This window comes from Lolium rigidum, chromosome 1 (assembly GCF_022539505.1).
Source record: "Lolium rigidum isolate FL_2022 chromosome 1, APGP_CSIRO_Lrig_0.1, whole genome shotgun sequence".
NCBI classification, from domain to species: Eukaryota; Viridiplantae; Streptophyta; class Magnoliopsida; order Poales; family Poaceae; genus Lolium; species Lolium rigidum.
In genome coordinates this window covers 23,286,303-23,429,163 of record NC_061508.1, presented here as the reverse complement: position 1 = coordinate 23,429,163, position 142,861 = coordinate 23,286,303, and the positions used below count along the sequence as shown (strand labels likewise).

At 46.7% G+C, this 142,861-nt stretch overlaps 9 protein-coding genes across 11 annotated transcripts; 7 read left to right on the top strand and 2 right to left on the bottom strand.

Annotated features, from left to right (window-relative positions):
* Positions 1 to 17,640: 17,640 nt before the first annotated feature.
* Positions 17,641 to 21,306, top strand: LOC124669490 (E3 ubiquitin-protein ligase GW2-like). Its single transcript, XM_047206106.1, has 8 exons — positions 17,641 to 17,838; positions 17,917 to 17,968; positions 18,076 to 18,121; positions 18,227 to 18,308; positions 18,391 to 18,544; positions 18,631 to 18,724; positions 19,823 to 19,889; positions 20,478 to 21,306. The coding sequence occupies exons 1-8, from the start codon at positions 17,641 to 17,643 to the stop codon at positions 21,024 to 21,026; spliced, it is 1,242 nt and encodes a 413-aa protein (XP_047062062.1). The 3' UTR covers positions 21,027 to 21,306.
* Positions 21,307 to 65,269: 43,963 nt separating this feature from the next.
* On the top strand, positions 65,270 to 68,905 carry LOC124685068 (protein IQ-DOMAIN 9-like). 3 transcript variants are annotated; one of them, XM_047219359.1, is made up of 6 exons: positions 65,270 to 65,485; positions 66,061 to 66,219; positions 67,323 to 67,484; positions 67,586 to 67,813; positions 67,939 to 68,052; positions 68,186 to 68,905. In XM_047219359.1, exons 2-6 carry the CDS (start codon positions 66,145 to 66,147, stop codon positions 68,582 to 68,584), a joined length of 978 nt encoding a protein of 325 aa, XP_047075315.1. In that variant the 5' UTR covers positions 65,270 to 65,485; positions 66,061 to 66,144; the 3' UTR covers positions 68,585 to 68,905. The 3 variants fall into 3 exon arrangements, with proteins under 3 accessions (XP_047075315.1, XP_047075317.1, XP_047075316.1); XM_047219361.1 differs by having other exon boundaries at positions 65,343 to 65,485; positions 67,344 to 67,484; XM_047219360.1 differs by lacking the exon at positions 65,270 to 65,485 and adding an exon at positions 65,525 to 65,644.
* Positions 68,906 to 69,620: 715 nt separating this feature from the next.
* Positions 69,621 to 71,017, bottom strand: LOC124705427 (3'-N-debenzoyl-2'-deoxytaxol N-benzoyltransferase-like). The gene has a single exon (XM_047237156.1). It carries the CDS (start codon positions 71,015 to 71,017, stop codon positions 69,638 to 69,640), a length of 1,380 nt encoding a protein of 459 aa, XP_047093112.1. The 3' UTR covers positions 69,621 to 69,637.
* A 13,848-nt stretch (positions 71,018 to 84,865) lies between these two features.
* On the top strand, positions 84,866 to 89,190 carry LOC124685067 (protein SEEDLING PLASTID DEVELOPMENT 1-like). The gene is made up of 9 exons (XM_047219358.1): positions 84,866 to 85,299; positions 85,388 to 85,602; positions 85,734 to 85,884; positions 86,115 to 86,306; positions 87,164 to 87,326; positions 87,441 to 87,679; positions 88,140 to 88,316; positions 88,403 to 88,525; positions 88,597 to 89,190. Exons 1-9 carry the CDS (start codon positions 84,898 to 84,900, stop codon positions 88,894 to 88,896), a joined length of 1,962 nt encoding a protein of 653 aa, XP_047075314.1. The 5' UTR covers positions 84,866 to 84,897; the 3' UTR covers positions 88,897 to 89,190.
* Positions 89,191 to 98,886: 9,696 nt separating this feature from the next.
* LOC124705415 lies at positions 98,887 to 100,927 on the top strand. Its single transcript, XM_047237145.1, has 4 exons — positions 98,887 to 99,412; positions 99,496 to 99,611; positions 100,682 to 100,792; positions 100,868 to 100,927. The coding sequence occupies exons 1-3, from the start codon at positions 98,887 to 98,889 to the stop codon at positions 100,790 to 100,792; spliced, it is 753 nt and encodes a 250-aa protein (XP_047093101.1). The 3' UTR covers positions 100,868 to 100,927.
* A 6,040-nt stretch (positions 100,928 to 106,967) lies between these two features.
* LOC124684783 lies at positions 106,968 to 107,240 on the top strand. Its single transcript, XM_047219034.1, has one exon. The coding sequence runs from the start codon at positions 106,968 to 106,970 to the stop codon at positions 107,238 to 107,240; it is 273 nt and encodes a 90-aa protein (XP_047074990.1).
* Positions 107,241 to 113,819: 6,579 nt separating this feature from the next.
* Positions 113,820 to 114,672, bottom strand: LOC124669477 (GDSL esterase/lipase At5g45920-like). The gene is made up of 2 exons (XM_047206098.1): positions 114,082 to 114,672; positions 113,820 to 113,982 (listed from the first exon to the last, which is right to left on the bottom strand). The coding sequence occupies exons 1-2, from the start codon at positions 114,630 to 114,632 to the stop codon at positions 113,820 to 113,822; spliced, it is 714 nt and encodes a 237-aa protein (XP_047062054.1). The 5' UTR covers positions 114,633 to 114,672.
* Positions 114,673 to 132,515: 17,843 nt separating this feature from the next.
* On the top strand, positions 132,516 to 134,206 carry LOC124685066 (GDSL esterase/lipase At5g45910-like). The gene is made up of 4 exons (XM_047219357.1): positions 132,516 to 132,812; positions 132,954 to 133,163; positions 133,275 to 133,697; positions 133,779 to 134,206. The coding sequence occupies exons 1-4, from the start codon at positions 132,578 to 132,580 to the stop codon at positions 133,991 to 133,993; spliced, it is 1,083 nt and encodes a 360-aa protein (XP_047075313.1). The 5' UTR covers positions 132,516 to 132,577; the 3' UTR covers positions 133,994 to 134,206.
* Positions 134,207 to 138,510: 4,304 nt separating this feature from the next.
* LOC124669468 (GDSL esterase/lipase At5g45910-like) lies at positions 138,511 to 139,588 on the top strand. The gene has a single exon (XM_047206088.1). The coding sequence runs from the start codon at positions 138,518 to 138,520 to the stop codon at positions 139,586 to 139,588; it is 1,071 nt and encodes a 356-aa protein (XP_047062044.1). The 5' UTR covers positions 138,511 to 138,517.
* Positions 139,589 to 142,861: the final 3,273 nt, after the last annotated feature.

Genomic DNA, 142,861 nt, shown 5'->3' with positions numbered 1-142,861 from the left:
GTGGGGATGCCCAAATACATGACACTCGTGTACGATAACAAATTCTCACAATTATCTTAATTAATACCATCTATTGTATTGATTTCCACACTACGGGAAAGAAGGACGCTGCCGTGCGACAATTCGCACGGCAAAGGGCCTTGTTTGCACGGCAAAGACATTGCCGTGCGTAGACGCACGGCAAAGACCGCCCGACAAAGGTTCCGACGGCAACGGCACTATTTCCGTGCGCGTCGACAATTTGCACGGCAAAGGACGCTGCCGTGCGTGCGGCTCGGGCTGCCGTGCGGCAGTGCTCTTTGCCGTGCGCGCGCGACTTTGCCGTGCGCGCGCTCGGGCTGCCGTGCGCGCTAACATTGCCGTGCGGCCTGCTCTTTGCCGTGCGCGCATTCTTTGCCGTGCGTGCGAGCTGTGCCGTGCGACACTCTTTGCCGTGCGCCAGCATGCAAGGCCGCACGGCAAAGCCCCCTACAGGCACGCCCCCAGGGGCTCCCAGGCGCACAGGTGAGCGCCACGTGGCCCCTTTGCCGTGCGTGTGCGCACGGCAAAGTGACCAAAAGTCCTTTGCCGTGTGCACACGCACGGCAAAGGGCCCTGTTTTTTTCATTTTTTTGCTGTTTTTTGCTTATTCCCTGCATTTCAAATATAGCAATTGACAATAAAGCATATACACATATAATCTTCAACATAACATCACCAAACACTACGGGAACACCACAAATACATCAAACACACATATTCATGCATACAATGCATTACATAGAGTCCATAGTCCATCCACACAAGTTACATAGAGTCCATAGTGCAATGTCCAATATTACAATCCATTAGAAGCAAACAATCCGACAAAGTGCACGAAGACCATGCCATCAACCTTGTCCTCCGCTTCCGCCGGCCTCATCGTCATTTCCTTGTGACATATAATCTATAAGGTTGATGGAATGAACATTTACATTTGCATTTGCATATTGATCACTTGAACAAGCACAAGTAGCGGGTTGGGCACAAGAGGACTCACCGCGGTTCATGCTCCGGATGATGTTCGTGTTGTTGACGGTGAGAGGTGTCCCCGGGGTCTGAGTGGGCGGTGGCGGCATCCACGGCATGGTGTAAGGTGGAGGAGCAGCAATAATACTCCCCGGTGGAGTAGACAGAACCGTCTGGCTCATCAGCCAGCTCATCTGTGCCTGCTGCTGCTGCATCATCTGCTGCTGATGTTGCATCTGCTGCATCATCTGTATCCGCCGCCGCTGGTACTCCGTAATCTGCTGCTCCATGTGCGCCCTTTGCTCTCGGGCCGCTCGCTCCTTCGCTGCCATCTCCTCCTACGTTGTGTTGCCGCGATGTCATTAACATTTCAATGGAAAGCATGTAAAGGAAATGTAGAGGCTCGAGGAAGAACATACCCGTAACCGCTCGACGCCTAGATCCGAAGCCCGTGGCCGGGCTCTACCTCGAGCTGGCCGCTCTTACGACCACGACGGATCCGGCGGAGAGAGGGAACCTTCGCCGGGTCGACGCACCCGTCACCAAACCATAGGCGGCCATGCTTCAAGCCTTCTCCCGCAAGCACCGCGACCTCAGAGGTCAAAGTCCTCGGCCTCTCGGGTTGGCCTCCTCGCCGTACTTCCGCTTGAACTTGGAGACATACGACGTGCACCGGGTCTCGCATTGCGGGTTAAGCCACACGGACCCCGTCTCGGGATCGGGCGTCTTCCTTTGCTTCATCTTCTTTAGCACGGCAAAGACGTTAGGCTTCGCTCCCGTCCCGAGTTCCTGCAAAAGAGAACATGTAATCAAGTGAAGTGGCACACCCTTGCGGAGTTAACAAATATATAACATGAATTCAAAGAATGAAGGAACCATTAATTTGCTCACCTCGTTCTGCGAGTGAAGAGAGAGGGGATGCTGCCTTGGATATGCGATCCACCTCGCATCTCTCGCCCGCTTCTTCTTGCCCTCCTCGTGCTTCTTGAGGTATCGGGGGCATGTCCACCACATGACCATCGCAAGAAAGCACCTATCGTCCTTGCCGACGTACTGAGGAGGGTTCTACATGCACAAGATAAACCCATTATGGTAAAATAAACTACATGGCGCTAAAGCAAATCAATAACACATAAATGCAAATACTCGCATGTACTGCCACGGCCGCATGAGCGTGTCGCGAGCGTCCTCCTTAGTCATGTGGACGAAGCGGTCGGCGTGCCGGTCGCGGACGCATTGAATACGTGCCTCGTAGTGCATGCCGATCACCCTCTTCCTTGCAAGCTGGTGTAGGACATCATCGCACGCACGCTCCTTGCCCTCGGCCCTCTTGAAGTATTTCTGTAACCATGCACATAGGTAAAACAAGGGGCATTAGTGCAATTATTATGAACCAAGGAGAGTGTATGAATGGTAAGAAGTCAAAAGTCACGTACCCAGAATTTGGCAACAACCAAATCCGCCGCGGTGCCGCGGCCCATAGGATCTTCCGCGAGGCTGTAGTGCGCCCACCTCCAAGCTACATCGCAGCCACCGAGTAGGGAAATTGACTATCCCGGGAAATACCATCTAAGTAGGCCCCCAAGGATGTTCGAGTACCCACGTGGCGGTCTCCGCGACGGGTCTTCATACTTGAACGAGCTGCACCATGAAACGACAACATCAATATATATGTGATAATAATTTTGATAATGACAAAATTGCGATAACGAAATGCCAAAAATTAACATGTACCTCCTTCCATAGGGCACTAGAACAACGTGCCTGTATCGCCGGGCCTTCGCCGAGGGAGCTGTGTTATCCCACGCCGATATGGCTTCCTATCACGTGGCATCAGCCTCTCCACAGCTGGAACGTACCGGTAATCCGCCGGCTCTTCCCAATCTAGGCTTTGATCGGGATCGAACACTAAGTTCCCCAACCCCTCATCCTCCGAGAGGTCCTCCTCGTCCCCCTCCTCCTCCCGGTCCTCCCCACCCACCTCCTCCTCCCGGTCCTCCCTACCCCCTCCTCCTCCCCGGTCCTCCCCACCCCCCTCCTCCTCCCGGTCCTCCCCACCCCCGTGGTGCTCCCGGTCCTCCTCCTCGTCATCATCATCGGCCGCGGGAGGGGGCTAGGACTAGGAGTGAGTACCCGCGTCGCATTCTTCCCTACGCGGCCGCGTTGTGGTAGCGACAGGAGGGGGCTAGGAGGGGGTACTAGGTCGGCCCCGCCTCGAAGTCCCTACACCTACCAAGTCCTTGAGCTTCTTTTTAAGACCGCCACCCCTTTTTTTTGGCGGCATGCTTCAATCACTCGCAAACACAAATGAAGAGAGTGGTTTATTAGTACGCAATATTGTAAAGAGATAAATATTAGTGAAAGCAACAGAAATATAAGTAGATGAACATTAATGAAAGCAACAATAATGCAAAAGGATGAACATTAATTAGTGGAAGCAACAAATAGCAAGCATAGAGTTCTCTATTACACGGAGTTATTACAAATAATCTAGCTAGACAATCTCTATTACACGGAGTTATTACAAATAACCTAGCTAGCCTCACAATTACTACTACATAGATCAGTAGCTCTGTGTCGCCGTCCGTGATTGGACCGCGTGTCTCATCATCGTCATCGGCTCGGCGAACCAATAATCATCAATGAAACCCGGAGGTGGTCCATCCGCATCGAGGTCAATCCCCGCTCCGAACGCCTCGAGCAAACTCAGGTCTTCCGGGGCACAAACATCCTCGCTTCATCTTCCGCATTGTCCCCATCCATGCCCGCATCTTCTTGTTCATCGTCTACGACCATGTCATCGATAGTCGGCAAGGCGATTGTGAAATGCCCGGGAGCCCTTCTTCCCGATAGAACTCGACACTCTTTGCCGAGGGGTCTACGCGGCGGTAATCGTCCTTGTTTGGCGGGGGCGGCCTATTGCGTGAAGGCACCGTCATCACAACATCCCATCCATGTAGACGTTTTGTCGGGTTTCGCACGCGTACGGGAGATAGAATACTTGAAAGGCTCGGGTAGCCAAGATGTACACATCCTCTCCCTTATAAACAGAGTTCCTTTCAACTTCGACCAACCCAATTTCAGGATCCCGTCTCACCCGACGTGGGTCAAACCAATGACATTTGAAGACGACGGGATTTAGCCCTTTCGAAACCCGTAATTCAGCTCGTATATACCCTCGACTCTTCCATAGTAATGGAGCCCATCGTCACCTTGACATACCACCCCGCTATTTATTGTCTTCGCGTTGGGCCGGCTTGTTGTGTATTTATGGGTCCGGAAGCGATACCCGTTCACGTCATAGGAGTTGAACGCTTCGAGGGAATGGTCAAAGCCCCTAGCAATTTTTCTTAGCTCGACTTCATCTCTTTGTCGGTTCTTGCCTACAAGTTTAGCACGAGAAGTTTAGAACGAGAAATGACCGATAAATGTCGGAAGTGCTAGCTAATTTGGGATAGAAAAGTACCAAATTACAAAACCAGCTACTAAAACCGAAACCGCCGCCCTTATCGAAAATTTGCTTGGATTCTTCCGGGTAGGCTCCCCGTGGGTATTATTCCAATGTATAGCCTTGAATTGCCTATACCGATGAAAAGAGGAAGAGTTAGCCACGCAAATACGAGTGAATGTTTGCGAATAACTAAATGGTTCGCACTTACTCGATGTACGGCTTCAGCTCGACCATGGTGTTCAAGACATACGAGTGGATCAAGGTCCGCTCCCGCAGGTCCGTTCGTACGGCTTCGAGCCACTTGACTTGCCACCAAGCCCCACGAAGATGCTAAGCTTGGGTACTTCTTCATTGTTGGCGGCATTGTAACGGAGGACCGGGTTGTGCTTTGTGGGAATGTTGGGATCATAGTGCTTAGTGGTGAAGTTTGCCACCTCCACGTTCGAGACCGCCTCGGCTATGGATGCTTCGATCTTGCATTTATTGCCGGTCATTTGACGAAGCTTTTGTGTTTCTCTCTCGGGACCAAATCGCCAACGGCCCCAATTCGGCCCCCCTTTAAGCATTCCTCCGTGAGGTGCAGGATCATATGTTGCATCGGATTAAAGAACCCCGGAGGAAAGATCTTCTCTAGATCGCAAAGCAACACGGGTGCCTCTTCATCCAGCTTCTCAATCACTTTAGTGTCTAACTCCCTAGCACAAATCGGCGGAAGAAAAACTCAACCTCGCTAGCACTCGCCAAGTCTTCTCAGTGGACATAGCCTCGAATCATCACCGGCATTATCCGCTCAAGCCATATGTGGTAGTCATGACTCTTCAGCCCTTGTACTCGCAACGTTTCAATGTTCGGACCCCTCATCCAGCTTGGCTCGCGAACCCATCGAGGAAAAACAAGGAGTCCTTCATCCATTGGAAGACCTCCCTTTTTTGGGCCTTTGTGAGACGGAACGGAGCGTGTGGCTTAGTCCAAGTTTTTTTGGCACCATGAGGTGGCTGCATGTTCAACTCCGGCCTATCGCACCACATTTCTTGATCAATTCGAGCCTTTATGTTATCCTTCGTCTTCTCGGTGTCCACAATCGTGCTCCAAATGGTTTCACTGATATTCTTCTCGGTGTGCATTACATCAATGTTATGCGGGAGCTCGAGAAACTCAAAGTAAGGGAGCTTCCATAAGCACGGCTTGTGAGTCCATTGGTGTGTCTCCCCATATCCCAAGAAACCATTCCCATCAGGGCTAGGCTTAAGAGCATCTAACTCGGCCTTGATTTCCGTTCCGGTCTTCGGAATTGGCTTCGGGCCACGGACAACACGGCCTTTCTTGAAGCTCTTTACATCACTCCCGTATGCATGCCTCCGCTCAAGGAACTGTCGAGCTTCATCAAAGCATGAATACTTGCCTCCCTTGTTTAGCCGTAAGAAAGTCACGGCCCGCCCGCACCGTGGGCAAGGCCACTTCCCATGTGTACACCACCCGCAGAACAAAGCACGTGCCGGCAGGTCATGCGAGGACGTGTGGTACCACACATACATATCGAAGTACTCCTTCTTTGATGCGTCATATGTTCGGATCCCGCGACCTTCCCAGCCACGAACCAAGTCATCCACCAGCGGTTCCGGATACACATTCATGTTCTTACCCGGGTATTTGGGCCCCGGGATTATCATCGACACAAACATGTTCTCTCGATCTCATGCGTACGCCGTGGGGAGGTTCATGGGAATAACAAACACCGGCCAACAACTCGTATACTCGCAGCCGACATACCATATGGATTGAACCCATCGGTTGATATCGCAATCGCTACGCTCCTCGGGTCACCCGCTTTCGTGGAGATTTCTTGACAAAGTTCTTCCATGCAGTACCATCCGACCGGATGTATCATCTTGTCGGTGTATCTCGTTTCCTTCCACGGCCCACCTCATCCGCTGGGCGTATCCTCGGTCATGAAGAGCCGCCGGATCCTCGGTAGAACCGGAAGATAGCGGAGGATATTCTTGGCAACCGTGGTCCGCCTCTTCGACCATCACCATTGCGGTCTACCTCAAAGTACCTAGAGGAATTGCATTTGATGCAATAATTTGTGTCGGCGTGCTCCTCTCCGAATAGCATGCATCCCTTTGGACAAGCGTGTATCCGCCGAGATGACATCTTAAGGTCACCGAGCAATTTGGTCGAATAGTAGAAGTTTTGCGGCAAGAGGTGCCCTTTCGGCAGAAGGCTGCCTACGATGACCGAAGTTCATCGAACCCATCTCTCGCACAAGTTCCTATGACACTTCAAGGCCATAAGGCGAGCGATGGCATCTAGTTGGGTAACCTCTGTATTTTCATGTAGGGGTTTCTGCGAAGCAAACAGAGCCTCATAATACTCCTTTGTGTTTTCCTCCGTGTCCTCACTTGTCTCTCGCATCCCGAGGTGTCTCCACCTCTACATGAGGGCTTTCGGGCACATTACCATTAGCCAAGTTTTCTAAGCACCTATCAAAACCAAGTGTCATATTCCCCCCTAGGTTGAATCTGCCGCACCTCCTTCCTAGCACGTTTCTTTGCCTTTTCTCCATGGTAAGTCCAAATCCCGTAGGACGGTGTGAACCCAAACTTGATCGGGTGCATACTCATAGTTTCCTTGTCCCGTGCCTTTCGGTTAGCGCACTTACTACAAGGGCACCAAACACTTATAGGTCTGCTAGGGATGGCAAACGCCCTATCCACAAACCTGCTCGGTCTTTTCTCCCCATTCATCGAGTATAGTTCCACCGACCGATTCTCGCCATCGTACATCCAGCCACGATTATCCATCCTCTAATCAGCAACAAAACAGACGAACATAGCATTTATATATCAAATAGGAAATAAATGCATCATATCTTTATTTTTTTTACGCGTGCATCAACCTGAAACTCTACTAGGTGGGCTCCTAGCAGCCGCCGGATCCGTAGATTGAGTACGTTCTCCCAGCTCTACCTCGATCCGAGACAGAATTTCGCAGCACCTCCCACCGCTCTCCCGATACACGTCTCGGCAAAAAGCCGAGAGGGGTGTGCATCCGGAGAACAAGGGGGAGGCGCTACCGAAATCCTCGTCTCGGATCGGGGTAGAGCACGGAGAACGTACCCAACTACGCATCCGCCGGCTGTCCCGATAAATGCCGTAAGAGTTACGGTTCATAATATGCGAGATCACTAATGCATATTTATCCGCGTAACCCTTACGGTCGGGAAGAGACGCCTAGGTATCGCAACGTACTTGGTGACCTAGACACAAAAAAACCTAGGTACAAGAGAGGCGAACGGATTCTCACCCTCGAAGCGTGATCGACCGCCGGCGAAGAAGATCAGCCGACCCTCTAAGAGAATCGCCAAAGAAGATCCGGAACGCCCGTCAAACACCCCCGCGACGCCGCCCTCGTGTCCACCTCGAAGCATCTCCCGCATAGCGAGAAAAATAGTCATGCAAGTGAACAAGAATTTTTTACAATAGTGGTATAACAATATTACTTCACCATAAAGAATTTCCTTCCGGCACATTATCTTATTTTTGCCATATGGGGCTAGTTTTAACATATCCGTATCATAAACACCTTTTTCAAAGCTAAATTCCTATTTCTAATTTATACTAAACACTAAAATATTATACTAAACTAAAATCCTATATCTAATTCATACTAAACTAAAATCCTATTTCTAATTTATACTACATTAAATTAAGTAAATCCTATACTACACTAACATTATCACTAACCTTAATTGAGCAGCGATGCGGGATCGGAGGCAGGGCAGGCCGCAGCGACGCGGGAGGCGTAGGCAGGGCGGCTCGAGGGGCAGAGGAGCGGGAGGCAGGGCGGCTGGCCGGAGGGGCAGAGGAGCAGGAGGGGCGGCTCGACGCGGGAGGCAGGGCAGGGAAGGGGCGGCCCAGGCGGTGGCGGCTGGCCGGAGGGGCAGAGGAGCAGGAGGGGCGGCCCAGGCGGTGGCGGCTGGCACGGCTGCTGCGTGGGCGGTGGGGGCTGGCGACGGCGGCTGGCCGGAGGGGCCAGCAGCGGCGGCTGCGTGGGCGGAGGGGCCAGCAGCCGGCGGCTGCGTGGGCGGGTGGGGCTAGCGGCGGCGGCTGCGTGGGCGGTGGGGGCCGGCAACGGCGGCTGGCCGGGCCGAGGCGAGGAGAGCAGGAGGTGGGCGGCGGCGCTTGGCGCGTGGGAGGAGGCAGGTGGGGGCGCGCGTGCTCGATCTGGCCAGAAACACCTGGTCGGATCGATGCGATTTAGGGTTAAGTCGTGGCGTTTGTCATGCGCAGGCCTTTGCCGTGCGGCAGGGGGGCTTTGCCGTGCGGGAAGGACTTTGCCGTGCGCAAAGTAACCTTTGCCGTGCGGCAGAGTTCTTTGCCGTGGGCTTGCGCACGGCAAAGAATTTTTTATTTTTCCCATTTTAATTATCGATAACATTAAGTTTTATTTAAAAATTATATTAAACTTGTTTTTACAAAATGTGTATTATGTAATAATATATGTCCCATGCTTTTCAATAAATATGAAAAGTTACATTGGTGCACCCTCGCGCGGAGAAATCTAGGGGGGTAGACCCGCCGGGGCACACGTTCCGCTGTTTTTGGGGAAGGAGGGGGGAACGACCGCCGGAGCACCGGAACCCCACCAAATCTTGCATGTGGGCCTATGCTATGTGTCAAAGTGTGGTGCAAGGTGTAATGGTGCAAAAGTAGCTCCCCTAAACCCTAGACCCTAGCCCTAACCCTACGCCGAACCCTAACCCAAGTAGATCGGGCACACCGTCGATCGTGTGATAATGGCTCGAGCTGCGGGTGTATGTGCCAAAGGGTCCCAATCTTGGTTCTCCATGTGTATATGTCCTAAACAAACCTAAAAGAATGAAAAAGTACATTGGTGCACCCTCGCGGAGAAATCTAGGGGGTAGACCCGCCGAGGCACACGTTCCGCTATTTTCGGGGAGGAGGGGAGAACGACCGCCGAAGCACCGAACCCCACCAAATCTTGCATGTGGGCCTATGCTATGTGTCAAAGTGTGGTGCAAGGTGTAATGGTGCAAAAGTAGCTCCCCTAAACCCTAGACCCTAGCCCTAACCCTACGCCGAACCCTAACCCAAGTAGATCGTGCACACCGTCGATCGTGTGATAATGGCTCGAGCTGCGGGTGTATGTGCCAAAGGGTCCCAATCTTGGTTCTCCATGTGTATATGTCCTAAACAAACCTAAAAGAATGAAAAAGTACATTGGTGCACCCTCGCGCGGAGAAATCTAGGGGGTAGACCCGCCGGGGCACACGTTCCGCCGTTTTGGGGGAGGAGGGGAGAACGACCGCCGGAGCACCGAACCCCACCAAATCTTGCATGTGGGCCTATGCTATGTGTCAAAGTGTGGTGCAAGGTGTAATGGTGCAAAAGTAGCTCCCCTAAACCCTAAACCCTAAACTGGGGAGGCTTCGAGCCCTGAACCCCTCTAAATCCCTAAACCACGACGCCGAGTCGGTAACCATGCATCATAAACCCTAACCCTAACCCTAAACCCTAAACCTATACCTAACCATAAATACTTACCTTTTAACCTAAACCCTAGCCCTAGCCCCTAAACCCTAGCCCTAACCCTACACCTAACCCTAACCAAGAGATCGTGCACACCGTCGATCGTGTGATAATGGCTCTAGCCGCGGGTATATGTGCCAAGGGGTCCCAATCTTGGTTCTCCATGTGTATATGTACTAAACAAACCTAAAAGAATGAAAAGTTACATTGGTGCACCCTCGCGCGGAGAAATCTAGGGGGTAGACCCGCCGGGGCACACGTTCCGCTGTTTTGGGGGAGGAGGGGGATAACGACCGCCGGAGCACCGGAACCCCACCAAACCTTGCATGTGGACCTATTATATGTGTCAAAGTGTGGTGCAAGGTCTAATGGTGCAAAAGTAGCTCCCCTATACCCTAAACCCTAAACTGGGGAGGCTTCGAGCCCTAAACCCCTCTAAATCCCTAAACCACGACGCCGGAGTCGCAGAACCATGCATCATAAACCCTAACCCTAACCCTAAACCCTAAACCTATACCTAACCATAAATACTTACCTTTTAACCTAAACCCTAGCCCTAGCCCCTAAACCCTAGCCCTAACCCTACACCTAACCCTAACCAAGAGATCGTGCACACCGTCGATCGTGTGATAATGGCTCTAGCTGCGGGTATATGTGCCAAGGGGTCCCAATCTTGGTTCTCCATGTGTATATGTACTAAACAAACCTAAAAGAATGAAAAGTTACATTGGTGCACCCTCGCGCGGAGAAATCTAGGGGGGTAGACCCGCCGGGCACACGTTCCGCCGTTTTGGGGAGGAGGGGATAACGACCGCCGGAGCACCGGAACCCCACCAAACCTTGCATGTGGACCTATGATATGTGTCAAAGTGTGGTGCAAGGTCTAATGGTGCAAAAGTAGCTCCCCTATACCCTAAACCCTAAACTCGGGAGGCTTCGAGCCCTAAACCCCTCTAAATCCCTAAACCACGACGCCTGAGCCGCGTAACCATGCATCATAAACCCTAACCCTAAACCCTAAACCTATACCTAACCATAAATACTTACCTTTTAACCTAAACCCTAGCCCTAGCCCCTAAACCCTAGCCCTAACCCTACACCTAACCCTAACCAAGAGATCGTGCACACCGTCGATCGTGTGATAATGGCTCTAGCCAGCGGGTATATGTGCCAAGGGGTCCCAATCTTGGTTCTCCATGTGTATATGTACTAAACAAACCTAAAAGAATGAAAAGTTACATTGGTGCACCCTCGCGCGGAGAAATCTAGGGGGTAGACCCGCCGGGGCACACGTTCCGCCGTTTTGGGTGGCGAGGGGATAACGACCGCCGAGCACCGGAACCCCACCAAACCTTGCATGTGGACCTATTATATGTGTCAAAGTGTGGTGCAAGGTCTAATGGTGCAAAAGTAGCTCCCCTATACCCTAAACCCTAAACTGGGGAGGCTTCGAGCCCTAAACCCCTCTAAATCCCTAAACCACGACGCCGAGCCGCAGTAACCATGCATCATAAACCCTAACCCTAACCCTAAACCCTAAACCTATACCTAACCATAAATACTTACCTTTTAACCTAAACCCTAGCCCTAGCCCCTAAACCCTAGCCCTAACCCTACACCTAACCCTAACCAAGTAGATCAGGCACACCGTCGATCGTGTGATAATGGCTCTAGCTGCGGGTATATGTGCCAAGGGGTCCCAATATTGGTTCTCCATGTGTATATGTCCTAAACAAACCTAAAAGAATGAAAAGTTACATTGGTGCACCCTCGCGCGGAGAAATCTAGGGGGTAGACCCGCCGGGGCACACGTTCCGCTCGTTTTGGGGGAGTGAGGGGAGAACGACCGCCGGAGCACCGGAACCCCACCAAATCTTGCATGTGGGCCTATGATATGTGTCAAAGTGTGGTGCAAGGTCTAATGGTGCAAAAGTATCTCCCCTAAACCCTAAACCCTAAACTGGGGAGGCTTCGAGCACTAAAACCCCTCTAAAACCCTAAACCACGACACCGGAGCTGCAGAACCATGCATCATAAACCCTAACCCTAACCCTAACCCTAAACCCTAAACCTATACATAACCATAAATACTTAAATTGAACCTAAACCCTAGCCCTACCCCCTAGACCCTAGCCCTAACCCTACACCTAACCCTAACCAGTAGATCAGGCACACCCTCGATCATGTGATAATGGCTCGAGCTGCGGGTATGTATGTGCCAAAGGGTCCCAATCTTGGTTCTCCATGTGTATATGTCCTAAACAAACCTAAAAGAATGAAAAGTTACATTGGTGCACCCTCGCGCGGAGAAATCTAGGGGGTAGACCCGCCGGGGCACACGTTCCGCTCTTTTGGGGGAAGGAGGGGAGAACGACCGCCGGAGCACCGGAACCCCACCAAACCTTGCATGTGGACCTATGATATGTGTCAAAGTGTGGTGCAAGGTCTAATGGTGCAAAAGTAGCTCCCCTAAACCCTAGACCCTAGCCCTAACCCTACACCTAACCCTAACCAGTAGATCAGGCACACCCTCGATCATGTGATAATGGCTCGAGCTGCGGGTATGTATGTGCCAAAGGGTCCCAATCTTGGTTCTCCATGTGTATATGTCCTAAACAAACCTAAAAGAATGAAAAGTTACATTGGTGCACCCTGCGCGGAGAAATCTAGGGGGTAGACCCGCCGGGGCACACGTTCCGCTCTTTTGGGGGAAGGAGGTGAGAACGACCGCCGGAGCACCGGAACCCCACCAAACCTTGCATGTGGACCTATGATATGTGTCAAAGTGTGGTGCAAGGTCTAACACTGCAAAAGTAGCTCCCGGTGTGACCTTCCTCACATTTGGGCGATAACACTTAGCAGATTTTCCGAAGCGCGTATTAATTGCTCCGAAACCCTGATATATGTGGGGGATGAACATGGAGAGTAATTTTGTATTGCACATTGTCTTAAGTAACACTAATAAATATTCATCAAAAAGTGAAACTAATAAAAAAAATATAAGTATGAGATGAAATAAAATAGAAAGAAAAACAAATAAAATGAAGTACAAGCCGCACGGCAAAGAAGGAGTCACACGGCAAAGGCTCCTTTGCCGTGCATTTTATCTGGCCTCACGGCAAAGAGAAGCCCACGGCAACGTCCCAGTCCTTTGCCGAGCACAGTTTCTTTGCCGTGCGTCCTTATTTTGCCTTTGCCGTCATTATTTCTTTGCCGTGCGCGTCTGAGGGACTTTGCCGTGCGAGGGGACGTTGCCGTGCGGCACGCGTGAGTTTGCCGTGCTCTGTATCTTTGCCGTGCGCCAGCCTGTAACTTTGCCGTGCACATATTCTTTGCCGTGCGTGCCTCTTGCGTCGCACGGCAAAGAAATCTTTGCCGTGCGGTGGCTCACGGCAATGATATGCTGCACGGCAGCGCCTGATTTTCCCGTAGTGCCATTCATATATTGATCTCCTTTTTTAAATATAGATGATACGCCTGCGGGACACTCTCATAACGGAGGATCAAATACGAGCAATTCAAGAGGAACTCGCGGGATTCTTTCTTACCGAGTGCATTACCCCAAGTGGAGAGCACTATGCGAAGGTCATAGCTAGGTGTTGAGCAACTTCGTAGAAGCTAATAGATTTAGTAAAGAGATCCGACTTTATATTGTAAATATGCATGCATTACGTGTACTGTTGACGATGTCTATATATATTCACGACGATTTTTTGCGGTTTCTTGAATGATATATATGCATTGCTGAAACTCAGCCGCGGCAAAGAAACGCCCTGTTTTTCTGCCGCGGCAAAGAAACGCCCTGTTTTTCTGCCGCGGCAGAGAAACGCTGCTGCACCCTAAACCTGTGCCGCGGCAGAGTACCCCTGGCCCGGTTCGTACCACGAACCGGGACCAAAGGCCTTCCACCGCGAGCTCCCTAGCCGCACCACGTGGCGCAGCTTTTAGGCCCGGTCTTTTTGAACCAGGACTAAAGGGGGGCCCTTTAGTCCCGCCTAATTGGTCCCGGTTTGGAAACCGGGACTGAAGGCCCAAATGGACCGGGCCTGTAGCCCCGTTTTCCACTAGTGTATTATTCACTACTTAGTTTCTGTTAAAAATTGAGGCCAGACTTAAAATTCAAGATGAGCAAGAAGATGAAAAGGCACCCCCAATGTCGAAACCTCCCACACGTTGTGGGGTGTGAGAAGTGAAATTGTAGACTGCTTCCCCTTGTTATATTCAAAGAGGTTGATTTGAACCCAAAACCTCCACTACACAAGTGAAGATACTCTACCATTACACCAAACTCTCTCTTCAGAAGCAGCGAGAAGATGATACAAATAATTGTGATGTAGAATCGTAGCAAGGTAGGATATGTCTCGACTAAGAAATTTCTAGATCCAGAAGTGTTTAGCAATGATATGCAGGAAATAATCAAAATTGATTGACGAATATATTACGAGCTCGAGAGGCTGGTTGGCTCCAACTTGCAAGCAAGTGGATACTCTTAATAGTCACGAGAATAAGGGTACGTGATTCCAGTGAATAAAAAAATTGCAACCCATTGTAAGATCTTCTATATATTTTTGGGGTAATTCAAGAGTCTATTTTACAATGTTTCCATGATCGAAGATTGCATACCTACATTTATTTTATATTTATCTTTATGTACACATAGTACTACCAAGCAAGCGTGTAATTCAGTCTCTTCCACGCTCCAACGAACAATAGAATCTCAGTTTCAGTGTATAAAACTGCAGTTTCAGTACTCGCCTCAGTTCCGTAGTACTAGACGGCAGCGGGAACACCTGGATTGCCAGAACGAACCTGGCCGGCTCACTGAATCTCAATCATCAAAAGCTAGTCTGATGATTTCTCTACTGCTCGCAGAATCTAGCACAGCGCAGCAACAAGCAACAAGTGCAGGCAGATCCTCAACCACTCCAAAGTCCTTACAGTTGGGGCTAAACAAATCAAGGCCTCAGTGCTGCAGGCGGTCGTCGTCGGCGAGCAGCCTCAGATCGCTGTCGCCACCGTGCCACTCGTCGATCGGTCCATGTCTGCCGGGTAAGTTCCAAATCCTGAGCTAGGCTGTCAACACCATCGACTCTCGTACATTGCGTCTGCATTATCTTGTGTACAATGTATTCTTATTTCTTCCCGGAACCAACAACTTGTTTCCTGATACGCTGAACCAACCAAGGAAGAATTGGTACGATGACAATTTGGCCACCACGATCGTTCATTCGTACTGACCATTTCCTCATGCCCAGCCCCACAGCGACGTACCAGCTTGCTACATTTCCAACGAATCGACCAACATATTCTACTCCGGTTCCCAATTTCTGAACAAGGCACAATTTTATCTTGTACTAGTATTTTAAGAGCACTTCAACGGAAAAGATCGAGCAATAATATCTTGATTACCAAATAGGCAGCTACCATGGAGGATCGCTACACACAACATTGATCTGGCCTTTGGATCATGCTACAGAATATTTTCTATCATAGATCGACTTAAGGTGTTAAACTTGCCGTTCCCTGAACCGACTGGATGTTTTTTTCTGGATGGTGAAAAAGATGGCTTATTCTTTATGTGGATAGAGGAATGATGTGTTATTTTTATTTGGTACTGTTGGAAAGATGCCTTGTTCTTTTGAATGGAGGGAACTATGCGTTATTTTTATCCGTAGCTTTTTTTTTAAATCCGGGTGGAGGAACGATGTGTTATTTTTTATCCACTACGGTTGAAAATATGGCTCGTTTTTTATCGGGATGGGAGAAGTGTTAAAAGACGTCAGAAGTGCGTAGCTATCTTCAGGTAGAAAATCCACGTTAATCTTGATTATATAGTACATAATTGGTATGGTTTGATTTGTATTAAAAACACTTTATAATGATACCAATTATATATCAAGTACATATTTCCTCCATTTCATAAATGTTGCCATTGTTTTAGCGCAAATTTAAATTAAAACTACAACAAGAATTATTGAAATGAGGGAATACTTCTTATATATATATCTATATATATGTTTTAATTTTTTTGAGCAACCATCATGAGCTCTACCTTTTCATTAAAAAGAAGATAACTGGCCAGTTTATAAGGGAAACTGGCTGAAAAATGATACAAACACGACACCCACTTGCTTGGTTTAAAGAAAAACCAACACGACACCCACTTGCTTGGTTTATAAGTGGATCCAGACAAGAAAAACCAACACGACACCCGCTTGTTTGGTTTATAAGTGGAGCCAGACAAGAAAAACCAACATGTCACAATATTTTCGGGGAAAACTTGTTAGAACCAACACATGGCACACTACTTACCTCATCTAGGTATGACCGCTGCCAGATGACACCAACACGATGGCAACGACGAATGTCTGGTCCACGTCCCCCGAAAAGGAAGTCAGAGTCGAAGGAAGGGGGGGGGGGCAAGCCAGCGGCTGTTGCACACTGACGTAGCCGAAGACATCGATCCAATGAAGGCCCATCATCGCCAAAGAGTGGCTCCCAACATTCCCAAAATGACACCTCAAAGGAGGGCACGTCATCTAATGACGCCGTGGTCATCCAATTTGGGAAGCGGGTTTCAGGTTTTCCTTCGCGTCCACTGCGATCTCCCCCAAACACCTTCGGTGGCGGGAGCCACCGCGGCGAGGCCATCGAAAACGGGGGGAGGGGGTGGGGTGCAAGCTTCCCGAAGTTGTCGCCGACACGAGAGCGTTTCTTTATCGTTTAACTTTTGGTTATTATTAAAGATAAATTATGAAAAAAACGTGGGCATGTCCCATAAGCATCTGCATCGACTCCAGGGAGAGCAGCACAAATGACAAGAGCTGGCCGGTTTTGCGGTTAAGTAAGTTTAGCCACGTCCACGTCATATGGAGCCGTCAAAACCAAAATTCCCAATTAATCAGGCATCATCAGCTGTAGCTGATCACACAACTCTCCTAGCGAGATCGATAATTGCTTGCTTGCTTGTGGACTTGCTTGTCCCAATCTTTGTTCCAGTCATCCAACGCGTCTGATTGTCTGTTGCCGAATCAGCAGCTTATGCGGCCCCACACGCAGTGAGATTTAGCAAGAGGAATTAGCAGGGTTTGAGTGTTTGACCCGACAAAGCAGAGAGATAGAGATTACATAGGCGAGCCAACAGAGAGATGATAAAGTCAGTCGGGAAACTCTAGATAGAGAAAGGGATTATATATACATATACATATATATATATATACAGAAGGAGAGGGAACCTAATCCAGGAGGCCGGGGTCAGGGTCAGAGGGTGGGAGCGTGGAAGAATCTGCTGCTTTTGGCTCTGCATCTGCGTGCGGTTTCTGGCCAAGCCAAGACCACAGCCAGCCAGAAAGCGACGCGATTCAGAGCAGGGAGATCGTATCGTCACAAATCTTCCTTCCCCACTGCCCTTCTCGTCTCTTCTCCGTCGTCTTCTTCCGCCTCCGCCTCGCCGGCGCCGCCGCCGTCTCCCTCGGCCCCTCTCCTTCGGGGGTTAAGCGGGCGGGTAGGTGCCCGGTGGTTGGGCGCGGCTGCTGACGAGGGTTTAGGTAGTCAGTACACGAGTCGTCTCTCGCGGGGGGTTGGGTTGGAGACTTGGGAGGGAAGGGTCTCTCGCTGCGTTGTGGTTGTTGCCTGCTGGTGGTGGTGGGGATGGGCAACCGGGTCGGGGGCCGGCGCCGGCGCCCGGCGGTGGACGAGCGCTACACCGCGCCGCAGGGCCTCTACCCGCACCCGGACATCGACCTCCGCAAGCTGCGCCGCCTCATCGTCGAGGCCAAGCTCGCGCCCTGCCACCCGGGCGCAGACGACCCGCGCGCCGACCTCGACGAGTGCCCCATCTGCTTCCTTGTAAGTCCCGCGACCCGCCGCAATCTAGCGTTTCTGCCTCGGGAAGATTTGACCATTTTTTCTCCCATGCCCTTGCAGTTCTACCCCAGCCTCAACCGCTCCAAGTGCTGCGCCAAGGGGATTTGCACCGGTGAGTCGAGAATTCCAGATGCCTGTGCTCCTCACGCCACCGCCTTCGGCTATATCCTATCCATTCAGTTGGTGTTTGACTGACTACTTCTCCTGTTTTGCGTGCAGAGTGCTTCCTCCAGATGAAGTCGCCCACCTCCTGCCGCCCCACGCAGTATCCTTGCCCCATTTCCCCATCGCTTCTTACTACTAGGATAACTGCAGATTTTGTTTGCTCTGGTGTGTGCGGTTGTCATTTACTTGTTCCTTAACCTTTAAGGTGCCCGTACTGCAAGATGCTGAATTACGCCGTGGAGTACCGTGGCGTCAAGACCAAGGAGGAGAAGGGTGTCGAGCAGATTGTGAGTAACCCTAGTCAAACTCTCTTAGTTGGTCCTGTTCTGTTTCTGTTTCTGCATTGCCAACTGGGGCAATCCTGTGCAGGAGGAGCAGAGGGTGATCGAGGCGCAGATCAGGATGCGGCACCAGGAAATCCAGGACGATGCGGAGCGGCTCAAGAACAAGCAGACGGCGGCTGCTTCGGCCGACGCAATAACAATAGTTGAATGCTGTGATACTGGTGGTACATCCACCCCAGGTGTGTAGATTGCCTGCTCTAGGCCTATCTGTTCCTCTTATGTTTGGTGAGCGGTTGCTGACTGAACGTATATGTTTTGTTGATAGCTGCGAGTGGTGTGCAAGGCAATGATGTGCTCTTGTCTCAAGCACAGCAATCAGAGCTGCTATTGAAGAATGCCGAACGACTAAAGCAGATGCGGTATGGGCACTACCATGTAGAAAATATTACTACGAGCTTAAGATATTTATATACCCTTTTCTGTATCTGTTAATTGGCATGTTGGAGATGCCCTTGAAACCTTTACCATGCTGCTCTTTACTTGTACTTATCTGTAGTTAAATATCCTTACTTAGCCCTTGTCAGAAAATGTCACAACTAACTATATGCGATTCCTGATTTATGGTTGTGTGTTTTCTCTAGCTGCTACAGTAGCAAGGGCCCGGCAGTTAATAATTAACAGCTCATATCAGTTATATACGTGTATGTTGTCATGTTTGCTGTCAAGTAAGGTCCTGGGCTTCTGGCAGTACCATGTAGGCATATTATTATCATTTAAGTTTTTGTCTGTATCAGTTAATTGAACATCTTGCAGATGCCCTTGAAACCGTGATCATGCTGCTCTTTATTTGAAGCTAAATGGTTGTTGAATGATCAATTAATAAAGCTAACTCTTTGTTGCACCTTAGCTAAGCAATGCATATATATGTATTCCAAGTGATCAATTATTTATGCATTTGACTTTTCTAGAATATCTTCAGTTTAGTTGTGTTAAAATAATATGAGAATCTCTACCTATGCATTATGTGAAGTGAATTTCATTACTAGACAATACAATAATATGACACCCACCCTGAAGTGGGAAAAAAAAGGGTTTGACTATCATTTGTTTTTATCTCACCCTTCACTGAGGGTTTTCTAATGAATTTTCTGTTTCTTGGTAGTTTTGGTAGTCTTTTCCGGGAAAGTTCTGAGTTCGAAATGCACCTGCTTTAAGGATCATAGATACAGTTTGAAAACAGAATTGTGCTTTCTCACATGTTCCTTAGGCTCTATTAAGTTCATCCCGTATCTGAGCATCTTATTAGTTTCATTAGCTCTTTGTCATTTAGAGGAGATACAAATCTAGACAATGCAAGCAGTGTTCATGTCTTAGAAACCATAAGAAAAAAGTGTGCTAGTGCGAAACCATAAGAACACACTTGCTGTCATCCCTTTCCTCTTACTAACTATATTCATCTATGTCGTAATTATTAGTATTTTGATATTATCATTACTGATGAATTCCTTGAAATGCAGGGAAAATAATTTCGACATGGACCTTGAAGAAGTTATGCTTATGGAAGCAATTTGGCTTTCTGTACAAGTATGTTAAGATATTGCTGAATCAGATCTCTGAACCTATTTTCGAAAATTGTTGAATCTAGATAACTTGATTTGGTCTTAAAAAAAAACTCGCCAGTTAAGTTGCAAAGAGGTTTATACAGGGATAGGGCACATTTTGCTTCCACCTCACATAAAATGATATGTTCTTTTAGTGTAGTTTGTAAGCATTATGATTGTATGAATGATACAGCTTTGCCATACTAGGTACATATTTTGCTGTTTATCATCTTCATTCACATAATTCGCTGCTTTTCATTTAATCATCATTTGTCTACTCATGTTTCATTAGTTGATTCAATATAATTTTGAGTTGCATGCAAATTAATGTAGAATTTTCTTATTCACATAAATCAGTTTGTTGCTTGTCACTTGATGTGTGACCTGCATATGTTACTTTAAGAGCTATGTATACCGATCACCATTGTCATGTCTGGTTAGGTGGTTTCAACTAGTATAATTGTACATTTTCTAATGAAGAAGACACCACTAGACTGATGATTTGTACACACTGCTTGTGTTAATCTGGGAAAGGATAGTACTAATCATCTTGTTAAATTACCATGAACAGGATCAGGAAGCCTTAGGAAATCCAGGCAGCACAGGTGCTGTACCACCAACACTTCCTCCAAGATGTCATAATGCATCTGTGTCTGCTTCAGCTGAGGCAGCGCCTTCCGGTGGATTTGCTTGTGCGGTCGCAGCTTTAGCTGAGCAACAACATATGCTTGGAGATTCTTCCAGCACCGCCATTTGCCAAACATCGAGACATGATATTCTCAGCAGGTCACAACGGTCTTTTACAGATGACCTGAGCGTAGCTGGGAGTAGTTCGTCAGGAACTAGAGTTGAGGAACCATCAACAAGCAGAACTCGGCAAACAAGAGAGGCTACGGAGTACTCTAACAATGACGGGTGGTCAGAGGCGGCTGAGGCCGGTACCAGTTTTGCTGGCTCTGATGTTACAGTGGAGGCTGGGGCTGCCAATCTGGCTGCTTCCGATGTATCTAGCATTGGGACTGTCCCTGATAGCTTTGAAGAGCAGATGATGCTGGCCATGGCTCTTTCGCTGGCCGATGCTCGGGCAGTTGGGAGCTCTCCAGGGACAACTTGGCGGTAGTTGCTCTACCCTTTCTATTTATTTGTTTAGGTTGTCTGGTATCATTCCTAGATTTCCTTCTGTCACATAAAACATAGGATTAGATGGGGGTGGGTGAACAAAGATTGGCTGTGGAAGTTGTGAATAGTGTGACTGGTGAGAAAAATCTGCATATTTGCAGGTAGGGTTTTTCTTTTCTTCTTTAAATGTAGAAACTAGGTTCTGTGCATACTTCTGCCTTCATAAATCGCTCCTTTGATGATGTAGAAATGGTGTAAATGCAGAGAATCGCTCTCTTTTCATGTTCTGGGTTATTCCTTTGAATGCGGTGTAGAGCATCTTACACCTAAGGTCAATTTTTTGTCTATCTTGTTTGAAGTCTAAACTTTTCGCGTTGAAGCATGTTCTGTTGTTCTGTCTATAGCAAGTACTCTAACTACTCCTGGTATGGCAGAGAAGAACGCTCATATTCTGGGCCAACGATTATGAGACCGGCGATTGTCCCATGCACGATGTCATTAGGTATCTTTATGTTTTATTGCTGCTGGGTCTGCTGTGCCCGAGCAGTTATACACAGACATAACGGCCTGTCTCTAGCTTCTGCTTGCAACAATCTGATGATCATTCGTATGCTTTGGGCCATGCCGGGCTTGGCAATTTGGAGGTCTAGCCGTGCATCACAAATTCCTGAAATTCCTCTTCTTATATCAGCCCAATCTGTTAAAGTAGAGTGTATATCAGCCCAATCTGCTAAAGTAGAGTGGAAATCAAGCCAAACTACGATGAAATCATCACGCGGCATGAAAATCTGCATGCCGGAGAGGTTTGCGGTTTTCTCGCCATCTTAGCTGTTGCATGCCCTAGATCCGCAGTGGTTTGATAGGTACCCCCAATGTCATGACATGTTTTGTCGGCGCGGTGTTGGTGGGTCGTGTTTGAAGTGTATGTGTGTCGTTTTGTGGTCTCATGTGTTGGCTAGAGTGCTAGAGTGGGTGTGGTCATTTTGTTTCGGGTCTCTGTCTAGCTTGGATGTTTTTTTTGAAGCTTTCACCGGGGGGGAGAGAATCCCCACCTGAATATATTGCATCAAAAGAGCATTACAAGACCAGGCTTTTGTCCACCCGTGAGGGTTGACATTGGTCAGGATAAATAAGTTGTTACAACAATAGAGAAAAGAAGACGACATATGCACTTGAAGGCACTATCTAGCTTACAAGCGCGGCGACATCAGCAGGAGACAAGCACATGCACTAGGCTGAGGAGTGGCACTGAACGCCATCGAAGGGTATCACAATTCCGAGTCATTGCAAATGCAGCGCGACTAGCATGCTTAGCAGTCATCCAGAATTTGGCGTTTCAGAGCAATGGGGTCAACGAGTGTCATCGGCTTGTGCGAAGGGCCTTGCGCCACCGAGACGACATTGCAGACACGAAGCTCGCTGGCCATCATTGCCATCATTGCGAGGAGTCTCTGTCAACGCCTTCGAAGGGCTTTGCAAGACCGAGATTCCACCGGGCTTCACGAACCTTGACCAGAAGCTGCCACAGGGATAAACTGAATCACATGCTAGGAAGGGCACTTGCGCCGACGAAGGGGATTGATCAACCGAGACTGCACGGGTGTCACGAAGCTCAACACAAGAGCAACGACCATCTTCTTCAGAAGCAGCCAAGCTTGCAGGACAGATAGACAGCTTGAGGTCGAGTGCCGCCGTTGTAGCTTTCACAGCATAACAGATAACCAAAGAGATGGAAGCATATGGCAGCACCGCGAGGACGATCGCCTCGCCGCCGGATACGCCGCCCCCAAACGCCACAGTCAAGACGAAGGAGATAGATCGGGGTTCACCAAAGATGAAGTCGCAAGGCACCACAGTGCAACTCACGCCACCGAGCCTAAGCCTTCAAACTCTCATGCGCTTGCACCAGGGTTCCATCACGACGCCTTCAAGAAGGTCAAACACGACGCCCACGGGCGCCGTCGTCGCAGAGCTTTCGCTTGGAAACCACAAGAGCACGCCTGCTGGTAGCGAAGTCAAGGATTGGGAGCAGTATAATGTCTCCAAGACCACGCCTTCAACAAGGTTAGCGACGCTGTAGGGCGCCGCCGTGGTCAGCTCACACACATGGTTGAGCATGGATTTCTCCGAGAGACACACAGCAGCCAGAACCTTAACTGGAACCAGAACAAGGCAGCGACGATTACCTTCGACAGATCGCCAGGGAGTTGTGCCAACCCGCTCAACCCGCTCACCCTGCAGGGGAGCAGGGGACGGCCGCGAGGACGGCAGCGGAGTCCGTCTGTGATGAGCCGCGCCCGCGCGAGGCACAGAGGCAGAGTAGGAGCGGCTGTGCGTCCATGGGGATGAACGTCCGCGCGCCTTGGCCATCGGCGTATCAGCGATAGGGGCTCTAGCGGGAGGCAGCGCATCTGCGAGCACCAGGGGCATCACAGCGGCGCGGAGCATGGCGTCGACGGATCCGAGGCCAAGGGGGCCGGGGCGCGCAGGGTCGAGCGGTGCAGTAGCTGGGCCGCCCGCCATCGAGGTCGAGCCGCACAGAGCTCGCGCAACCGCCGCCGAAAGCAGGTGGACCCTTGACACGCGCACAGGGGAGCAGCAGCGTGGCTCCATGGCCGAGCACGCCCGCGTGACGGCCGAGCGACGGCGGCGCGGGGCGCTTGGTCGGCAGTCGAGGTCGCGACCTGGTTTTGCTATTTGGGGACGGATCTGTGGTGTGGAGTTGGATTTTGGGGGGAGACGGCCGGAGGAGGCCCCCGCCACCGCCGTCCGCCGTTGAACGGCCTCCTCCGACGGCGGCGAGGGCTGAGGGGAGGTGCGGCGGCGGGTTCTTGGTTGGCGGCGCGGGGGCGCCTCGGAGTCGCCCGAGAGCGACCCGGAGGCGTTAGGGTTTCTCTGATCATGTCTAGCTTGGATGTGGCCATGTGGGTGTGTGAGCTTGACTATGTTGTGTAGATTTTCGCTCGATTTTCCCTAAAAACTGGACACTCTCTTCTTAATTTCTTAATTAATAGATGATGAAATTATTTCGCCTCCTTTTTTTTTAAAAAAAATTGCACACTGCCCTGCAGTTGGACCGGACAAACTATATTCTGTATATGATTGTATCCATACCTTCCTCTTGGGCACTAATTTTTTATTTCATATTTCAACGCCCGGTAAAACTAGGAATGAAATCCACGCTAAATATTACATGTTGTAGGCCTGTTCGTTCACAGATTTCAGAGGGGATGTATTGACCTAACAAGGCCGTAACTGGAGGGAGCCACATGTACTCCCCGTCCCCATAAAAGTTATCTGAGATTTATTTAAATTTGGATGTATCTATACACAAAATAGTACCTACACACATTTAAGTATTATGAGATGGAGGGAGTATACTTTCCCCATACATATGCATAGCCAGGTTTCCACTCTCTCGCGATATTATGCTGCCGACAAATGATCTGTATGCAACCTTTAACTCTGTTCTGCCTGTTCAGGTACCAAAAAACAAAGAAGGCTGCAGTTCAGGATCAACGCGTTTTATGCAGCCGAAGAATGATCTGTTCTACCTTCCACTCCGAAGTACAATACAGTATCATTTCATATCGCCAGTCACGCCCACATGATTCGTATCCGTAATGCAGGCACACACATATGATTAATCAAATCATATTTCATAAGTAAAAAATCCCAAGATGCTACGTCGTCATGCTGGCCTGTCACTCTCGTCTAATTTCTTATGCAAGCAGTACTCCTAATCCCCACCAGTTGATCCTAATATCTGTATATATATCTTATCAGTTCATGTATATAGCCGTTGTGTTGTCACCATGATTGGCGGCAGCAAGCCAGCAACAGCTGTGTGTCCTAATCCTCACCAGTTGATCCAAATATCCAATGCAGATATAAAAAGGGGATGCATGCCGCGCCCAATAGGATCATATATTTGAAATACTAGAGTTAGCTGTAGCGTACATTAATTAAGACGAATCACAAAAACGGTTACACTAATCAAATTGTTGTACTATTTATACGGATTATCATACAGTTGGATAGTTAGATGCCAATCAATGTGTGTCCTTATGAAATTGTTACTAACTGATTCCAGGGCCCAGCCGACGGCTCTCACCGACGTACGTACGTACGTGCGTGCACGTAAATCAGGAGCAGGTCCGGCGAGAAGATCTCGAAGGTGATTAGCCACCCGACCATGATCCAGGTCATCATCCAACATTCTTATGCACTAGTGCAAACATGGCCTTTTGCACCGGTTTTTAAAGGCCATATGCACCGGATGGCCAACCGTTGCAAACCATCCGGTGCAAAAGGCCCCCCCTTTTGCACCGGTTGCATTACGAACCGGTGCTAAAGGGTCTCCACGTGGCCGGGCTGTGGGGCGCTCGGCGGGGAAGCTTTGCACCGGTTCGTAATACGAACCGGTGCAAGAGTTGAGCAGCGCAGGCGTTAGTGCAATTCCCTCGCCGCGCAGTCTGCCGCGGCGGGAATTGCACTAAAACGCCGCCGCGTCGAGACTCTGCCCCATTCGAAACACGGTATAATATTAATGCGGACAATTCAAATATATATATATATATATATATATATATATATATATAGGAAACCATTATATTACATATATCGATCAAAGTGACACACGTTCATGCATATATATATGTCTACATCAACTTTGATACTCGGATGTCGGCCACATAGTGTTCTCCGTCCGGAGCTAAGACTTGCTCAACTAAGAATCCCGCCAGCTCTTCTTGAATTGCTCGTACACGCTCGGTTGCTAGAAGACCGTCCCGCAACCGTTCGATCTAATCATTTGAAGAAGGTACGGTGGTCAATATATATGTGTGTGTATGTGAATGAAACAGAAGGTGATAAAATAAAGCCATGAATGTTGTTTACTTACATCAAGTTGTTCCAAAATGTCCCTCTTATGGTGGGTATTCGGCGGATGAACTCGCAAACGTAATACCCGCATAAATTATTCCCGTCCTCCTGCCTCAAGCACTTTACGAGAACAAAATTCAATCAAAATAATATATATATATAATCAAGGATGATAATAATGGTATTGAAACTAGAATCATCAAAGAGATGCGCGGCCTAGCCAGTATTACTTACCGGTACATGTTTTATTCGAAGTTCTTTATTCTTTAAACCCGGAGACTTGTTGGTGAACCGTTTCCAAGCCTTGAGGAGGATATCAGCCATGTCCCCCCACGCCTCAAGGGGTTTACTCTTCGAGTCCATGATTTCTACTATCCCGGTGTCGGGTTCAATAACTAGCAGGATATAGTGAAACCTGCGGACACACATATATATGCATAACTCATCAATTACACTTAACACATGGAGTAAGCGAAAAAGATTTAATGTGTGAAGACAGTAACACTCACGAGAAGTTGTAAGGAAATAGTATTGCCCTTTTGTATGAGTTTTTCCTTAAGACATATACCAAGTTATTCTCTCGTATCCCCGGGAGAGTTGTGGACGGTATACCCATTCACGGTATATGGGTCAACGAACCCAAGATCATAGATTTGCCCCTTGCGGCATTCGCGGATCTTCATTCTGCATAATGCAATGAGAGTATGGTTATATGCATGCAATGGACGAGCCGCGGTAGAGACTTAATTACATAAATAATACTTACAGACAGTAGGCACTCAGCAGAGATTTGTCGAGGGCGTCTTGGTTGAATAACTGAAATAATTCACAAAATTCGATGTTCAACACGTCATTTCGCCCGTAGTGCTCATCTCGTGATTGCCACCATGATCCAGATTCTTACCATCCTTACATTTTTCCATGTACCAATTATGCGGTCTTCGCGAGTTGCGTTGATAGATTAGGCAACTCCTCAGCTCGACAAGAGGTTGCCCGTACTTGTACTTGGTATGCTATTTGGACATCATCACCCGTACTTGTAAGGAATTCTGCATCGATGCGGCTTAAGTACTCGGGAATACTCATACCGACCGCATCCGCCTCATCTTTGTATAGTCTTACCATCTCCGGATCAAAGCACGCCGTGACATCGGGATACACTTGGAGCGGGGGCACGAGCTTTTCTGGTTTCCAAGCGGGGAACTGGTTTCCCTTCTACCTTACTTTTTCCCACCGATCTCTTGCCGACACATTTGACTTGCGAATAGACCGGTCATAGTTCGATGAAAGACTTGGCTCAGAGTTGATGAAGGTTCTTCGGCGGTTTCAACTTCTTTTCCGAGAGATATAGCTGGCTCCGGCTCAGGCTGGGGCTTTTTCAATTTCAACATTTGTTGCTTGTGTTTTTCAGCTACGATCTTGGCATTTTCCTCAAGCTCGTATAGTCATAAGGTCTCTTGGGAGGAACCTTAGGCACTCTTGGGAGGGGCTCTTGTTTGCGTCTCGGTGATCCGTTACGACTCAGCCGTGTTGTAGCGGACCGCCTAATTTTGCTCTTAGACTTGGGCTGCGGCGGCGGAGAAGGCTCACGCGGCGGCGGAGAAGGCTCACGCGTCGGCGGGGAAGGCTCACGCGCCGGCGGGGAAGGCTCACGCACCGGAGACGGCTGCATCGGTGGAGAATGTCTGCCTCGGTGGAGACCTTGTTGGCGCCTTCCAACCCGGAATCACAATGAATTCTTTTCGCCATAGAACTGTAGTGTTCTTGGCTTCTCCCAGCTCTAGCAAATCCCCTTCACCGGCTGGGTGGTCAAGCCTCAGCGGCCCATACCCATCCATAACTTGATCCACCCCGGCAACAGCGTAGCCAGGTGGAACCGGCTTGAAGTGGTATCTTTGATCGGATGCGGCGGTAAGACATAGCCGACCGCCGCCTTGAGCATTAAGTAGCCCATCGTTTGGAAATGTAGCTCACAAGGTGTAGACTGCGTGATAAAGTCCACGAGGTAGAGATCAAGATCCATCTGCGGTTCCACGGGGAGGGAGGAGCCATCTGCGGATCCACATGTGCATCATCACCGGGCAGCTCCGTGGAAGCCACGCCGCTTTTCCGCCGAGATCCACGGCCGGTAGCATCGAATGCAACTTCTTCTATCTGCGGATTAGGTTGAGGTTGGGTGACGTAGGCCGAGCTCGACATTATCATCCTCACTTGCTCCTCTAGCTTAGCAACGCGTTCGTGAACCACATCCTTTTGCCTCGACGGCTTCTATCGGGATATTTCTTCGTTTCGCAGAAACCCAATACACCACGGCTTGCCACCGATGTGGTTCGTGTTCGTCCGAGTGTTCGGGATTCCCAAGGGCGCGTGTGAGCTGGTCCTTCTCTCTTTCGGGATGGAACTTCCCCTCTTCAACTTCCTTTGCAACATTTCTAAAGGCTTCGATGGGAAGTGGGTTTTCCTTATGTCTTTGTGTATATATGCATAACCCTTGTGCGTCCAACGTGCCCCCATGCGCGTAAAACCAATCCCTTGACCGCTGGTTCCATTTCGGTACCTCCGGTCCGTATCCCCTTTTTAATTAGCTCGTTGTCCCATTTCTCCCACTTAGGTCTCGCCGACATTGTAGCCTCCTCGCCCCATGGTATGGAAGTACATCTTATTAGAAGCATTTTTCGTATTGGTGTCGGACCTTTTCTTTGCCTTGTCCGATTTCTTTAACTTCACAAATTCCTCCCGATGGTCTTTTATCTTCTCATAGGGGCCTTTGAAATCAGGAGTCTTCCCTTTCTTGACAAAGAAGTCGTCCAATTTCTTCTTGTAGTCGTTGAGCTGTACTGCCATCTTCTTAAGAGCCCACTTCTTAACTCTTCGCTGTACGCTATTCAGCTCGGGATCCTCGAGGTCCGGCTCGTCATTCTCACTATCGAGTCGGTTGGCTCGGAAAGATGAAATTTATCGCATGACTTCCTAAACATCACACTTTTTAATCTCGTGTCGACATAAGTAACTCCTTCGCCCCCCTTTACAGGGTTTCTTCCATTCTTGAGTGGTGATCGGGACGGTGTCCCTAACAACAACTCCACATTGACTTACAAACTTTTTGCGAACTTCTTGGGAGAAATCGGTTCGCCATCTATCGCGATTTCCGTGATGGTGCACCTTTCATGGTCTTCCATCTTTCCGGCCGCGCCTCGTTTAGTTCCGCCAGTAGAGTTTGTTGATCGGGAGGTCTAAAAGAAGAAACAACGTTAATACATGTATATGCACAAATGCGGAGGCTTGGTTAATTAATATATATACACCTCGGCGGCGTCGTGAGCTTCTCCCTCGCAGTCGTCACCTTCTCCCTCACCGGAGCCGTCTCCACGGTTGTCTTGCTCATCTTCCTCACCGGAGGCGTCTCCACGGGTTCGCTCGTCTCCCTCGCCGGATTGGTTTAGGTAAAGAGAGGTGATATCCTCATCATCACGGATAATCTCCTCGACCATGTATTCTTTTTCTAGGTCTCGTTCCATAGTTTCGCAAAGACTTACAAGTTATTCTAATGCTATAAACACAACGAAGCAGATAATTAACCAAGATAATGATATAAATAAATAATCAAATATTAGAGTTACACATATATATAAGTGCAAATAAAGGATAATTCTGAATACATAATCAAAGATCCGAGTTACACATATAGCTCGATCGGTCCCTAATACATCACACTACAAGCTCTCAACGGCGCCGACCAGGTCCCGAGCCGCGCCGGGTGAACACCCAAAGCCACGGAACAATGAACGGGAGCATAGCTAACGTGAGATCCCTGCATAACTGACCATCCGGTCCTATACATGGTGTCTAACGCATACATGTAACGGCGAACATGCTCATCCTCCGCCGCAATGCGGCTGAGCTACCACCTCCGGCGGGCCGGCTCCCTCCGAAACGAACGTGGCCCATAAGACCTCCACCAGAGAATATCCGGGTCGATGACGGGACCCGGATTCGGCACTCAAGATGCGCGCCCGGAAGATAACACCTCCCGGTGCCACCCGGCGGAGCCCGGTCCCGAACTTCCCCAACTGCCGCAACTCCTCTAAAATTGTCCTAGCTCCAGGACGCGGCGGGCGCGGCATCGTATGCAAACTAATATTGAATTTGAATAAATTACTTATGAATATATATATATCTTAGTAACAAATACTACTATTTTTAATTTGTCTAACATATATTTTGTCTAACATATATTTTCTAACTACAATTTTCTAACATTTTTATCTAACATATTATAAATTCTAAATTCTAAATTTCTAAATTTCACTACTATTTCTAAGATTCTAAGATTTATCTAACATATTCTAAATTCTAAATTTCTATATTTCACTACAATTTTGTAACATTTTTATCTAACATATTCTATATTCTAAATTCTAACAAATATTTTCTAACTACAATTTGTCTAACATATATTTTCTAACATATATTTTCTAACTACAATTTTCTAACTACAATTTTCTAACATATATTTTCTAACTACAATTTTCTAACATATATTTTCTAACATATATTTTCTAACTACAATTTTCTAACTACAATTTTCTATATCTTAGTAAAAAAAATTGTCTAACATATATTTTCTAACTACAATTTTCTAACATTTTTATCTAACATATTATAAATTCTATATTCTAAATTCTAACAAATATTTTCTAACTACAATTTTCTAAATAGATATAACTAAAATTTATCTAACTTATATTTCTAAATTTAACTACTAAATTTTCTAACTAATTAAAACAAAAAAGAAAAAAAAAAGGAAAAGGAAAAGACGGCCGGGGCTCACCTCTAGCCGCGGCTGCCGGCCGGAGCGGGGCGGCGGTTGGCGGCGCGGGCGGGGCCGGTCGGAGCGGGCGGCGGTTGGCGGCGCGCGGCGGGGCCGGCCGGAGCGAGGCGGCGGTTGGCGGCGCGGCGGGCGGCGCCGCGGGCGCGGGGCGGGCAGCGGCGCAGCGCGCGGGCCGGGCGAGGCGGCGCGGGCGCGCGGACGCGGAGGAGAGGCGGCGGCGCGGCTCAGCGGCGGCGCGGCGGGCGGGGAGGCGGCGGCGCGGTCGACGGCGGCGCGGGCGGGCGGGGAGGCACGGTCGACGGCGGCGGCGCGGCGGCGAAATTCTGGCAGAGTCTCCCCGTAATTTGGTCCTCGCGCGAATGGAGAAGAAAGGGCGCGCGCGGAATTTATGCACAGGGCCTTTTGCACCGGTTGTTGGCTCGAACCGGTGCAAAAGACCCTTTTGCACCGGTTCGAGCCAACAACCGGTGCAAAAGGTCCCTTTTTTCACTGCCTTTTGTATTTTCCCGCCATTTATTTTTCGTGTTTCGCGTGGGATAGGTTCCCGCCACGACGCGCGCGTGGTAGGTTCCCGTCAAACGACGCCGCGCTGGATATTTTCCCGCCACGACGCGAGGGATGTTTTCCCTCCACGACGCAAGCGGCGCGTGGTATATTTTCCCGCCACGACGCAAACGGCGTGGGATATTTTCCCTCCACGGCGCCGCGCGGGATATTTTCCCTCTATAAATAGTACGTCCCCGTCTCTCCCACTTCGATCATCACCAAACCCTAGGCCATTGCACAATGCCCCCAAAGCCGCACCCGCCGCCGGTGGAGGTGGACCCGCAGCTCACGGAGATAGAGGAGTGGGAGGAGCTGCAGCGGCAGGAGGCGGCGGCAAGGAGGGCAGCGAGAGGATGAGGTGGACCCGCAGCTTGCGGAGATAGAGGAGTGGGAGGAGGCGGCGCTAGCGGCTACCATAGAAGCATTTGAGAGGCGAGTCTCCAGGAGCTGCATAAGCGGCCGCGTGTGGCGGATCTGGATAGTGAGGAGATGTATAAGCGTCGTCGTGAGGAGGAGCTGCGGCAGGAGGCGGCAGCCAGGAGGGCAGCAACGGATGCGCGGAAGAACTAGTAGAAGTTTTTATTATTTTAGTTTAAATTTAGTTAATGTTAAATTTCAATAAAGTCGTTGTCGTTGTTTTAGTTTAAGTTTAGTTAACGTATCTTGTTAAATTTCAATAAAGTCGTTGTCTTTAGTTTATATACCCCTTTTATCCCGGTTCCTGGCTTGAACCGGTGCTAAAGATGGTGGATTTGATTATATACCCCTTTTATCCCGGTTCCTGGCTGAAACCGGTGGTAAAGATGGGGGGCTAAATCTGGGGGGAGGCTTATCTGGTGTTTGCCTTATCTGGGGTGGCCTCATCTGGGGGGGGGGAGGGGGATTATCTGGAGGCACATTGCTATATATAGCCCCCTCCGGGGAGAGTAGAGAGAGCAGCCTGAGAGGCAACGACCAAGAAGGAAAGAGCCTCTCCGGCGAAGCTTCTCGAAGATGTCTTGGATGGCTGGCCGTCTTAGACATCTTCGGAAGCTTTGCCCGAGTAACTCTTCCCGCAAGTCCCGCTCGGAAGCTGCTAGTATACACCCAACAACCAGTAGCTCGGGGTAAGGAGGGCTTCCGGGAGCTTTTCGAAGGAAAGAGCCTCTCCGGCGAAGCTTCTCGAAGATGTCTTAGATGGCTGGCCGTCTTAGACATCTTCGGAAGCTTTGCCCGAGTAACTCTTCCCGCAAGTCCCGCTCGGAAGCTGCTAGTATACACCCAACAACCGGTAGCTCAGGGTAAGGAGGGCTTCGGGAGCTTTTCGAAGGAAAAAGCCTCTCCGGCGAAGCTTCTCGAAGATGTCTTAGATGGCTGGCCGTCTTAGACATCTTCGAAGCTTTGCTCGAGTAACTCTTCCCGCAAGTCCCGCTCGGAAGCTGCTAGTATATATACACCCAACAACCAGTACTTCAGGGTAATTAAAGAGGGCTTCCGGGAGCTTCTCGAAGGAAAGAGCATTTAGTTCAAACGACCAATGTTACTGATACATATCATAACAAACGCTTCACAATATGAGCTCATCAAGGTACAGGATAATAATTAATACATTATGATCGCTTCGACCGTAACCATGGAGTATCTTCAGCATTTAACGCGATGGTTGGATCAATGTTCACTCGAAGGGCGGAATTTCAGCAAACTTATTATAATCTTCCGACATGTCCTGTCTTGTCCTCGACTCCCACGATGGTTCTTTTCCCCGAAAGAACTATGTGACGCTTTGGCTCATCGGATGAGCTCGTTTACTTATGTTTTCTTTTCTTCGGTCCGGAGGACATGTCCTTCACATAGAAAACCCGAGCCACATCATTGGCTAGGACGAATGGTTCGTCTCTCGTAACCAAGATTGTTGAGATCCACTCGTTGTTATTCCGTACAGCTGGTCTACCTTTACCCCTTTTCCATCAAGCTTGAACCATTTGCACCGAAACAAAGGGATCTTAAAATAAGGTCCATAGTCAAGTTCCCATATCTCCTCTATGTAACCATAATATGTGTCCTTTTCCCCACTCGTTAGTGTTTGTTGCATCAATGCGGACACCACTGTTTTGGTTGGTGCTCTTTTATCTTGGGCGAACGTGTAGAAGGTATTTCCATTTATCTCGTACCCTCGGAAAGTCGAGTATAGTCGAAGATGGTGACCCGGCCAACAAGTACAATTGATCATCAATGGCGTTGTTATTCATGAGATGTGTTCGGAGCCAACCGCCGAATGTCCGCATATGTTTATGTGTAATCCAGTCTTCGGACCGCCCGGATATTCGGAGCGTACAATATTCTTGTGATCGGTGATATACGGGGCCACCAAGGTGGAACTTTGTAGAACTGTGTAGTGTGCTTGAGTGAAAGAAATGCCAGTCCCTACATATCATTGATTTCCTTCCTAGAGTGCCTTTTCCACTTAGTCGCCCCTCATGTCGCGATTCAGGAACACCAATCGACTTAAGGTCGGGAATAAAGTCAACACGGAACTCGATGACCTCCTCTGTTCCATAGCCCTTGGAGATGCTTCCTTCGGCCTAGCACGGTTATGAACATATTTCTTTAAGACCCCCATGAACCTCTCGAAGGGGAACATATTGTGTAGAAAGACAGGACCGAGGATGGCAATCTCTACGACAAGGTGAACCAGGAGATGTGTCATAATATTGAAGAAAGATGGTGGAAACACCAACTCAAAGCTAACAAGACATTGCACCACATCCTTCGTAACCTTGGAAGACTAGCTGGATCGATTACCTTCGAGATATTGCATTAAGGAATGCACATAGCTTCACAATGGGTATTCGAACATTTTCCGACGAAGCCCCTCGGTGCAACCGGAAGCACTGCGTCATAATAATGTGGCAGTCATGCGACTTCAGGTTTTGGAATTTTTTCTCCGCCATATTTATAATTCCCTTTATATTTGATGAGAATCTAGACGGCACCTTGATACCGTAAAGGACTTCAAAAAGATTTCCTTCTCTCGCTTTGGTAAGAGCGTAGCTGCCCGGGACTTAAGCGACTCCCCGTATCCGTCTTGTAATCCTGTTCTTGCTTGTTCTTTGGGACTTTCATACGATACTCGGTCCTCCCTTGCTTTGGTGTATCTTTTGTCTGCCCATACACGCCTAAGAAGCCTAGCAGGTTCACGCAAAGATTCTTCGTCACATGCATCACGTCGATTGAAGAGCGGACCTCTAGGACTTTCCAATAGGGTAGATCCCAAAATATAGATTTTTTCTTCCACATGGGTGCGTGTCCGGTAACAACCTCTTTGGGAACAGATTTTTCTTCGAAGCCTTTTTTTGGGAACAGATTGGCCGCCAGGACCCTTTCCAAATATTACTTTTATGTCCTTGACCATATCAAGTAAAGCATCACCTGTACGGAGTTCAGGCTTCTCCCGGTGATCTGCCTCACCTCCGAAATGATTGCCTTTCTTTCTGACGGGGTGCCTCTTTGGAAGAAATCGACGATGCCCCAGGTACACAACCTTCTTACATTTCTTCAAATAAGCACCTTCGGTCTCATCTAAGCAGTGCGTGCATGCATTGTATCCCTTGTTTGTACTGTCACGAAAGGTTACTAAGAGCAGGCCAATCATTGATGGTCACGAAAAGCAACGCTCGTAGGTTGAATGACTCCTGTTTGTACTCATCCCATGCAAGAACACCTGGTTTGCTCCACAACTGTAAGAGTTCTTCAAATAATGGCCGTAGGTAAACATCAATGTCGTTGCCGGGTTGCTTTGGGCCTTGATGAGCACTGACATCATAATGAACTTCCGCTTCATGCACAACCAAGGCGGAAGGTTATAGATACATAGAGTTACAGGCCAGGTGCTATGACTGCAGCTCTGCTCCCCAAAAGGATTCATTCCATCCGTACTTAGACCAAACCTTAAGTTCCTCGCGTCATCCGCAAAGTCCGGGAACTCTCTATCGATTTTCCTCCACCTGCGACCCATCGGCGGGGTGTCTCAGTCTTCTCGTCTTTCTTACGGTCTTCTTTGTGCCATCGCAACAACCTGGCATGCTCTTTATTTCTGAACGGACGTTTCAACCGTGGTATTATAGGAGCATACCACATAACCTTGGCAGGAACCCTCTTCCTAGGGGCTCGCCCTCAACATCACCAGAGGTCATCTCGCTCGATCTTATACCGTAGTGCATTGCATACCGGACATTTTTCCAAATTTTCGTACTCAAGGCGGTAGAGGATGCAGTCATTAATGCATGCATGTATCTTCAACACCTCTAATCCTAGAGGGCAGAGAACCTTCTTTGCTTCGTACGTCATCGTCGAGCAATTCGTTATCCTTTGGAAACCTCCTCTTCATTATTTTCGGTAACTTCTCAAATGGCTTGTCACATATACCAGCCTCTGCCTTCCATTGCAGCAACTCCGAGTGTGGCACCGAGCTTTATGTTGCCATCTTCGCAATTTGGGTATAACTTCTTTTTGTGATCATCTAACATGCCCTTTAACTTTCGCTTCTCGTTTTCAGTTTCTGCATCTCTGTGTGCATCAGCGATGGCCCGACGAAGATCATCATCAACGGGCTCATCCGATGCCTCTTCATCTTGATCACCTCCACCTGCCTCCTCATCTTCATCATGCCCTGTTGCGAGTATCACCGTAGTTAGGGTACATATCATCATCCTCTTCTTCTTCGTCGTCGTCTTCCATCATAACCCCTCTTTCTCCATGCTTGGTCCAACAATTATAGCTGGGCATGAAACCTTTCCAAAGCAGGTGGGAGTGAATGACTTGCCATTCGAGGGTATTGCTTTAAGTTCCGGCAATCAACACATGGACAACATATATAACCATCTGCTTCGTGGGTTTTCCTCAGCCACACGGAAAAATTCTTTCGAGGCCCGAAGTGAACTCGGGCAGACGTCGGTCAACGTACATCCATTGCCGCCGGTTCATCTACATCAAATAATTAAGTTTATCAAAAAACCATTACAAAACATCATAATATATATATATATATAGTGGATATTAGCACCGTAGAAATGAAAGGATAAAGTTGTTTAACCTTGATTGAGGAGGGAAAGAAAGAGGAGAAAGCTTAAGTGTCGCTCCGGCACCTCATCTCATTTTTGTTTTGTGTAAAATCAAGCGGCATCATTCTCTCAGACATTTCATCGAGCACCTTGTGTGCATGCCAAAGAAATGCAAGGTAGCACTTAACACACACACCTTTCTCCTAGAAAAAATGAAGTTGTGAATAGGCTGGTTGGAGGTGAGCTGATATAAGGGCTGGGGACCTTTTGCACCGGTTCGTGTTACAAACCGGTGCAAATGAGCTATCTTTTGCACCGGTTTGTAACACGAACCGGTGCAAAAGGTTCCTCGGCTGACACGTGCTGGCGACAAACCTTTTGCACCGGTTCGTGTTACAAACCGGTGCAAATGAGCTATCTCATTTGCACCGGTTTGTAACACGAACCGGTGCAAAAGGTCCCTCGGCCGGCTGCTCCCCACGAACCGGTGCTAATGACCCCCTTTAGCACCGGTTCGTGCCAAATCCGGTGCAAAAGCCATCTGGGGCAAAAAACGAAAGCCCTTGTTTCTACTAGTGATGGTATGACCTGCAGCCCTGATACGAGCCCCACTGGCAGAGACCAAAGAGGGTGGATTTGATGTGGCCTCCAAGATGGCAAAGCAGGGTGGGGGTTCCTGTTATCCTTCTCGGGACGTCAAAACTCAAAAAACCTGGTGCAAATATGCAAAGCATATTCAAGTCGGTTTTGCAGCTTAATTTTTGGTCTGCTAAGAATTAATTTGATTCTTAGTCAGTCCTACACCGTAAAATAGCTTCGTTACTCGTTTTAGTTGCGGGTTGCAACATGGATTGCACATAGGATTGTAACTAAGACTTTATCTATACTCCTATATAGTGTACGAATATCCAATCACGTAGGCCGTTGGATCGTTTCAATCAGACGGCTCACATTTGCTATCTTTAAGTAGAGAGCTTCGTGGTAATATGTATACCATTCGATAGGCAAATCTAATGGCTGAGAGAGCAGGGATTCGCGCTCCCCCAGTCTGCCTTGTCATCTCTCTGGATACTTCTGTAGTTGCACTGATTCCACCGGGCTCTAGAATTTTCTACCTACGTCGCGGGAGAGAGAGCACATGCAGTACTATAGTAGCAACCTACCAGGCAATTTTGAAAAAAACTATCGACCAAAAAACATTGAGACAAAAACGGCATGCGGCTTGTAATTACATGGAGCAGCTTGTACGTTCTACTACAGACCTGCAAATGTGTACTGAGTACTGAGTCCAATCCAAAATATTTGTCCAAAATTGAGTAAATCTATAAAATAAAACAAGTCTAAATATATATATTTTTAGAGAAGTATTTGACTGGAGGGTGTACTATTTTTATTTTTTATGCGAGGAGTAAGACGCTGATATTTCTCTTTTTTTATAGTGTAGCTACTCTCACTCATCATAGTAGAAATCATGATGTTTACAATTCAATATTTACACACGCTTGTTTTCACAAGAAACTCCGTCTGATTATCATGCTGTATAGGCATTTGTTAAGAGAAATCACTTCCTGTCACTGTATGCATCTTGCTTAAAAAGGATTATGTATTTTTCTCATCATGCGAAGCATGTACCCTTAACTAATACGAAAAGTGGACCAATCTTGGAACACCTGAAAAAACCTAAAGCTAAGTCACTCAATCACGGCAGTGTCGCCACCATATGATTTTGTATATACTAGTACTACTTGTTTATGGGCTGCGATTGAGATATCACTCGCGATTATTGGATTATTCTACGATTCATGCTGTCATGAGTTATAATAACCGGAAATAATATACCGAACCATTGATTACTTGCCACTCATTGGGAATTTTCAAGTGATGTCACGGGCATTGGGAATTTTCAGACATTGTCACTGGCACCTAATGTGATAATATCTGCCGTTTCTACAAAACTATACATCAGGTTGCTAATCAGGCGGTGAGTAACATTGTTTACTCAAAATTTTCTTGATCAGATACCATCAGTTTCCCACCTGGTCCTTGAACTCCTAATCCCTTAATCAGAAACGGGCGACATCGATAGGTTGCATTCAGGTGAGTACGTACGCGTACTCCGCACATCGACTGATCGACCAGACATATTCACATTACCTTGCATTGCACTACACACATTTGGATAAATGAAACGTAGCAATCATCGCCCATCATAATTGTACACCCGCGATCTCGACGGCCTGTCTCCACGATAGTAACAGCCACCAGCAGGAAATCATGCAAGCGCAGCCGAATTTGGCATCATGGTGCAAATTAACTTGGATTTTTATTTTGTCGTTAGCTTCTGGGTTGCATCATTGCATGGTGTTTATTCAACAGAACCCACGCGCGGCACCTTAGTGTTGTTAATTGATTTTTTCCTCTCTCTAGAACCAGAGTTGCCAATTGGTTTGCGTTTATTTAGTTTGTTGGATCACATATTTTCAAGTACAATCCACTTCTTGTGTAGCCATTGTGACAACATTAACGCATGCTTAATCTATTTTACCTATGCCTCATCCTTTAGTCATGTCTTCTTCTTCGCTACACCGTCATAAGACTTAAACACAACAAGGGATGAGATTACTATCTATCCCTTCATAATCAAGTGTATGGTGATCACCGTCGAATAATAATTTCACAATTAACTAATTATTAAGTCGTAGTATAGTCGTGTGCAATCCTGTATGGCCTAGTTTGATATGTACGCGTATGCATCTGGGCAAAACTAGTGGTGGCCCCGTCCTCTCAGCATCGTCCCTCTACGGTGTTTACTAGCACAAACGACAATGTCCTTCATCGACGACACAACCTCGAAAAGGTAGCTTAGCGTCAAGATCATTGGCACAATCCTCGGATACGATCGGATATAGAAGCTTGGATCTAGATCCGGATAGGACAATCTCATTAAATCAGGATAATTACATGCAAATGATCATACTACCCTTCACAAGTTGGGGGGTGTACGGATGCAGACCACTAGTCATTATAGGGCCAGAACCAGGGGAGCGCGACCCGGCCCCCTCCCCCCACCCACACACACACCCACACCCACACCCGAGCAGCCAATTGACAATTGTTTGTTTGAGTTTGGGAGAAATTAAGTTTACCTAATGGATAATAAGATGCATAGCATCGACACTAGTAGAAAACAGGCCTTTTGTCAGGCCTCTTTTGTCCCGGTCGTGTCATGGGCCGGGACTAAAGACCTGACCACGTCGCTCCGAGAACGCCCAAGCGTACGGCACCATTGCTCCCCGTTCGTTAGGACCCATGTGTCCCGGTTTGAGATAGGGTTATGCGGCCCGCTGCGGTCAGGTGCTCCCCCTTTAGTCCTGGTTTGTATCTCAAACCGGGACAAATGGCTAGCCTATATATATGGCAGCCCCCCCCCCTCCCTACTCTCTTGTTTTTTCCTAGTGGGAGGAGTGTGGGGTTTGTGCTAGTCTTTTTTTACTAGTATGCACTAGAGGTGTTTGTTGAAATGTGTGTTAGAGCGATGCCACTTGAGTTCACAGAAGACAAACATGATATTAGGTGCCCGAGCCACACTTAAACTTCCTCCTCTCAATTTCCACTTGTCCTAAAATGTTAGCAACTATTTTCTCGTTTAGAACGTGCGGTACTAATTTTAGGATCGTGATTGTGTTTGATATACAGTTGTATAATGCAGATGAGCCATCCATGGATGTACGGTGATCGACACGCACCCGCTTACAGAAAAGGCGTGCATTCTTTTCACGATGCGGCCGAGGCGAACAAGCATGGTGATGACTTTAAGTATTGTCCATGTGTTGATTGTCGGAATGAGAAGGATCACACTTTCTCAAGAGTCATTCAGAGCCACCTCCTTCATTCCGGTTTCATGTTTGGCTATAATATTTGGACGAAGCATGGAGAAAGAGGGGTTATGATGAAAGACGGCGATGAAGAAGAGAACAATGATGACAACTACCAATCTATGTTCCCTGAGTACGTTGATACCGCAATGGAAGACAATGAAGAAGAAGGTCAGGGTGAAGAACATGAACCAGATGAGCCCGCTGATGATCTTGGTCGTGTCATTTCTGATGCATGGCGAGGCTGCGATATAGAAAAGGAGCGGTTGCAGTTAGAGCAGATGTTACAGGACCACACCAAATTATTGTACCCAACTTGTGAAGATGGCCAGAAAAAGCTGGGCAGTGATGTCTACGGGTGCTTCTATTCTTGTAGACAGTGTTGGGCCTCCAAGAGCAGAGGTTTGTAGAACAGCAGCAAGTTTCCCTTAAGTGGATCACCCAAGGTTTATCGAACTCGGGGAGGAAGAGGTCAAAGATATCCCTCTCATGCAACCCTGCAACCACAAAGCAAGAAGTCTCTTGTGTCCCCAACACACCTAATAGGTGCACTAGTTCGGCGAAGAGATAGTGAAATACAAGTGGTATGAATGAATATGAGCAGTAGTATGGCGCCTGAAAAGTGCTTGCTGGCGTGCAGTTGATGGTAGGAATATTGCGGGAAGTAAACATGCGGTAGTAACGTAGCGTAGTAACGTGATAAAACAAGTAACAAGCGATGATAGCAGTATTTAGGAACAAGGCCTAGGGAATAGACTTTCACTAGTGGACACTCTCAACATTGATCACATAACGGAATAGATAAATGCATACTCTACACTCTTTTGTTGGATGATGGACACCACTAATCGTGTAGGATTACACGAACCCTCAATGCCGGAGTTAACAAGCTCCACAGTATTCGATATTCATGTTTAAGTAACCTTAGAGTGCAAGATAGATCAACACAATTACACCAAGAACTAACATAGCATGCACACTGTCACCTTCACGCTTATGTAGGAGGAATAAATCATATCAATACCATCATAGCAATAGTTAACTTCATAATCTACAAGAGATCATGATCATAGCATAAACCAAGTACTAACACGGTGCACACACTTGTCACCTTTACACACGTGCGGGAGGAATAAAACTACTTTAATAACATTGCTAGAGTAGCACATAGATAAATTGTGATACAAACTCATATGAATCTCAATCATGTAAAGCAGCTCATGAGATCATTGTATTGAAGTACATAGGAGAGAGATTAACCACATAGCTACCGGTACAGCCCCGAGCCTCGATGGAGAACTACTCCCTCCTCATGGGAGCAGCGAGCGTTGATGAAGATGGCGGTGGAGATGGCAGCGGTGTCGATGGAGAAGCCTTCGGGGGCACTTCCCCGCTCCGGCGGGTGCCGGAACAGAGACTCCTGTCCCCCAGATCTTGGCTTCGCGATGGCGGCGGCTCTGGAACTTTTCTCGTATCGTGGCTTCCTCCGTAAGGGTTTTCGATGCAGGGGCTTTAAATAGGCGAAAGGGCGGCGCAGGAGGGCTGACGAGGCGACGACACCATAGGGGGGCGCGGGCCACCCCCAGGCCGCGCCGGCCTATGGTCTGGTGGGCATGTGGCCCCCCTCTGGTCCTTCCCGGGTGTTCTGGAAGCTTCGTGGAAAAATAGGAACCTCGGCGGTGATTTCGTCCAATTCCGAGAATATTTCGTTACTAGGATTTACGAAACCAAAAACAGCGAGAAAACGGAACTGGCACTTCGGCATCTTGTTAATAGGTTAGTTCCGGAAAACGCATAATAATGACATAAAGTATGCATAAAACATGTAGATATCATCAATAAAGTAGCATGGAACATAAGAAATTATCGATACGTCGGAGACGTATCAGCATCCCCAAGCTTAGTTCTGCTCGTCCCGAGCAGGTAAAACGATAACAAAGATAATTTCTGAAGTGACATGCCATCATAAACTTGATCATATTGTAAGCATATGAGATGAATGCAGCGATCAAAACAATGGTAATGACATGAGTGAACAAGTGAATCATAAAGCAAAGACTTTTCATGAATAGTACTTCAAGACAAGCATCAATAAGTCTTGCATAAGAGTTAACTCGTAAAGCAATAATTCAAGGTAGAGGTATTGAAGCAACACAAAAGAAGATTAAGTTTCAGCGGTTGCTTTCAACTTATAACACGTATATCTCATGGATATTGTCAACATAGAGTAATATAACGAATGCAATAAGCAAGTATGTAAGAATCAATGCACAGTTCACACAAGTGTTTGCTTCTTGGGATGGAGAGAAATAGGTGAACTGACTCAACATAAAGGTAAAAGAATGGTCCTTCAAAGAGGAAAGCATCGATTGCTATATTTGTGCTAGAGCTTTGGTTTTGAAAACATAAAGAGAGCATAAAAGTAAAGTTTTGAGAGGTGTTTGTTGTTGTCAACGAATGGTAGCGGGTACTCTAACCCCCTTGCCGGACAAACCTTCAAAGAGCGGCACCCATTTTATTTTATTTTTGGGTGGCACTCCTTCCAACCTTTCTATCACAAACCATGGCTAACCGAATCCTCGGGTGCCTGCCAACAATCTCATACCATGAAGGAGTGCCTTTTTATTTTAGTTTTATTATGATGACACTCCTCCCCACCTTTGCTTTCTCAAGCCATGGCTAACCGAATCCTTCGGGTGCCGTCCAACAATCACATACCATGGAGGAGTGTCTATTTTTGTTAATTAATTTGGGACTGGGAATCCCATTGCCGGCTCTTTTTGCAAAATTGTTGGATAAGCGGATGAAGCCACTAGTCCATTGGTGAAAGTTGCCCAACAAGATTGAAAGATAAACACCACATACTTCTTCATGAGCTATAAAACATTGACACAAATAAGAGGTAATAACTTTTGAATTGTTTAAAGGTAGCACTCAAGCAATTTACTTTGGAATGGCAGAGAAATACCATGTAGTAGGTAGGTATTGTGGACACAAATGGCATAGTGGTTGGCTCAAGGAATTTGGATGCATGAGAAGTATTCCCTCTCGATACAAGGTTTAGGCTAGCAAGGTTATTTGAAACAAACACAAGGATGAACCGGTGCAGCAAAACTCACATAAAAGACATATTGTACACATTATAAGACTCTACACCGTCTTCCTTGTTGTTCAAAACTCAATACTAGAAATTATCTAGACCTTAGAGAGACCAATTATGCAAACCAAATTTTAGCATGCTCTATGTATTTCTTCACTAATAGGTGCAAAGTATATGATGCAAGAGCTTAAACATGAGCACAACAATTGCCAAGTATCACATTATCCAAGACTTTTTACCAATTACTACATGTAGCATTTTTCCAATTCCAACCATATAACAATTTAACGAAGAAGAAACTTCGCCATGAATATTATGAGCTAAGAACACATGTGTTCATACGAACCAGCGGAGCGTGTCTCTCTCCCACACAAGGATGAACTTATTCAGAGAACTAAGATAACAAAACAAAAACAAAAATAAAAGCACACATACGCTCCAAGTAAAGTACATAAGATGTGACCGAATAAAAATATAGTTTCACTAGAAGAAACTCGATAAGTTGTCGATGAAGAAGGGGATGCCTTGGGCATCCCCAAGCTTAGACGCTTGAGTCTTCTTAAAATATGCAGGGATGAACCATCGGGGCATCCCCAAGCTTAGACCTTTCACTCTTCTCGATCACATTATATCACCCTCTTCTATTGACCCTTGAAAACTTCCTTCACACCAAACTTCAAGCAAACTCATTAGAGGGTTAGTGCATAATCAAAAATTCACATGTTCAGAGGTGACACAAACATTCTTTTCACTTCTGGACATTGCATAAAGCTACTGGACATTAATGGATCAAAGAAATGAATCCAACATAGCAAAAGAGGCAATGCGAAATAAAAGGCAGAATCTGTCAAAAACAGAACAGTCCGTAAAGACGAATTTAAAGCTGGCACCAGACTTGCTCAAATGGAAAAACTCAAAACTAATGAAAGTTGCGTACATATCTGAGGATCACGCTCGTAAATTGGCAGATTTTTTCGAATTTTCTACAGAGAACTGTGCCCAGATTCGTGACAGACAGCAATGCTGTTTCTGCGCAGCGATCCCAAATATAACATCAACTTTGACATAGAAACTTTACTTGGCACAAAAACTTGATAAGGAGAGGTTGCTACAGTAGTAAACAACTTCCAAGACTCAACAAAACAAAAATTGCTGTAGCAAAATAACACATGGGTTATCTCCCAAGAAGTTCTTTCTTTATAGCCATTAAGATGGGCTCAGCAGTTTTAATGATGCACTTGCAAGAAATAGAAGTTGAAGCAAAAGAGAGCATCAAGAGGCAAATTCAAAACACATTTAAGTCTAATATGCTTCCTATGCATAGGAATCTTGTAAATAAACAAGTTCATGAAGAGCAAAGTAACAAGCATAGGAAGATAAAACAAGTGTAGCTTCAAAAATTTCAGCACATAGAGAGGTGTTTTAGTAACATGAAAATTTTTACAACCATATTTTCCTCTCTCATAATAACTTTCAGTAGCATCATGAGCAAACTCAACAATATAACTATCACTTAAAGCATTCTTATCATGAGTCTCATGCATAAAATAATTACTACTCCCGACATAAGCATAGTCATTCTTATTAATTGTAGTGGGAGCAAATTCAACAAAGTAGCTATCAAATATAGGAGGTATATTGTAATCATAATCAAATTTATCCTCCATAACAGGTGGTAACAAAAGACTACTATCATTATAATCATCATAAATGGGAGGCAAGGTATCATCAAAGAAAATTTTCTCCTCAATGCTTGGGGGAATAAAAATATCATGCTCATCAAAACCAGCTTCCCCAAGCTTAGAATTTTCCATAGCATTAGCAACAATGGTGTTCAAAGCATTCATAGTAATAACACTCCCATTAGCATGCATATAAAGTTCCATGGGTTTCTTAATTCTTTCTTCAAACACATCATGTCCTAATTCAAGATAAAGTTCATAAAGATCTCTCATATTTTTGTTGTTTTCCATTATGCCTAACTAGTGTAAACAAGAAACCAAATGTCGCAATTGCGAGTCTAAAGGAAATAGCTTCGAGTACTTACAACGGCGCCGGAAAATAGCTTAGTAGCCGAGATCCGGAGTGTGAGTACCTTTTACCTTTCCTCCCGGCAACGGCGCCGGAAAATAGCTTGATGTCTACGGGTGCTTCTATTCTTGTAGACGGTGTTGGGCCTCCAAGAGCAGAGGTTTGTAGAACAGCAGCAAGTTTCCCTTAAGTGGATCACCCAAGGTTTATCGAACTCGGGGAGGAAGAGGTCAAAGATATCCCTCTCATGCAACCCTGCAACCACAAAGCAAGAAGTCTCTTGTGTCCCCAACACACCTAATAGGTGCACTAGTTCGGCGAAGAGATAGTGAAATACAAGTGGTATGAATGAATATGAGCAGTAGTATGGCGCCAGAAAAGTGCTTGCTGGTGTGCAGTTGATGGTAGTAATATTGCGGGAAGTAAACATGCAGTAGTAACGTAGCAGTAGTAACGCAGTAAAACAGTAACAAGCAGTGATAGCAGTATTTAGGAACAAGGCCTAGGGAATAGACTTTCACTAGTGGACACTCTCAACATTGATCACATAACAGGATAGATAAATGCATACTCTACACTCTTTTGTTGGATGATGGACACCACTAACTGTGTAGGATTACACGAACCCTCAATGCCGGAGTTAACAAGCTCCACGAGTATTCGATATTCATGTTTAAGTAACCTTAGAGTGCAAGATAGATCAACACAATTACACCAAGAACTAACATAGCATGCACACTGTCACCTTCACGCTTATGTAGGAGGAATAAATCATATCAATACCATCATAGCAATAGTTAACTTCATAATCTACAAGAGATCATGATCATAGCATAAACCAAGTACTAACACGGTGCACACACTGTCACCTTTACACACGTGCAGGAGGAATAAAACTACTTTAATAACATTGCTAGAGTAGCACATAGATAAATTGTGATACAAACTCATATGAATCTCAATCATGTAAAGCAGCTCATGAGATCATTGTATTGAAGTACATAGGAGAGAGATTAACCACATAGCTACCGGTACAGCCCCGAGCCTCGATGGAGAACTACTCCCTCCTCATGGGAGCAGCAGCGTTGATGAAGATGGCGGTGGAGATGGCAGCGGTGTCGATGGAGAAGCCTTCCGGGGCACTTCCCCGCTCCGGCAGGGTGCCGGAACAGAGACTCCTGTCCCCCAGATCTTGGCTTCGCGATGGCGGCGGCTCTGGAACTTTTCTCGTATCGTGGCTTCCTCCGTAAGGGTTTTCGATGCAGGGGCTTTAAATAGGCGAAAGGGCGGCGCAGGAGGGCTGACGAGGCGGCGACACCATAGGGGGCGCGGGCCACCCCCAGGCCGTGCCGGCCTATGGTCTGGTGGGCCTGTGGCCCCCCTCTGGTCCTTCCCGGGTGTTCTGGAAGCTTCGTGGAAAAATAGGAACCTCGGCGGTGATTTCGTCCAATTCCGAGAATATTTCGTTACTAGGATTTCTGAAACCAAAAACAGCAGAAAACAGGAACTGGCACTTCGGCATCTTGTTAATAGGTTAGTTCCAGAAAACGCATAATAATGACATAAAGTATGCATAAAACATGTAGATATCATCAATAAAGTAGCATGGAACATAAGAAATTATCGATACGTCGGAGACGTATCAGGCAGCACACTAGAATTGCTGAAGTGGAAGGCAGAGAGCGGTGTGGCTGACTCGGCATTTGAAAAATTGTTGTTAATAATGAAGAAGATGCTTCCAAGAAAAAACGAATTGCCCGCCAGCACGTACGAAGCAAAGAAGATTGTCTGCCATCTAGGATTAGACGTGCAGAAAATACATGCATGCCCTAATGACTGCATCCTCTACCGCGGTGGGGAGTACGAGAATATGGATAAATGTCCGGTATGCACTGCACTGCGGTATAAGATCAGAAAAAGATGACCCTGGTGATATTGAGGACGAGCCACGCAGAAAGAGGGTTCCTGCGAAGGTGATGTGGTATGCTCCTATAATACCACGATTGAAACGTCTATTCAGAAACAAAGAGCATGTCAAGTTATTGCGATGACACATGGAAGACCGTATGAAAGACGACAAGTTGAGGCATGATGACCCACAAGTATAGGGGGTGTATCGTAGTATCTTCGATAAGTAAGAATGTCGATCCCAACGAGGAGCAGAAGGTGTTGACATTAGTTTCGATGAAGGATTCACTGTAAATGCTCACAAACAAGTATTCAAGGGGTTTTGATGTAATAGATGAATAAAGTACGAGTAAGTAAAATGCGAGAGAAATAATTGCAGCGAGTGGCCCAATCCTTTTTAGCACAAAGGACAAGCCGGTTTGTTTACTTATAATGACCAAACGTTCTTGAGGACACACGGGGATTTTAGTCTAGTGCTTTCGCTTCATGTGGCTAAATAATCTTCATTGTTTTGATAAGTGTTGTGTGGGTGAACCTATCTAATGCACCGCCCTTCTTAGGACTAATACATACTTGTGATTATACCCCTTGCAAGCATCCGCAACTACAAGAAAGTAATTAAGATAAATCTAACCACAACCTTAAACTCTGAGATCCTGCGATCCCTCTTGCATCGATATACTAACGGGGGCTCTGGTTTCTGTCACTCCGGCAACCCCGCAATTAGCAACCGAATACAAGATGCACTCCCCTAGGCCCATAAATGGTGAAGTATCGTGTAGTCGACGTTGATAACCCACAAGTATAGGGGATCGCAACAGTCTTCGAGGGAAGTAAAACCCAAATTTATTGATTCGACACAAGGGGAGGTAACACTAGTAGGAAAAGCCTCATCAGTGGCGCACCAAAAACACATTCTGTGGCGCATGGGTGGTGCGCCACAGAATTCTCGCCACAAAAATAAGGATTCTGTGGCGCACCAGCCAATGCGCCACGTAAGCTTATTTACGTGGCGCACCGGGCGGTGGTGCGCCACAGAAACAGGAAGTCTTATTTCTGTGGCGCACCACCGCCGGTGCGCCACAGAATTTTTTTTAAAATTTCAAAAAAAGTGGCGGCCAGATCTAGATCCGCCGAATTTTTTTTTTTAATTTTTCTGGAAGGTCGCCGGAGGTGGGTGATTGGTTGCGTGGGTGGGGTGGGTGGGTGGAGGATGAGGCCGGCCGGAGGAGGTGGTGGTGGTGGTGCAATAGGAGGAGGTGGTGGTGGTAGAGGTAGAGGAGGCGGAGGTGGTGGTGGTGGTGGTGGTGGTAGAGGAGGAGGAGGTGGTGGTGGTGGTGGTAGAGGAGGTGGTGGTGGTGGTTGTTGTTGTCGCCGGAGGAGGAGGAGAAGGTGGTTGTTGTGGAGGAGGTGGTCGCCGGAGGAGGTGTTGGTCGTGGTCGCCGTAGTAGGTCGCCGGAGTAGGTCGCCGGAGTTGTTGGTCGCCGGAGTAGGTCGCCGGAGTTGGTCGCTGGTGTAGGAGAGGAGAGAGGAGAAGTGGAGAAGTGGAGGAGAGGAAGAGAAGAGGGGAGGAGGAGAAGGGGAGAAGTGGAGAAGTGGAGGAGAGGAAGAGAAGTGGAGAATGGGAGAAGGGGAGAAGTGGAGAAATGGAGGAGAGAAGGAGAAGTGGGCGCCAGAAATTTCAAATTTCGAACGTTATTTCTGTGGCGCATGGGCACCTGGTGCGCCACAGAATTTTTTTTCTTTTTTTTTTGTATTTTGCAGCAAAAAATCTTTAACTGCCCGTAACTTTTTACTCTTTTCGAATTTGTAGATTCTAAAAATTGTCCAACCGGGCAAGCCCTGGTGAATTCGGATGTAGATTTTTCGTGGGATCATTTTGATATATTATGAGTTTTTTTTCGAGTTCGTATGCAACCAGAAATCCACTTTGATGATTTTCCCACGTAATTTTGCAAAAAAAGTCGAAATTATTGTTTGTTAATTCTCAGTGGTAAAAGATGACATAATACATAGGCATCTTGAAGGGATTTATTTTTTGAAACTTTTATCTATTTTTTATATTTTTTACGAGAGGTTAAAAAGGCGATCCACGTGGGGGGGGGGGTGGAGTTGCATGGAACTCATGTGCGCCACGAAATAAGGCTTTCGGTGGCGCACCGGAACCGGTGCGCCACGAGACGTCTTGATTCGGTGGCGCACCAGGCCAGTGCGCCACAGAATGTCTTATTTCTGTGGCGCACGTGATCCTGTGTGCCACAGAAATAGTGAAACCAATGATTGGGGCTGGCCCCACCAAATTTCTGTGGCGCATGGATCCCTAGTGCGCCACAAAATTGAGCTATTTCTGTGGCGCACCGTGTCTGGTGCGCCACAAAATAACTTTCTGTGGCGCATTTTTGGTGGTGCGCCACAGAAATAAGCTCCGCCTATAAGGGTTTTCCTACTAGTGTAAAGAATACTTATAAGCCTTAACAACTGAGTTGTCAATTCAGCTGCACCTGGAAAAGCACTAGTAACAGGGGTGATGTGAAAGTAGCAGTAATATGAGAGCAGTAGTAACAGTAACACAGCAGTAGTAATAGCAATATGAGAGCAATGGTACCAGAAAATAGTTGACATGTAGAACGAGTATATGATGATGCGAGATGGACCGGGGTTCCCAGCTATCTACACTAGTGGTAACTCTCCAATAACAAGTGACAAGTGTTGGGTGAACAAATTACAGTTGGGCAATTGATAGGATTGATAAGGCATTAAGAATGAACATCAATTCATTAATCATGTAGGCATGTTTTCCATATTTAGTCGTACGTGCTCGCAATGAGAAATTTGCACAACATCTATTGTCCTACCAGCCGGTGGCAGCCGGGCCTCAAGGGAATCTACTCGGATATTAAGGTACTCCTTTTAATAGAGCACCGGAGCAAAGCATTAACACTCCGTGAAAACATGTGTCCCTCACATCACCGTCATCCCCTCCGGTTGTCCCGATTTCGTCACTTCGGGGCCTTTGGTTCCGGACGGTGACATGTGCATACAACTTGTAGATACAATCTAAGCAATAATTATAGAGCTCAAATCTAAGATCATGCCACTCGGGCCCTAGTGACAAGCATTAAGCATAACAAGATTGCAGCAACAATAACTTCATAAACTTTGTAGATAGACAATCATAATGTAACAATCCATCGGATCCCGACAAACACAACACCGATTACATCAGATGAATCTCAATCATGTAAGGCAGCTCATGAGATCATTGTATTGGAGTACATGGGGGAGAGAATACCAACTAGCTACAGCTAGAACCCGTAGTCCATGGGGGAACTACTCACGGAGCATGATGGAGGCGATGGCGTTGATGGAGATGGCTTCCGGGGCACTTCCCCGCCCGGCAGGGTGCCGGGACGAGAGACTTCGTCCCCCGAATTGGAGTTTCGCGATGGTGGCGGCGCCCCGGAGTCTTTCTCGGAGTTTCGTCAAGTGGTACGGTGTTTTTAGGTCGAAAGGGATTTTATAGGCGAAGAGGCGGCGCGAGAGGGGCACTCAGGGGCTCCCCACCACAGGCCGGCACGGGCCCGAGCCAGGCCGCGCCGCCCTATGGTGTGGTGGCCCTCCGGCCCCTCTCCGACTCTTCTTCGGTGTTCGGAGCCTTCCGGGAAAAATAGGAGGTTTGGTCTTCGTTTCGTCGAATTCCGAGAATATTGCCCGAACAGCCTTTCTGGAACCAAAAACAGCAGAAAACAGGAACTGGCACTGTGGCATCTTGTTAATAGGTTAGTTCCGGAAAACGCATAAAAAAATCATAAAGTGCAAGCAAAACATGTAAGTATTGTCATAAAACAAGCATGGAACGACAAAAATTATGGATATGTCGGAGACGTATCAGCATCCCCAAGCTTAGTTCCTGCTCGTCCTCGAGTAGGTAAACGATAAAAAGAGTAATTTCTGTAGTGACATTCTACTTACATAACCTTGATCATACTATTACAAAGCATATGAAATGAATGAAGTGACTCAAAGCAATGATCTATAGTTGCTAACAAGTAGATAACATATAGCAAAACTTTTCATGAATAATACTTTCAAGACAAGCATCAAAAGTCTTGCGCAAGAGTTAACTCATAAAGCAATAAGTTCAAAGTAAAGGCATCGAAGCAACACAAAGGAAGATATAAGTTTCAGCGATTGCTTTCAACTTTCAACATGCATATCTCATGGATAATTATCAACACAAAGTAATATGATGAATGCAAATAAGCAAGTATGTAAGAATCAATGCACAGTTGACACAAGTGTTTGCTTCTAAGATGGAAAGAAGTAGGTAAACTGACTCAACATAAAGTAAAAGAAAGGCCCTTCGCAGAGGGAAGCATTGATTGCTGTATTTGTGCTAGAGCTTTGGTTTTGAAAACATATAGAGATCATAAAGGTAAAGTTTTGAGGGGTGTTTGTTGTTGTCAACGAATGGTAGTGGGCACTCTAACCCCCTTGCCAGACAAACCTTCAAAGAGCGGCTCCCATTTTATTTTTATTTTTGGGTGGCACTCCTTCCAACCTTTCTTTCACAAACCATGGCTAACCGAATCCTCGGGTGCCTCGCCAACAATCTCATACCATGAAGGAGTGCCTTTTTATTTTAGTTTTATTATGATGACACTCCTCCCCACCTTTGCTTACACAAGCCATGGCTAACCGAATCCTCGGGTGCCGTCCAACAATCACATACCATGGAGGAGTGTCTATTTTTGTTAATTAATTTGGGACTGGGAATCCCATTGCCAGCTCTTTTTGCAAATTTATTGGATAAGCGGATGAAGCCACTAGTCCATTGGTGAAAGTTGCTCAACAAGATTGAAAGATAAACACCACATACTTCCTCATGAGCTATAAAACATTGATACAAATTGAGAAGCATTTTGAATTGTTTAAAGGTAGCACTCAAGCAATTTACTTTGGAATGGCAGGAAATACCACATAGTAGGTAGGTATGGTGGACACAAATGGCATAGTGGTTGGCTCAAGTATTTTGGATGCATGAGAAGTATTCCCTCTCGATACAAGGTTTAGGCTAGCAAGGTTGTTTGAAGCAAACACAAGTATGAACTGGTACAGCAAAACTTACATAAGAACATATTGCAAGCATTATAATACTCTACACTATCTTCCTTGTTGCTCAAGCACTTTAACAGAAAATATCTAGACCTTAAGAGAGATCAATTATGCAAACCAATTTTAACAAGCTCTACAGTAGTTCCCCACTAATAGGCTTAGACTACATGAAAAAAAACTTAATCATGATCTTCTTGAGATCTCAAAACAATTGCCAAGTGTCAAATTATCCAAGACATGATGAGGCATTTTCTGCTTTCAACCAAATATAAATAAGTGCAATAGCTTCCAACTTTTATCATTGAACATTAAAAGTAAAACGAAGGACACGAGTGTTCATATGAAAAAGCGGAGCGTGTATCTCTCCCACACAAGGATTGCTAGGATCCGAATTTATTCAAACAAAACAAAAATAAAAGCACACAGACGCTCCAAGTAAAGCACATATGATGTGACCGAATAAAAATATAGTTTCAGGGGAGGAACCTGATGATGTTGTCGATGAAGAAGGGGATGCCTTGGGCATCCCCAAGCTTAGATGCTTGAGTCTTCTTAAAATATGCAGGGATGAACCACGGGGGCATCCCCAAGCTTAGAGCTTTCACTCCTCTTGATCATAGTATATCATACTCCTCTCTTGACCCTTGTAAACTTCATTCACACCAAACTTCAAGCAAACTCATTAGAGGGTTAGTACTCAAAAAACTTGAATCCATCTTGGTCCTGTAGTGACACATTGCAAGAACTCAATAAAACATTAGCTACAGCTCTCCACGTCTAGAGAGCCTCACATAAAGTCCACAGGAGACAATGCAAAAAACAGAGACATAATCTGCCAAAACAGAACAGCCAGTAAACACGAATTTTAAAATGGTACTTCTGTTGCTCAAATCAGAAAACTCAAAACTAATGAAAGTTTCGTACATATCTGAGGATCACGCACGTAAATTGGCAGATTTTTCTGAGTTTCCTACAGAGAAATATGCCCAGATTCGTGACAGATAGAAATCTGTTTCTGCGCAGAAATCCAAATCTAGCATCAACCTTCTATTAGAGACTTCACTTGGCACAACAAAACACAAAACTAAGATAAGGAGAGGTTGCTACAGTAGTAAACAACTTCCAAAACACAAATATAAAACAAAGTACAAAATAACACATGGGTTATCTCCCAAGAATTTCTTTCTTTACAGCCGTTAAGATGGGCTCAGCAGTTTTAATGATGCACTCGCAAGAAACAAGAGTAGAGGTAAAAGAGAGCATCAAAAAGCAAATCCAAAACACATTTAAGTCTAACATGCTTCCTATGTAAGGGAATCTTGTAAATAAACAAGTTCATGAAAAGCAAAGTAACAAGCATAGGAAGATAAAACAAGTGTAACTTCAAAATTTTAAGCATATAGAGAGGTGTTTTAGTACCATGCAAATTTCTACAACCATATTTTACTCTCTCATAATAATTTTCAGTAGCTTCATGAATAAACTCAACAATATAACTATCACATGCAGCATACTTTTCATGATCCACAAACATATAATTTTTATCAAGCTCAAAAATAGTGGAATTAAAACTTTCGAACACACTTTTATCAATAATATAGCAAGATGAATGATCAATCTCAAGAGATATGGGACACATAGATAATGTCAAGAACTCTCCAATCCCATTTTCATTAGTAGTAAAATTATATTATCAAGTAACATAGGACCATCATCTAGAGCTTTATCATAAACATTTGCTAAGCAAAATTCTTTAGTACCATGCATTTCGACATCGAGCACAAACAAAGCATTATCATAAGATTTATCAAAGTAGCATGGATTATCATATATAACAGTAGCATAATTATTCTCACAAGTTTTACTTATAGGAAATATTTCAAGAGAATCCACAGGAACATAACATTCAACCTCTTCCGGTAAGCATGGTGGACAATCAAATAGTGTAAGAGATGAAGAGTTACTCTCATTAGAAGGTCGGCATGAGTAGCTAATCCATTCTTCCTCCTTTTGTTCGTCGCTCTCCTCTTCTTTTTCATCCAATGATCTTTCAGGTTCATCAATTTCTTCTTCCACCGGTTCCTGCAAATTGTGAGTGCATTCTTGTGCATTAATGTGTCTCTCTTTATAATCAAGGATATAAGGATTCCTACGGTAGCATTCTATGCAAGAATTAAGGATAGTAGAGACATAATCTTTAAGGTCCTTACAAACAACACAAGTTTCATAATTCTCAACCATGAAGGATTCTATCTCGGAGGCTCCCATAAATAAGACAAATTGTTCTACCTCTTCGAACCCATAATGAATATAGCAATTCCGATTATAGCTCTTAATAAAAAATTCCTCACTTAAGCCACATTGAAATTTAAGATGTTTAGTGTCCTGTTGAGAGCAACAGTTTATATCATGGCGTTTAAGCAAGATTTTAGCAATTGTATTCAGTTTTTCTATCATAGCACTCATTATTTTACCAGTTCTTGATTCTCTATAACAATTATAACATTCCATAAGCTCCAAGTAGGTTGTTGGTTCTCCCATAACAGCAGTTTTTAATTTTTTTGGTTTTTCAAATTTTTATGGATTTTCGGGTATATAGGGAAAATAAAACAAGACAAAAAGAAACTAAGCAAAAGTAAACTAAGCAAAATAAAACTAGACAGAAATAAACTAAGCACAAATAAACTAGACAGAAATAAACTAGCAAGACAAAATAAAATAAAAGCGGAGAGAGAGGTAGAGTGTACTCCCCAGGTGAACTTATGAGTAGAGCTATGCCTCCCCGGCAACGGCGCCAGAAAATAGTCTTGATAACCCACAAGTATAGGGGATCGCAACAGTCTTCGAGGGAAGTAAAACCCAAATTTATTGATTCGACACAAGGGGAGGTAAAGAATACTTATAAGCCTTAACAACCGAGTTGTCAATTCAAGTACGCACTGGAAAAGCACTAGTAACAGGGGTGATGTGAAAGTAGCAGTAATATGAGAGCAGTAGTAACAGTAACACATCAGTGGTAATAGCAATATGAGAGCAATGGTACCAGAAAATAGTTGACATGTAGAACGAGTATATGATGATGCGAGATGGACCGGGGTTCCTAGCTATCTACACTAGTGGTAACTCTCCAATAACAAGTGACAAGTGTTGGGTGAACAAATTACAGTTGGGCAATTGGTAGGATTGATAAGGCATTAAGAATGAACATCAATTCATTAATCATGTAGGCATGTTTTCCATATTTAGTCGTACGTGCTCGCAATGAGAAACTTGCACAACATCTATTGTCCTACCAGCCGGTGGCAGCCGGGTCTCAAGGGAATCTCATTGGATATTAAGGTACTCCTTTTAATAGAGCACCGGAGCAAAGCATTAACACTCCGTGAAAACATGTGTCCCTCACATCACCGCCATCCCCTCCGGTTGTCCCGATTTCTGTCACTTCGGGGCCTTTGGTTCCGGACAGTGACATGTGCATACAACTTATAGATACAATCTAAGCAATAATTATAGAGCTCAAATCTAAGATCATGCCACTCGGGCCCTAGTGACAAGCATTAAGCATAACAAGATTGCAGCAACAATAACTTCATAAACTTTGTAGATAGACAATCATAATGTAACAATCCATCGGATCCCGACAAACACAACACCGATTACATCAGATGAATCTCAATCATGTAAGGCAGCTCATGAGATCATTGTATTGAAGTACATGGGGGAGAGAATACCAACTAGCTACAGCTAGAACCCGTAGTCCATGGGGGAACTACTCACGGAGCATGATGGAGGCGATGGCGTTGATGGAGATGGCTTCCGGGGCACTTCCCCGCCCCGGCGGGTGCCGGGACGGAGACTTCTGTCCCCCGAATTGGAGTTTCGCGATGGTGGCGGCGCCCCGGAGTCTTTCCGGAGTTTCGTCAAGTGGTACGGTGTTTTTAGGTCGAAAGGGATTTTATAGGCGAAGAGGCGGCGCGAGAGGGGCACTGGGGCTCCCCACCACGAGCCGGCACGGGCCCGGGCCAGGCCGCGCCGCCCTATGGTGTGGTGGCCCTCTGGCCCCTCTCCGACTCTTCTTCGGTGTTCGGAGCCTTCGGGAAAAATAGGAGGTTTGGTCTTCGTTTCGTCGAATTCGAGAATATTGCCCGAACAGCCTTTCCGGAACCAAAAACAGCAGAAAACGAGAACTGCACTCGTGGCATCTTGTTAATAGGTTAGTTCCGGAAAACGCATAAAAACATCATAAAGTGCAAGCAAAACATGTAAGTATTGTCATAAAACAAGCATGGAACGACAGAAATTATGGATACGTCGGAGACGTATCAGACGTTCACACGACACCACTAGAAGAATGACACCACAACTTAAATATCATAACATTGAATATTACTCAACCATAATTCACTACTAGCATTTGGACTTCACCCATGTCCTCAAGAACTAAACGAACTACTCACGAGACATCATATGGAATACAATCAGAGGTGATATGATGATGAATAACAATCTGAACATAAACCTTGGCTCAATGGTTTCACTCAATAGCATCAATAACAAGTAGAGATGAACACCGGGAGAGTTTCCCCTATCAAACAATCAAGATTCAACCCAAATCGTTACAGCGGTGACGAGGTGCAGCGGTGGTGATGGCGGTGTAGATGGTGGAGATGATGATGATGATGATGGAGATGATGTCCAGCTCGATGACGATGGCGATGGCGTTGATTTCCCCCTCCGGGAGGGAATTTCCCCGGCGGATTCCTGCCCGCCGGAGAGCTCTTTTCTCTCTGGTGTTCTCCGCCCCGCAGAGGCGGCTGTAACTCTTTGTGAGGTACCCTCTGTGGCTTAGGTTTTCGGGACGAAGGAGTACGCGAAGAAAAGGAGGCGAAAGGGGCTGTGGGGCCCCCACACCACAAGGTGGCGCGGCCGGAGCCATGGGCCGCGCCGGCCCGTGGTCCGGCCCCACCTTGAGCCCTCTCCGCTCCCCTTCTGGCTTCCTTCGTCATCTGGAAAAATAGGATTTTTGGTATAATTTCCTTCCACGATTGATCTTCCGAAATATTGCATTCTGACGGTGCTTTTTCTAGCAGAATCCTGGCTCCGGCGCTTGATCCTCCAATAATGATGAAACATGCAAAATAGATGAAATAACATAAGTATTGTGTCCCAATATGAAATATATCGATGAATAACAGCAAATTATGATACAAAATAGTGATGTAAATTGGACGTATCAAGGCACCCCGCTGATGGTCGGCAGTGAATCTCTTTACGACAAGACGACAAGAGTTCAGGTAAGTAGTACGAGATAGGGCCGTAGATCTCTTTACTTCTATTTTAAATACAATTATGATGCATACTAGATTATTATTTGATTAAATTATATTCTCGTAAAGTGCGACCAACAGCCACTGGGGACACATCTATGTGGATACTTCGTTTGCGAGTTCATTCGCACGTTTACCTCTGAGCACACAGATTATAGATACTACGTAAGCAATACATTCACAACTTTATTTTATTACCGTCATTTTTGTTATTGTGATTGATATTCTTATTGATCTCCTTTACTTATATATTTCGATGCCATGCAAGGAAAGTCCCTACCAGAGAAACACGCAATTGCTGTTGCAGAGGAGGTGGCGGGTTTTTTGAGGGCAGAAGCTATAGACGACAAAGGAAGATTTAGTGTAGCTAGGGACCATTACTGATGTCGGTTCCGTGTAATCGAATAGACGGGCTCTAGTCCCGGTAATTGGGATCTCCATGTAATTGTATATATATGCTCGATCGTAAGACAAGTTATCTTATATATTTATGTACGAACCCGTACGCGTAGAAATATACGAAAACTATTTTAAAATGATATAAATACCGTAAATCCTAACCCTTAAACCCTAACACAACAAAATGAACTCTATGCCGCAACATAGAAAGTGTCCAAATTCCTGCCGCGACAGAGACTATTTAGTCGTGGTCCGTGTTACGAGCCAGGACTAAATGTGTTGGCCCCAGCCCGCTCCGCGGCACCCACGTGGAGGGCCATTGGTCCCGGCTGGTAACCGGGCCGAGACTAAAGGTTCCACCTCTAGTCCCGCCCGAGTAGTCGTGGTTGGCAAACCGAGACTAAAGGCCCTTACGTGCCGGGACTGAATGGCCTGTCTCCACTAGTGCAATCTCTCATACCTCATGTGTTAAATACCATATGTAGGCAATTTAAGCGAAAAATAGCCCAAAGAAGAATGGAAAAGGACTATAGCACAACATATGCTGTCTAATTCTATTAATTTTGATTGTTTTCAATACTCCCGCCGATTCATAATAAGTCTCGGTGGTTTAGTATAACTTTAAGTACATAGTCGTGCTAAACCATCGATATTTATTAAGGATTGAGAGAGTACTGATTTTGAGGTAACAAAATATTTTGAACAAAACAACGGAAGTTCATTGACCCTTGAAATAAATAAATTCTCGCAAAAGTTTAATACTAGAATCAAAGTGTGGGTCCATTTTCTAAGAAGATAGACCCCATGATAGAGTTTGACATAGTGCCCCATATTTCGCGGGCTCTACCTGGCCATGAACTTATGACGGTAGTATTCTCAGAAAAGAAAAAAGCTCATGACGGTAGTATTTATTGTCTTCCCCATGCTAATAATGTGATATAACTGTTGATCGGTTGACCCTTTGGCAAACAATGTGATCCAAGTGTCACGTGACTGACTAGGCAGACAATTCAAGCATCTCCACGCGCAATAGGTGCGGCGAGACCCTTCCTCCCTAGCCCCGGGTCCTTTAATTTTGGCGGCAAGCAACAGCTAGTGCAACGGAGGTCTGTTGATTACTCATCAAAAGCAGTAGTACAGTACAGTCCTGCACAATCAATCAATTGTTTAAATAAGATACAAGAGTAGCAACTAAACACTGCTGGACACAAAAGCGTCAGAAACCGTGCAAACACCGAACGTTTGGCACGTTGTCCTGCTCAAGTGCTGCGCTGCACCATTTTGTGTTCTCCTATCGCTTTCTCAATCTTTAGCCACGCCGAATTCACAAAGGACTATCGTGGTGGCACATAGTTGTGATAAACAACGAGTCTAACCCGACAAATCTACTGCCTTCGGCTCCATCAATAAATTAAGGTGGATCTTTTTCATATTTATTGGTGCAGCATTGTGGCCAAGTCTAATGCAGTTGAACGAGCTTTCCTAGACCTTTGTTAGATATTTCTCTTAATGCTAGAGTCCTATTCGGAAAAAATTAGGTTTGACACAGGTCTTGTTTGTGCTCCAAGTAGAGAATAACAAAATACAACCGGGATTGAGGAATAACACCGCCATGGTCGAAGGATTGAATGTACTAGTACAAATTAAGCAACCACACAGACCAAATCCCTAGGACGTGAATTTAGGTTTTCATCTATCAACGAGTATCGGGCTTTGTGCGTGATCAAGATTTAAATCATGGTACTCATACTCAAACGAGCATTGGTGCATGCAGAGGATGAGAGAAGTTTCATTACAAATTTTGTTGTTTGGTGAGTTACATTGCAGATACCAGAAGCCAAACTCTTTCATGGTTATATTGTGACAAAAAAAAAAGAGGTGAAAGGAAAATAATTCATATTGGTAAAGCGACGAGGACATGATCGCAAACTGGAAACCAACAAGTGTTTGGATGGTTGTGCCGATAATTATTAGGGATAAAAGACAGGGTTTAGTGTCCTTGATATTTCATGAGCACTCTTTCAATGGGAGACGACATTCCTATTGATAGTGGTTCGTCAACTATGTTTTGTCAATCTTTTTTTGCGGGTAATCTTATAAAAATGATATATATATTCATCATTTTGATTGTGTGTGTGTGTGGGGGGGGGGGGGGGGTTCAAAAAACATATGTTTCGTCAATCTTAATGTTGTATGACTCCGGTCTTCAGAGCACTTACTATGTACCAATCTTGAATAAGTATTTGTGACGGTGCACATCTGTGCTATACCCAAAAAAATGTTTTTAATTTTGTTCTAAAGGCCGCCTGTAACGGCCGTGTTTTGTTTAGAGCACCAATTGCCTTCTTTCTAGCCTGAAAGATAACGTTCTTATAATTAAACTGCAATTTTCTGATTTGTCAACGAAAAAACCATCATTTTTCTACGTTTCAAAACGGAGGAAGCAACGGGCAGAAGCAGCGGGAGGGTAGAGCCGAAAACGTGCGACCAACTATGCATCGTCTCCGAGTATCAGGTATTCAGGTGCGGTGACGGTGAGACCCTTCCTGATCGGCTCCGCCGTCGCTATTGGTGCCAGCCACGGTAGGAGAAGAGAGAGCAATCCAAACGCACCAACCGCTGGGGATCCAATCTTCTTCCTCTTCACCTTCCCATCTAAATCTGCTTCTTCACACCTCTGAACGCTGGCGAAACCAGATCAGACTTCAGACAGCATAGGATTCTTCTTCTAAAGAGAGAGACATTCAGATTAGCATAGGAACCCAAGAAAAAGGGCAGTCTTGTGTGCCTGAGATACCTCCAAAGTCCAAACAACAAGTTGCTCCGATCCTGATTGTCTACCTTTCTTTTGGGCAAACAGCTGGGTTATCTACATCTGGTCCACATTTCTTTCTGCATCCTGCCGCGCGCCAGTTTGGTTCAGCTCACCGGGTTTCAAATACTCGGTGCTAGAAGAGATGGTAGCTACTCGCTTTGTTCACGTGTAGAACCCCTAACATGCACAACTTTTAATAACGTACCAGTCAAAATCAACAAAGTTATATTGGATGACATATACAACATGTTTTGATGATATATTTTCACCCAACGTTTGCCTTTACGTCTTTCCGAGGAGTAATAACCTACTACGATGAATAACCGTTGTAAATTCAGTCAAAAATTAAATCTTACGAAATTTAAGTAAACTAAAGAATAAAATATACACATCTACAACATGGAATATATATATTATGAACATATATTTCACGGTGAATGTATATACTAATATTGAACTGGTATCGTAAATGTTCATAATTTTGTCTATAACATTTATTAAACTTAGATAATGTTGAATTTTAACTAAAATTGCACGACTTGTCCATTGGAATGGGGGAGTATTTTATCCTGCCACGTAGTCGGGTATAGAATAGGAAGCAATATGTGGTTGGATGATTAGGAGGGCAGTGATACCCAGCCCATCAGAGATCAAACCCCAAGGTTTTTTTTTTGACTGTAACTACGGCGGGCATAAGCCAGCCTGAACATATATTCAGCCAAGTCTCAAGTACAGAGTCAAATTACAAGTTTGAAGGAGAAAGGAGAAACAGAAATAACACCGCTAAGCCTAGCAACTAAGCATCCAGCAACAATGGAACAGACCGAGAAGAGCAGGAAGGGGTGTTGAAGGATAAGCCGAAAGGATCTGAAGTCGAGGCAGCGCAAAGAAACGAAACTCGCTTGCCCAGCGATTACTCTACACCTTGAAGAACTAGGAGCGTCGCAGCCATTGTCGAAAGGCATCCCACTACCGAGGTCGTGACGCGACGCCGAGAGCCGCAAACACCACCGAAGGGTAGAGTTCCACCAAGACAGTCGCTGCACATCCTCTTGGCCTCGAACTAGGAAGGTCGCAACAGCCCGTCGAAGGGCATCCCACCGCCGAGGTTACATCGCGACACCGAAAGCCGCCGACATCACCGAAGGGCAAAGTTCCACCGAGACGAACTCTGCACTTCCTCTTGTCTCCGCCATCACCGAATGAGCAAGCCTGGGCACAACACGAGGCAACGAGAACCTCATACGCCATCGAAGGACGACAGTCACCGAGACTGCACCGTAGACACAAACATCCCTGAGAGAAGGTCAACCAATGCCGCATCCACGCTCCGGCCAAGCCAAACAACCACATGTCTCCCAGCAACGCCAACCAACCAGCACCGAGTGGCAGCTCCGAAGACGATGCCTCCATCGAGGTAAGCGACGTGTAGCGCCGCCATCGCCGGATCAAAGAGATCTAGGGTTCCCCCCCCGGAGAAATGCAGAGTTTGACCGAGGAAGAACTAGAAGTCCCCGAAACACCGCCTTCAAGAAGGTTGCGGCACCCGTGGGTGTCGCCGGTGTCGACTCCGACAGGAGTAAGACTTTCGTCCGGACAGCAGCACCTCGGCAAACCTGCAACCGCCCGCCAATGTGCTCAAAGAATTGAACATTGCCGCCGCCCTCAGGGATGACTGCATCGACGCGCCGGAGCTGGAGAGGGCGGTCTGGCCACCCGCCGCCGGCAACCAGAAGAATACCGGAGGCTCACCTGACCTCCAAGCATCCGGCCGTGCAGCGCACGCGGGTCGTAGCCGCCCGCAGCCGCGCTCGCCAGACATCCCTGCTCATCCTCAAAGCCAGCCGCCGCCCGCCACGAGGAGAACCTCCTGTTCCCCACCGACAACCTCCGCTCCGCGGGGTATGGAGCGAGCGACGAATCGCCGCCACCACCCCGGGCCCTCCGCCGCGAAGCCCTCCACGCAGCCGCCCGGCACAACGACGGCGCCGCCCGTGCTCGCCACCACGCCACCGCGCCCCCACGCCGGCCCGACGCCGTCGCTCGGCCGCGCCAGCCCGCGCCGTTCCTGCCGGGCGAGGGGAGAGGAAGCCCCGCCGCCGCCGACGCCGACCGGGCTTCGCCCGTCAACGCGCCCCGGCGGCGGCGAGGAGGGGGGGTGGAGGCGGAGGGTGCGAGCTCCCGGCGGCTAGGGTTTCCCCCCGGTCGCTCGCGGGAGCGACGCGGGAGGGGATAAGGTTTCCCCAAACCCCTAGGTTTGATACTTTAATGTTTCATAAAGATGAAATATTTTTAATGTACAAAGTAACGTTTAGGTCGATAGCAAGATATTTATGGTGACTTTGTTAATCTAAGAGCATCTCCAACGGGCGCTGTAAAAGCCACGCGCGGTAAAAAAAACCGCCAGTCTGCCACGCGCAGGCGCTCGCGCGAAGCTCCAGCGGAGGCGGGAAAAAGACGCGCGTGCTATAATTTTTGCCGCACGCGCGCTTTCGCGCTATCCCGCGCGGGAAACTTGCCGCGTGCGATGCCGCGCGCGCTATAATCTGGACACGCGCGAACGCGGCCAACCGCCGAACCTTCCACGCATCCGTCTCTCTCCCCGCCTCTCTCTCTCTCCCGCCGCCGCTCCGCCTCCGGCCGCTCCGCCTCCGCGCGACTCCATCGTCGACCGCTCCGCCTCCGCGCGAAGATGCCGCCGCCCCGCCTCCGGCTACCACGGTGTTCGGGCGCGGCCGAGCGGCCGCTTCGACGCGGAAATCCGTTCCGGCGAGGAGCGGATTCCCCTCGGCATGTTCGACACGGCGCACGAGGCGGCGCGGGCGTACGACGCCGTCGCCTGGCGCCTCGGCCGCTCCTGCCGGACCATGAATGATGTCTGGACGCGGGAGCAGGCAGAGCAGCTGGCGGCGCCTCCACCGGTTATCACGCGCGAGCAGCAGCGCCGCCGCCGGGAGCTGGAACAGCGGCTACTCATCGCCGAGCGCGACGAGGCCCTCCGCCTCGAGTGGGTGCGGCAATTTCCGGAAGATGTCGCCGCCACCGAAGCATTCTACGCGCAGAAGGAGGAGGAGAAGGCGGCGGCGAAGGCGAAGAAGAAGGCGAGCCGCGACAAGCGTCGTGCGGAGTCCGCGGCGAGGAAGGCGGCGAGGGCAGAGGAAGGAGGAGGAGAAGAAAAACGGCGCAGAGCCGTCCACCATCATCCTCTCCTCCTCCTAGTCCTTCGAGTGGACTTCGACGCCGGTGTCGAAGATGACTCCGAGCTCGCACTCGTCGGACTACTACTGGGACTCGGAGTCGGAGTAGAGTGTAGTTTCAAGTGTAGTTTCAAATGTCGCTCCGAGTGTAGTTTCACATGTCAACTTTTAATATATTTCGTAATATTTCGTGTTTTATTTGTTTTGTTTGATTTATATTTCGAACAAAAACGAAGCAACGCGCTGCATAATGGCGCTTCCGGCGGAGGAGCACTTTTGCCGCCCGAGCACGCGCGGCAAAATGGCGCTTCCGGCGGGGCGACTTTCGCGCCAGTGCGCGGTATCGGTTTACAGCACGCAAACGACTTATAGCGGGCCAATTTTTGGAGCTTATGTTGGAGATGCTCTAAAGATCCATTGAGTTAGAGCATCTCTACTAGTCTCCCCGAGAAGCCCCCCACGAGCCGTTTTTTACATCCGGACGGCGAAATCCGGCCCAGTCGTGCTCTCGGTTTCTCGATTTCGTCCGGATTTGGGCCTAAATTCATCCGGCGATCCCACGCCATCCCCGGCCCCCCGGGGAGCGCATGGGGACTCCGGATGGAGCAAAACCAACCGGCCACGCCCACGTGTCTCCTCTTTCGTTCGGACTCCCCGGGCCATCCTCTTTTTCCCCAATAAACGCCGCTTGGGGAGCACACGAGTGGAAATATACTGCCCCCATGCCAAAAATTGATCCAATCCGGACGAAAATTTCGCCGGATTTGGGCGTGGGGAGCGCCAACGAGTGGGGATGCTCTTAGTCTTTCAAGGGTCTGTGTGAGGTGGTCATGTGGGTAGAATGTACCTACCTTTCATAACTTTATTTTTAACCTAGTACGCCAGTCTGCACATGGAAAACAAGTACACTGCAATCTGCAGAAGATCCATAACCTCCGGTGAAGCGGATCACCATCAAAGTCAAAACGAGTTACCTCCTTGTCCCCATTTTATATGGCAGCAAGATCAGAACAAAAATATTTTAACTATGGTGGTAATCCCACTACAATAGAAAGCAGCACTAATCTCACACTGCAAAAAAACAAAAATAAGAATTAGCAGGTCAGCCGAGTCATCATCAAGGAGGCGACGGGGGAGCAGCACACTGGCGAAGGACGATCTGAACTTACACCCAACTCCAAGAGAAGAGAGGAGAAGACAACCCTGCACCTTTCCACCTTCCCCCTCCCACCACCTCCCCACGCGACTGCGCGAGGTCCAGGCCGAGGAGGAGATCCGTTGCTTCCAGTGTCGGCCTCCCTTTCTTCGGCGACCACCGCGCCGGCTCCTCCGGGAAAGCAACTCCTCATCGGATTCTAGGCTGCCACCGCGCGCGACGGCCATCGCCCACCTGGTACTTTTAGTTTCTGCCCCCCTCTCTGTTTCCTGCTCTGCGCCTGGTTTCCTGGGCGCTCTTGGTTTGTGTTCTGCTCTGCACTCCTATGCCCTGTGATGGACGAGCCATGGGCCCGGTTTGATTTGATTCATGGGGAGTTCTGAAAAACTTTGTCAGGTTAGAGGGAGAAAGCTCCAATCTTTCGTTCAGCCACCTTGGCAGATTTCTGTGGGGTTCTTCTTGGGTTCTTTATTTTGCCATTATATTGTTTCAGTTTCGAGTTGACCTGCCATTCATGTGCAATTCCTGAAGTTCCGGATGCAGTTTTCTTGTGATTTTGCACACACACGAAAAACAAAGAGAATTCATTCCTCATGTTCCTAGTCATTCAGAAACATGGTTTGGTTTTTTTTACTGTCTGTACATGTTTGGCTTTTACTTGAGATACAGTCTCACAGAGATTCAGAACAGGAAACCAAACTTATTCATCTAATTAATCCATCTTGCGCAATCTAGTGCTGCGATTTTTGTCTTCTTAACCAAAAAAGAAGCATTTCCTAGATACTAATATGTATTCTCCTTTCGTTTTCCAGGTGAACTAGGCAACAGGATTGTTTAAGGCAAGGCAAAGGGGATTTGAAGAACACAAATCTGTCTCCTGAGGTGAACTCCGGGCCATGGGGTCAGGGGACTGGTTCAAGACCATCATCAGCAAGAAGAAGTCGAAACGGGGCAAGTCAAAGCACGCAAAGGTAGGCACCCCCTCCACTCCATTAACCCCCCTTTTTCTTCCAGTCTCGAGAACAGAAGAAAAATATTACTGTATCAATCTTCAACCCAAACTTTCAAGTCCTGCACACCCTGACCCCCTTGCATGACTTCTAAGCAACCTGCGAAAAAGATGCCATCGATTTCATTCCATCATTATTCATTATTAACAAGGGCCAGGGCTGGCAACACTGGCCTCTCGGCTGCAACTTGGGTGTATTGTTGCTGTGGTCATCATAATGGAAAGTTTATTTTTGCGAAATTCCATCATAACTGAAAGTTGGCCGCAAGGAAAGCTTGAATTGTTTGCCGATGGCAATAATGGGAAGGTACCATCGACGCTGACTCGTAGAACAGTATGTCTGAGGCTTGTGTAAGTTGGGTGCTGCCTTGGATGTTGGGATAGGGACCTTCTGCCTACCCCTACGTGTGTGTGGGATTTTGGTGATCTACCTGACCCTACTCACTGCTATCAGGATATCTGAAATCGTCAGCATGGATGTTGGATATGCTAGAATCAAAATATTACTCTTTGGTAGCTGAGTCCTATGTTGATCTTTTGTGTGCTATGGTTGGGAAACCGAAAATGTTTGGCCATTCTTCACTACTATGCAATGCAACCAACAGTTTGCGTTAGATTAATTTATCAGAATCCAGAAACTTGTGTTCCTTGGAAAAAAAAATCCCACTTATGGTATTTCCCTTGTTATTGCCTCATTGTTATGGACAAAAATCACTTCTCACATCGAGTCGGACTGGTCTGTGAAGGTAACTTGACTGTTGAAATGAGTTCAGGAATAATAGACTTTGACTGTTGAATTGGTCCTTCATAACTTCTTTTTTCCGCCACATGAATTTCGAGACAGCAAACAGCCTAACATCCATGTCTTGACTTGTTCAAATTGCCGTATCAGTAAATATTGCTGCATTCTTGTCAAGACTGACTATGCAGCTTTTGTTGTTTTTTGTCATACCAGCTACAGTACGATGTTGTGTGTTTGTTAGTTTTCACTTGGACCTCTACACATCCTTGGATCAATTAAGTCATGAATCTTTAGAAAAGATTAAATTTCAGTTACATTCTCATATGCTTCCTTTTACAACGAAGGTTGCTGCTCAACGCAATGGAGCCAACCTGCCACAGCAAAAGCCCAATAGTGGTCCTTCTTCCAGCAGCGACCCTGAAGACAACGCAGCACTAGAAGATTGGGCAGCTACTCGGATTCAGAATGCGTTTCGGCGCTACAAGGTACCACCAATATTGTGTTGCAACACCTTCATTTTGACTATGTAACTGAGAGAATAGCTAAGAAATAGCATTTTCGCTGGATAATCATCACTTAAATGCAGGCAAGGAAAACTCTCCGTTGTCTGAAAGGACTTAAAAGACTGCGCATTGTTGGGCACAGCAATCCAGTGAACAAGCAGACTACTGCCACGTTGAGCTACATACAGTCTTGGAACAAGTTACAAGCTGAGCTAACACACCGTCGTGCTTTCATGGTTACTGAAGGACGCAATAGGAAGAAGAAGGAAGAGAATCAAGTAAAACTTGATGCAAAACTACAAAATTTGCAGGTTAATTTCTTTGTTACACTAGCTTTATTTTGTCATCACAGAGTACTCGTTGGCTATCTTTACCAGAGAAGAAAAGTAAAGAGTTCCTTGACATTTTGATTTGTTCGTCTGGGTGTCTGTACTAGGTTGAATGGAACGGAGGATCGAAAAATATGGGTGAAATGCTTGCCATGATACATCTAAGGGAAGAAGCAGCAGTAAAGCGTGAGCGAGCCATGGCATATGCGTTTAACCATCAGGTTCATACTAGCTGCTAATATCCATGCCTATTATTTCGATACAGAACTGATGATTAGCTGTTCCATGGAGCATTGTAACAGCGTTTCTATATGTATCTCAACAATGTAAATCCTATATTCTACCCTTTTGCAGTGGAGGGCAAGGTCTGCCACAAGCCTTGGGAACTTCAATTACGGAGTTGGTAACGGTGGCTGGGGCTGGAGCTGGATGGACCGCTGGATCGCTGCACGGCCATGGGAGCCCCGATCCATGGTCCACCCTGAGAACCCAAAGAAAGGGCAGTCAAAGAAAGATAGCATCAGCACAAACAAGTCGGCTCTGAAGCTGCAAGGCGCAATCAGTCTAAGCAACAACACAAATGACCGGAAAGTTCCAAAGAAAAAGTCATCCCCCTCTCCCGACAAGAAGAAGCCGGTTGCGAAAATGGAGCAGAAATCAAAAGTGGCTGGCCCTCCCAGTGCAAATGCAAAGGATATGAGAAAGAAGCAAGTGAAGCAGCAACAACCTCCGGTTCCTGCAATCACTGCTTGAAATCCTCTGCGAGATGGTCGTTACTGGTCATTGTAAGATACATCCTGTGAAGTTCTCTTTCTTTTTCCACCCTTTCTTCGTTTGTCTCTTACATTGTTGTTTTACATGAACAAGTGACCAACGTAGAATGTGTTTGGTTTGGGCGATTGCATGCATATCTAATGAGAGTGGTTTTGGTTAGGATAAGGATCTCTACTATTTATTGTGTGTGGATGTGTAATATGTCTGCCAGCTGGATTAAAAGGGTTTTGCTGGAGCAAAATATTAAGTTCCATCTTTTGTCCATAGCCCGGGCACAATACAAAAATGATGTGATTCTAAGGCAATTTTCTAACAAATGGTATCAAATAAAAAAATCTGAAGATTTAGAAAGTATAGCATGTTACAAAATAGGGCAACTAGATGATGAGTTGAAGGAAATGGGGCAACAATTTTAACAAACCTTTGCACAAACTGCAAATTAAGGGTTAGAATGTATTGCGCATTTTCACTTTGTTATTTCCTATTTACATTGAGTTTGGAATTATTTGATCATTTATCTTCTAGAGGGTGGATATCTGAGTGTTGGTAATTGAAATGTGAAATTATTCAGTTGAATATATGATTATCTCTCTGTTTTTGCCATTTTACAAAGAGAGTAATTCCCATAGGCATTCCCCATGATTAACCATACCAGTAAAATTAGGGTTAAAGAGATGAGTAAAACAAAAATTACTACATCCTAAGTTTCAAAAAAAAAAAAATTACTACATCCTCCGATCTAGTATAATAAGTGTTAGGGATTTAGTTCAAATTTGACCGGGTGTAGATGATTTGGTTAAGGCACATGCCTATAGTTTTCCCTCCATTCTGAAAGAAAACGTGATTTAGTTAGGGGCACTAGGAAGTGACCATCTGCGGAGTCTATTAGTGCGGGCACTGAGGGGTTTAGGGTTTAGGGAATTAGATTCAAAGAGAATGACGAGACCCATTACAGGAGAAGCTGGTGCAAAATTAAATTGACAAATTTACCTACATATAAATTCATGACGAATTTGTAATATTGCCCCAATTTTACAGTTTTCCAACTGAAATGCAGTCACTGCGTTCAGGCTGCAACAGAATCTCTTCCATTTCCTCTTTAAACCGGGGCACCGTCTCCTCCCGCACGGCGACGAACACCTTGAACCCACGCCGCCGCCGCTCGTCGGTGGCACCGTACGGTAACAGGAAGCAGGGCTCCACGCTGCCGAGCAGCCGCCACGAGAGCGGCAGCACGGCGTCCGGGCCGCCCCACCCGAAGTCCACCTCCGAGTGGCCCAGCCGCCGCCAGTCCGTAAACGCGCTGACGCCGCGCCGCCCCGCCGTGACGCCCTCCCCGCGGTGCAGCTCCAGGAAGTCGATGTAGGACCGCACGTACTCCTCGTCCACGCCCCGCTTGCTCTTCTTGACCAGGGAGACCGTCTCCGCTAGCGGCTGGCCGACGAGGTCGCCGGCGGCGAGGGCCACGTACACCGGCACGCACACGTTGCCCCAGTACCCCTCCGGCAGCGGCGGGTCCAGGAGCCCGCCGATGTTCATGGAGTACACCATCTTCACGGTCTCGTCGGGGGCTGTTCGGTTGGCCTTCACCCTGGCGCGCCAGATGAAGGCGGCGAGTACCTCGAAGGTCGTGAGCTTGACGCCGGCGTCGGCGGCGAGCCGCGCCCGAAGCGTCTCCACGCGCGCGTCGCTGACATGGAAGCACACCCTCGCGAGAGGATCCTGTTCGTGGCCGTACGGCCCGCGCCGTGCGACGTCTTCGTCGGTCGCGAGGACGGCGTCGAACGGCGTCACCACCCGCGGCGGGTTGCGGGGGCCAAGGAGCTCCTGCCGCTCCCACACGGGCGCGACCGCTGGCTCCTGCCCGCGCGCGAGCCGTGCCGCGGCGGCGAGGAACTTGGTGGACCCCGCGCCGTCGCAGAGCGCGTGCGCGACCCGCATCCCGAGCGCGACGCCGCCGCACGCGAACCGCGTGGCCTGGAGCGCGAGCGCTGCCGGCCCGCCCTCGCCGTCGCGCGGCGCGAGGCGGTCGAGCAGCGGCGAGTCCGGCGCGTCCGCGTCGACGTCGGCAGCCGACAGCTCGGACGCCGCGAGCACGAGGGTGACGGCGTCGTCGCCGGCCCCCGAGAAGACGAGGCGGCCGTCGTCGTCGCGGAGAGAGCCCGCGAGCTGCGGGAAGAGGGCGAGCGCGGCGGCGAACGCGTCCTGGAGGGCGTCGAGCGGGTCGAGGGAGACCGGGTGCGGAGGGAAGAAGCGGACCGTGCGGAAGGAGACGTCGAGCATGTTGCGGTCGGCGTCGAGGCCGGACAGCGGCAGGGACGACGCGGGTGGCTGCTTCGCCGGGGAGAGCTTGACGCTGTCCAGGACCCGCAGCAGTTGCTGCTCCTGCTGCTGCGGCGGCGGCGGCTCCATGCAGACGGCCGGCAGCACCTCCCTCTGTGCGCGCGTCTGGCAGCGAAGTGATCAAGCGATGTCACGGCGGCCGGCGGTTGGAGGTGACGGCGGCGATCTTTGACGCGTGTTTAAAAGCTGGGTGGATCGAAGTAGGTGACTTGGCTGTGTGATGGAGGGGTTGGCAAAAGAAAAATGTGTGCGGTTCCAGGACGACGAACTGGAAGCGGTGACGTGGAGGGCGCCGGAGCCAGTGGGTGCCTGGGGCTGTGCGCCGACACGATTTTATTTAGACGACTTCTACAAAATTCACCGGCAAAAGTTAAATTCATACTATTTTTGTAATAAAGAAAATATATTAATACCAAGATGATACTACCACATACATCCAGCCTCTACTCATCAAACTGATGACATGTCATGATATTAAAGAAAGAGATGATTGTGGTAACTAGCTATGTTACCGTAAAAGCAAGTACAATAAGCCCTAGTCAGCTGGCTACAAGGATTAAAATAGTATATTAGGCTGGTGCCAATGCATCACCCCACTATAGCCCCGCCACGTCAGCTTTTTCCTTACTCTCACCCCACTCTCACCCCACCTTGCCAATGCATGGGCTATAGTGAGAGCTCTCACTTCTCTCTCCTCCACATCACCATTTCCTTTTCACATTAAGTTATTTCACTCGATTTATTTTAGACATTCAAAATAATGCAAGAAATTATTTTATTCAACTTAAAATGTTACCGATTACATAATAATTAATAAAATTGCATAATAAATATTAAAAATTACATAAAAAATAAAAATTCTACTCCTCTTCCTCTTCTTCCTGCTCCTCCTCTTCTTCCTCTTCTTCCAGACCAAGATCTTGTTCCACCATCTTGATGGCCTTCACATGTTTGCGCTTTTCTGCTTCGTCCATGTCGGCGGTTGATCGGTCTTTCATTTTGTTCCATTGCTTGAATAGCTTGGCCTTCACTAAACCCTTCATCATGTTCCTCATCGCGAAGGATTTACTTCCTACCTCACTGCTTGATGAGGTTTCCTTCCCCTTCCTCCTACCCTTCCGTGCCGCGGCCTTGGCCCTATCGCGGCCCGGTGGACGCTCTTCCTCCGTGTCGCCTGTCGCCTCGCTAGAGCTGTACTCACCAGAAGTTCCTAGACGGCTTCTCTTGGAAGTGGAGTCGGTTCCACTACCGAGGACCATGTTGTCCTTTCCACTTCGCTTCATTTTTTACGACATCCCACCGGTGGTGCCGTCCGAACGGCTGAGTCACTCTTTTGTCATTGGCGTACCTCGCCATTGCCGCCTTCATGACCATCTCATCGTCTCGCTCCACTCGACGTATCGCCGATTCTTGGATGTAAAATGCATTGAACAGGGACACCTCCTTGTTGTAGGAGTTCGAATGATCCTTCGAGCCGCTCGAGGTCCGATGACGGGCGAGATCCGCGGTACAGTTGAAGGTTGCAGCTATAGAACCCCAAAAACTAGTGCCGGACTTGCAATTACCGGCAACAGAGTCTTTGGAGTTAAAAAGCCAAGCATTAACCTACCCCGAAATAGATATTGTTAGTGAAAAATCCAAGCAAGAACCAACCCCGAAATAAATATTTGATGGGTAAGTACAGTACCAGTTTTTCCTCTTCCTCTTTTGTCCAGTCAAGCCTCTTTGGACGCGGTTGTCGCGGTGCTATGAATGTTTCCGCGGCATCGGACTCCAAGCTTGGAGCACTAGCTTCAGGAGGTGGTGGGGGGTACGGACCATATGGCGCGTATGGATACGAATGAGGTGGTGGAGGGTATGAACCATATGACGGGTAGGGAGGTACAGTGCCACTCCCGCTACCTGTAGGTGGTTGGGGGTATGGATATGGAGGCGGAGGGTATGAACCATATGGCGCCGGAGGTGGAGCGTATGGCCCATATGGCCCCGGAGGTGGTGTGCCGGAGGGGTATAAAACTCGGGGATGCGGCGAAGAACCGACATTGGTGCCACGATGTGTCGGAGAGAGATCATCTAGGCCTATTGGTGACCTGTCGGACCCTATCAGATCTGTGAATGTGGTCAAATCTGGTGGAGTCCAACCGGCCATGGTGGAGAAGGTTTGAGAGAGTGAAGGAGATGAAATGGGTGTGGAGTGAGTGAAACCATATGGGGGTATTTATAGGGGGTTGGTCTGAATTTTAGGGTTTTTTGACATTTTTTCAGATTTTTTGAAGTGCCAACGGCTACCCCAACGGCTAGCTGAGGTGGACGAATCAGATCGCGCCACCTCAGCTAGCCGTTACCCACTCCCGCCCCACTCTCGCCCGCTCTCGCCCGCCTCTCGCCCCGCTCTCGCCCGCCTAACGCCCCGCTCTCACCCGCCCCTCTCTCGCCCCGCCCCGCCTATCGCCCCGCTATCGCCTCGCTGTCGCCCCCAACGCGGGCGGTAGCCGGGCGGCAGCGGGCGGTACCGCCCGGCGCCAGCCGCGGCGCCCCGCGCTCCCGTCCCGCCCCTCTCTCGCCCCTCTCTCGCCCGGCGGCGGGCGATAGCGCCCCGGCTATAGCCCGCGTTGGCACCAGCCTTAGAGCAACTCCAATAGTATAGCCGGTTGTTGGCTATAAGCACTATGCCATGTCATATATAGGCAACATGTAGCCAACAAGTACAATAGTTGGCTATAATAATGTACTACTTTTTCAATGGATGACCCACCTTTCATTCACACACCTTACCTAGGAGCACGTGCTAGAGCTAGCTCTTGCATAAGAGCAAGTACAATAAGTCCTAGTCAGCTGGCTATAAGGATTAAAATAGTATATTGTTGCTTAGTTGGAGGAGAGAGAGGAGGAGAGAGAAGGAGAGTGGGCTCTTATGCAAGAGCCAGCTCTAGCACGTGCTCCTAGGCACTTTGTGAGAGTGAAAAGTGGGTCATACATTGATAAAGTACTGCATTTTTATAGCTCACTATTGTATATGTTGGCTCTAAGTTGGCTATAGATGACATGGCACTTGACTTATAGCCAACAGCTAGCTACACTATTGGAATTGCTCTAAGAGCCCACTCACATTCTCTCTCCTCTTCTCTCTCCTCCAACTAGACACAAATATATTATTTTAACCCTTGTAGCCAGCTGACTAGACCTTATTGTACTTGCTCTTATGCAAGAGCCAGCTCTAGCACGTGCTCCTAGACACTTTGTGAGAGTGAAAGGTGGGCCATACATTGATAAAGTACTACATTTTTATAGCTTACTATTGTATATGTTGCTCTAAGTTAGCTATAGATGACATGGCACTTGGCTTATAGCCAGCAGCTGGCTACACTATTGGAATTGCTCTAACATCACACTTTTTAAGATAGAATGAGCCTACAAGTTAATTAATATACTCATGCATGATTCACCATCTAAGTTACTATGCATTATGAAGGTAGTAACATAGAGTAGTGTCACTATATGTTACTCCCACTATGACTAGTCTAATGTCTAAAACTAGTCTAGAGATCAAAAAAAAAAATTGAACCCAGGAAGGGGTCTACGACCCCAGTGGAGCATTTTCGTTAAAGCACATGTGACATGTACAAATTACAGTGAGGTCCCTTTTCATTAGTTGCCCTAATGAACAATTTTTTTGAAGATGAGCCCTCACACTTTACAGAAAGCACCCTGAAAGAAAAGGTGAAAAAGCAATCAAGTCCTTCAGTGCCTCTGCCACCCAACGCCGGCGAGCTCGAGGCGTCTCCGTCGAGCCCAGAGAGCAAGATGCTCGAAAGCTCTACTCCAGCGTAAAGATCCGTCTGCTGGCAACCGGTGGAAGTCCACGGACGCACCACTTGTCCCTCCATCGACGTCGAGCCCCAGCAGAAGAACCAAAGAGCCTCCGGACCACACATGATCGCCACGAACTTGTTCGCCATGTGATTCGCGCAAGGAAGAGCAGCAGCTCCAGGATGCCCCTCCATGGAAACATCAACAACAGCTTCATCCTGCAGCCTCTCTTCTAGGCCACCACCACGGTGGCTTGGAGGAGAGAGGAACATGGCAAGACCGCCCAGATCCAAGGAGAGGCCGACAAGCTTTATTATCGGTGTCGCTGCAGCACCGTCGTCACCCGCCTCCATCCCTGGCCACCAGAGCACCGCGAGCAGCAGCATCGCCATAACAGACTGCAGAGAGCAGCTCGAGCTCCTCTTCTTCCACACCCCAGATGGCATACCGCCAAGATCCACAAGGGTGAAGCTAAAACACGGAAGAAACCTAACACTAGACCCAACCTATCTAATCTGGCGCGTCTCCACAACCTACTCCGGCCGGCTATTCCGGCGGAGCGGCCTTGGATTGGCCCGGTCAAAGGTGGGAGGAGACCAGGAATTGTTGGAGCGTGAGAAGGAAGGGGTGAAATGAGCGTCTCTAGAGATCAAAGATGCACATAGCTAAAAACGAAAAAAGAAGAGAAAGAGAAAAAAGTGATCCGTCGCAACGATGAACAACTGCTGCAATTCCCCTATCACCTGACTCGCAGTCATCATGTGCATGGGTTTAATGTGGACGCCGCCACACAATCAGTTCACATGCACATAACAAGAATGAATATTCATTTTCTACTCATCCTTTGCGAGATAACTGCTGGCAGTAAACGATCTCCACTCAATACGAGCATGTGAGATACCTTGAGAGCCGAGTTGATCTTCAAACACGACCATCTTGATAGTTGCCACATCAACACCTTGTTAATCGAGGCCATGGAGGTGCCAATGTCAACGTATCCAAGGCGTCAACCTTATCCGGTTCGCATTCCCCAATCACCAAAGCACGCAGCCTTCTAATGTGTCAGCAATGCATCCTCAACAAAGAAGCGCGTCATGGTGGATCAAGAGGACGGGGCAGTGTCCTTTGGGACATAGGACACCCATAACCTTGACGTTGGAAATGCGACAGATGAACCTGAATGGGTGCGTAAGTGGAAATCCTCAAACGAAGTTTTCTCTCCTCGAACAAATTATCACCTTGTGCAGCCCGACGAACTAGCTAGCCGACCTAGCATGCCACATCTCATCTTGCTAGGACTAAGAGGCCAGCATCACACACAATGAGCACCATGCAGAAGCATGGGACGTGCAACACATATGTGCATCTCTAGCACCGCGCACACAACGTCGGAGCCAATCTGCCAAGACCATGGGGTGCCGGCACATCTAGGGCTTGAGATAGGGATGAGCTATGGATCAAAGGGGATGGTAAGGAATGGGCAGGAGTGGCCTCCTCCGGCGGCGACCTAGGAACATGTGGTAGGGGAGGTGTAGGCTGTGGCGTTGGAGGCCTCCAGAGTCACACAAATAGCGACCCATGAGGCCGTTGAAGTTTAAGACTGTATTACAAGAGAGACTACTCTCTTTGTTGCAGAGTAGGTTTGTCTTCAATCAAATTTGAGTTTAACTAAATATGATCAGATTCATAGAAAACTCTGTCAATACGACAAGCATAATGCAAATACATCACATGGTGAATTCAATAAAACTAAATTGGTGCACATGTGTTGATATATTTCTACATAAACTTGATCAGACTTAAGATAGTTTGACCTACAATATAAAACTATAACTTGGTTACCAAAAGAGAAGCATATAGCAGAAATTTGCAACCCCAAATGATTCCTCGCCGGTCTTGCACATCCAAAAACCTTCTTCGATTATTGGGGCATTCGAAGATGACTTATTTCAAGGGGGTTTTCCCAATAGTCACATATTTCATCACAGTGCCTCTCAATGTCATAGAAATCAAGGTCATGGAATGTGTCGGGAATCTAAAAGAACACCAAAAGCTAGTAATGGTTGAAAGGCACGACCACAAATTTAGTTCGAATCAGCGTATTCCCTTAACCAGAAACCTAACCCTCCTAGCCCTAGCCATAGCCCAATCATAGAGGGGGAAAGATAACTCACAAGACGGTTCACGAAGGTCTCCCTATAGGAGATGAGGTCCTCATTGTTGGTCTCTCCGTCGTTCCAAGACGGTATGGCATGGCATCACGATGACGGGCCGACAGAAAGTGGGAGTGAGACAAAGATAGCGAACAAAAGAGACTAGCCACGAGGAAGAGACTGTTGTTGCCTTTGAATTGGGCCACACATGTGTCGTTAATATGGACACCCGTTTGTGATTGTTACTAACACCATGAACCACCGGTCAGAAATCACTTAGGGCATGAACAATATTGTACATTCAGCCATCTGTATCGTGATCCACGTAGAAATATTTTTAATGTGTAAGAAAGAGAAAAAAAAAACAAAAGAGCCCGTCTTTAGATTTAAACGATGGTCTGATCCTGTGAAAATCGTTGGATACCGACAACCCCTTTCCCAATGTATCCACACCTTAGCGTGTCGTAGGCTCATGGACCCCCTATTTTTAGGCAAAGGCAGGTTTGTGATTTGATCAAGTTTCTTCCCACTGTAACTACCTCCTGGCTGTATAGACATCATATATAGACACTGCATTGTATGAACCGTCATTAGCACTATCTCTGGATGACATGGAGAAGTATCGCCGATCGTAGGTGTGTTATCACCAGAATTTGACCGAGTTAGAGGTGGGCCGCGATCAAGATGGACGTGAAGATTGTACATGGAAGAAATACGTGAATCGGCCTTTTTACCAAGTTGGGCTAAACTGCCCATGTATCTGTAACATATTAGATCGCATCTTAGTTTAGAAGTTAGAGTTTTACCCGTGCACGGTTTGGTGCACGCCCACATTAGAAAGTCCCCCGGACTATAAATATGTATCTAGGGTTTATGAAATAAACAACAACCAACGTTCAACACAAACCAATCTCGGCGCATCGCCAACTCCTTCGTCTCGAGGGTTCCTCCGGTAAGCACCATGCTGCCTAGATCGCATCTCGCGATCTAGGCAGCACGAGCCTGCCTAGTTGTTCATGCGTTGCTCGTGCTGAAGCCTTTTTGATGGCGAGCAACGTAGTTATCATAGATGCGTTAGGGTTAGCATTGTTCCTAGTATCATATGCTGTCGTAGTGCAACCCTTGCGCATCTAGCCGTCCTTGTACCTCATCATGGGTGCAGGGGCGGCACCCCGCTTGATCGTTATTTAGTAGATCTGATCCGTTACGGTTGCTCCTTGATTCATCAAGGATTAGTTTAATATCTGCAATAGTTAGGCCTTACAAAGGGTTGGAGGATCCAGCGGCATGTAGGGTGTAGTTTGCTGCCCCTAGACAGGATGTTCCGAGGATCAACCTCGTGTTGGTTTTTAGACCTTGTCTAGGGCTGGCTTACGATCACCGTGCGTGAGCGCGAGGCCCAATCGTGAGTAGGATGATCCGATTATGCGGTGAGAACCCCAAATCGTCGTGGATCTCATATGCTTCATCTTGATCAAGCAGGACCACCATATATTCGGCCACCTTGGACGAATCATGGGTGGATCGGCTCCATGAGCCGATTCACAGGATAACCTGAGAGCCGATCGAGGCTCGTATTTAATGTGTATGTGTGTGCCCTGCAGGAAACTAAGCGAGGCATCATCCACACCTTCCTGACCAGGTATAGGTCAGGTGGCACGCCCTTGCAATTTGCATCGGCGCGCGACCAGGAGGCTTTGCGGGCCGTCGCTCTGAGGGACTGGGGCCAGCCGCAGCCCTAGTTGTTCCCGGCTCTACGGTGTTGACCAGTCACCGCCCGCCGGTGGGTTTCTGACGTCAACACATTCTGGCACGCCCGGTGGGACAATCCTCGACATCAACCACATCGCCGTCTACATCCGAGATGGCGGAAGAAACTCCGGTCACCTACGAGGAGCTCAGTGGCGAGCTCAAGAAGAAGTATGACGAGGTCAAAGCCTTCCTCGAAGCCGACCTCATCGGCTCTTTTCACAGGACCCGTTCCCATGGCATCAGATGGAAGGGGTTCTCACCTGAAGGCGCGCTTGATGGAGTGGACCTATCCACCCCATCGAAGAACGCACCAGGTCGCCGCGTCGAGAGATCAACTTCATGGTGGCTCATTCGCCGCACCGCCATTCCGAGAGCCCGGTGAATACGTTGGAGCGCGTCGCTCCGCGCGTGATCCAGGAGATCATGAGCCATCGGTACTCTCCGTCGGGACCAGCCCTAGGGACTCACTCAAGGAGCGGTGCCACTCCAGCCCCGTCCACCGCTGCCGTTCGCATTGGCAGCACCCGAAGCGCCGAACTCATCGGCCTACGTCGTCTACAAGATTGGTGGTGACCCCAGTGACTACCAATTCCTACATGACGCGCCCAAGGAGATCCCGCACGGATACGCATGCGCATATGTGCCAGACTGCAACACCTGGGCGCCCTCGAACCAGGTTGCGACAGCGGGGACTTCTGGAACAACTGGAGGAACGTCGGAGGCAGACCCCGAGAAGCAGACGTGGCTAGCTAAATACGCCACCCCGACAAAGCTCCAGAGCCCAGCTCCTGCCAGCTTGGCTCGGAACCGGAAAAGCAAGCATGGCTGGTTAAGTACACCACCCCGGCGAACCTTCAAGGTTCAAGCACCTTCAGCCATCACCGCGGATCAGATTTGTACGATTCTGAAAGATCAGTTCGGCATGATGCCGAAGAGGAAGACGATCGGCTATACCAAGCCGTACCCCAACGAGTACGAATTGATCCCGCTACCACCCAAATATCGGCTCCCGGACTTCACAAAGTTTAGCGGATCGGATGGTTCCAACTCCATCGAACATGTGAGCCGATATTTGGCACAGCTGGGCATGATCTCAGCGTCAGACGAGCTGCGTGTGAGGTACTTCTCACAGTCCCTCACAGGATCGGCTTTCGGTTGGTACACATCGCTACCACCGAACTCGATTCAGACTTGGAAGCAGTTGGAAGAACGGTTCCATGAGCAATATCACTCAGAGGCTTCCGAGGCCGGCATTGCCGATTTGGCACAAGTACGACGAAGCGCGGGGAAACAGAGTGGCGGAATACATCCAGCGCTTCAGGACCGTTAGGAACCGATGCTATTCGGTTCACGTGAGCGAAAAAGAAGCGACCGAGTTGGCGGTGGTGGGTCTATCATCATCGATCAAGGACGTGGCCTCCCAAGCGGACTACCCTTCATTAGCACACATGGTACGAAGCCGTCGGCCGTATGAACAGCGCCACCCGCATGTCTACCGAGACAAATTCAAGCGCGTGGTTACCATGGTTGACACATGCGAAGATGAAGGTGCTACGGGAGAACAAGAGGTCGCGGTGGCTGAGTGGACTCGAGCCGCGAGCCCAAGCAACCTGCAAATGGGTGAAACCACCAGGGCCTCCAAGAGGGTTCGACTTCGACGTGACGAAAACCGAGCAGATTTTCGATCTTTTACTCACGGAGAAGCACATAAAGATACCCGAAGGCCACAAGATCCCTACAGTGCAAGAGCTGAACGGAAGGCCATACTGCAAGTGGCATAACACGTTCACCCACACCACTAACGACTGCAGGGTGTGGCGTCAGCAGATCCAAATGGCGATAGAAAATGGGCGACTAATTTTTAACCAATACGCCATGAAGGTCGACACACACCCCTTTCCCGCCGTCAACATGGTGGAGTTTACTCACCTCGGAGGGTGCCAGCCAGATTTCTCAGCCAGCATCAACATGGTAGAGCTTGGACACCACTCTGAGAAGGGCGGGGATGAAGACTGCTGCTCTCATAGCAAAGACACAGAGGAGGCCGCTCCATGCGATCGGCTCCGTCAAGACGGCAAGCGCTACGTCACAGAGGGAGAAGTGAAGAACATAAGATATCAACGACCCCTCTCTGATCACCTCCTCAACAAGTATGTGAGTCGGTATGGCCAACACCGGCGACACGGCGACGATGATGAAAGAGATCGTCTAGCCGTAAACGACGAAGGCATCGTCGGCATAATCACGATGAGGAGCGACGACAGCCGCCACGCAAGGGAGCAAGATGACACGGGCAGACATTGGGACCGCCCTTCTTCGTACACTCGCTGGGATTCGGGAATGAGCCGATTACCAACAATCGGCAACTGCCCAGAATGCAACCAGACAAGGAAGGAGGCAGCCAACGTGTCTGTGTTCGAGCGCTTAGGGCCTCTCCCACCACAAAACAGACGTGCTGAGACCCCTCTGTTGGAAGATCTCGAGGATTCGGAAGACGAGGGGGAAGACGAAGAAGACAGGTGCCACCGTCCAAGATGGTGCCCCGATGGTCTCGGCCATTCACAAAAGCGCAGGGTTCAGCGATTACGCGGTCCGGAGGAAGCCGAAAGGTTATACTTGCATACGCCGAGGAAGGCACGACCTGATTTGGTCGCGAAAGTCCGCAGGACCCCGGATGAAGAGGGACTGCCGCAATGAAAAGAGTGGCGCCCCAAGCAAAGGAAAGCCGATGATGAAACATCGGCTGGCACCAACATGGTGTTCGTTCGTCCGGCGAAGTGTAGAGCTCCACGATTACACGGTGCGCCCGAGGTAGACAACAGCAAATGCACCAACGTGATAAAATCGGAGATTGGGCTGGTTTTGTCCACCGACATGGACGAGTAGCAAGGCTACATCAATAAGCAAAGGTGGTGAGGCTGATCCTTGCGATCGGCCCTCCAAAGATTTATGAAGGGACATTACAAGACCTTCACCGACCAAGCAACGTGGAGGCCGATTCCAGCAATCGGTCAAAATTATCCTCACCATCTGTTTTGCCTGAGATCAACGTTTGGCCCAACAGGGGCTACCTGGAGAGCCGATACCATCAATTTTCTTGACAGAATCGGCTCGAGGGGGCACCTAGATGGATAAAACATGAGGATACGAGATAAAACTATCTAGTATGGGGGCCGATGCACAAATCGGCCTAAAAATTTTGAAAATTTTCACAGCCGATGCAAGGGCATCGACTTTAGAATTGAGAAGTAGCCGATGCGCAGCCATCGACTCTAGTGGAATTATGCGATAATTATCGAGTCTCCACCAAATTCAGGCCAGCGCGGGTGCCTTCTGTTTCTTCAGCTGCTTCCAATCTTTGGGGCTAGTTCAGCTGGTTATCAGTTGTCTGAGGAAGAAAGGGGATCGGCTTTGGTACATTCTCTCTGCCATTCTCACCTCGAGTAAGGCTCGGGGGGCAGCAGGCTTGGTGGATACTCTCTTTCACTCTGTTTAAAGAGCCGATTGGAATACCATCGGCTGATCCTTCATTGCAACTTTCTTCACAAATGATGAGTACTGAAGAGGATTATCGGGTTTGGTTGGAAAAGTTCAAAGGTTTTCCTGAGGATCCTACATTTTCTGACCAGATTTAGAAAATCATCAGTTGAAGAAGGGAAGGGCGAATTTCAAAGGACCGATGCGGTGCTATCGGCTCATTACGCATTGGCAAAGGGGACGAATCGGCAAGTTCAGTAGAAGAGGGAGTCGGCTCAATTAGACTTGGAAGAAATCGGCAGAATCAAATTGGGGAAAAGTTCTTCACTAATAGGCGAGATTTCTTACATAAAGGGCTAATTGTTCTCAAAAGGAAGTACTAGGGGGTACATTGCCCCATCTACTACTGCTGACCCTATTCTAGAGGTCCTATCTACGGATCATCACTGCCCTCGTCGTCGCCTTCGTCGCTGCCATTGGCGCTGCTCCCGGCAGGCTCGTCGTCGCTCCAATGGCCGCCGACCGGGCCCTCGTTGTCTTCATCTTCGTCGTCAGCGTCATCCTCGTCGCTGTCGAAGTCGCTGAGGTTGCCCGGCCAAGGGCAGAACCGCTTGGCCGGCGGCTCGTCGGAGGAGCTGTCGTCGTCCTCCTCCTCTTCCTCCTCCTTCACCCCCTCGGAGGAGGTGAAGTCACCCCAGGAGAAGCGATCGTCATCGCTCTCCTCCTCCGATTCCCCGTTGGCGAGGAAGCGGAGGTCACTCTCCCCGTCCGTCGAGGACTGGTCGTCCTCGGACCAGATGGAGAAGTCATGGTCTGACTCCTCCCCGGCCGCGATGGCGCGGCGGATGTTGGCCGCGTGGACCTCCGCCGGGTTGTGCTCCGGCGTCGGCTCGCGAGACGAAGAGGACTGGGTGGAGAGATCCGATGAGGCAGAGGAGGAAGAAGACATGGTGGCACAGGAGGGTTTTTGGGTGCTAATGCGAAGGAGATGCAGAGGAGAACTGTTTGTGGCGGTTAAATAAAAGGGGGCCTGGTAGAAATTCAATACCACAGCAGTTTCCGAGGACGCGGTGCTAGAACCGTCAAGTCGCGCAGAGAAGGCGAGGAGGCAAGACGTCATCATGACGTATAATGCGACAGTTCTGCTCTGCCATGACATGACCCGACGGAAAAAGCATAATGATTTTGGAAATGTCACTTCCAAAACCAGGGGGGCATGTGTTATCACCAGAATTTGACCGAGTTAGAGGTGGGCCGCGATCAAGATGGACGTGAAGATTGTACATGGAAGAAATACGTGAATCGGCCTTTTTTACCAAGTTGGGCTAAACCGCCCATGTATCCGTAACATATTAGATCGCATCTTAGTTTAGAAGTTAGAGTTTTACCCGTGCACGGTTTGGTGCACGCCCACATTAGAAAGTCCCCCGGACTATAAATATGTATCTAGGGTTTATGAAATAAACAACAACCAACGTTCAACACAAACCAATCTCGGCGCATCGCCAACTCCTTCGTCTCGAGGGTTCCTCCGGTAGCACCATGCTGCCTAGATCGCATCTCGCGATCTAGGCGACACGAGCCTGCCTAGTTGTTCATGCGTTGCTCGTGCTGAAGCCTTTTTGATGGCGAGCAACGTAGTTATCATAGATGCGTTAGGGTTAGCATTGTTCCTAGTATCATATGCTGTCGTAGTGCAACCCTTGCGCATCTAGCCGTCCTTGTACCTCATCATGGGTGCAGTGGCGGCACCCCGCTTGATCGTTATTTAGTAGATCTGATCCGTTACGGTTGCTCCTTGATTCATCAAGGATTAGTTTAATATCTGCAATAGTTAGGCCTTACAAAGGGTTGGAGGATCCAGCGGCATGTAGGGTGTAGTTTGCTGCCCCTAGACAGGATGTTCCGAGGATCAACCTCGTGTTGGTTTTTAGGCCTTGTCTAGGGCTGGCTTACGATCACCGTGCGTGAGCGCGAGGCCCAATCGTGAGTAGGATGATCCGATTATGCGGTGAGAACCCCAAATCGTCGTGGATCTCATATGCTTCATCTTGATCAAGCAGGACCACCATATATTCGGCCACCTTGGACGAATCATGGGTGGATCGGCTCCATGAGCCGATTCACAGGATAACCTGAGAGCCGATCGAGGCTCGTATTTAATGTGTATGTGTGTGCCCTGCAGGAAACTAAGCGAGGCATCATCCACACCTTCTTGACCAGGTATAGGTCAGGTGGCACGCCCTTGCAATTTGCATCGGCGCGCGACCAGGAGGCTTTGCGGGCCGTCGCTCTGAGGGACTGGGGCCAGCCGCAGCCCTAGTTGTTCCCGGCTCTACGGTGTTGACCAGTCACTGCCCGCCGGTGGGTTTCTGACGTCAACAAGGTGTCTGGACTATTGTACATGCTCGCCAACCGGTATTTTTGTTACACTATTACTAAACAAAGAAAATCTAGATTATAGTGGTAGATTTTTTAAACCCTAGCCCGGTCGGCCTTTTGCATTTGTCTACCGAAGAATCAGACTACACCTATTATAAGTTTTTCTTAAATTTGATCTAAAAAAGTAGTATACTAATAAAATTGTGAAGATATTTGATTAATGACAGCCTTGTAATCCTAACCGTCCAATCACTCAATCCAGCGGCTGTCGAATCCGATGGTCCAATGAAGCGTGACGGTTACACAGTAACGACACGACGCTGGCGCTCACCCATCCGAAACTCTTTCCCTCCACTCGTGCTCGCGGCCGCCGCCATGCCGCCGCCGCCGCCGGCGGTCCACCTCCGCCTCCGGCTGTCCCTGCTCGCGCTCCACCCTTCCCATCTCCCTTCCCCTCGCCGATTCTCCTCTACGACATCCGGCCCGGCCACCGTTCGCCCTCTCTCCCTCCGCCGCGGCAGCCGATGCCGCATCCCGCTGCGCGCCACGCAGGGCGAGGCCGCCGTACCGGAGGGTTTCGAAGATGAGCTGGGAAGGCTCCTGGAGCTGCTCCCGGGGGAGCTTCGGCGGCGGGTGGAGGACCACCCGGAGCTCCCCGCGCTGGTGGAGGTGGTCATGGACCTTGGCCGCCCTCCGCTCGCCCGCTTCCCCTCCGGCGACTTCCTCCTCTCCGACCGCCCCATCTCCTTTGAAGACCTCGAGCAAGCCACCGCGAAGGTAGGTATCTATGTGTACAACGTGATACACTGCTGCAGTTGCATTGTGAGACGAGCCCAATTTAGCTTATCTAATCTGCTTTTGGTAGGTTGGGGACTTTGGAGGGGACAATCGTGCTGGAATTAGCCGGACGCTGCACCGGATCAGCGCGATCAGGAACAGGAAGGGAGACATTGTGGGGCTGACTTGCCGCGTCGGGAGGGCTGTGGCAGGAAGTGCTAATTTGCTTCAGGATTTGGTGAAGGATGGGGGCTCGTTGCTGCTCATCGGCCCACCAGGGGTGGGGAAGACAACCGTCATAAGGTAGCCTTGGATAAATGAACCTCTATACTCTGTCCTAGACTATTTGTGGTGGATACGTGTGTAGTGTAACAACTATAATCAGGAGAGTTTATGTGTCAATTTTAGCATCAACTTATTGCTTCATCTTGCAGAGAAATTGCCCGTATGCTAGCAGATGACTATGAGAAGCGGGTGATGATTGTTGATACATCTAACGAGATAGGTGGAGATGGTGATATTCCTCACCCAGGAATTGGTAACGCCCGTAGGTTGCAAGTGCCTAACCAAGAAATGCAACATAAGGTCTGTTCTCTTCAGTATACCCTATTGCTGTGTGAAGTTTGCGCAAATGTTTATGTTTGTATTTTACTACTCAGAAGCCTAATACCAGGGATTGCCATGCATACTGTAAACAGTTGTTCTTACCAAGTGTGTCAGACGATTCTGTACATGTATTTGAACACTTATGGCCTTTATTTTAATAGCACACATCTTACTATGTATGTTAATTCTGTTTCTTTAATTCCAATCAGGTGTTGATAGAAGCTGTGGAAAATCATATGCCTCAGGCAATCGTCATTGATGAAATTGGAACTAAGCTAGAGGCTATGGCTGCTAGCACCATTGCACAGCGGGGCATACAACTTGTCGCCTCCGCCCATGGTATAACAATAGAGAACCTGACCATGAATCCATCACTAGATATGCTTGTGGGAGGGATACAGGTAATCATGTGCTGCAATTAATTCCATATATATGCAAATATGTCTTTCACACTGCAGCATGATGAACTGTACTATGTCATTTGAAGTGGTGCACAGTGATGTAGTTCATCTGAATGACCTTATCACCTAGAACTGGCTCCATCATTTGTCGTTTCCTAGAGATTTCTAGTAAATACACTGCAGCGTGTGCTTTTTCTGTCCATGTAACTAGAAATTTGAACATATTAAATTACATACTAAACTCAGCATGGCAAGATTGTAATATCAATCCAAATATTACTGGTTGCTTGTTGACAATGGTTGTCTGAAGAACTAGCAACTGAGTTTGAAAGTATGGAAGTGGTAACAAAAATCTGAAAACACATGGTTATAGTTGCAAACCTTGGGCTGTACCAATTAGTTGTCAGAGGGTATTATACTATTATCTACTTAAAAGTGTATTCTCACGACAACTAGCAACTTCTCCTTGCACTATTTCCAAGCAGGCTCGGTAGGCTGCAACCTTTCAAATCATAGTTGTCTCGCTAAACTTTGCTGATTTGCTTTCCAATGGAAGACTGTGCAGATTGGAAACGGCCAGTGTTACTGGTTTAATGCTATCCAGTAACTAATTGCTATAACATATGTACTGCTTTATTTGCCGAATGCAATAAGATACTTACCTGTTCTCATTTCTTGCATGTTTGCTAATTTACATCTTTTATTTAGATATAATGCAGGTTATATTAAAATTTAATAACCACGATTACACACATTGTCTACAAGGTTCTTAACACAACTTATTGCTCTACGATTGCTGCAGCTAATTTACATTCTTGTCAATAACTTGAATTATGATGCTCCATTGTTTTTCCTAGAGTGTCACCCTTGGCGATGAAGAAGCAAACAGGAGAAAGGGCCAAAAAACTGTCCTGGAGCGCAAGGGCCCATCAACATTCACATATGCTGTTGAGATTGTGTCCAAAACTGAATTACGTATCCATCTCAGTTTGGAAGCTACAGTAGATGCTCTGCTTGCAGGTTCTCTCTGATTATGCTATTAATCAGCTTCATTATCATGTTGATGCTATGAATTTCTCGTATTAAACATGTAGCTTTGAGAACAATATAATTATACTTGCTTTATTGCTGCAGGCAGACTGCCTAATGTTGAAATTCGTAAGTTGGGTTCAAACATGTCAGTTCAGCAGGAAGTTTCTGTGCAGAAGGAACAATTTCCTCCTGGTGCTTACCAAACTGCATCTCAATTTGTGGTTGATTCTCTAAGTAACGCCAGAACAAGCTTGGACTCTGCATTTCATCTTGATTCTGCAAAAGGACATATGGAGAAGCCTAACGAATCTGAGGCAGGCTTTAACCTATATGCTTATGGGGTAAGAAATTCTTCAATAGTTCGTTTATTTGCTCAAGGTTTCCTTTGGGGTTGCCACTTGCCAGCATGATGCTTTGCATGGTTGCACTATATGTGCTATGGTTATTAATTGTTTTTGGCTGTATAATATCGAACTTGGAATCAAGGCATGGCGTTGTACATACAAATATACCATGAATCACGTCGAGCTTGCTGCTAATTAAGTCTCCATGATACCAAAGAAGTACTTTATACAGTACAAAAGTATGATTCTGTGAATAAAAACAAAATATGGTCTGAATGTCTTTTGCAAAATGTAATTCTGTAACTAGCCGTCTTGTTTTGGGTTCTTTCTCTCATTGGAACAAGGCAGCGTCATAGTTGGTCTTCGCTGAATTTCGTTAGCTGTTAATACCTTGTCTACCAATCTTCGGTAGAAATTTCAGTACTTAGTTTGTAACTTATTGGATAGGCTATTCTAGATATCGGAGGAAACTGCCTTGCAAGCTATCAGACAACTGGAGCTGGAGGACATGATTACTTTAACTTATAATATCAGTGAAGCTGATGCAGTGATTGCCTTACAATCCAAGCTGAAGAAGAATTCCCAGATTCAGGCTGCCGTGAAATCTCAAGACATACCAGTATTCTTTGTTAAGGTATGCACCTGTCATTGTTTTGTTCAGCGCACTTTTATTCTTTGAAGTGGTAAAACAATTCTATATTTACTCACTTTTCTTCATAGACAAATACCCTGGTGCAAATAACCAGGGCACTTCGGGTCCTTGTTGATGATCACATGGACGAGTTGATAGATAATGAGGATAAGGAGGAACCAAGATCATCAGAGGAAACCGATGCTTTGGAGGTATCATTATCACATTCATCTGTCCTGGATACATCCTTCTTGAATATAAAAAATTATTTCTTTGATAACAGGAAGCAAGATTAGCAGTTGAGCAAGTAGTTATTCCGAAAGGGGAGAGCATGCAGCTACTTCCGAGACCATCAACCATCATCTCCTCCCAAGTGAATATTGTTGAAAGCTTCAACCTCAAGTGGGAAGTCATAGGCCAGGAGCCAAACGTTTGCCTGAGAATCCTTCCACAATTTGCGGATAGAGAAAAAGGTACCGCCTCGGAGCAAGGAAGTGCACCTGGGCTCACAGAGTCAGACAACTCCGATGGCACAGACTATACACAGAGCGGTGTCACCAGGCTACCCTTCCTCCCAGAGTAGCGTCGTTTTGAGCCCTTGTGGCAGTAGTGCCTTTACCTAACTGTATATTCCGTTGCTTCCTTTTTACAGTCATTCGCTCTTGTTGATACCCTGGTGATTTTCATCAGAAAGTAATCCTGTTTACAGTGGCTAGCTGAAAGGCAGATGCATAGTTAGTGCTGCTCTACTCATACAGAACAGAATCGGATCCGACTCAGAGTTACCTGACAACATTCGGATCATCTTGCATCTTTCTAGGTTGGTGACATCGTCAGTGGCATGAATCTTTCCAACTATGCCTTAGAATCATTTCAACTAAACTTGCAAAGGTGAGGGCATCATACATTTTTAAAATCATTGTTGCAATTATGCCCTGGGGACCATCACTATGTAAAACCTCATAGTATTTCATTGGTCACATGGTACCATGCATGTCCAAAATGGGGTCTTTTCACATGGCACCATACATCCATATTCAAAATGCTTGCCACCTCACCTCTGTTTACTTGATTACTTGCTCTCGCTAATAGGACGTACACACATACACTCTCTGCCCAGTTCTTGCTGATCCGGATACTAGTGTTACCGTACATGCGTGGATTGCATTAGCTTTTTCAATCAATTTGGAATTTTATTTGCGTTGGCTAATGCATGAAGCTTGATATGGTATTAGAGTCTAGGATCTCGAGTTCGAGTCATGACTTGTGCAATTTGTCCTAAAACTGCCGTTGCCTGCTTTGTGTCCATGTAAAGGCATCTTGGGTCAAACATGAGATTCACGCGCCGTCGCTGAGAGTGCTATAGTGTATATGTGGACTGCACTAGCTATTTTCATTGGTTCGGACTTTTGTTTGCGTAAAGATTGACTACTAGTACTCATGCGCTAATTGTACTTGCAACCCCGCAAACATTTTCTTCATCGCTCAGAATAGCATTTTCTTTCTCCAACAGAACAAAATGCAGCACTCAATCGGTGGCCTGGCTGCACCTTCCATCTTTGGTAATCAAAAGGGTGCACATATATGGTGGAGTAGTACTTCCCCTAGTCGCCGCATCTGGCTTCTCTTGCTGACCAAGAGTCGCATGCCCTATGGGGAAAGCTGCCAATGGCCAGCCAGGTTCGTGCATGCATGGCCATGGCTGATGTGGACTGTGGAGGTCTCCCTAATTTTGCTGGGATTGGAGCCAGAACTACGACTCCCTGCCTCCCGCTCATTGCTCCGTCCTAAGTTTAGAATGGGCCGGCCGGTGGAAACTGACACGGAGCGTCGGAGCGCCCTAGCTGACCTGACCTACGATCTAGCCATCTAGGTGACCTACATATAGCCTCCCTTCTCTCAGAGCAAGTTCAGTCAACTGTTGGTTATGAGCAAATGCTATATTATCTATGGTCAATCTATAGTCATCATCTATAATAGTTGGTTATATGAATATACTACTGTACTTATTATTTTATTAACACATGGTCCACCTTTCACTCTCCTATAAGCATGTACTAGAGCTGATTTTTGCATTATACCTCACTTACCTTCTCTCTTCCAACCAAGCAAGAATATGGTACTCTAATCCGTATAGCTAGCTGACTATGATTTATTGTACTTGATCTTAAAGAAAAAACTGACCTACAAATGGATAGAGCGCCCCTAGATATATTAATGCATCCGGCCTACGCAAAACACGACATTGGAGATGTACTACTTTATTAAAAAGAAAAAGAAAGCACCATGGCAACCACCATAGCGAGCAACAGAAACACATCAATAGTCTACATCTACAATGTCCTCCATTAGCAACAACCCAACCAAGTGAAGGCCCTATAACCGCAACACCTCCAAGAAAAAGGATGACACGAGCACATTGCTATTGCCGAATCCGACTATTGGAAGCTCAAACAAGAGTTTTCACCCCAGAGGGCAGATCTGGGAGCAAACTAAGCATTGGTTCAAGAAGAAAACTACACGATCGACGTTGTTGACCAGCAGTAACAATGAAGTCAAGACTTAGGGTTTTTACCCTAGAGATCAAGAATCAATAGTTGAAGGGTACAACCAAATCAAAGTTGTTAGACTGTATATATACTTAGAGCCTCTGTATTGTACTCCTCTGTATTGTACCTGTATTTGTACTCTCATGTACACTATAAATATAACACGCCAACCCTAGAAGGGTAATGTGCGTTTCCCGTACACTGTCTTACAAAAGTTACCCAGTGCTACCGCTACCGCTCCCACTTGCCAAGCCAATAGGTCCCTCGAAAATTTATCATAAACACGCAATATACCATCGAATATTGCGCACAGAGAAAGCCAATAGGCATGCAAACGATATATCTGTATGACCTATGGGAAGAAGGGACATTGCTAAACTTTGTGTGTCCGCTAGTCAAAGCCAAGGTCACTAGTGTACGTTAGTACTGTATGACCGTACGATCGCCCGATCAAGTGATGGCTGGGAGTCAGGAATGAAGATGTCATCGCATATATAAGCCAGTCCACCTAAATGGAGCGGAAGTTCATGCTTGCATGGAAGGATTGGAGTCGGCTCTACATGACTACATCAAAGCCATTTTCCAATTATTGTTGAGACTGACCGTTCCTAGCTAGTTGCTGCTTCCAAGAATAAATTGCAAGATAGATCACCTCTGGTTCATCTTGTCTCTGAACTCAGATTATTAGCTAGTCATGAGTGAGTTTGTGATATTGTAAAAGTGGAGAGATCATAGATTAGGGTTAGCCACAACCTCGCTAATATAGCGAGTTGATCATCTTTCCGTAACCTAATTAGGCTCGGGGCCTGATGATGTTCTTCAGATCCTGGAGCAAGACCTTCTTGTGACCCTCTCTGAAGCTCCTTTTTACCTGCAAAAAAAAAAAAAATGCATGAACATCCACATGTAATCCATGATCGGGATGAGGTTGCGGCTAGGGTTGGGAGGTCCCCAATATCAAGCAATATGGCTTGCGTTTTTTTCTTCTCTTCCTAATTGTGGTCCGGACTAGGTACTATATTTCATTCACGATGTCCTATGAGCTACCGGCCGGTTTGTGTAGTATTGTACTCGTAGCCTACTAATGTGTAGGGTGGTTACTGCTTTTAAGAGTAGCCATATAGATCCATCTCTTTTGCAAAGGGATTCTCTTATAAGAAACGGCAGGACCTACCTAGATCCATGACTCGATGGATCCCAACTTCAATTTGGTACGGCCGATCGATCAACTTAGAAATGGGCGTGTACGTACGTGGACACAACTCTTTCACAAGTTAATGGTTTGTACGTAGGGTGGATTGAGTATGGACAAAATTCATGCGGTGAATATACATATCCGGATGAAGGTTGCGGCGATCTTGCTGAAGATACCATTCCCACACGGAATTAAACCCTGACGTCATACTAAGCGGTTTCCAACCCATACAAATGGATCTTCGATAACGATGGTTTGGTCCAACAAACACAAAGTCGACACTTGTGCGCCGAAACATGCAAGATCGATCATGAGGGGCCAACGAAAGGTCTATCAGTACGTGCAACATGCCAATTTGTATTGGCGACATGGCCGACACCGCGCGCACACCGGCTGCGGCCATGGGCAGAAAGTTGTATCCCGTTTCTCTTCGGTGAGGTCATCGCCCCCGTCGTTAGCTCGTCGCCCTCAGTGCGACGCAGAGGCGATCTCCACCATCGCATGCCATGCTATGCTCAGTTTTTGTCGTAAACCGCTCTCGGCGAGCGCCTATAAGATGAGCCCGTCGTCGTGCAGCTACGTCGTACCGAACTCGATCACTCACCAGTCACCACCGGCCGGCACAGAGGTACCTACAGATTCTAGCATTCCACACGGCCGGTCGACGAAGTTAGCTAGCTAGTCCGATACCTCTCATGGCGTCCATGTCGAGCTCGTTGAGGATGCCGGCGCTCCTTCTCCTCGTCCTGATCCTGTCCGCTGTCTCGCGCAGTGAGGCTGCTGATCGCCTCCGGGCGCAGGGGGTGACCGGCGGCCGGAGAATGCTGGTCACTGTGAGCAATGCTGAGCCGGTGGGGACTGATCACTTGTCAGCTGCCAGGGCGGCGATGCCGTACTCTGAGTCAAAGAGGACCAGCCCCGGCGGCCCCGATCCTCAGCACCATTAAGCTAGTAGCCTCCGTCGGCCCAACGTGCAATCTCTTGCACGCAACTCGTCTACAACGACACCCGAAGTCCCTCGCTTGGTTACTCAAAACTGAGTTTTGTAATAGCTTCCATGTACGCGACAAAAAAACAAGTGTAATATTTCTAATTTTTACGCTCATCGAAAGAATAGAATAGAAGATATTTTAATTTAAAGACGCTATATATATGTATGCATTGGATCAACATGTACCCTTCAAATTTAGTGGATATGATGTTGGGCTACGGCCCTTTTTCACCCCAGAGATGATTCAGAAATTTTTTGAACCCGTGATCTCACGGGTGCGCCTATTGACCGCTTTAAGCGGACCGGACGATTGGCTCCGCGCACCTGTAGTACGAAGGATAGGCTTAAATAGGCTTGGCCCATTTAATCATACCATTTCGCTCGCACGTACCGTTTCACGTTACTGTTTGGCACGTAACTCTCCTTCATTCTCGCATTTCCGTTTCACGTTACTTTCTCCGTTTCGCTTTTCTTTGCTTTCTTTCGTCCTGTAGCTTTTCGCACGTAATGTTTGTAGCTGCTTCTTTTCTCCTTATACTGCTTCTTGATGCATTTTTTTTTCAGTTCCAGTTATTTCAGCAGATGATTCTTTCAGGTTATGCTACATAGTAATATGCTTCATCTGAAGAGAGAATTAGGTACATGGGCAGTTCGTCTCCTTCTCCTCGTCTATCAATAGGCTGCCCTCCTGTTTGCTACAGTCATTGACAACTTCATTGCCTGAAGAATCATCCCCGGAGATGGTTAGACATTTTGGTAGTGAAGGAGGATTTAATCTATAGGGAACATGAGGTCCTTTATGCACACTGTGTTTGTAGAGTAACATTATTCATTCAGATTCAGAATCCTGAAACCGCGAGTAGGAGGGAGAAATCTGATGCCGCGAGAGTAGGCTTCTTCGTGTTGAGTGTGTGGGTGGGCTGGCGCATTGTTCGCAATGTCGCTCGCCGTCTTGTAAATGTTCTTTGCTCCCTTCTATAAAGATTTGGTACGCCAATTTGGCGTATTCTCGAAAAAAAAAGAATCCTAAAACCCAAACAGTTTTTCGAGCAACCATGCTGCCTTTACTGGGAAAAGAAATTGTGACTTAGATACATGTGTTCAAAAGCTTAGTGCCCAAATGGAAAATCCCAAACTGATGGGGAGAATGTTCTTCTCTAATCTAATTTGTATACATCTTTGAGCTATAGTAAGATTTGTCTAGCTAGATGCTACCAATTTCTTAAAGAAGAATGCTACCAATTTATGGAATTAACATTCACAGTCCGGAATGCTAATTTAATTAAGATGCATTTTAATTATGATTACTTTGTGACCACAAAAACAAAACAAAAAACCCACACATGTATTTTTTCCCACCTTAGAACATTTTTGAAAAATGAACGGATTATCACGTTGAATGATTTTCAACTTAAACAATTTTTGAAAGATGAACAGATTTTCATGTAGTAGAATAGTTTTTGCCTTGAACGGTTTCTGTCGATGAACAAATGTGAAAATGAACACAATCCCATGTTGAACATTTTTGAAATAATGAACGGATTTCCATGTTGAACGGTTTCCATCTTAAACAATTTTCAAAAGATGAACGGATTTTCAAAAATAACAACGATGAAAGTTATATAAACATTTTTTAATTTTAGAATGGATTTTCAACCTTAAAAACATTTCTACTACATGAACGAATTCCAACTATGAAACAGATTCCAGCCTTCAACGGTTTCCGCCTTGAACGGTTTCCATCACCGAACAGATTTGAAAATGAAAGAACATTAAAAAAAAAGAATTTCCACGGTCCCCAACTTAAACAATTTTCAAAAAAATGAATTTTCCAAAAGGTTGGCTACATGCCTACATGAACGGTTTTCGTCATTGAACAAAATTCCAAGCATGAACGGTTTCCTTCAATAAGCATGAACAATTTGAAAATGAACGCATTACCACCTTGAACATTTTTGAAAAATGAACGAATTTCCATGTTGAATAGTTTCGAACTTAAACAATTTTCAAAGAAGAACGGATTTTTCCAGGTTGGTTAGATGAACGGAATTCCATGATGAACAAATATCCAAGCATGAAATGGTTTCCTTCTTTAAACATTTTTATAAGAATTGAACGGATTTCCACCTTGAAACATATCTATTACATAACGAATTTCAACTATGAACGGTTTACTCCTTAAAACAGTTTCCGTATACAAACAAATTTTATGAAATGAACGCATTTACACCTTCAACTTTTTTGAAAAAATAACGGATTACCAAACGGTTTCCAACTTAAACTATTTTTAAAATGCAGTCAACGACCTCATACTAATGCAAGAACAGTTTCCAACTTAAACAAATTTGAACAAGATGAACGGATTTTCCAAAAGATATGAACATATTTCCATGATGAACAAATTGCAACTATTATAAATGGATTTCCACCTTGAATTTCCACGGTCCCCAACTTAAACATTTTTGAATGGATTTCCACCTTGAACATTTTCCTATTACATGAACAAATTCCAACTATGAAACGGTTTCTGCCTTAAACAATTTACGTCTTTGAATTTTTTTGAAAATGAACAAAGTCCCACGTTGAACATTTTTGAAAAAATGAACCGATTACCACCTTGAACAGTTTCTAGACTTAATCAATTTCTAAAAATCAAACGGATTACCACATCGAACAAATTTGTTAATTGAATGAATTTCTACCTTGTACATATATGGGAGTTGAACAACTTTGAAAAATTCTAGTATCACACCTTCAAAAATTATGAGTAACGATCGGTTTCCCACTTTGAAAAAATTAATGAAAAATTCGAACGATTCACCATGTGAACTGTTTTTCAAAATCATAAACATTTTTCTTATTTCTTATTTCAACGATTTGCATGTAGAACAATTATTTCAAAAATTGTTCTAATCTGGAAAAAAATAAACTTGAAAAAGTCCTAAATTGAAAAAGTTCTGACCAGAAAAAACCGGTAGAGATACAAAGAAAAACTAACTTATAAACCAAAAAAACTCACTTGTCCGCGAATATGCTTTTTTAGAAACTTGTGAATACTTTTGTTTGATCTGTGAACATTTTTTTTTTGACCCGTGAACATTATTTTTTGAACATGTGAACATTTTTTAGACCACATATTTAAAAAAAATCCGTGAACATACTTTATTATCTAAATGATTTTCTAGTATGAACATTTATGTTATTCGAACATATTTCAAGATGAACATTTATGTTATTTGGGTAATTTTAAATATGAACATTTTTTAGTTGAACGATTTTTCAATATGTATATAATTATATTATTTGTTTTTAAATTAAACTATTTTATTTAAATAGATAAAAAATCAAAGAAAAACGTAAAACTATTTTTCTCATGAGCATTTTTCAGTATGTGAACATGTATTTATTATAAAAAGAGGCGAAAATATAAAAAACGTGAAGAAAAGAGAAAAAGAAAGAAAAAATCAAACCTAGGAAAACCAAGAAAACATGCCGGCGAAACTTTGTAAAGGAAAAGGCGAAAAAGAAAAAAGGAGAACGTGCGAAGCATCGTAGTTCCCGTAAGGAAGATCCAGACGCATTGAGAACAAAAAGAAATGGGCCAGGCCCATAGAGCGATAGAGTATGCGGCGCGTGTGATCGCGCCCGCATTAAGCGGTGAATAGGAATTGCCTGATCTCACTAAGCCTTGTACGCTAAAAAAAAAGGAAGAAGCTAAACGTCTGGTTCATATGGATGGATATAGAATCTCCCTCAATCTCACTATCATAGCGGGCACAAAGGCAAACTCAAATCACTTGGGATCCTCGGCTAGACCTATGGCTGAACAGTTGAAGGGCACACACAGATCAAACGCCATGTTCAGAGGTTAACAGAGAGGCACTGAGGAGTAGGGGCTGCATCAGCTAGACCTAGCATGGGAAGCCCGACCCAACTCGGTGGGCCGGGCTGAGCATGGGCTAAGAAACTATGTGATTTAGGCAATACCGCAATAGTCGGGTCAGGCCAGGCTTTTCCATGTTCCGGCGAAGCTCGGGCCTATGTTTTCAGCATCAGGCCGGCTTTTGTGGGCCCGACCTAGCCTAGATCGAGTTTTTCCTAGGTGTAGCGTCATCACTACACCGCGTGCCTTTTTGGTATTTTCTAGGGTTAATCATTCATCGATCTACCCACTAGGGAGAAGGTATAAAATCGTTTCTAGGACATGGATCATGGGCGCTCCCCATCCTACATTGTCCGTTTTGGTGGTAGCTAGAAGTCAGGAGGGAATTCTAACAGGGCATGGCCTATGTATACATGTGACCTGTGCGAATTTCTTACAACAGAGTGAAATGAATGTACAAGGCTAAGCAAAAGAATAATTCTAAGAATTTGTGCCTTAATTTTGAGCTCGTTTTTCTTCACTTCACCAAGTCCTAGCCTCTACCTAACTTTTTCAAATTTTATCCTCAAGAGTGGTTGTTGGGTATCCTCCTCATGTGGGTTGTGAGGATATGGCCTTATAAATCCTTTCAGGTGGCCTAGCAAGAGCCCATTACCCATTAGAGTTAGGACTGAGAGTCATTTTGGACATTGCACATGAGAAAAAGGAGATGGTAAGCCTGACGAAATCCCAGATTAGTCTCCATTGAAGAAAGGAGAAGAAAATCAAGAGCGAAGGGGATGATAGAATATTGAAGGAAGAAGCTAAAAAGGTTGTGAATATTAGATATCTACATTCAATACTTAGCTCTTGTGCCTCAAATTTTGTTAATGGCATCCAAGTATCTTGATGTGTGAGATCCTCTATTTCCTCTCTAGAGAAGAACAAGTTATGTCCCCACTTGATAATAGCGGAAGAAGACTTAGTCACCTTCAGCCGTGTTTTTTCCTGTCAAGTTGAGAAGTTTTCCACGTAAAAAATTATCGTCCTTGCGTGTTGATTGCTTATTGCCGCCTCTATGTGCCGAGAGCATATACGACTTGTCCTACCTACATGCAGAAATCAGCTACCTGTGTGTTGGGAGCACCCATACTTGTCCTCTGTTGGGGTAGAATCTGTTTCTCCATATATATTTGATGCATATGTTTCCTTTCATGATTGCAACGATTCGTGGAGTTAGTGCATTAGTGGAACTAAAGTTTACATCTTATTTCACTGCATATTTGATCACGTTTGAACATGCTATTTCCCAAAATTGACTTGGTTACTTCACATACTCTACAACGATGCTCCCTTCTTCCACAGAATCACGGATAAAAAGATAACATGTGTGTATATGCCTGCTACGATCATGATACACATGATTTTTGTATAAGGAAATAGCAGATTGGTTGCAAATCTTCATCTTTAGACATCACACTTCCTTAACCTGCAGCTGTTCCTAGCAATCTGCTCAAGCAGACGCCTTTACAAGCTGCAGCGCTCACAGAGATATACTTAGCTTCACATAATGACAATGCAACAACTCTATATTTTTTGTGATGTCCAAGTTCTACCAAAGAAAAATACTATGCAACTAGTGCTCTTCCTGTCATTTCCATCACTTGAGAAGTCACTCTCGTTGTAACCGACAACACTACACCACAGCACTAGATTCCCAACTGACGTTGGTCGGTAAAAGTCTAGTATACCAACTAACTGTCGGTCGGTAATGATTTTTTCGGACTGTCGGTCGGAGATAGTGGCCTATACTGCTAGACAGTCGGTCGGAAAAGTTGTATCATTTCGGGTCGAACCATGGGTCGGCAATACTCTCTCATCCCGTCCAACAGTCGGTCGGCAAGCAATACCGACCAACCGTGCGTGGCTAACTGGGCCGGCGAAGGCGCGCGAAAAATTGAAAGGCGTAGCGCGAAATGCCTGGCCCAAAAATTTCAGCTGCCGCCCCCCAAATCCAAACCGACACCCCACAGCCACACTTCCTATCTCAGAACAGAACCCTATCCTGCCCCACCCACGCGCCTGCAGTTCACTCCATCCACCGCGCCGCCGCCGCCGCTCCGCCTAGGCTCCCCTGCCGTCGCGCTGCAGGCAACCTGCCGGCGCCCTCCCATCAGCGGCTATTTTCGTCGGTCAGCCCACGAGCCCCTGCCATTGCGCGACCGTTGACCGCGTGTTCCTCCCGGCTTCCCGGTGCCGGCGTGATTCGTCGGCCTGCTAACGAGCTTCCAAGGGAGGGGCGCTTCGACGGACACCATACGCTGCCCGCAGTTCGCTCCTCCGCCACCTACTCGCTCCTGGTGACCAGGCGTTCCTCCTTGCGGCAGCGCGCTAGGTCGACCTGCTTACGAGCTCCCAATGGATGCGCGCTTTGTTGGCCTACTCGTGAAGTCCCAACGGTGGCTCCCTGCGACCCCCTGCCCCTGAAACTTCTACCTGCAGGTAAATCTATTTCTCTCTCACATACATGGATCTACATCTTCTCTATTTATCACTATATGTATCTGAATGATGGCACCCTGTAGAGTGTAGTCGGTGGGAAGGATGTTGTCTGTTGGATATAAGCAAAGCAAGGAAGGAGCGGGCCGAGGAAATCGATAAGAAGTGTACAAATATGCATCAAACATTCTGCTTTTCAAAGGTCCACTTCAGTAACTCTTTTTGACTATTGGACATTTATTAACCACTTCAATATAATAAGCAATTTAATATTCCATCATACAGCAATGCATGTCCAATTATTACCAAAATACAAGGAAACATCAGTACACATTCTTCTAAGTTCTAATGTACTTTTATCGATCCTTTCCCAGTAATCTGCACCCACTGGACAATATTATTTATTTATTGTAGTTGACAGTCTGTACAACCGACTACATGTTTGAGTAATGAATCTACAATTACATTATTCATTCATTAAAAAATTTCTCCTCGGAGCATTTGTAAAGCTCATAGGTCTTATTGGTAGCTATTTGCCATATAATTAAGAATATAGTTAAGACTTGATGGTCAGTCGTTTTTCACTGGTTGAAGAAGTTCTTGCTCAGTGTTACAAGACAGGTAGAAATAAACTGTTATATTCTTGCATTGTCTTAAGTTTATATTTGGCTTACCACATCAATTCTAGAATCGTCTCTCTAGACAACATGGTACTGTTATAAAATTACCTTTATTAGCATCTGATATCTTTCTTGCATACAAATTGAAATTGCCATAACCATCATGCAGCATGGAAAAAAAAAGGAATGATTACGTTGATTCTATTTATGATCTGTTATTCAAAGCTCAATGGTATATGCTGAGAAGTTACATAATTTTGCAGAAGGTGAGAAATGAATGACCATGCTGTGCATAATGCCCGCATGTACCAGTAGTACATTTACAAATTGCTTCTTAGCGTCATGAACATTTATTTTGTTCTAGTTAATATGTGAATGCCGAGAATGCGAGTTTTTGATATTTGAAATGATCTGAATTACTTCAAGCATGGAAAATTCCTAGTATGCGTGTACTCAAGTAATAGAATCACTAATATTTTCCATGAAGTAGATATTATTTCTCTATCTGTAATTTTATTGAGATTACTCCTATCTCCTGACTACAATACTGCTGCTTTCATTAATGCATTGCTGTTATCCTGATCTTTTCTTCTTTATAGGCAGCTCTGAAATATATGCCTAACCTACATCTTTCTGAAATAATCACTTTCAGATTGGCATGGATTTGCTTCTAAATGCACGGACTGGTCTTGAAGCAAGGTCGATCAAGACACTGTACGAGTGTTACTGTGTCACAAGGTCTATTGGATGGCCATTTAGCTAGGTAATTGCCAACACTGCGCTTTCTCCACAATTTGTGCAAGTGATGTGTGACGCTGACTTGTGATAATTTTGCTAGATATGCTGACTTGTGTATAGGTGACGTACAAGCCATAGCATCTTCCTTACCCATCGCAGAGTTATTTCTCTAACTCAGCTATGCAGTGAAATTATTTCAGTACTGAGATGTTTGTATCATGGTATGTTTAAGCAATAGGAAGATAGATTGAACCGTAAACTTTTCACATAGCGAGTTAGCGTCACATGATAATGCAATGAGCACTAGGCTAATGGTTTGATGGTCGTTGCTTAATTATTTAGATGAGTTTGATCCCCCTTCATCTATAGCTGTGAACAACTCATCATTACCCTAGCTGAAAAATCATTATACTTAGTATCAATTGTGGTTTTCTTTATATGCAAAATAGTGGGCTGCCATGGTGGCTAGCTGTGCACACCCTAGCAGCCATCCGATCTAGTGTATATTACACCAGATATACATTCGGGAGCACACTCCTCAAACGGATCAGGCTAACGCCGTCACCTACACAGCTGGCCAAGAGCACACTTTTCGAAATTTGAATCCACAGCAATACATATGTAATACACTTTGTAATACATAGACCCGCCAGTTCTCAATGCAAATCTGATGTAAAAAGGTTCTGGATCTTTACAAGTAAAAAACGGACGACATTTCCTATTACAGTAGCAGCTAGCCGATTCCACCATCAAATCTTATCATGGCTCACTCACGTTTCTCTGGTTAATGGTTGCACCCATGTAGTATGACCCAGGGCACGAGCTTGACTCCTTTATCGCTTCCTTCGCCTTTAGCCCTGCTGCCGCCGCCACCATGCCCGCCAAGTTGACGTCGGCATCGGCATCTCTGTAGTGTGCACACGATGGGCCAAGCTCGCCGTCGACATTTTCTTGCGCAATAGGGTGGCTGTCAAGTCGACGGGCGCCGTCCATGAGAAGACCGTCGGTGACGCGCTAAAGCGTACGCAAGCTGTTGGCTGCCCAACATCGCCAAGAACGGGCTCTCCACGGAGAGGTCGAGGGAGGATGGGCTGGCCTCCGCTCGCAGGCGGCCTGCGCGTGCGTGCTGGGTATTCGACCGGGCCTACTACCTCCAGCCTCGGCACAACAACAACAAGGTAAGAGAGATGGAGGTTGGGGTCGCCTGTGCAAGCCCTGCCTCCACCGGCCCCTTCATCGGCGGCTGTCGCAACCCAGGAAGCCACACGAAGCAAAGATCAAGGCGACGAGGAAGAGCACTACGGAGTCGGACACGAGGTAGGAGGAGTCGTAGGACGGCAGGAGCCATATTTTGGTGCAAAAGATTCGTCTCCTGCCTCCCTGATTTGCAGAAAGTTTGGGTGGCTTTCACGGGGAATCGTTTTTGTTTTGGTAATTAAGGAGAAGTATCTGGGATTTGGTTTGCTCCCGATTTTGCTTCATGCTTTTGTATAGTGTGGATTTGTGCTACAGATTTGGGTTTTCCAGATCAGTTTGTGGGTGCTAGAGCAACACAATTTGGGTACAGTTCATGTTATCATGTTTCTGTTTTTTGTTCTGATGGCAAAGTGCGAATAATTCTCCTTTCAAGAGACCTGGGTAAGGTCGTTGATATTCTGGCAATCTGCTTCAATCCAAACGCCAACCGCGCTGTCCAATGAAAGTGCATTTTCATGGTCGAAGAACCAACACAAAAGTCAGTCCATAGCACATGCAGTTTTTTCGTAGCTCAGTGAAACGCCAAACCAACTATCCAATGAAAGTGCAAATGAATCACTGGACGATACGAAAAAATAGGTTGAAGACTGCTGGACGCACTCTGCACACACCGGTGCCACGGATGGATCACTCTGCATATAACGGTTCAAAATGAGCAATGTCCGGTTGAGGAGTAATTTCAGTTGCAATTTTCATTGTACATATACAGCTACTGTCAAAGGCATGCAAATGCCAGCTCTTTCCATCCTGACATGGCAAAACGAACGACAGTGACGACGGTAGTTTCAAACGCAGTTCTGATGGTAATCCCAAGTTTTCACTTCAGGTATAGAACTTTGCCAGAGGGAGTCATTATAATAAATTCTTGCATAATAGACTGGCTGGCAACACTATTAGTTTTTGTTTGTACAACATAATCTTACTGTTTCATATATCCATACCAATTGATATCCACATCAAAATACAGATTACAGAGTTACCCATACATAATTTTATCCACATCAAAATACAGTATCCAAAATGTAACTACAGATCAAAATGCATCAGTATATGTAGTTACTTCCTTGAGAAAAGCAGTGGGTGCTGATTGCAAGATTAGCAATGCAAACTGGAGATTAGCTATGCAAAGAAAGAAGTTGGTGCTGAGTTATTTTGTCTTGCACATAGCAGCCGCTGCTGACTGTATACGATAGTGTAAAAACAGAAGTACAACACAAGTATATTGTGAAATGTATTTATGTTTGTACTACAGTTAGATTTACACTTCAACCGTTGCTCATATTCTACAATGTAGAATACAAAACTACACAGCTGCCAGCATGCTAACGGTTGTAACGGCCAAGACATGAACGTTACCTCACTCCACTTGTACACATGGTAATCTTTGATCCCATTGATTTGCATGCACACTATATCCAATGGCTAAAACAGGGTGCGCAGCTAGCCACCATGGTAGCAAATCCGCGTTGTTCTTTATATATAGTACTACTTCAGGGAAAGGAACCTTCGCCGACCTGAATGGCTGAATAGCATTACTATATCTTTACTGTGGACACCCCCTTCCTAATGTTTATTGAACTGTATATAACATGAGTACGTGAGTTTTTGATATTTGACATGCTCTGAATTGCTTCATGTAGAACGGGTACAGTTCTGGGCTCCATTTCTTGAAATTCTTAATATTGTACTAGTATGGAGAGCTCATGAATTTGAAGTTATCTTTTTCTTATTGAAGTAGTACCTCCGTTCTGAAATATAAGGCTTTTTAGCTTTCTAAAAAGGCTTATGTTTTAAGACCCTTATACATGAAGTTAACAATACAAATGACCTTAATTGTGCAGAGCTATGCTTTATACATTCTTTTTATAATTGCATTGTCTTACGAATGGACTGAGACTTGTTTACCTTCTACAGAAAATATACCAGAGGGGGAGAAACCATGAAACTGGCGGTTCACATCAATTGGATTTTTCGTGTAAAGGAGCAAACTATGAATTGCCAGATACATCCTTTAGCTATCACTTTGTAAACCTCTATGGTGTCTTAGGCACTGGACCATATTGTTTCCTCTATTTTAGTTACCTTTTAGTATATGAAAAGTACTTCTGTACGAGAATTAAATTGGTTCTGGTTTGACAATCTTCAAGGATATGCACATTACTGGAAACACTTTTGTATTGTGTTTGATGTTACTGTTATGGAATTTGCGGTTTGATTAATACTACATTGATAAATGACTGTCCCAAATATTGGAAGTTAATTAATGTTCCAACGCCATCCAGACTGTTTGGTAAAGATAATTGGCATGGGCAAGTGGGCAACAGAAGGTTGGTCGGCAAGTTATACACCGACCGACTGTTGGTAGGAAAACAAAAGTTGGTTGGAGAAAATTAGTCGGTCGGGATAGTATATGTTGGTCGGGAATGAAATTGTAGAACCAACAAACAGTCGGTCGGCAAAGAGATGTCGGTCGGCAAAGGTCTTTGCCGACTGGACTTTCAGTGACCGACCTTATTGGTCGGTAAAACCCTTTCCCAACCGACGTTCTGTCAGCGAAAGCTGCTTTCCCAACCAACTTATCTGTTGGGGTTCTAATGCTGTGGTGTAGTGCAAATCCTAAAATTTTCCTTGACGAGGGGTAACCTCGGTAATGTCCATGGTTATGGATTTGGATTTCAGGGAAAGAGGTGCGTTGGTGATTTCGCCGGCTTATCAGACAAACAAGGTGATCCGATGTTATTGATGGAAAAAACACAAAGTCGTTGAGTTGCTAGAGTAGATCTAGGGTTACATCGATTGTGCTATGAACTAATCTGTCTCTCCCCATTGGCTCCTCCCGTCCTTTATATGAGAGGCCAGGTCCCAGAGTCCAATCCGGATCGGTTACAAATAAACCTATGCCAATGTCGGCTACTTGGTGGGCCTTAAGTTGTTCTTCGCGTCTGGTTTCTGATCTTCGGATGCTTCCATGTCCTTTATTTATTATGGACTTCAGCACCTCCTTCCTAGAACCATACCAGGGACGCCAAAGATGCGGACCCAATAGATCATCCTCATGTCACTCCTTTTCTCAGATACTAGCTTGCAGCCAAGTGAAACAACCGCCTCTCATGTATCTTGATATGCGCTTCAGAACTTCCATAAGAGAAATTGTGTGTGATTCCATGAACCTACTCACATTAATTCCCAAAGAGAATGAAAAATCAGTCCTAGTATTGATTAGATACCTCAAGCTCCCAACTAAGCTACAATATGTAGTGGGATAAACCTTGTCTTTTCAGCTTTGGTTTAGTTACTTGACGTGTATTGTGGTCACTCATTCCAGCTTTTTCAAGTATGTGTTCAATACATAGCTAGCCTCACAAAGAATTATGACATCTTCAGTACGAGTTACCTCAACTCCAACTTCCAAGATAGCAACTTAAGATCTAGAACCTTTTTTTTTGTTTCACCCTTAAAATTTGCTCCGTCCCGAAATGTAAGGTGTCTAAGATTAGTCAAAAGTCAAACTTTACTAACTTTGACCAAGTATTTAAAAAAATTTTTTACATCTAACGGACATATGAAGAAAATATACTTTATGGTGAATCTATTCATGTTGATTCAAATGTTTATATTTTTACGTATAAACTTGGCCAAACTTAAAAAACGTTGACATTTGACTAATCCTTAGACGTCTTTAGGATGGAGGTAGTATTTCTTCAGGCTTTTAATCTGTGATGATTAGATCATCTACATATATTCCTACTAGCAGTCTTCTTTCACATTTACTTCTGCACGGTACACACCATGCTCCAGTGGACATCTTGTAAAGCTAAGTTCTAGCATACATGAGTGCAGTTCGTTTTGTGAAAACTTTATTGCATCATTCAGTAGGAGTTCAACGGCCAAATTACAAATATATTATTTTATAATAAATCTTGCTATCTTGTGTGCCGGGCGATAAGCTTGAAGTCCACATATGTACTTTTTGCCAAATGGAACTCATAAAAAAGATGGTAAAAAAGATAGAAGCTCGATGACACCATGGAGCTCAAATCCAATTTTGCAAGGTCGATGGAGCTACAGATGGTGCACGTGGACACAACCTTTTGTCAAATTAATTGGATCATGTGCCTACGTAGTGGATCGAGTATGGACAAAAAGTTGGTCATGTGGACAAGCAAATTCACGAGTAATGCTACACTTACGGGCAGATTGCTAGCGATATCTTGTACAAACACATCTGATTGGAAGGAAAGACGCCAATTGTTGCGAGAAAATTTCTCTGGCAGCTATGTGATCGGTATAGCTATGTGATCGACACGTCTTTTTGTAAAATAATTCCATTACCTGCTTTCCCTAAGTGCAGGATTATTTGAAACAACCAAACAAGTTACTACATGTTAGTTTCGAGATTGCGGCGCTTTGCTTATTGGCATGAAGTGATCTGGTTCAGGATACCGTTCCCACAGAGATTGCTCATGTCATGCAACGGTTTCCCAACTCTGGCGTACAATGAACCAAGATAATGTGGGTTGGTCCAACAAACGAAATTAGTCAGCTATGCACCAAAACATGCATGCATGCGAGTTGAGGGAACTAAAGATAGTAATGTTGAATTTTGAATGTGCAACATGGCATAAGATAAACTTACCGACACCGCCGGACCATTAACAGAAGAGAAGGTTGCCCTGTTTTTTATTCGATCGGTGAGGTCATCGCCCCCGTCGACGTTTGAATTCGTTCTTCGCGGCGGTCAGTGCGACACAGGCGAGAGCTCCACCATGGGTCCATGGCAATGCTTAATTTTGTGGTAATTAACGGCCAAACCGCTCGCTCGCTTCGCACTTCGGGCGCCCCTATAAATCAGCCGTCTTCGTGTAGCTGCGTCGTACACCGAACTCGAACACCACCGATCACACGACGAAGCTCGCTAGCTAGTCCGATATCCCAAACCTCCCATGGCGTCCAGCTCGATCTCGTTGAGGATACCAGTAATGTGCGCCATGATCCTGTTGCTGCTGTCCGCCGTCCGGTGCTGCGAGGCCGACGCCGATCTCGTGCAGGTGAAGACCGTCGGCTTCGGTCGGAGAATGCTGGTCGACGGGAGCAATGGCGCCGTCGTATTCTCGCGGCCGGTAGACTCTGACCACTTGTCAGCTGGGAGGGCGGCGATGCCGTACTCTGAGTCGAAGAGGACCAGCCCCGGCGGCCCGGACCCTCAGCACCATTAAGCTAGTAACCTCGATGACTCGATCGCCCCGACGTGCAAAGCTCTTGGATGTAACTCGTCCTTTTAGGGACGACATACCATGCGGTTAGCTGAAATATCTAAAAGTCCCTCGGCTTCTAGATGATTACTACTCAAACATGAGTTCTGTAGTTCATGAAGGAAGCAAGAAAATAAAGTCAATATATCACACTTTCCGGACATTTTTCCTTGGTTTTTATTTACTACTTCTGTCCATAAAAGAATGTTGAAAGTTTATCTAAATTTAGATATATCTAGATACTCTTTAGTGTCACTAGTAGAAAAATGGGTATCCGTCTAAGCCATATATACCGGATTCCTTACGAACCGGTACGAAAGGGAGCATTCGTACCGGTTCCAGGCGTGAGACATCTATACCGGTTCGTAAGGGCCCTTTTATACCGGTTCGTGTTACGGTTCATTAGGCTACTACATAGATGTACTCCCTCCATGCCCGGTTCATTAGGCTATTACATAGTTCGAGAATTTTTTTGACCATTAATTTAATCAATAAAATATGGATTTATTTTGCAAAAATTATGCCATTAGATTCAATATTAAAAAGAAGTTTCTCAGTGTTATAATTTTTGTGGCATATATTCTATATTTTGTTGATCAACTTAATGGTTAAAGTTTTTTTATAAACTGTATAGAGGCAGTAGTCTTCCTTCACAATTAGGGTGTGTTTGGCAACTAGTGAGGTCAGATATTCATATTCGTATCTCACCTAACTTAAAAATGTTATCAAGTGTCGTGGTTTAAGTTTAAATTTAATTCAAAATTATGATATTTATTATGTATCAGAGGGATTAGGTAAGTTAGATTGAATATGATGTTGGGCTACGCCTTTTTCCTCCAGCTAAGCACTTGTATTTTGGGCTATACAAAGCATAAAATTCATGGGAAATTAAGAATTTTTGTTCCTATTTACAACCAAAAGTTCATCTAAAATAAATTTTTTTCACCAAAACTTTGCATACATATACAGGGCATGTGTAGGTATTCATGGATTTATTTTTCTCGTGATTTTTCAAACTCAAAAGTACAATCTTCGAATTTTTAAAATCTGAGCACACTTGTGCTCCGGTGCTGCAAGTCCTTTTTCGTTGATATCTCCTTTGAGAGAGAAGGGAGTAAGGGGCAAGGACTGGTGTACCCGTACGAATAAAATCTTGGAGGGGGCTGATTGGATTTTTTCCTATCTGCTCCTTTAGGTCTCCCGTTCCCCCTCGTCGCTCCCGTGGGCGACGGGAGGGAACCCTAGCCGCCACCGGCCCAGACCCCCTCCCCCTGCTCCTCCCTCCCCTCGCCGCCGCCGGAGGGCGTCGCCGGGCAAAGCCCGGCGCCGGCGGCGGCGGGGATTCCTCTCCCCTCGCGCGGAAGCCTTGGCGCGGGCCGACGCGGCCGGTGAGGGCGGCGCGCTCGACGAGGGCGCGGCGGCGCGGCTGCCTCGGCGGCGGCGTGGTGGCCTCGTGGCGTGGCGGCGACCCCGTGCTCGGAGGCGGCGGCGCCCTCGGGCGGCCACCAAGTCCGGCGGCGGGCGGCGCGGCCAAGCTGTAGGGGTGGCCGGCGACGGCGACGGCGGCTGGGGATGGCGGCGACGGCGCCGGGGCAACGGCGACGGCGCGCGGCGGCGGTGGTGCTGGGCGGCCGGAGTTGACATCATGGCGGCGCGGGCTTGCCGGCTCGGATCCGGGCCCTTTGGGCCCGATCCGGGTTTGGCGGGCCCCGGCCGTCCCGCCCTCCGGCGCTCAGGTGCGGCCGGGCACCTCCTCCTTGTCCGTCCTTCTCGGCTCCGAGCGCAAGTGCTGCTGCTCCGGCCGGGTTGGGCGGAACCCTACGCCATCTTGGCGTGGCGGCTCGTGGCGTCCGCTCGGCGCTGGTGACAAGGTGGACGATGCTGGGTGGCCGGCGATGCTCTCTGAGGTGGATGCGTGCAGTCCCGCAGTCCCGCAGCGACCCACCCCATGGTGGCACCTGCGCCGCTAGCGGCTCAGTAGTGCCCCTCTTAGGCAGCATGTCCCTTTGTGGGCATGGCTGCCCCCGAGCTGGCGCGCTGGACGTGCTGCCGGCGGGTTGCGCTACCAAGGCTAGTGCTTTGAGAGAAAAGGGTCAGCGCAGGAGGTCTTGGCGATGGATGATAGTGCCTGCAGTGGTGAGGATCCATGCTCTGGGCGAAAGCCACCGCCTTTGGGGCCGGTGACGGCGACGCCTGAGGGCGCCGTTTTCCTCTTGTGGCGTCACCGAGGAGTTTCGGCACCTCCCTTGCCTAGGGTCTCATGTTCCGGGTGAAAACCTCAGATTTGGCTAGCCAAATCGGGCGACGACGGCGTCTTGGACGTCGCACCCTCCTTGGAGGCGTCGTCTTGGGAACTTGAGTTCGGGCCGTAGATCTTCCTCGTGGATCTCAGCGCTGACCACATGGGAGGTGTCTTGCGATGCAGGTAGCGCGCCAGCCTCTCGAGTAGTATCGCGGTGGCTTGCGCGATGAGGATCTTCCTCGATCAGCGCGAGCATGCCTCTGGATGAGCAGTAGTGGGCTGGCCTCTGTGTTTGTTGGCGGGCTGCTGAAGACTGCACGCTTGCACGTCTGTCGAGGTTGCCGGAAGCTAGCCGCTGCGCCGACGGCGTTCCTCGGATTTGGGTCGAGGCCGGAGCAGCAATGCTCCCAGCTGAGCCGTGGTGGGCTCGCGGGATTCAGGTGGTACGCGTCTTGGCTGCAGCTGGCAGGTTCTTCATAATTTCGACGATGCGCGAGCACTGCGACTTTCATCGGCAAGGGTTCTGTCTTGCGGAGGAGCTCACTCTGTAGTGTCCTGGAGGAGCACTCGACGGATTTCGGCCTTTTTGTCGTAGTCTAGTTTGAGTGTCGGGTGTGTTCTGTGGGTGTCGGCCTTTTCTTAGGCTTGTAATGTAAACTTCCTTTCTATCAATGAATCGAAACGCAAACCTTTTGCGTTTTCGCGAAAAGAGATAAGTGATTAAATACCGGATGAGATTTTCAAAGAAAAATTTAATTTAAAATTAAAAAGTGTCCAAACATTCTGAATATAATGTTCTGAGAACCTAAACAAATAGGCTGGGACATGGGATTATAGCGGAGGGGAAAAACATACAGTTTATTATATGACAATCGATCGGACATGTTATACTTTTAATAATTGATTTTTCCGTTGCACAATTTATATTATGTTTGTTCAGTTAATGATCTACGAATGCATATACTGGGACCGAGGGACTACCTTTGACATTGTGGCTTCATTAGTTGGTCCTCTTTCTCTTTTTTGATAAGAAAGCCCTTTTTTGTGATATGAGACAACACCAACAATCTGAGAAGAGGAGAAAAGAGAAGCCATGTGACGGGAAACCCTATACACCGTCTGTGTGCGGGAATACGCCCTGCTAGTGAGGGCGTGTAACTGGGCTAGCCAACTAGCGAGCAAGGTCTAGTTTTCCCTAGGTTTTCTCTTTTTTTTTTTTAGTTTGGCGGTTCGTTTTGTTATGCGGTTTTTGATGTTTTTCTGTGTGTTTTTTCAGTTTAACGTGGTTTTTATGAGATTTTCAAATTTTTGAAAATGCTCAGATTTGAGAAATGTTCAAACTAAAAAGAATGTTTGTACTAAAAATTGTTCAAATTTAAATTTTCATATTAAATATTATTCAAAATTAAATATTGTCCAAATTCTAAATTTATTCGAATTTTAAGAATGTTTAGATTTAAAAGTTTCCCAAATTTTAAATTTTGTTATGTTTTAAAAATGTATGAATTTGAGAAAAAATACCTATTATTGGACCATTTATGGAGCGGCCTAGGAGGGAGGCGCTAAGTGTGTGCGTTATTCCGGCACACACTGGAGCGGGAGGTAGCCCCCTTGTGACCCTGAGGGTGTGTTTGGTAGGCTGGGTCAACCCAGAGATTCCCATCTCAGCAGAGAATTTTAGAGAAATATGTGTTTGTTAGCCCGGGTCATCTCATCTCAGCCATGCCCACCTCATACAAAAAAGAGCTCTCAGCCTAGCCCAGTTGAGAAGCTCAAATCGAGCTTCACAACTCGGCCTGGGCGAGCTCATCCCGCAAAATGCCCCACTCGCCCGACTCAGACGCCCCCCCAGACCCTCACCCGGTCAAACTCCACCCCCTCATTCTTCCTTTCGTTTTTCTTTTCTCCCGTGAGCCCTGCGCGAGCTGAAGCCGTGTAGACGCCGGGGAGCTCCACATCGGCCGCCAGCAGCACGCCGGCACGCTCCTGCACCGCCAGGTCCGACGAGGCACTGCCAGGGCCGACCACCGCCGTCAGGGCCTCCTTGCGTCGCCCCACACCCGACGACGGCGCGCCAGGGCTGACCACCGCTGCCAGAATCGCCGCTATGCCGCCACGACGTCGGAGCCGGCCACCGCCCCACGGCCGTCGGCCCTTCATCCTCCCGCGCCGGGCAGAGGCAGCAGGCCCCGCCGCCGACGCCCCTAGCCCCTGCGCGGGTCGCCATCTCTCCCTGGACGCCCATCGCACCGCGCGGACCACCGCCTCTCCCTGGACATTCGAAGGCGACCCGACGGCCAGGAACCGGACGTTCTCGACGCGGCCGGCCGCCACCGCCGTGCAGTAGCTCCAATGGCCGGCGCTCCTCCCCAGCTCGCCGCCGGCAGAAGCTCTAATGGAACGGACCCGATTGCTTTTCTGTTTTTTTGTTTAAGGGTCTTTTTGTTAAAAAGCAGGACGATTTTGTAAAACAGCTGTGATACATGCTCAGCTCAGCACAAATGGTACCAAACAACATCTCATATGAGCATAGCTCAACACATACACGGGTGCCAAACATGTGATGTTTCTCAACTCAACTTGGCTGAGGTCACCATGTATGGGTAGAGAGAGATATTCTGAGTTGCCCCGGTCTACCAAACACACCCTGAGTGTGCCGGTGGACACTAGAAATGGGATCCAGGTGGAATCAATGTTCTTCTTTTGCTCTAGTTTGAAAATATCGAGGTGCGTGGGGAGGCGGTGTGGTGCACACCGCTGGCCTTTCAACGGCTTCGTGCTAGGCATCTTGCTCGGGGCAGAGACCATTTGGCCTGTGCGAGTGTGTGTTTCATGCGTTCGCTTGCCTCCTCTTTCGTCAGAGGGGGTGGTTGACTGACGAGTGGCAGCATGGGGGCCGCTGGCTCGCCTGAATAATGGTGGTGGTATTGGGTTCCTCTTGCACCAAGACGAAGATCCATTTGATGTTTGTCCCCTTTAATTTGGACGGGTGTCGAGTTTTGGAAGGCTCCGCCAGCAAATTCCATTGGGCGCATAATGCCTGGAGATTGCTGGATCGAGTGGGATTCGGTCATACGCAGCCATGTTGTTTTCGATCGTTTAGTTTTAGGAGAGAGCATCGCTAAGAACTGCTATATGTTTCCATCTTGGGACATGTTTCGTTCCGTCGTGAAGTCCAAGGCTGAGAATGTCATGGAAGTCGAGACTCGAGAACTAGTAATGGTGGTTCAAGTCTTTGCGGTGATGAGGAATTTTCTTGGTGATTCAAAAACTCGTAGCAGCGGTATGCAAGTGGGGGCAATATCATATGAGAAGTTCATAGTCTAACCTTTCAAGGTGAAATTCAAGGTCTAGCTTTAATCGGTTGTGTCTGACAATGACATTGTTGAAAGCATTGTTTTGAGAGCGGGAATTATCTCCAGTGTGATAACTAAGATCTATGATTAGGCGACGACGGCGCATGTACACTGTCTCCTTAGAGCGCTTTTGAAGAATTTAGTCTTCAGCTACTATCTTGGTGGAGATTGTATTTCTGCTACGAAAAATAGATCATTGTAGCGGGGCTTTTCTTTTTTAATTTTTTCTTCCTTTTTAAGGTCGTGTGTATCGTGGTGCAATTAGGCTGTTGCATTGTGGCTAGATGTAATTAATATCTTCACGTTCCTTTATAAAAAAAAAGTTTGGGCTATAGTTGTTTTACTAGATGCCCAAGTATTTCGTACACTAGAGCCCAACAATGCTCCCATGCAGTGAAAAATATTGAAACGGGCTCTCTTCCGTCGCCGCATCGAAGCGACGAAATCAAAAACTCACTTGATCGGCAAGCCAAATCTTTTGGCATGATACTCACAAAATTACAGACTGCTTCTGGGGTAGTATAAATTTGGGATGAACAATTAGAGTGTGTTTGGCATCCATTATTTTGTTTTATTTCGTAGAAATAATATAAAATCGATGAAATTATTTTATTTTATCTTGCATAAATAAAATGAAATGAAATTAATGACATCATTTTATTCGGCAAATTTAAGGACATGATATGGGCATGAGATGAAATTTTCAATTGTATTCTTTCGTGGCAGCCGAACAAGGTTATTCTCTAAATCATAGATGAATTTCTTGGTTCCGCGGCCCAAGTCTTTATTCCACATTCCTTTAACAAATGACGAATGCATACAATACAACAGCCCCTAAAACGAATGCATGCAAACAAACGAATCCAGCACGATAATCATCTTGTGTATGTAGATAAAGAACGGAATTCCCCAGCTAGCAGATCGATCGACGGAGGAATCTCGTCGTCACTCCTGGAAGTACTTGACGGCGTCGTTGGGATCGATGTCGCTGCAGAGCGGCAGGTCAGCCGGCAGCACCTCCAAACTCAAATTGGCGTCTCCCAGCGCGAACACCACCTCCTCGAACAGCAGCCGGTTCCCCAGCGGCGTCAGGTGGAGCCCGTCGTCCCTGCACCATGGATGGAGAGGGTCAATAAACAACTCGCATGCATAAGACAGAGCGGCGCGTCTTGTCGTGTCGCGATGCCTACGGCGGTCGGCGGCGTACCTGAGGAAGGAGGTTTCCCAGCCGGGAAACTTCTGCATCCTGGACCAGATGTCGATGACCCGAAGCCCGGACTGCCTCGCCACCTCCATGCACGCGTGGGCGTACCGCCCCGTAACCTCGTTGGTCCGCTCGGGCAGACCGGACATGTCGCCGCCGTAGGGGTACCGGACGCGGCCGCGTTCGTTGACGGGGGGCGGCGTGATGAGGATGACCGCCGCCGACGGCCAGCGCGTGCGGAGCATGGCGCAGATGGCGCGGAGGTTGTCCTTGTACTCCGGGAGGGGCACGTGCTGGAACGCGCTGGCCCGGTCGGGGAGGGACGCGTCGTTGGCGCCGAAGAGGACGGTGACGGCAGCGACGGCGGAGCGGGGGACGGCGGCGATGGCGCGGCCGGCGACGAGGGACGCCCAGCGCGTGTTGTAGCCGCTGTAGCCGCGGAGGACGACGTCGGCGGAGCGGGAGTAGTGGTTGGCCAGGTGCGCGCCCCAGCCGCCCTCCCCGAACGACTCCTCCGTGATGGAGTCGCCGAACAGCACGATCGACGGCCTCATTGATGCCCTTGTCGTCCTCGCAATGTGTACTGTACTTGCAGCTGCCGGCCGGGACCGGACACGAATCTGATCGATGACTTCGAACTCAAGCAGTACGTCCCGTGCTGAGCTCGATGAGATTGGCATGGATCGCTGCGAGGGTATATATACACACGAACTGAGGCGGCAAGCTAGCATGCGACGAGAGCGAGCGTACGGACGCATGTGTGGTGACCTCACGTCTGACATATTAGTTCGAAACCTCGGATCTGTGCTACGGACAAACTGAATACTACTCGTTCTCGGTCCTGTTGCCATGTTTTCTGGTGACCTACGTAGCCGGTTCCTGCTCATGTACACGAAACTGAGTATCGAAATTCAAACAGCACTCCTCAGTCTTCTGATCATGGGAAGCCCCAGCACAGATTTCAAGACGTCGTAGAGGTTTACGAGCGTAGTTCTGATAGGGATTGTAAGTGCAATGTACGGAGTACTTTTTTACCCTTCTATAGCATCTCTAATAGAGTTCATAAACATGCGAACCGTAAAACATGAGCTCAGGCTACTGAACTCGTATTTACAGATCGAAAAAATGTCGGCGCAAATCAGAACCAGTAAACTAAAACTGTAAAAGAACATATTCCTAAATATGCCACTAGACCCACATGTCAATTTTTTTTTTTTGCTTTTTCCCTTGCCTTCTTCTTCTTCTGCCTCTGCTCCAGCCGCCCGCTTGCAACCACCGCCCCGCCCCGGTCCCCCACCTCCGGTCGAGGTCCGCGCCGCCCGCCCTGCCCCACGCCACCCTGCCCCCGCCCGCCGCCGCCCAGGCGAACTCGACCCCAGCGAGCTCGACCCAGAGGGCCGCCCTGCCCACGCCATGCGAACTCGTGGCCGGCTGGCTGCCCGCTCTCCTTTCCCCGAGCTCGCAACGCAGGGCCTCGTCGAAATTTGGTTGTCCTCTGGCCGGATTTTGGTCCTATTTCGAGAGTCCTCCGGAGGAACTGTAGTGTTCGGAGCTGAAGCTCAGCCCGCCAAAATGCCACTAGGAATACATGTTAGCCTTCAGTTTGACCTTCCAACCCCTACAAATAGGGGGCAGAGTTTGGTTTTTGGGCTCGGCCTGTAATTTTTTTTCGGTTTCGTCCGGTTTACAGTAACTAACCTGCGCCTTTTCGAACCGAACCCGTAAAATACGGTTATTTTTTGGTTTTGCCGCTAAAGATGCTCTTAGAAGGGGTAGGGTGGACAGCAGCCCAAAGAACTAGGCCAAGTTCAAAAGTTAAACCGTGTGAAGTTTTAACTATTTTTATAGTAGAAAAAACTAGCAACAATTATACGACTGCATAGATATGTTGTGCAAATATTTTTTCCTAAAATTCTCGTCAAACTTTCCATGTTATACTTTTGAAAATGTTCATTTTTATTTTTTGAAAAGGGGCGTGCTCCAGCCTGTAAATCAATTGATGCATGCAGCTTTTTATTTAAACTTGTTACTTGTCCAAACACTAAGGTTCTATAACAGGAATCAGCCACTCAAAAATAAAAATAAATATATAAACCAACATCACATGCAAATAATGAGGTAGCTGATTATCATTTTCAGTCGGATGCACCAAAAATATATGGCCGGGGCAGCTCCTCCGGATGTACAAACAACCACTTTCGGATCGAATGTGTATCCCGTGAAATAACCTAAAAAATAGAAGGATCTTTTTTTTGTTTTGTTAAAAGATAAAATCATTGTGTGTGTTCCATATTACTGGTAATAAAGCACAAGCTCCCACCTGGATCTGAACTTCACTTTTTTGACATACACCATGCAACCAATTACCGAACAAAATCGTTATATTAGTTGGGGTGAAATAATAAATGTCGAGTGAAATAATAAATGTCGTGTGAACAACACGCCAAACAATCTTCGCTAGTGTACAATCTATAAAAACTTTTATGTTTTTATCTTGAGATTACAAAAGCAACACTTCATATTACCTTTCCATTTGTGTTTAGCTAGATTATCCTTGCCTACGATCACTTTACAATAAAGAAACCACATAAAAAATCCTAACTTTAAGTGGTAATTTCATTTTTCAAATATATTTGCAAAGATAAGGGGTACGGCCATTCATGTTATCCAAGTATGGAATTTATCTGTAAACCTTCCTGAGGTTGTTAAACTCCAAATTAACAAACACATATTTCTCACTAAATAAACAAACATCCAATAAACGAAGAACTAAATGCAGCAATGTAGCCCATTATTTCCCCATTCAAACTCTTCTAAACACTATATTTAGATGGTTCTTTGCTAAAACATCAGCCACGAAAACCTCGTTTCGATGAGCGATGTTATACAACGAAGGATATTGATGTGCTAAAGGCGAATCTCCTAACCACATATCTTCCCAGAAGCATGTGTTCTATCCATCGCCCACCGAGAAGGACCCTTTGGCAAAAAAACTAATCTTTAACTTTCATGAGACCACGCCAAAAGGGTGTGTCTAAAGGTTTTGTAGTGTAAATATTTATTTTGGATTAAATCGTGCCACACCTCTGCTTTCGATAAGATTTTAAAACATAGTTTCCTTGATAGACACTTGTTTCTAATCTCTAATAATACTACGCATAGCCCCTCTTGATCTTGCGACTTACAAATTATACTCCATTTAGTTTAGTCTGTTTTTGCGTTTGTGTTCATCACTTTTCCAAAACAAATGCGATCTATAGAAGTTCATTGTTTTCCTTACTAGCTTTAAAATATCAAAGAAGGACAACATAAACATAGAAAGCCTATTGAGTACCAAATTAATCAAGACCAACCCTGGTATGAGAGTAACTTACCTAGCCAACTAGCAAGTTTCTTTTCGAAACGGTCCTCAATTGCCTGCCACTCACTATTTTTTACTTTCGATAACGAAAAGGAATCCACAGGTGCCTAAACTGTAAAGATCCAGATTCACAACCAAAAATATAACAATTTTGATCGTGAACCTCTTCCACTTTCCAAAAACAAAATCAATCTTAATTATGGAAGTTAATCTTTAGACTAGAAATTTGTTCAAAAATGTTAAGGATTATTTTCACATTTATATCTTTATCCAAATCATGCTCCATAAATAAAATAGTGTCGTACGCATATTGTAGTATCGAGACCCCATTTAGAAATTTCTCATCCTAATTACCCCATTTAGCAAAAGTTATATCAATTTTTACCCCTTTTAATTTTTGTACCTTTATGACATCAAACTACTGACTGCAAAAAGCATCCATTGCTATCTTACCCGCAAGAATCCAAGATGCACGATGGCATAATCTTCACATGACGACAATAATGTAAGTCGTCTTCGCCAAGATGCTATGTTGCATCTGGAATCCATACACATGCATGCAGGTGTTCTAGGTGCAGTTTGAATAAAAACTTATTAGCTTTTGCTTGATCAATGGAACAAGAGTGGTGTTAAGTTTGACGTAGCATAGGTTTTGATCGCTTAAGCAAGACACTGGCTGTCCTTTTCTTGAGGGAAGACACGACATGTTCTTCGTGGTAGAATACATCAACATGTCTATGAAAGAAGTAGTTGCACACATCAATGTGATTAATTGTTTAATTTCTTTCCATCATAGTTACAGAATTAAACAAATTGGCACATGAATGTGCCTAACACTCTAGATCCATCGATAAAAATGCTCACAAAATTTGGGGTAAAAATTGGCACAATTTTTGCTAAATGGGGTAATAAGGATGAAAAACAAATTTTAAAGTAGGGGGTAAAAACTGGAATTTACTCAAAAAATAATGTTTGGCTCTATGTGCAATGCACCCTTTAGCTGGCTACGATAATGTGGTTAGTTGGCCGAGAATCAGCCAGGGCGTGTTTGGTAGGCTGCATGCCACTTGACTCGCATCGGGCCAGTAATTTTCGGCCCGTTTGGTTGCCTGGGCCAAGTCGTGTTTTTGCAGGAATCGGTTCTCAAAGCAATGTCGGGCCATGCCCTGGAGGAACGTCCGGAATGGCAGTTTTCAGCGGTGCAGGAAAATCTGGTAGCCCATGCAAAAGGAAATCTTTCCATGGAACGTGTGCACATGCTAGTACTCCACACACCCTCTTCTCAAATCAACACAAATATAGTTCGAATTGAAATAAGTTGTACATGAAAAAGATGCGTTTTGATGATAGGAATCAATTCCCACAATCTAGTAGGGTGATGCTTGTGACCGGCATGACCGGCGGTGTCATTGTGGTATTCAGCTTCGTCATCGGCGACATGGTTATGCTTGTGATGGGCGTGAACAGTGGTGTCATGGTGGTGTTTGTCTTCGTGGTCGGCGAGGTGGTGATGCTTGTGACCGGCGTGACTGGCGGTGTCATGGTGGTCTCGTCTTTGTGGTCGACGACATGGTGATGCTTGTGGCCGGCGTCACCGACTGCATCATGGTTGTCTTCGTCCTCGTGGTCGGTGAGGTGGTGATGCTTCTGGCCAGCGTGAACGACAGTGCCATGGTGGTCTTCATCCTCATGGTCGGTGACGTGCCCATGCTTGTGACCGGTGTGATCGACAATGTCATGGTGGTCTTCATCCTCGTGGTCGGCGACGTACCCATGCTTGTGACCGGCGTGACCGACGGTGTCATGGTGCTCTTCGTCTTCGTGGTCGGTGACATGGCGATGATTTTGAGTGGCATGACGGCGGTGCCATGGTGGTGTCTGCCTTCGTGATCGTCGACGTATCAAAGAAGTGAGAGGCAAGGTCACCATGGGATAAGTAGTGAGTTGGGCTTATATGAAACCAAACAGATTAAGCCATTCGTTTCTACTGGGCCAAAAAATTCTACACAAGCTGCTAAACAAGTGGCATTTTCTGACCCTGGCCATTCCCCGCTGGCGCAAACATGCAAGAAATCGGGCCAGACTACCAAACGGGCACCCAGAACCGTCGCGACGAGAATCTTGGTGCACGGCGGTGCGTCGCATCCGCCCGACACTGCAACCCGAGTTTGCACTAGCTGACAATCGTCCATGACAAGGGCGTGCGGCATGCCATGCCCCACGGTGAGGGTGAGGCTGGTTCAATTCCTTCCGTGAGGCTGCGATTGGTGGCCTGCTCTGCTCTGCTCGCCGTGGTTGAGCGGCTTGGCCGGATCCGGGAGGTCGGGCGCGGGCGTTCACAACGGCAGCGGATGGGCACGCGCCGCCACCGCCAAAGCCAAACGGAAAGTATCAGGAGACAGCGCGCGCGCATTTGCCTGTCGCCCGTCCGGTGCACGAGGCGAGCAGGAGGAGAAAAGACATGAGCTAATTCGCGGATCACCGTTAACCTTGATCCCGCCCAGCACAGGCGCACAGCTCAGATTTACTGGTCTGCTGCTCTTGTTGGGCCTAACGGATCGGATGGGACTGATTTCTTGCAGCAACGGGCTGGAAAATGAGGGAGCGCCTATACTCCAGTTATCACTGATCCTTCCAGTCCCTATTCGCTGGAGCAACAACGACAAGAAAAGCGGCTTCTTAATACATGCTGATTCAAGTGAGGTGCCTAATGCCAATCAAACATGGAGCTATCTAGCATGCCGCGCTACGGTAGAGCCAAGCTAGCTACAAAGCTTGAGCCAGTGGCGAATGGGTGTACATGCATGGTTTCCAAAATTTCACGTTTTTATATGGTTTTTAGATTTATTTAATATGTATTGCTCTAGCCATAGCTACTCAACCTTTTTTGTCAAAAATAATGGGCGAACATCTGCACGCCATGTCCTCAAGCATAGCTTTGCCTATGGCTAGAGCACGCTGTTACTGAATCACAACTCACGAGGGACCGGCACCGACTGATCGAGCTAGGGTGAGTGTTTTGTAACAATGCTATCCTTCATCAGGTCTTGATTCCACCAGCCGCAAAATACTTCCGCAATATGTGTATTTACCTGCATCCGGATCCGTCTGTCGGCACTCTCCAGTCCGGTAATCAGTGATGATACCATTGCTAATTGGGCTAAGCTAACGTAGCTACTGACGCAGCAAAGGAATATTTCTTTTACATTCTTCAGATTATGTTTTTTTATAGACATTCTTCAGATTGTGTTAGGTTGCAGGCGCACTATGGAAACTATCTTATCCTCGCATATATAACTTTTCCGTTTATGGTCCGAAACATCGAGGCTTCAAAAAGTTTAAGCATCGAGGCTTCAATGATCTATCGAGTTGTTTGTTTTAGCTTATTTGGTCTCTTGTTATGCAACTTGTACTTTTTTCAGTTTATGGTCCAAAACAGCTATGTACATCTAGCTATGCAGAGGCTGAGTGTAATGCTTAAACTTTTTAAATAATAAAATATCCTTTATCGAAAAGAAAGAAACATGATTTATTGAGATCTAGTTAGCAAAGTGAACTGGAATAAATATTTTCCTGTCGAGTAGTTAAAGTTCGAACGCGACGTCGGGAGTGTCCAAATCACTTCACGGCCTTCGCCTCAGACATGAATGGCATGTGTGGCCGTGCAGTGTGCACGCCTAGTTCTTGGATAAGAATGCATCATCGCTGATAGGGTCGTTGGAGAGAAGGAACTTTCCATGATAGGGAAGCTGAAACAATCTCATACTAATATATCTTGATTTTTCTCGTGAGACGTTTTATGGGTGATCTCACCAATAATGTAACGACCTGATTTGTAGCTAATCTTTGACTGGCAGGTACCCTATGGCTGCAGGCAGATGGATCAAATTAAGGGACTCCAATAATTAGTTAGTGTTAATTGCATCACTGGATCGAGATGTAACATCATCATTTTCAAATAGTATGGTTTTAGATAGTGGCAATAACATATTAACACCGGGACTGACAAATTAACTGCATGTAACGAGGCAGGCAGTCCTCCGTTCAAACTAATCGATACTTGAGTAAGTGTATAGTAGTTTAAAGGTTAAGGCTTATATATTTTTTGAAAAGTCAAATCAAGGAAGGTTTAACCAATTTTTTAGAACAATCTATCAACGAATATAATATTTTGTAGATACCATACGGAAATATATTTTATTATTAGTTTAATGATATTAATTTTTTATTTTGCATGTTAATGATTTGCGGTAAAAGCTTAGTCAAATTTTACATAGTTTGACTTTCAAAAAAATATAAGAATGGAGGTAGTAGTAAATAATTTAAACTCTAATATAAATTGGATCTTGTGCGGAGCAAACGGCCCATCCAAAAGAACAGCCCGCGGGTCCACCTTGCTCCCAATCCATGGGCCCATGGGTTTTTGTTTGCCATCTTTGCATCCGTCGACAAACGAGTTATTATAGATCAGAGGAATTAGTTTTTATAATGCTTAAAATTAAGATTGATCCTATTCGAAACACTCTAATCAAAGCTGCCAGTTTCTTGCAAAATCGATGCAAAGTTCTGCGAGTACTCCTGCAGCCCCAAGCGTCTTGACATCTCAATAAACCACTGAATTTGCTAGGACTTCCATAGGCATCGTCAAAAGAATATATCATTCCTGTTCTTCCACATTATCCACATGAAAGCAGCAGTCACCTTGTTAACTATGGCATTGTTATTATTACTCACCCACAGTCTAGCTATACATTATGATCATTACCCACATCTTTACCCAACATAACAGATAACTCTACCTATACTATTCTCACAATATCAGAAGTGAAAAACAAGTGGTGTATGGTTTGTTTCTCGCAAAACAAAATACATGTTTCGTCAAGTATTGCTTGTCTTTTTATCAAATGATCTCCAGTGAGCAGAGAATATCATGAAGGCGGGATTGGGGGATTAGCTAAAGAAGGTTTAAGTCTTCGCGATGTTGAGGTGCTTGCTTGGTGTTCCGGGATTTACAGCAGTGGTATGAAAGTGGGGCGACAGCACAGGTGAAGTGCAGAGTCCTACCTTTCAGGGTGAAAACCCAAAGTCTGGCCTTAACTGGTTGTGCCTGACAATGACCTTGGTTGATGCATTGTTTTGAGAGCGGGGACTATCTTCAGGGTGAAAACCTAAGATCTTTGATTAGACGACGACGCCGCTGGTGCACTGTTCTCTTCTTGGAGGCATCGCTTTTGGAGAGTCTGTATTTCAGGTGTTGTCTTGGTGGTGGATGTACTGTTGTTGCTAGGCCTGAAATACTGTGGCGGAACTTTTATTTCTTAGTTTTCTTTTATCTTTTTGGCTGTGTGCATCCGTGCTGCCATTAGGGTGGTGCGTTGTTGCAGAGGCTGGGTGGAATTTGTATCTTTTGATATTAATATATTCTCTTTATCGAAAAATCAAATGATCTCCAGTGAGCAGCTTTCTCTGGGATAACAACCGAAGGAAAATATGCACCTTAGGGGGGTACACTTTTTTTACGAATTCTTAGGATGTACATATAGATTCCAGACCGTTGGTGATAAACATGAGTAATCCCCTAAAGTTCAGCACAACATTCAGAGACTGGGATGTATAACACCCCTGAATTGTGAAGTTTCCAGATCGTAGTCTTCTACCTCACCTTCACTAAAGCTAATTGCAGCAACAATGAGCACGATCGGTCGCCATTTGTTCCATCCCTAATTATTCTTTTCATTCTTCAGAATGGGTTACGTTGTTGGTGCACTTTGGAAATGATCTTATCTCGTAGGTATCTCTAAAGTCAGGTTGTTGCTTGTATGATGTGAGTTGGTGTATTATCACCCCCTTTATTTCACTGTAGGGTTAGCTTGGTGGATTCGAGTTTGATCTTTTGTATTGCTTCTTGTTAGGTTTGTGAATAATTTACTAAACAAACTATGTGCATTTCTTAAATGCAGAAGCTAGGATAATATTTCCTCCATTTCGAAAAAAAGTTGTTGCTTGTATGCATGAAACACTAGAGTATATTTCTGCTTTGGCGGTCGTGGCATCTTAGAAACAACATCGTTCATGGAAACGGGAAGGCATCAGTAGTTGCATCAGCTTCCTTCATAGCTAATTACTTGGAGTCTTTTTCTTCAGTCAATTTAGCAAGATCGGACCCAAAGGGCAAAGCAACAGTTTCTCCTGAACATCAATTACCTGAAGGCTCTCTAACTGGACAGCACCAACTGAAGGCCAACTAAAAGCGAACGTTGATGCAGGCTGGGATGTGTCCACCAAGAAGGCTGGTATTGGAGTTATTATCCGCGACCATCTGGGACAAGTGGTGGAATGTGAATGGAAATTCATTTCATGGTGTGCGAGTGCAGAGGAGGCTGAGGTTCTAGCGTGTCTTCAAGGGTTAAAATCCCTAATCAGGCTTCAAGCCCCATATGGAATTTTAGAATCTGATTGCTTGCGCACTGTCAAGACTTTACAATGCAAAGTAAAGGATACTTCTTCCTGTTGGAGCCTATATGCTGAAGGACAGGAGCTTCTGAATCTCTATCAGTCTATCTCCATATGCAAAGTTGACCGTGCAAGCAATGGTCTGGCACACGGTTTGGCGCAGTTGGGCAAGAAGGGCGACTCTGGGTCTGTTCGTGGTTCTGTACCTCCGCCTTTGGCGGGTTTAACCGAAAAGGATTGTAATTGGGTCGGTGAGCCCCTAGTTGCTTAGGTTTCTGTCCCACCTGTTTCTCCGGAGCAGCAAGTTTCTTACGCACTCTTTTCCTTACCAGGGTACCGAAGAGAACTGGAAGGTTTTTAATGAGGCGGCTTGCTTGCGTAATATATTATGGTTCATCTTCAAAAAAAAAACACTAGAGTATGTGGTTAGTTCATTAGTTCAGGCCTTCAGGGTCTGGAAGAGTTTAAACACGACTACGACGTCGCTCGTCGACATCTAGTTAGTGAGGTGAACCGGAATAAATATCTCGTTCCCCGGCGAGTTGTGTAAAGTTCGAACGCGACGTGGGCAGTGTCCAAATCACTTGACGTACTACTTTTCGCCTTCAGGACATGAATGGCATGCGTGGCCGTGCACGCCTAGTTCTTGGATAAGAAGGCATCATAGTTGACAGGGTCGTTGGAGGCAGGGAGCTTTCCACGCATGACAGGGAAACTAAAACAATCTCGTACTAATGTATCTTGTTTTTTCTCGTGAGACATCGATATATCTTATGAATGGTCTCACCAATAATATAACGACCTGATTTGTAGTTAATCTTTGACTGGTAGGTACCCTATGGTTGCAGGCAGATGGATCACAAGGACTCCAACAATTAGTTATAACTGGATTGAGATTTAAGAGCATGTACAGTGCACAATTTTAGCCTTCTTATAGGATTGTCACGTTGGATTTTACTTAGTTGGTGGAGAGAAGCTGAAGAAAAAGAAGTTCGTATTTTTAGGTTAGGAATGATCATAAGAAAAAAAAAACTATTTCTCTATTGTGTGTACCATATAGTAATATAAAATTTTACAAAAAATTAACTAATTCTTATTAATTATTAGGGATAATAATAAGAGATAATGCATTGTATGATTTATATTAATTGCCTTATCTAGATGACGTAGAGCTAAGGTAAGACGTGCCTTCCTACCATTGTACACGTCCTAACATCATTTTCAAATATGGTTAGATACGGGCAATAAGATATTAACACCGGTCTGACAAATTAAAGGCCATGGAACGATCAAGGCACTCATCCGTTTCATACTAAGCAATATTTGGGTGAACTGCCGCCACCGGCTTGATCTCCTCCTGCCGGCGCCCTCTTCGACCGCTGTGAACAGAGCCAACATCCCTTCACCGTCCTCTTTCATCGCCTCCGCACAGCAGCCACTCGGTCTAGAGACACGGCGGTGCTGTCGCTCCCGGAGCCTCGAGCTGACGTCCACATACCCGTGAAGGTGGCCATGCTAGCTGCGCCACCCTCCGCCCAAGCTCTCGCTGTCACGCTCAACAAGGCTGCCCTTTCTGCCCGCAAGTCCGACCGTGTCGTTTGTGGACTGCTGATGGTGAAGTGCCCACTCCTCTCGGAAGTGGCTATTCTGGACCTGCTCCCCACCGCTTCGCCGACGCCACCCGTGAAGGCCTCGATGCCCATCCTTACTAGTATGTGCTCCCAACCCCAGCCAGCAGGTTGCATCGATGACCACATTTGTCCTTCCGACCGATGTTCATGCGCCTCCTCTATGCATGGGCAGCATTGAAAAGCTCATCCTTGAGTCAGCCATCCCGGTGCAGTTGGTGCAAGCTATGTTAGACCACTCCTTCAATGCATCGACGCTCGTGGTCTTGCCGCTTGCTGCAGGTTTGACCCATCCACTGTCGGTAGAAGCTCTGCCATCGCATATGTGCTTGGGCGCGGTCGTCGAGCTCGTCCCCGAGATGCCAACCGTGGACCAACTTCTTCCATAGTGGCTGCAGCCAGTGTGGCAGTTCTAGCTGCCGTAGACGCAACGACCGCCACGGGGCACGTCAAGGTGCATTCGGAGCTCATCATGTCTAAGCGTAGTCTGCAGCGCACAACTTTTGCTCCTCTGGAGGTGAAGACTCGTCCCCCATCTCTTGCTTGGCTTAACGGGAGATAGCTCAGTTGCCATGAAGCTAGGCACTCGGCTTCGGTCTGCCACTAGCCTCTTAGCTGTAATAGTTTTCTCCAAGTTGGCCACAAAGTGAAGGTCTGCACATGAAGAAATACTTCTTGTGTCCTCCTCATCAAGTATCCCCTCCCCGTCAGCAACCGTAGCCATCTTGTCAACCAAACAATTTGTAGTTGCAGGTTGTTCTGGCTGCACGAGCACGACTGGTTCACTCCAAGTTACAAGGGTGTCTAGCTCAGGTCGAGAGTTTTCTGGTGAGAGCGGAGGCTACCCTTGGCAAGCCATTGGTTAACCCTTATGTCTCTTCTTTGTCTGAGCTCTATGTTGGTTCCACCGACGATTGGGAAGCCAACCACTATGGTTGTTTCTTTTCTAGGCACTGCTCGTCATCGCAACTGGGTGTGTTGGTTGCATCTACGTGCAAGGACATCGCGGGGGCATAGCTCCGGTGATGTTGATTGTGCCCGAGTTGCAGGAGTTGTGCAGGGAGTCAAGTCCTTCCCCGTCGATGGTGTATTTGGAGGTGGACCCTCTAGGGCCCTCGGCGGTGGCTTGTGCCACTATCCCAGAGCTCATTCAGTCGCTTGCCTTTGTTGACTGGTTCTCTTTGCAAAAGAGCTCTGTTACATACTCGGCAGTTTGGAGACGGCTATCCCTAGATCTAGCTAAGAGATTTTGCGCCTAGGATACAAATCACAAAACCTAGAAGGATAAGGAGCATCTCAAGACCGAAAGTAAGAAGAGTGGCACAACAAGGAAAGTGTTCGCGACTTCTTCAGGGATGATCTCGTCTTTTCTAGTTGTTGTGTCCAAGATCGTCGACTGGTGTTTTCAGTGTGTTTCCTTTGTTGTGTGTGGTTATGTTTGTGTTGAGAGTTTCAGGCCACAACTGGTGGGGAGAGTTGGTCGAACTTCCTAGGCAATCGAGGAGTTACGGACTTTGAGTTTGGTCCACATGTGGGTCGTTATAACAGTTTTCACCCGGGTTCTGATTAATTAACTGAGTATTTTTTTTCTTATTAATTAATAGATTGAGTTAAAGCTTTTGCTGCCTATTTTTTTGGAGACTTGAAGTAATAATGTGCTTGCCCTTGAAATAGTTGGTTCCATGCAAGTGCTAGAATTCGGAGTTGCGCTCAATATAACTTTACCACATCATGTAGTTTTTAGAATGTTAAGAGTTAAGATTGACCCTATTTGGAACACTCTGATCAAAGTTGGCGGTTTCTTGCAAAATCTGCGGCCCCAAGCTCATTGACTTCCCAATGAATCACTGAATTTGCTGCAACAACCATTCGAAATATCAACGTCAGATCATGCAGGGCCATTTCTTATCAAAAAAGCCTGAGGTTGCTTCCCCGTGACGGCTCGAACCTAATTAAGCACGGACGTTAGGCAAGAGGAAAGAGTTGTTAGCTAGCATGGAAGTTACATTCGGAAGTACGTTCGTGTGTTGGCTTGCAAGACACAGTACCAGCATGCATGGTTGCCGCCGCCGATAACGACGGCCCTTCCTCTTCCTCTTCCACCCAAACTAATGGCGAGCGCATGTCCACTAGCGAACTTTGTTTATAAGGAAAAAATAAAAGGTTCCTGCTGCTTCTGCTAGCTAGGAGTATAGTGCTACGTACCTGCTCCCCCTTGTCCTGGAGCTTAGACAGCGGCTGGAGAATGATTTTTCTGGTGAGGCATGGAATTAATTGCTTGTTTGGTAAGCTAGTGGCATTTCAATCGGTTAACTAATTGGTTAGTATAATCAGCTAATGAGTATCATGTACTTTAGTATCGTATATTTATCTAGATTTTTATGTAGGAGGCGCCTAGCATTTCGATCAGCCGGGAATTAGGGTAATTCCTGGTCGACCAGGTCGATCGAAGAGAAATCCCTCTGTTTCCTTTTTTTGGGGATTTTTTCATGCATATTTAGGGGTCAAACAACAAGTTTAAAAATGAACAACTATTACCATCCATCCTATCGATCGAGAGCTAACGTAATTCCCAGGTAGTCGAGAATTAGCATAAGGCTTTTATATATCCCGTGTAGATAAATCTACCACACTTATTTAAGAAAAAAGGAAGTACAAATTGTAGTATAACGTATAGTACCTTGGTGATCATGATTCATGTAAGTGCGTTAGCAACAAGATATCTAGCACTGGAGGAGAGCAAGGAATCGAAAGCTGCTGTCAAAAGATGTGCCTAGCTTGACGGTCCTCATCTCATCATGACTACAACCTTGTTTACTAGTAGTACTATTTGATTAGTAGTGGCTGAACTTTGGTGAAGCATCTGGGAGTTATCTATCTATATATATGGACATGATTGATGGTGTGGCACAGGTTGAGGTTGATGCATGCCGAGATCAGCCCTATACCGATTTGATAACGCCCGGCATATCAGCCCTCTATCCAACGAACACGTCACTATGAGGATGACTCACAAGTCAAAGCACGGTCACGGCAGAGCACATGCATGCATGATGCATTGGCTGATTTCGATCAAACACGGGTCTGGTCGAGCAACATTGACCCTCCTTTTACTAGTTTATTATCCGCTACGTTTAAAACGTTGCTTTCTCAGCTGTTCCGCTCAACCAAGTGCAATTTGACAACTAGTATAGCTTATTTTCTTCGTTCTAAAATAAGTGTTATCGTTTTATCTAGATATATAAATATATATTAAAATATGTTCAGATACATCTATATCTATACCAACAGTGTCCACACTTATTTTCAAACATAGTTATCCTCCTTGCAAAAATGTAGGGCATATAATGATTTTTTAAGTTAAACGATGCAAAGTTTGACCAAATATATAAGAAAAACATCAATATCTCGAAATATATATGAAAAATCATCTATCCTAGAATAATATATGAAAGTACAACTTGACAACTATAACTTATTTTTCATGTTCTAAAATAAGTGTCGTCATCTTATCTAGAAATATCTATACATTAAAATATATTTAAATACATCCACGTACATCTATAGAGAGTGCCCACACTTATTTTAAAACGGATTTAGCCTCCTAGCCAATATGTAATGCGTATAATTCTTTTAGAAAATCAAAGGATGTAAAGTTCAACTAAGCATATAGAAAACTCAGCCATCACTATGTTGATCGGTCCATTAGCCCTGTCAAACTTTTTTTTCTCCTTGGATCCACCTCTCACAACACGAAAACAGATCTTTGCCTAGTACCAAAAATACCAAATATCCATAAATACTCGGCAAAAGTTTTGTCGAGTGTTACCCTCGGCAAAGAAATTTTTTGGCGAGTGTCATTCATACAAAGGTAGCCTTTGTTGTATGTCCAGTTTTGACACCCGACAAAGATCCATTTCGATTGTCAAAATTGGACACTCGGCAAAGGCAATATTTACCGTGTACTTTTTCTTTACCGAATGTACTTTTTTTTAATCTTTACCATGTATCTTCTTTGCCGAGTATATTTTCGCGGACACTCGCAAAGGCTGACTTTGCCGAGTACCCAGAAATTCGACACTCGAGAGAAGAGAAAAATAATTAACACAGATCCGTTTTCCGGTAGTTAATTTGTACGCACATATATGTCCCGTGCACGCATATCCAGTGCCAAATTAGCTAAAGAATTGACGCACCATCCACCAGGAAAACAACAGCCATTTCACTTTTATGCATGCATGCATGTCCTCTTCTTCCTCTTGCAGAATTCAGGGGTAGTGGAGTTGTTACGTACGTTCCTTCGGGTGTAACTACTGCTAATGCTAAGGCACAAGCGAAGAAGAATATTTCTCCTGCCCAACATAGGCCACAACGCATAGCATCCATGCGCTTTATAGAGCTGGTGTATATCAGTGTATGTTAGTGTAACCACACATCATTGCATTGGATTGATGCAGAGACGGATGCTGTTGCTGACAATGGTGTTTGACCCGCCGCTAGCTAGCTTCCTCAACCGGGAAAAGATGAAAGCAAAATGTTGGCGTCTGGTTGACACAATCGCCCACACACATATAACCACCGGTGCTGTTTAGCTGGCTGGCTGCTAGCTGATCGATGTGGTCGTTGCTGGTGTAGTTAGCTTTCTGTTTCTGAAGAAGCACGGCTTTTTGGCAACGAATTCAGACATAGGACTCGTTGCCCATTATAATCGGCTCTGGAATCATGCTACATGTATCATGTATGTGATCATGATGGCTCTCTGTCGATGATGGATGGAATCGATTACCTAATCAAGTTTGCAACCTTTTTTTTTTTTCTTTTTCGTTATAAGACCATGCAATTCGATGGCGTTTCTTCAGTTATTTTGGTACTTTCCACAAACTTTTATATGCAGTTAGCTCATAGCACCATCATGTGGCAGAGACTAGTCCTTTCATGCAGATGGAGTGACATCCACAAAGCAAGCAGAGTTGAGTTGAGAGTCTGTCTGTAAAATGAAACACCGTCTTGCTTGCTGGAAGATACATTACTTTTCCGGCCCAAATTAGTTGATGCACCTTAACGGTACTGAACATACTCAACTTAATATGTATATGATTGCGCCGATCAATTTAGATATGAGGAAGTACTACAAAACTAAGTGATTCGTTGGAGGATAATTTGTATTTATCCCCATATATTTATAACGAAAGTTATAGCAGATGAAATGATTAGGTGGTTGTATTAAACATGCTAGCGTGACCATGTTCCTAGCAGTGTCCAACTAGGCCATCACCGACGAGACTTTCATGTCCAACTCTATTGCAGTATTATACGCCTATGGCCATACTGCATATAATTGGTCGTTTTCCCTTTACAGATCCTCGCGTAGATTTTAGGAAAATAAGTGAATGAAAGAAATATTAGGTCTCTCTTTCATGTCCCTGCTTTCCTGGAACATCACCTACAAATTAATCACAGGAAAGCTACGCCAGTCAGACGGTTCCACAAGCAAATTAATCACGGGAAAGCTAGGCTAATCAGACGATGATAGTTCAGGCAGCAGAGTAGCTTCCTCTAATGTCAGCAATCATGGTACTATGGAAGTACTAGAAAAAAAAATTCCGTCCGATCCATAGTAATTGTCGTGTCTTTAGTTCATATTTGTTCAAATTCACACTAAAGCTACAAAGTTTTTATGGTTCGAATGGAGTACATGTGCAAACCACAAATATACTGAGACTAACATAGCACCTGTGTGCGAGCGAGGTGTTTATGCGCCTATGTGTTTTATGTATTCCCTTCCTTTCAAAATATGTTGTGTATAATTTTTAGTTCAATACTTAAACTACATTACGGGAACCTCCATGAAATATATTTCCATCAGGTAGAATTAGATATTACAAGGATTGAAATGTTTGTCTTTAACTCTACAAAGTTGAACTTGACAAAGAGAAAACAGATTTAGGGTGCTAATCTAAGTAATTTCATTTCCTGGTGCGACACTGATGGCCCTCTAATGGCTGGAACGAACAATTGGATGGCAACTTTAGTTTATTCCAAAACAAAAATTGCCACATGGCAAAGTTGTCAGAACCCACAACTGTGTTTCTCCGGCAACTTTCACCAAGTCGTGCGGGTGTGAGTTATGTGGAAATTTAATCAAAAGGCCGATTTGATGGAAGAAACTTAGCAATTATATTCAACACATATCCTCACGTCTAGGCCTGTGGGTCTTTTTTAGATCTTGCAAGGACCGTAGATGTGGATCGTTGGATCTTTTTTGGAGAGGCTGCAAATATTTATTTTTAGTACTATGTTAACTAGGATTTAAACATAGTACCTTATAGGTCTCATATCATGTGGAATTGCGTGCTCTAGTAAATTCAACTAAAAGACAAATATAATGGAAAAACTAGGTGATTATATTCAGCAAGTCACAGTTTGATCTTGTGTTTCATTTTACCAAATGATATCAATTAAATGGTGTATCAATTCAATAAATTGGATATAGCAATAAATAAATTGCCAAAATTTTGTTTAATATTTTCGATACATAGAAGATTTTCTATCTAAAATAAAAGAAGTGTTCTTCTCTCCAAATATAATTCGAAGCGATAAAATAAACCCAGATTTCAGCAGCGCATGATTTGTGTCCAAAATTATATGCAACATATTTTTGGAATGAAGGAGTGGTTAAAAACATGTGCAGCCTAGAACTAGCTAAGTAGCAATAGGAGAGCAGGGGAAGATAAGGATTTGATGTACTGACATGATTGAACATTTGAACACGAGGATGAAACGGAATCAGGGAGGAAAGTGAGTTTCAGAAAAGAAGAGTTCATGCATGCACAACAACCCAGTGCTATAGTATACTTTAGTCAGTACGTACTCCTACCAGTTAGTTAATCCTGGTGAAAGATTGATGATGCGAGGTAGGCAGCTAACAGCGCAATCAACAGCAACGTGCCACCGGACCACCGGCGCCGTGTATATAAGCGGCAGAGGCCCGGACGATCTTCATCATCCATCCATCCATCCAGCGATCAGTATTCCCAGTGCTCCGAGCTAGCCAACAATGGCGTCGTCTTCGCTGCTGGTGGCGCTCCTCCTGGTGTCGTGCTCCCTGGCCGTGTCCGGGCAGAAGTTCAACGCCATCTACAGCTTCGGCGACTCCATCTCCGACACCGGCAACCTCTGCGTGAACGGCCCCCCGGCCGGCCTCACCCTCACCCAGCCCCCCTACGGTGAGACCTTCTTCGGCCGCGCCACATGCCGCTGCTCCGACGGCCGCCTCGTCGTCGACTTCCTCGGTAAGTACACACGCTATTCTCCGGCCGCCTGTGGTTTTGAACCTGCCATTTTCCCTCCAAAAAACAGAGCGTTTGCTCTGTTTTCATGCTTCGGTGCTCTGCTTCGGCACGTGACCTGACGCGACATGCTCTGTTTTGCAGCTGAGAGGTACGGGCTCCCGCTGCTGAAGCCGTCGAAGCAGGGCGGCGCCGACTTCAAGAAGGGCGCGAACATGGCCATCATCGGCGCCACCGCCATGGGCTCCAACTTCTTCAGCTCCCTCGGCGTCGGCGACAAGATCTGGAACAACGGGCCCCTGGACACCCAGATCCAGTGGTTCCAGAACCTCCTCCCCTCCATCTGCGGCTCCAGTAAGTAACCCAACAACGCCATTAACGCCGCCTGGTCCAGAGAACAAAGAAACTGTTGCCTTCCCCCACGATCACGGCCGCGATTAATTGACTAACCTCCCGTACGTGCAGGCTGCAAGTCGTACCTGTCCAACTCCCTGTTCGTGCTTGGCGAGCTTGGCGGGAACGACTACAACGCGCAGATCTTCGGCGGGTACACGCCGGAGCAGGCCGCCGGGCAGAGCCCCACCATCGTGAACGGCATCGGCGCCGGCGCCGAGAAGCTGCTCAGCATGGGCGCCAAGTACGTGGTGATCCCCGGCGTGCTCCCCGTGGGGTGCTTCCCCATCTACCTCACGCTCTACCAGACCTCCAACGCCGGCGACTACGACCAGTACGGCTGCCTCAAGCGCTTCAACGCGCTCTCCGCCCGCCACAACTCGCTGCTCCAGAGCAAGGTGACCAGCCTCCAGAGCAAGTACCCCGGCGCCAGGATCATGTACGCCGACTTCTACTCCCACGTCTACGACATGGTCAAGAGCCCCTCCAGCTACGGTACGTCGCTGCTCGTGATCGAGCTCCTCCCCTTCCTTCTCCGACTCCGGTGAGCTGACGGTTTGCTTGTCTGTGATGCAGGGTTCAGCACGAACCTGAGGGCGTGCTGCGGTGCCGGCGGCGGCAAGTACAACTACCAGAACGGCGCGAGGTGCGGCATGTCCGGCGCGTCGGCGTGCGGCAACCCAGCGTCGTCGCTGAGCTGGGACGGGATCCACCTGACGGAGGCGGCGTACAAGAAGATCGCTGACGGATGGGTCAGCGGGGCCTACTGCCACCCGGCCCTTTCGTCCTAGGAGCTAACCTCTAGCTCCGGCCGGCGGGAAATTGCTTTTACCCAAAAAGCTGGGGAGGTGATTATTATTTGCTTAGCAGAGAAGACGAAGAACAAGTGCTGCGAGAATAAGCATCATTTTAATTAACTCTCGTGTAATTTGCGCCTGGGGCGGTTATTTATGTGTTCAATTGAAAGCTTGTTCAATGCAGTATAGTGCGGTTGGAACACTCAAGATCCAGAGCGTACACAACCAAAATTAATCATTGACGCTAAAAAAGCAACAAAATTTTGTCACCCAAGTAGTGCAACATCTGAACCGGTGAGGCGGTTCAGTATCTGAGAGCATGGCCAATGGTACGTCTCAACATAGCGCAGTTTTACGTAGGTTCAGGTTCAGATGTCCCGAAACTAGAAAAGTAATAGCTTCAAAAAATGAAGTTGTAGCTTGGTGGGGAGGCCACTTCTCCGGGAGAAAAAAAGTAAGAAAGAGAATATAAATAGAGAGGTAAAAAGAGGCAAGAAAGATGGTCATTTGTACTTTGACGAGTTCATCAATAATTAGAGAATTTAGGTGTACATATAATTAGCTATAGCTCCATCTATCCATATCTAGATGGTTGTACCGAAGCGATACAACATACCGTTTCCATTGCTCATGTCCTGACAGCTGCGTTGAACAGGCTTCTTTCTTTGAAGCATAAAGAAACAAGTAACATGTGCCTGAGAACGTTGTACGGTAGTAAAAAAGAAAGAGTTTCTGCAAGGTTAAACCCATTTAATTTTTTGCCCAGCGAGACATGGAGAGATTAGAGGTGATCAAAGTCTAGAAGAAGTCGTACCAGTAACAATGCACTAGTGTCGAATATCGAAAGTCCTGTGTCCTTTTCCTATGTTTTCTGATCAACATGGCAATGATTTGTTTCCCCAGAATGAGCGGTGCATGATGACATATCGAGTTGTCCTCATAAAACCGATCCTTTGGCCGTTGGCACTGGGCTCTCCATGGCTCAATCACAAGACCATGCCAGTACTGGATCACTAGTGCGGAGTACTAGGACGAAAGTAAGCTTCAAAGTTTGCTTTCTCCGTCCAGCATTGACCAACATTTCAAGCGAGCTTCCTTTCCCCGTTCGTACGGGCTACACACTACTTAGGAGTTCAGGATTCAGGTGTGGGGAGTCTGGGAGGAGATCTATAATAATAATTAGGGGTTTAGTTAAATTTAAGCTAATTTGAGAAAAAAAAATACCAACACCTATTAGGATCGGAGAGAATATTAGAATCAATTTTCTTTTTCTCACAACAAAAATTTAAACTAAAATATATTTTTGGACCATAGGAACCGCTTCAAATTCTTTTTAACTCTGTACTTCCATACATTTGATTTCTTAGACGAGGCAAATGGATCGAGACGATTGTGACCACCGGATCGCCTATCATCGTTAGCTTGGGGGAACCCTAGTTTTTCTGGCCACCGTTTCCTCTCACTAGCCCCTTCCGGCCGTTGCTGCCTTGGCTCTAGCCATGATATGGTGGTGGGCCCCATTTCCCAAAGGGCAGGGATAGGGGTTCTCTTGCCGTTCTTGATGTGACAGAGCTCGTTATCTAGGGGTGACATTCGTATCCTAGCAACGACCTTCTCCGTGTACTAAGGCGATTTGATCCGCCTGACGAACGGTCGTGACTTCACATGCTTGGCTAGCTCCATGTGGTGTGAGAGTTGCAGAGTACGGATGATGTTGCGGTGGTCCCTGCACTTCGGTGTGACCCTTGGAGGCATCGAGGACCTCTCTATTGATGGTGATACACAACGCCCTCGCCTGCTGTTAATGCTCGGTAGCGACGGTGCAACATGTTCCTCTCATCGACGCCTAGCTAGGCCGGGCGTCGAGGGAATCGCGGAGAGGCGGCAAGCGGAGTGGGGGTCGTGGGTATGGTTTGAATAAGATTGGTCTTTTCGTGCCAAGTTGTTGATCTTACTGTTGTCGACCATCTTAATCTGCCGGCAGCCGAGTTCCGGTCATCTTAGTCGATCAGACATCTAGACGAATTGGTGCATGGTGCGCTCCTGGATATCTAGATCAGAAAGGATCCCGTAGTGCGCACACATTCACGCGAGGTCCCAACCAAGGGATCCCAATTCTGGAACTCGCTACAGAAAATCAAATGGTACATCAAACTGGGGGCCAAGCATAAGGTTCAAAATGGGCAGCGAATGTTCTTTTGGTCGGATTGGTGGACATGGAGTGCACCGATCCTGGATCGATTCCCGCTGCTGTATGGCTACTGCGCGGACCCGTACGTCACAATTAGTGGGGTCCACTCTCCGGCTGGTTGGAGGGTAGGGTTCCGCCGGCAACTGGGGATAGCGGAAAAAATCGAATGGGACAACTTGTGTAGGGAATTACAATCTGACCCCACCTCGTCTCCTTTTGCGGACAAGGTGTCCTAGAAGATGGAGCCCTCTGGGGCATTTTCTGCAAATTCCATCTACCTCCGACTACCTTAAGAATGTGTGGCGCACCATGGTTCCGCCCAAGATTAAGATATTTCTTTGGCAACTCATCAGGGGCGTCTTCCCTTGAGTGGCAAAAAGGCAGGGGGCTTCGAACGGCTTATTTGTCTGTGTGGAGAGCCGGAAGATTGCAACCACATTTTCTTTGCTTGCTCGATGGCAAGGTTAGAGTGGGCCAGGATACGAGCGGTACGATTGGAACCTAGGAGAGCCTAGGAAGTGCCTAGCAATTACCCATGGGTTTTCAGGATCCTTTCGCAGTTTAGTATGGTTTACGTTTGCTGCACAAAGCTAGGCGCTTTGGCTCGTACTTAACAAACTAACTATTGAAGGTTGAACAATCTAGCTGATGTCTTTTTCCACATATCACTTCATATGTAGAATTGGAGGGTTCTGGTCAGAGCAAAGGACCGACCGCTGCTAGATGATCGAGGCGCTGGTAGAGGACTCCATGCCAAGATCAGGGAGATTGATTTAGCATAGGTCTGATGCTGAGCCCGTACGACAATTTGCTTAGTATGCTTGTAATCCTTGAGACCCTGTATTTGGTGGTGTTTCGTGCAGTGTGTGTGATCCTTGGGATCAGAACTGATTGTATGACTACGGGTGCTATGTGGGGCTTTATAATAAAGCTGGGCTGAGGCCTTATGTTTATAAAATAGTGCTCACACATATTAACTATCAGCCAGTGCGGTAGGTGTGGCACGAAGCTTCGGTTTCTTGTTGGTGTCGTGGGACATGTCTAAGTTTTGATTCCAATGGTGTTGACAGATGTGAGAAAAGTCACGGCGTTAGCGATTGGATGACTTGGAGTTATGGCGAAGGGGTATATTGGTTGCGATTAAGGCTATGTTGCCTAGGCTTTTGTACAGATATGGCCAGCAGGGGCGATGTTCCTTTCCATATCGGGCATGCGATTGGTATGGGTTGAGTGTTTGGTGACTTGCAGCAGCAACCTCCACAAGCGGGCAGCACGGAGGACTTCATCCTTGATGGTTCTCCTTAAGTATGAAGTCCTGATATTTAGGGTAAAACCCCAAAGGTCTGGTTGTACTTGGCACTGGCCTTTTTCGAGGCATTGTTTCGTGAATTCGAACTTTCTGCTAGGCAAAAACGTAAGATCTTTGATCGAGCGATGACAAAGCCCATGCATTGTTCTCTTTTTAGAGGCGTTGTTACCTATTTTATAGTTAGGGTACTATCTTTGACGGTGGTTAGATTGCTGCTCATGCATGTGATTGATTGTTGTGAGAGTCTTTTTTTGGTAGTGTATATTTTTGATATTTCCGGACCTAACGTTGTCGGTGCAGAGGCTTAGTTCGTGATATTAATATATTTTCTTTGTTAAACAAGTAATTGACCAACCTTCAAGCTAGCTTTGCTTTTCCTATTCGTACAAAGAAAAAATGCACCATATTTAGAACACCATTTTTCTCTGTTAGCAGTACAGAACCGCAGAGCACACCACTTGGACGTAATGTCTTCAACGGCCCAGCCCAAACACAGCATTCTATGCTAGGTGGCTCCGCTAGCTCCCAGCTCAACGAGCGTTTTTTTTTTTTGGGCATCCTCGCGTCTGTCCGCGGACGAGTCCGTCAGCTACACACGCGGCGAACGCGTGCCGCCGTGCGGCATTGCATCCCGCCGTGAGACGACGAACTTGTTGGGAGGAAGCTAGCGAGCGAGCGGTTGAGTGACCGAGCGGACCGACCGGAGACGCCGCTCGGCTGCATGGATGCGTCCAAACCGGGCATTAAACCCAGAGCGGCAGAGCTAGCTCCAACTCCACCGGCCGGCAGGATCGGCTAAGCTCGATCCAGCTACAATCCGTCACACGTGGTCGCTCTGTCTGCGACGATATATACTAATACTCCATGCCGGGAAAGCTCAATGTGTTCATCCCGTTTGGCTAGCTAGAGTGCACCGTGAACGCACGATCGACCGACGGCCATGGCTCCGCCAGTCAAATGTACTACTGTCATTGCCGCCGCTGCGGGCCTCCTCCTCAGCGTCATCTTCTTCTTTCAGATGGTTTCTGCCACGGACGACGACGGCCAGGGGCGGTACAACGCCATGTTCAACTTCGGCGACTCGCTGTCGGACACGGGCAACATCTGCGTGAACAAGTCGGCGACGGCGCAGCTCCTGCTCACTTTCGCCAACCCGCCCTACGGCATGACCTACTTCGGCCACCCCACCTGCCGCTGCTCCGACGGCCGCCTCGTCGTCGACTTCCTCGCCCAGTCTCTCGGCCTGCCCCTCCTCCCGCCGTCCAAGCTCTCCGGCGCCGACTTCCGGAAGGGCGCCAACATGGCCATCGTCGGCGCCACGGCGCTCGACTTCGACTTCCTCAAGTCCATCGGTCTCGGCTACCCGATCTGGAACAACGGCGCCCTCAACGTGCAGCTCCAGTGGTTCCGCGACCTGCTCCCTCGCATCTGCGGCGGCACGCCGCAGACCTGTAAGCCCTACCTGGCCAAGTCCCTCTTCGTCCTCGGCTCCATCGGCGGCAACGACTACAACGCCATGCTCTTCTTCGGCTTCACCGTCGACCGGGCCAGGAGCTACGTCCCCGAAGTCGTCGACAACATCGCCGCCGGCGTCGAGAGGCTGATCGAGCTGGGCGCGGTGGACATCGTTGTGCCGGGGACGCTGCCCATCGGGTGCTACGCGCTCTACCTCACGATGCTGCCGAGCTCCAGCAAGTCCGACTACGACGAGCACGGGTGCCTGAGGCCTCTCAACGACCTCGCCGTGTACCACAACGCGCTGCTCCAGGACAGGCTCGGCGGCGTGCGCGCCAGGCACGGCTCGGCGGTGCGGGTCATGTACGCCGACTTCTACACCCACGCCGCCGACATGCTCCGCGACCCGCCGCGCTTCGGCTTCACCACCGCCGTCACGGCGTGCTGCGGCGCCGGAGGCGGCGCCTACAACTACGAGTTCGACGCGCGCTGCGGGATGAAGGGCGCCACCGCGTGCAAGGACCCGTGGAGCCACGAGTCCTGGGACGGCGTGCACCCGACGGAGGCGGTGAACAAGCTGTTCGCTGACGGCTGGCTCAGGGGACCCTACTGCCACCCTCCCATCTTGCACTAGAACGCGGATTCTGAGCGGACCTTATGGCGCCCGGACCTTATCCCGCACCGTCTATTTCATGAAAGGCATCAAGATTGGTGACTCGTTTTTTGCGTAAAAGACCCTGGATTTTATTAGATTCATAGTAGGTCGTCCTTGCTGCTTATGAAGTTCTTCAGAAAATCCAATGTGTATCCATTTGTGACATTCTTAAGTTCTTCAAAAAATTGCAGTGTATCCATTGTTGCAATTACAAGTAACATTTTTCCATATGAAAAAATCCATAGATCTCTTGATTTCAACCATAGATCTCTATGAAGTTCTTCACAGATCTTCATAAGAAACAATATTTAGGCATGAAGATCTAACACAAATAAAAAGATATCCTTGAAAAAATATTCAGAAGATCCATCAAGAATAGGAAATGGATCCATTTGCTCATACATGATCCTAATAACTAGTGGATCCAGTAGATTCACACAAAGATCCATACAAAGATCCTACGAAGATCCATCCGGCCACACAAAGATCCATACAAGATCCTACGAAGATCCATACACAGATAAAAGGAGGAAGAAAAGAAAAAAAAAACGAGGAAGAAATCCATCCGCCCGCCGGGATCTTGGACCACCCGCCTGTCCGGCCGCCGGGATCTTGGAGCAAGCCATGGAGGCGGCGCCGCCCGACCACGGCGGCTCTGGCGCAGCGGAGCCCACGCAGCGGCCCCGTCCGAGCACGCCGGCGCGCGGGAGGGGCGCAGGGGGGCGACGCGGAGGAGCGGCGACGAGGAGGAGCTCGCGCGCGTCCTGCCGCTCCTGAGCAGGGCGGCGGCGGGCGGAGACGGGCGGCGGGCGGAGGCAGAGGCGGGTGGCGGGCGGCGGCGGGTGGTGGGCGGAGGCAGGGTGGTGGGAGGCTGGGTCGGGATCTAGGGTTGCTGGCCGTTTGTGGCTCTTTATATAGGTCAGGACTACATCTGAATTTGAGGAAGGTGCATGGGTTTTTTTGTAAAATGGGCGCACGCGAATCTCCAGCCGCATCGGACGAACGCGATAAGGTCCGGGCGCCATAAGGTCCGCTCGTTGTAATATTCGCTTGCACTAGATCATCGGTAGCAAATTAGCTAGCTAGTAGCTACCCATTTAGCACCAACACATCATCTCATGACTCATGGTGTGGATGCTAGTTGCGTTCAGTGGGACATACCTGTTTCATTTAAGCGATGGCAATGTGGGGAAAACATGCTGTATAATATAAATTAATAATAATACAGTAATTTCTGATTCGGACCATCGTCAAAAGCGTCCATGCATTTTCCTTTCTTTTTCATTTTTGAATTAGAAGGATAAATTCTAGTATTAGGTTTTGTTTGGATGCCAGTGAATTGGATCTAGAATTGAATTAGACTAGAAATTCCAAATTCAAGATGAAAATGAATTGACTTCCAATTCAAATTTTGTCGTCTGCGTGCGCTTGGAATTTGTTGTTGAAATCAAAGGGTTTACTCAATTTCAATTTATGTTTGGATGTACAAACCATGAATTTTAATGTTTTTTGAGTTTCAACAATATAAACTTGGCGTACATGTAAACAAAATATAGTACGTGTATATTAAAATGTACTATATTTTTTTGCACATATATTAAAACAGTAAATTAAACAAAATAAGGCGGAAATAACAACACAACATGGCACAAAATAGTTGTCAAGTACCGACAACAATGAAACATGGATACATTAGTTGTTTGTCTAACAAATAGCACAAAGTTAGTAGTTCATGTCTCTCACACATATATAAGCACACAAATAGCACACACGTAGCATAAAGTGGAACCAGGGAGAGACCTCTCTGGGGAAACAACCTCAGAAAGAGGAATAATCGAAACACATCGACTCAAAATCAATTTTTTTGTGATTTATTTTGGATTTTACATTCAAATTTCGTCAAATTTAAACAAAATTCGTATGGAGTATTTAGTTTTATTTTTAACCGAATATAGCCCGAAAATTTCGATAAAGTTAAGCTCTCGCCATCGATGTGTTGGCCGCTCTGAGCCGAGGAGGAGCCCCCTATGATGTCCATGCGCGCGGGCCAGATCGCCCATCCATGGGATCAGACTTGGCCTAGGCGCACGGCGATTGGCGAATCGAGTCCAGGAAGGCGGCAATGGCCGCCAGCAGCCGACAGGGCGCCCTTGAGTAGCAGCGGCAGCTCCAATCCGACTGCCTTCCCAGCCTGAAGGGAGATCGCCCTGGTCGGAACCGCCTTGGCGACGAGCCATCGCAAATCTGGACCACCTCCATGGGGACGCTCATCCGGCTCCCAGCTCTTGACACCTCTCGGCGGTGCTTGACCCAGTGGCAAGACGGCCTGCAGACCTGCAGTGACCCCTTATCCGTTGTCGCCTCATTATCAGTTGGCCAACCATTCTACCGTCACTCCGTCAGGTATATCATGCTTTTCTTTCCCCCGTCTTTCCTCTCTTGTTCATTGGTGCTTGCTATGCTTCTGAGATGCATCCCATCGTTGAGGTGGTGTCAACTACGACTGCTGATTGCCTTCACTTTTAGTTCATTGCCACATTTAATATTCTGACTCTGTAATTGTTCTTGGCGCAGTTCCTAACTCTATAATCTGGTGGGTGGGTGATCTATGTTCCTCTTCAGACTTCAGAGATTATCCGTGGGTGCGTCATTTCGCAACCAATTCTTGCAGAGCTGCTACATCTGAGGAATAATGGTATCATGATTTAGACACTAAGCCCCATTGATGAATCATGAACAGAAGTTAGCTTTTCTCTACTTTTAGCATTGCATTAGCTTCCATTTCATTCCCTGCAAGTAAGATTTCTGGTCCAAGAACGTTGCGTTGGTAATAAAATTACCAAATGGAAGTAAACACTGGTACAATTACTAAAGAAGTTTTTTTTCTTGGTAAAAGCTGTTGCACACCTTATTTTTTCAAGCCGTACCTTATCTAAACCTTCTTATCGACTCCAAGTCCCAAATGTGCTTGAGTAAAATATTTACCTATTTAATTTTACATACTAGAGTTTGTCCCTTATTCTACCATATCACTTTAGGCCTTTTACAGAAAAAGCATAGCTTCTCAGATCACATAAACATACTCAAAGCACCAGGAGCAGCATACTAAAGCCTTGCATAACAGAAACCATCACTTTACAATATTACTCAAGCAATTTCTACTGTTCACGTAATTTTTTCTGTTCATTGTTAGTAAACCTTCACATGCAGTCGACTAAAACAATACAATAAGGTTTTATGTGTTTTTTGCAG

Excerpts from the sequence above, each read along its gene's own strand:
- LOC124669490 (XM_047206106.1), top strand. The coding sequence starts at position 17,641 with ATGGGCAACCGGGTCGGGGGCCGGCGCCGGCGCCCGGCGGTGGACGAG. Across the intron at positions 18,545-18,630 it reads TGGTGGTACATCCACCCCAG|CTGCGAGTGGTGTGCAAGGC; the intron begins GTGTGTAGATTG and ends TTTTGTTGATAG. Across the intron at positions 19,890-20,477 it reads CAATTTGGCTTTCTGTACAA|GATCAGGAAGCCTTAGGAAA; the intron begins GTATGTTAAGAT and ends TACCATGAACAG.
- LOC124685068 (XM_047219359.1), top strand. The coding sequence starts at position 66,145 with ATGGGGTCAGGGGACTGGTTCAAGACCATCATCAGCAAGAAGAAGTCG. Across the intron at positions 66,220-67,322 it reads GCAAGTCAAAGCACGCAAAG|ATGCTTCCTTTTACAACGAA; the intron begins GTAGGCACCCCC and ends TTACATTCTCAT. Across the intron at positions 67,814-67,938 it reads CAAAACTACAAAATTTGCAG|GTTGAATGGAACGGAGGATC; the intron begins GTTAATTTCTTT and ends TGTCTGTACTAG.
- LOC124705427 (XM_047237156.1), bottom strand. The coding sequence starts at position 71,017 with ATGGAGCCGCCGCCGCCGCAGCAGCAGGAGCAGCAACTGCTGCGGGTC.
- LOC124685067 (XM_047219358.1), top strand. The coding sequence starts at position 84,898 with ATGCCGCCGCCGCCGCCGGCGGTCCACCTCCGCCTCCGGCTGTCCCTG. Across the intron at positions 85,300-85,387 it reads TCGAGCAAGCCACCGCGAAG|GTTGGGGACTTTGGAGGGGA; the intron begins GTAGGTATCTAT and ends TGCTTTTGGTAG. Across the intron at positions 87,327-87,440 it reads AGTAGATGCTCTGCTTGCAG|GCAGACTGCCTAATGTTGAA; the intron begins GTTCTCTCTGAT and ends TTATTGCTGCAG.
- LOC124705415 (XM_047237145.1), top strand. The coding sequence starts at position 98,887 with ATGCCTGGCCCAAAAATTTCAGCTGCCGCCCCCCAAATCCAAACCGAC. Across the intron at positions 99,413-99,495 it reads CCTGAAACTTCTACCTGCAG|AGTGTAGTCGGTGGGAAGGA; the intron begins GTAAATCTATTT and ends GGCACCCTGTAG. Across the intron at positions 99,612-100,681 it reads AAACATTCTGCTTTTCAAAG|ATTGGCATGGATTTGCTTCT; the intron begins GTCCACTTCAGT and ends AATCACTTTCAG.
- LOC124684783 (XM_047219034.1), top strand. The coding sequence starts at position 106,968 with ATGGCGTCCAGCTCGATCTCGTTGAGGATACCAGTAATGTGCGCCATG.
- LOC124669477 (XM_047206098.1), bottom strand. The coding sequence starts at position 114,632 with ATGAGGCCGTCGATCGTGCTGTTCGGCGACTCCATCACGGAGGAGTCG. Across the intron at positions 113,983-114,081 it reads TGGGAAACCTCCTTCCTCAG|GGACGACGGGCTCCACCTGA; the intron begins GTACGCCGCCGA and ends TCCATGGTGCAG.
- LOC124685066 (XM_047219357.1), top strand. The coding sequence starts at position 132,578 with ATGGCGTCGTCTTCGCTGCTGGTGGCGCTCCTCCTGGTGTCGTGCTCC. Across the intron at positions 133,164-133,274 it reads CCCCTCCATCTGCGGCTCCA|GCTGCAAGTCGTACCTGTCC; the intron begins GTAAGTAACCCA and ends CCGTACGTGCAG. Across the intron at positions 133,698-133,778 it reads CAAGAGCCCCTCCAGCTACG|GGTTCAGCACGAACCTGAGG; the intron begins GTACGTCGCTGC and ends TCTGTGATGCAG.
- LOC124669468 (XM_047206088.1), top strand. The coding sequence starts at position 138,518 with ATGGTTTCTGCCACGGACGACGACGGCCAGGGGCGGTACAACGCCATG.